General features: G+C 48.4%; 4 protein-coding genes and 2 pseudogenes across 7 annotated transcripts in view; 2 read left to right on the plus strand and 4 right to left on the minus strand.

Annotated features, from left to right (window-relative positions):
- Positions 1-412: 412 nt before the first annotated feature.
- On the minus strand, positions 413-14,285 carry Phf7 (PHD finger protein 7). Of its 2 annotated transcripts, XM_032918448.1 has the most exons (11): positions 13,552-14,285; positions 11,827-11,936; positions 10,870-10,922; positions 9,881-9,972; positions 4,045-4,146; positions 3,505-3,629; positions 2,929-3,085; positions 2,307-2,413; positions 1,785-1,901; positions 1,067-1,188; positions 413-876 (listed from the first exon to the last, which is right to left on the minus strand). In XM_032918448.1, the coding sequence occupies exons 2-11, from the start codon at positions 11,865-11,867 to the stop codon at positions 650-652; spliced, it is 1,143 nt and encodes a 380-aa protein (XP_032774339.1). In that variant the 5' UTR covers positions 11,868-11,936; positions 13,552-14,285; the 3' UTR covers positions 413-649. The 2 variants fall into 2 exon arrangements, 1 of the variants encoding a protein (XP_032774339.1); XR_004389736.1 differs by lacking the exons at positions 3,505-3,629; positions 4,045-4,146 and having other exon boundaries at positions 13,552-14,284.
- Positions 14,286-14,334: 49 nt separating this feature from the next.
- On the plus strand, positions 14,335-22,888 carry Bap1 (BRCA1 associated protein 1). Its single transcript, XM_032918447.1, has 17 exons — positions 14,335-14,527; positions 14,623-14,652; positions 14,773-14,827; positions 15,819-15,951; positions 16,315-16,434; positions 16,925-16,986; positions 17,154-17,296; positions 17,545-17,623; positions 18,006-18,129; positions 18,381-18,528; positions 18,959-19,143; positions 19,515-19,642; positions 20,181-20,659; positions 20,774-20,934; positions 21,179-21,271; positions 21,372-21,444; positions 21,633-22,888. Exons 1-17 carry the CDS (start codon positions 14,491-14,493, stop codon positions 21,764-21,766), a joined length of 2,184 nt encoding a protein of 727 aa, XP_032774338.1. The 5' UTR covers positions 14,335-14,490; the 3' UTR covers positions 21,767-22,888.
- A 470-nt stretch (positions 22,889-23,358) lies between these two features.
- Positions 23,359-84,006, minus strand: Dnah1 (dynein axonemal heavy chain 1). Its single transcript, XM_032918449.1, has 78 exons — positions 83,973-84,006; positions 79,729-80,050; positions 78,732-78,804; positions 76,889-77,063; positions 76,445-76,601; positions 75,417-75,549; positions 72,102-72,263; positions 71,313-71,565; positions 69,079-69,236; positions 68,061-68,272; positions 67,293-67,591; positions 66,219-66,369; positions 65,294-65,487; positions 64,877-65,102; positions 64,225-64,344; positions 63,723-63,805; positions 62,385-62,526; positions 61,704-61,859; positions 61,190-61,388; positions 60,759-61,012; positions 59,911-60,123; positions 58,639-58,803; positions 58,107-58,228; positions 57,876-57,981; positions 57,336-57,515; positions 57,082-57,222; positions 56,449-56,612; positions 56,189-56,302; positions 55,732-55,920; positions 55,364-55,469; positions 54,690-54,803; positions 54,038-54,187; positions 53,645-53,731; positions 53,340-53,526; positions 52,229-52,320; positions 51,892-52,046; positions 49,432-49,609; positions 48,682-48,876; positions 48,473-48,592; positions 48,097-48,255; positions 47,901-48,008; positions 46,716-46,856; positions 46,416-46,576; positions 45,798-45,955; positions 45,028-45,201; positions 44,300-44,338; positions 41,044-41,222; positions 39,897-40,127; positions 38,609-38,805; positions 38,002-38,137; positions 36,960-37,168; positions 36,575-36,746; positions 35,752-35,943; positions 35,303-35,413; positions 34,326-34,511; positions 33,870-34,061; positions 32,939-33,106; positions 32,669-32,860; positions 32,360-32,491; positions 31,772-31,897; positions 31,010-31,129; positions 30,763-30,912; positions 30,508-30,668; positions 29,811-30,036; positions 29,475-29,670; positions 29,034-29,185; positions 28,410-28,606; positions 28,040-28,184; positions 27,654-27,812; positions 27,447-27,578; positions 26,859-27,029; positions 26,385-26,564; positions 26,137-26,313; positions 25,438-25,608; positions 25,170-25,300; positions 24,478-24,829; positions 24,010-24,244; positions 23,359-23,529 (listed from the first exon to the last, which is right to left on the minus strand). The coding sequence occupies exons 2-78, from the start codon at positions 80,014-80,016 to the stop codon at positions 23,408-23,410; spliced, it is 12,753 nt and encodes a 4,250-aa protein (XP_032774340.1). The 5' UTR covers positions 80,017-80,050; positions 83,973-84,006; the 3' UTR covers positions 23,359-23,407.
- Positions 84,007-88,610: 4,604 nt separating this feature from the next.
- LOC116914717 lies at positions 88,611-88,986 on the minus strand (annotated as a pseudogene).
- A 3,425-nt stretch (positions 88,987-92,411) lies between these two features.
- LOC116914932 lies at positions 92,412-93,595 on the minus strand (annotated as a pseudogene).
- A 22,298-nt stretch (positions 93,596-115,893) lies between these two features.
- The window catches only part of Capn7 (calpain 7), a 34,870-nt gene continuing 9,701 nt past the window's right edge, over positions 115,894-141,062 (plus strand). For 2 of the 3 annotated variants that reach the window (XM_032918686.1, XM_032918688.1), the window contains exons 1-12: positions 115,894-116,223; positions 119,149-119,257; positions 123,120-123,277; positions 124,122-124,189; positions 126,294-126,494; positions 129,179-129,265; positions 131,663-131,789; positions 133,404-133,489; positions 134,828-134,921; positions 137,853-137,999; positions 138,121-138,227; positions 138,992-139,112. In XM_032918686.1, the coding sequence (XP_032774577.1) occupies positions 116,122-116,223; positions 119,149-119,257; positions 123,120-123,277; positions 124,122-124,189; positions 126,294-126,494; positions 129,179-129,265; positions 131,663-131,789; positions 133,404-133,489; positions 134,828-134,921; positions 137,853-137,999; positions 138,121-138,227; positions 138,992-139,112 (1,407 nt within the window). In that variant the 5' untranslated portion in view covers positions 115,894-116,121. Of the gene's footprint in view, positions 116,224-118,148; positions 118,304-119,148; positions 119,258-123,119; positions 123,278-124,121; positions 124,190-126,293; positions 126,495-129,178; positions 129,266-131,662; positions 131,790-133,403; positions 133,490-134,827; positions 134,922-137,852; positions 138,000-138,120; positions 138,228-138,991; positions 139,113-141,062 lie in introns of all 3 variants that reach the window. The other variant, XM_032918687.1, reaches the window with a different exon arrangement.

The following is a 141,062-nucleotide window of genomic DNA, read 5'->3' on the forward strand; positions in this document are numbered from 1 at the left end:
CCAGCTGCCTTGCCTAATGCGAATGTTCTGGTGTTGCAAGTTCACCGTCACAGCAGTTAGCAGTGCCGTGTGAGTGGCTCACTCCAGCTGCAGAGCTGCGACCACACTGGCTAGAGTAAGTGGAAGCCTTCTGCCCCACACAAGGATGGCAATCCTACTATGCTGAGCTCAGGGACCTAGCCTCACCACTAAGTGACCAAAGTGGGCTGCTCTGCTGGCTCACTGACCAGAACTTACATACTCTCCACCCCGGAATCCCAGTTACCCAGAAAGCTGATCCCCTCTCAAATAACAAATCTATCTCTATGTTGAAATCCTAGTGATATTTTTTGGAATGAGAACGCTGAGCGGTACCCTCCAGATTCTCTAGTGAACTAGAGATTCCACAGCCAATTCACAAGGAGACCTGAGGGGAGAGATGACCTTTATTTGTCAATAACAAGCAAGTGAAGGTTGAGGAAGCACAGGAGAGTCACATTACGGTGGACAGTGCCCTTACACTCCTCTGTTGGCACACAGACTTAGTGACCCCTGAGACCTCTTCACCTGGCCCCTTCTGTCTCATGGTTTCAAAGTGCTACCTCTCCAAACTGATGCGGCAAGGGTCTCTCGTACCTTACTGTCCTGGGCAGGAACCACTCTGAGGCTATTACTTGGACTTTTTGCAATCCTTAGTGACTTTGATTCCTTTGGATCGCCAGGACTGGCAGCTGCTTCCACTACAGGACTCAGGCTTTTCTAACAGGGAAGGTTGTAGCCAGTTGGTCCAGGAAGAGCCTGGATTCTCTTCCAGGCTGGTGGCCCTTAGGAAAGGCTCGTGGGGGCAGAAGGTGCTGCTGCAACAGGGGGTGTCACCCAAGTTTTCAGATACAGAATCTGCGGTGAAAGGGAGGCAGAAAAGGGAAGGTGGCTCAGCCTCTGTTTCTCCTGTGTAGAGGTCCTCAAGCCCCTCATCAGCCACTCCCTTCCAAAGCTACCATGTCCACTCAGAGTCCCCCTCTGTTACACGCTGCCTCCATTCCCAGTCCCATTCACGTTCTCATGCAGACCGTCCATCCAGCCTCACCCGCGGTTGAAGCAGGCAGACACTCATTACACTCCCATTTCTTGCTGTTGGGTCTAAGAGAGGAGCAGTCCCGGTGGGTTCCGTGGGATCCACATGTCGCACACAAAATGAGGCGCCACCGCCTGCAGGAGAGCGGGGACAATCAGGACACAACTGTCACTCTTGAACGTTAGCCACCGTCTGGCCTCAGCCACGAGGAGAAACAACTTCCTGGGAATCTTGTTATGTGTATGGGTCTTTTGACTGCATGCATGTATGTGGACCATATGCATACAATGCCCGTGGAAGCCAAAGACTATGTCAGCTCCCCTGGGACTACAGCTGCAGACAGCTGGAGGCTGCTATGTGGATGGTGGGAATAGAAGCTGGGTACTCTTAACCACTGGGCCATTTCTCCAGCCCCCAGGACATTTAAATCAATGTAATTTTGCTATACATATTAATATTACCCCCCGGCTCTAGGATGGTGTTGATATAAGAGGCCACAGGTGGGCACATCCCCTGGCAGGCTGAATCTGGAAAGTAACTGACCCTGAGTGTCTTTCCAGTGGGTTCAAACAGACCCTGCGAAGGAGACCCACCATTTGTGCATGAATAATTCAGGGGCCGCTCAGATATGAGGCTTGGGAACTGGGTTCATCCCGAGGGCTGTGGACAAGAACAGACTTCCTGCTTCAGTGACAGTGCCAGAGCTCTCTACCCAGGACCTTCTTCCTACCCTTCGTCCTCAAAGCTGTCTCTGCCTTGCTCATACAGACAGATGGGGGCGTCACAGTGCTGGTAACGCTGATACAACTCGGAGAAAGCCCCTGGCTCCAGTTCCCAGGCAGCATCTCTGCAGTGGGAAGAGAAGACGGAAGGGACTCATACCCTGTTGGTGACCCCGTGTCTACCGGGAAGAAGCCATGCCGAGCACAGCAAGAGTTCAAAGACCAAGCGCTGCCCACAAGGCCGGCAAGTAGGTTGGCTGTGAGACTAGAGGTGGTGCAGTCATGGCGGTCCAAACTCTCCATCCCCAGAGATTTGTGTTTTAAGTGCCCTCTCAGGAACACACCTCCTGCCCATCTCCCTCTCCGTTTGACCACTGAAAAGCACACTTGCCACCGTTCTCACGTCACTGTGCATCAATGCCTCAGCTGCTGCCTAGCTCTGACCTATCTTCACACTCCCCTCCCATCTAGAAAACCACACAACCCAGCCCCTGGCTCAGCTCCTGCCGCACGCGTGGACTGTCTGCTACCTGTCTGGAATGTGGATTCCCATCCTCAGCATCTCCTGTGGAAACTCTTCTCGGTTATTGCACTGGGGGCACTTGAAGAAGTGCTTTGCTGACGTGTGGGCATATTTCTGTAAGAGAAGAATTCGTGAAGACAAGCAGGCTACCCTCCCGTGTCCGCCTCACTGCTTGCTCGTTCAGGAAAGGCGGTCTGGGTGTACTAGAATGAGGGCTGCCACCAAGTGTCAGGCCTGGGACAGAAAGGCTTTTGAAGAGAATTCCCAGGAGTGCCTCAGCTGTCCTCTCTGGCCATGGGGCTTGGCAGTGTTGACTCAGCAGAGGTCACATACTTGACCACATTCCCTTCCCTTTCATCCTACTAATGAGGGAGATTTTGGGCTCCTTAACTCACTCTTGGGAACACCCATTTGTTATGGAAACCCTGAAGATTTTGCCTCGTCTCAATCTTATGATGAGGCCCCAGGCCAAGGATGACTGGGTTGACTATTAGCTCACAGACTGGAAGCAGATCCTGGGTACATGCCAGCAGTATGTCCTTCTGTATCCCACACATGCTTCAGCATTCCTAGGATGCCCTGGTTCCAAGCAGAGGGCAGGGCAATCATGAAAGGAGAGAGAGCCCCACCTGGATACACTTTCGGTGGTAGATAGCTTGACTACAACATGGGCTCCTGATGTTCTCGACACTTGCTCGGGATAAGTCTTCACAACACAAGACGCAGCTTTCCCCAAAACTCCTCTGGTGGATGTTCTGTGTTGGGCGATGTTTTCCACAATAGGATCTGCGGTGGGTAAACAGACTTAGTCTGGCTTGTCACTGATGCAGGTTCCCAGCTGCCTGGTCTAGGAAGGGCAATCAGCTGTCTGCTTGGTGCTCGGTGAATGGGTGAAGAAGCCAGAGGACCTCTCATGGCTGCTTACCCACTGAGCTGTGGAGGGCTGTCTCCATAGCGTCCCATTATTGAATGTCCTATTTAGTTATAAGCAGCTGTCTAAGAAGCCAGCTGTTTGTAATTTAAGGAGGGGACAGGAAGCAAGAAACCCCTGTGAAACTTCCAAGACAAGACACTGTTTCCCATTATCGAGCGGAGGGACAGATTTGTTAGAGTCAAAACAGTCTCATGAGAACCGGGTTCTGACTTCAGCGCTGCCTAAACGGCAGGCTGCAAAGAGTAACCAACATTTTTCCTTCCTCACTCACTTGTACTCTCCAAAAAACTGTGAAAGGCAACCCCTTTCTTGGCCACAAGGCAGATGAAAGTTCTGGACACACTGATCCTTCTGGCATTTGATAGCAGCTCCTTTTTTCTTGCACACAAAGCAGATCTGCAAATGAGATTCCAGACAAAGCTTTGCGACCGGAAAAAAAAAAACTAAACAAACAGAAGTTGTGGTTCTTCTTTCTACAGACTGGGAATTCTGGGAAACAACAACTATTCTCTTTCCCTCAGTGGTCCAGGGTACCCTAAAACTGAACTTCAAGAAGCACTGAATGTTCTTAGGGTGCTGCTTTCTCTCTTAGGATACATTCTAGAAGAGATGGGACTTAAGGACTAGGTTTGGCTCTTGAGGAAAGACACACACGGACACACAGACACACAGACACACACACACGCACACACACACACACACACACATACACACACACACACACACGCGCACACACACACACACACACAGGGATTCTGAAACATGCGTAGGAAAGGCCTATTCCAAGGTCCCCATTTCAAGGAATCCTAACCTTCCTAGAAGCCCGGGCTGCCTCCTTTTTGATATCTTCAGGCATGAATCCATGGAGACCTCTGTTGGGTTGGCCCTTCTGAGGCAGTTTGCTAGATAGGATCTAGGGAGCAGCAGAACCAGGCTGTCAACACACACAAGTATACGGTGGGGTGCCAATGACAGGGACAGCTAGGAAATGGAGCGTGTGGAAGTCCTTTGTGTACGCACAAGGTAAGTTAGTTAATGACGCCTGATACAATGATAGGAACTGGATGCTCCAGCACTGTTTCAGCTCTTTGGACAACAATGGAGAAACAACGTGTCAAAAGCCACAGAGCCTCAGAATCTGGGCCTTTCTCATTCGCTAAGGGCTACTCCTGCCATTTTGTCAACACTGGGGACATGTTCTCTCTAGATTGATTTACTTCATACTTTTAAAGACAAAATATGACCCAGAAGCCATTAAGGCTTTTATCTTGCAGAAGAGGCTACTGAAGTGTAATTTGGCAGGTGACATGGCTGGAGTCACATGGCAGTTACAAAGGTGGCCTTCACACTTGAGCCTACAGAACCCACTCACACCCCCTCTGCTATATTACCCACTAGTACAGGACTTTTAAGAATATTCTTTTCTTGGGCTGGAGAGATGGCTCAGTGGTTAAGAGCACTGACTGCTCTTCCAGAGGTCCTGAGTTCAATTCCCAGCAACCACATGGTGGCTCACAACCATCTGTAATGGGATCCGATGCCCTCTTCCGGTGTTTCTGAAGGCAGTGACAGTATGCTCATATATAATAAAATAAATCTTTAAAAAAAAAAAAGAAAAAAGAAGCTATCCGATTCTATTAAATTCATTGGGACATTCTGCTCATTTAATATTTCAAAAGTATTAGGATGTTGGGCTTCCTGCAGTAGTTATAAAATGTACAATGGGAGCTTAGGGTATGTATTTAACTTATTTTTAGGAGATTTCTGAACGTGTATGAGTGTTTGTCTGCATGTCTGTGTGTGTGCAGTATGTGAGGAGATCAGAAGAGGTGGGCAGATTCCCTACAACTGGAGTTAGATGATTGCGAAATGCCCTGTGGATTCTAGGAGCCGAACCCTGGCTAGGGAAACTGAGCCCTCTCTTTAGCCCCAATATTTATTTCTGAGACGGTTTATCTGTGTAGTCAAGGCTAGTCTTGAACTTGTGATACTCCTGCCTCAGTCTCCCACCAGCAGGCTCCATCTAATGATGCTTTAAGCATTTCCCACGTATTTTCTCACTATTTCAAGTCTTTATCACAATGAGTGACTTTTGCTTATTTATACTTGTTAAGTATTAGTCACGTTTTCTATAATGGACATGTGCTATTTTTATAAACAAAAATTCAAGAACAGAAACAGTTTAAATGTCCTTTTTAACTTTTTGGTATTTCCTTATTTTTGGAGGCAGAGACTCATGCAATTCAGGCTCAGTTAGACTTTGAGCTCTCGATCATCCACTTTGAGCCCCACTTGCTGAGACCGTGCATCTGCGCCAGTCTGCCCAGCCCTAGACAGCCTCTAATGGGAGTTTAATATTTTAGGAAATCCATAATATGAAATACCAGGTATCTATTTAAAGAACTAGGTTTATATGTTCTATATGGTGAGACCTCCATAATATATGAGATGGAAAGAAAACCCTACAAAAATCGTGTATGTTTAACTTTATGTTAAAAAGTGTATATGCTTATTGACGTATCAGAATTAACCAAGTGCTAACACCTGGCAGGATTTGCAATGAATAAAAATCTCAGATCAATTTTTCTCATGAGGATAGAGATAAAAAATTAAGTATTAGTAAGTTTAATTCAGCTCCCCATTTAATGAATAATAAAGCAAGACCAAGAAAGGCCTGCACCAAGAATGCAGAAAGAGAAAAATCATGTCAGTATATGCAAAACATTTGAAAAACTCAGAACATTCATGATATCCTCAGCAAATCAGGAATAAAAGGTTCAACTGACAAAATTGTATCTAGGAAAAAGGTTTACAGTAAGTGTATTTGTAATGTTGAGAAACTAGATCCTGTCCCCTCATGTGGGAGAAAGGCAGGCACAACTATTTATACTACTTCTATTAAACATTAGGGTGAAGGCCCTAGCCAGGCAAGAAGAAATAAAAGGCAAACGTCGGGGGCTAGAATGTAGCTCGGTTGGTGAGAGTACTTGCCTAGCATGTATGAGGTCCTAGGTTCAACCCTTGGCACCCCACTAAAACCTTGGCGGGGGAACTGGAGAGATGGTTCAGCAGTTGAGAGCGAGCACTGTTACTCTTGCATGAGGCAGGAATAGTTCCCAAGCACCCGCATGGTGGCTCATGCCTTCTAAGTCTGGGTCTAGGGGATCCAACCCACTCTCCGACCTCCTCAGGCGTCAGGTAGGACATGTAGGCAAAACACTCATACATATAAAACAGTTTCACAAACTAACTAACCTACTAACTAACTAACTAACTAACTAACTAACTAACTAACTAGCTAGCTAGCTAGCTGAGCATGGTGGCAAATGCCACTTGAGGGATAGAGGCAGGAGAATCAGAAGTTCAAACTCGGGGGTGGAGAGATAGCTTCGTCAGTAAAGCCCTTGCTCACAAGCTCCCCGTCACCGACATAAAATGCCGGGTACAGTACGTGCACTTGGAATCCTAGCACTAAGGAGGCAGACACAGGAGGGCCCCTGGGGCTTGATGTCAGAGAGTTTTGCCAGACGGGTGCACTCCAGGAGGAAAGAAATAGAGAAAGGCACTTATGTCAACTTCATCTCCACACGCACACAACTGAACATACATTCACACACACATGAATCTGTACCCAAGTACACTGCCCCGCAGTACAAGTACAAGGAAAGACGTTTGTGGCCACCGTCAAGCTACAGAAGGTCAGCCTGGGCTACATGAGAATCTACCAAAAAAAAAAAGGACAAAATTTGGCACTGACAATCTACATAGAGCACCAGAAAATCCCAAATAAATAAATAATAAATACAATTGTTGAATTGGTAAGTGTTTAACAAAATTGTAGAATACAAAGTCAATATGCAAAATAATTATATTTCTATAATCCAACAACAAAATATTTAGAAAAACATTTAACAAACGATGCATTAATACTGTATTTTCACTAGGACCACAGAACATTACAAATAAAAAATTGAAAGGAATTGATACCCAACAATCCTAAAAAAGACTGTAAAATTTACCATATTTAATTTTAAGACATTATAAAACCGCAAGAATTAAGACAGTGGAGTGCTAGTTTATAGACACATATAGATTAATAGTATAATTTTCCAGATCTATATCTATTTATCTCTCTCTATATATATGGCCAATTGATTTTGATAAAGGCATCTAGGTAATTAAATAGTATACAAGTACTACTTAGGGCACACAAACTTTTCTAATTTAAAAGAAAAACTGATAAATACAACATCAAAATTTTAAAAAATTTAAGACATCATTAGAAATAATATATAACTATATAGAAGGGATTTTTATCCAGAACATATAACAATTTTTACAATCCAGTAAGACAAAAGCATCCACTTCCGTTTCTTCTCTTCTCTTGCTCCTTCTTTTGAGACAGGGTTTCTCTGTGTAGCCCTGGCTGTCCTGGGACTCCCTATGAGACCAGGCTGTCCTTGAACTCACAGAGATCTGTCTGCCTCTGACTCCCAAGCATTCGGAGTAAAAGCATTCAACACAATGCCAGATCAAAATCTGGTTTCTTTTAACAAAAGAAAATATTCATACAAATTCAATGAAAAATAAGTGAAATATTTAAAAATAGAAAATTAAGCACATGAAAAGCTCAACATCTTTACTCCTCAAACAAGTACAGATTAAGAGCACAATACGACGTTAGTAATATCCAGTAGGCAGGCTGAAAGGAAAAAGATGGACGGTACCAAGACTTGGTAAAAACTGTCAGCTGGAACTCTCCCGCGCTGCTAATGGGAGTGTGGCTTGGCAGCGTCACACACATGTCTACTCACATGCAAACAGCAGTCCCACTCCTAGGCATCTGCCCAAGAGAAGGAAGAATGCATGTTACAAACAGAGTTGCATGTTAATGTTCTTAGCAGGTCTATTCACAAAAGTCCACCAAACTGATTCAAATCAAATGTCTACCAACTGCTGAAAAGATAACTTTACATATTCAAGCAATTTGTGGGGGGTGGGATCATTTCAGCACCATATGTAAGCCAGGCTTAATGGACTCTGAGTCCACAGTGGGAAAGAGATTAGGGGAGGAGGAGAGAGGAGCCGACGTGTAATTAGGACTCATGGTCGGGTCAGGCTCCAGCAGGCAAACTAGAGAAGGGAGACAGTCCAAACAGGAAGGAAGACATCCTTAAAGGGTAGCAGCAAAGACTTTCCAGGAGCAGAGCGAGGAGGACTTAGGAGAGACTTGGGGAAGGGTCTGTAAACAGCACTTCACCCAAGGGAGGATTCCAATAGCACAGGGATGAGACACAGGGAAGGAAGGGATAAGCACCATAGGACAGTGTCTCAATCTAAGGGCACCGCCAAGGGTGTCCCTTGTCCACGTTGATGGTGACCAAGGTGGTGTAGGGAGGCTTGCATGGCAAACTGGTCTGACTTTTGTGGCAGGCTCTAGACAGGGCAGGCAGCTCTGGGAAGACACTCAGCTGAGGGAGGAGTGAGCAGAGTGGGTAGAGGAGAGAAATGGCTGGAGATGTGGACTCTGAAGTTTGTAGTCAAATATGGTGGGTGGCAGGAGCCAGAAGCTGCAAATGATCTGCACCCAGTTTGGTTACAAGGGGCAGAGCCCCTTTGGGGTGTGGCCCAGTGTCTCCTCCCATGTTTCTGTAGCAGATGTGAGCATGCAGTGGACCCACTGACTGAGAGTGCTCCATGGGTGCAGAGGAGTGCTTACTGGAACTCTTAACTGCTGTGTGAGCATCTCCTGGGATAGACAGAGTACACAGTCTGTTATAAGGACTTACCTTTGGTGAGAGGAAGGTGAGTTAGCTGGTCTAGCCTGGGAACTAGCATGGGGCTTTGATCTGTTGGAGGCTTGTTTAATAGGGAACTAGATGCCCTTTCTGGAGGTAGGTTATTGGGGGAGGGGTACAGATAAGAAAATAAAAGCTTTTCTTGACAGAAACCCACCTTACCAGGTTTACAAGCATTCTGAGGAATGCTGATTTTAAGTAGCAATCCTTCTGTTTACCTGGTCAGAGTCCAGCCTGAGCTAGGCCCGACAGGAAGAACATAAAATCTATGGTTGAAGTGGTTAAGAGTGCTGGCTGCTCTTGGGCAGGACCAGGTTTGAGTCCTAGTTATCTCCATGGCAGCTCACAACTGCCTGTAATTGTACTTCTGGAAGACACTCTCTTCTGCGGACACTGCATACACATGGGGCACAGACATATATACAGGCAAGGCTCATAAAAAGAGATCTTAAGATTGGTTCATTTTATGATCTTCAGATTACACTTACTAAGAAGCATAAGGATGATCTAAACGAGTGTTAGTTTCAGGGAGGAGGGAAAGAGGCCTATGATTGTGGGAACATGTTTTTTTATTTTTTATTTATTTATTTATTTTTTTCGGAGCTGGGGACCGAACCCAGGGCCTTGGCGCTCTACCACTGAGCTAAATCCCCAACCCCAACATGTTTTTTATTGTTCACACTTTATCCTGTGAGGGTTTTAGATCATATTTTTTACTTTAAAAATGGATTTTAAAATATTAAAAACTATATGGAAACAAACATGGCTATAAATTTGAGGCTAGATACAAAAGTAGTTGGTATAGCAAAAGCTGTAACACATTCAAAGCAAAGAGGGCCTTATACTTACAAGACAGAAATAATGGACACAAAGATTGTCTTTCTGAAGAAATTCTCCTAGTTTTTCAGGATCGCCAGGTTCTTGAAAGCACAGCAGGCAAACTGGGAGAGTGAACATTAAGATTAAGGAGTGACTTAAATTGACCATTAAGAATAGAAAAGTGAGGGCTGGAGAGATGGCTCAGTGGTTAAGAGCACTGGCTGCTAGTCCAGAGGTCCTGAGTTCACTTCCCAGCACCAACATGGCAGCTCACAGCCATCTGTAATTTCAGTTCCAGGGAATCCAACGCCCTCACATAAACATACATATTAGTAAAACACCAAAAACAACCTAGGACCGCAAGGGGTCTGGAGGCTCCTTTACTTACACAGGGGTTTCATCTAGATACAACTTCCATAAATAAGAAACATCCTAGGTTGGAAGTGCATTCCCTACATGTAGCCTATCAAACACCAGAGCTTAGCAGCACAGCACACGGCAATGAGTGTTTCCCATTGTGTCCGTACGGCTTACAAGGACCCATGCCTTGTTACCACTGCCCAGAACTGCAAGAGAATATCGGACCTCGTATCATTTTTTTTTTTCTGGTTCTTTTTTTCAGAGCTGGGGATCGAACCCAGGGCCTTGCGCTTCCTAGGCAAGCGCTCTACCACTGAGCTAAATCCCCAACCCCCGGACCTCGTATCATTAACTTGGGAAAAGATCAAAGCCCAAAATTTGATGTTTGGGTTTCTATTGAATGCACGCTACTTTTGCATCGCCTTAATGTAAAAACAAAACAAAAACTAAAACATTGTAATCAGGAACCGTTTTGTTCTCAACTGGCTTTAAATTCCTTCTTGAACCTCAGATAGGAAACTTTAAAATTTCAGACACCAAATTCTTTAGGATCGTAGAGAATCTGGGAAAGTAGTAGGGTTGGCAATGAAAGAGAACGTGTCCGGCCCCACGGAACGGCCTTCTGTGCTAACGGCTCAATACTTCCGTATCCCTCTTACCAGGACCTGAAGACAGCTTCCTGTGGGTTACCTTCTTAGTCCTGGCAGTTTTTCTAGAAGAGAAAGAAAAGTAAAAGCATTGAGGACCCTACTGACAAGCCTTCTGAATTTCCCTTAGAATGCCACCCATAGTTTGAAAATTCTGTGAGTTTTTCATATTTCATTTTTACAGTGTAAAATATACTAAATTACTTGAGGTGGGGCCATCTTAGCGCCTATACTGGGAAAGATACAGGAGTAATGAAAGATTCAGGAGTAATTCTACTTTTATTTTCTTCTGCCAGCTTCCAAGATACACTAAAACAGCCCTGAAGCAGACTGTTTTCCAGTGATAGGCACTGTTTTGCCACTTTATCATGAATTAAGTCAACAAATCCGCAGGACACTCTAAAAAGGGAGTGTTTTTTACAGTCTGGTTTTTTGAGACAGGGTTTTTCTGTATAATTGCTCTGATGTCCTGGAACTCACTCTATAGACCTGCCTCTGGGATTAACCCCGCTCTGGGAAGTACTGTATGATGGGTATTTTTGACATGAGTAAACTGAGGCACATGTGAGCTGTCTCAGGTCACAGTTATCAAGCAGCACAGGCACAATAGAGATTTAAGTAGTAAAGTTCCACAGCTGCCACTTAGCTACTGGGGACAGCACTGGGAAGACAGGAAGGGCTCCTGGTGGTGGTGGTGGTGGTGGTGGTGGTGGTGGTGGTGGTGGTGGTGGGCGAGCTCTGGTGTATGTTTTGACACTCTCCAACCACAGCCTGAGAATATGCCAAAGGGAGCAGGAAGTGCCTTGTGTATCAATGGCCACGATAGTTTCCCCAACTTTTTTTTCTTTTCTTTTTTTTTTCGGAGCTGGGGACCGAACCCAGGGCCTTGAGCTCACTAAGCAAGTGCTCTACCACTGAGCTAAATCCCCAATCCCAGTTTCCCCAACTCTTTCAGGTCACCTACTGTACCTCAATCTTGGATGTTCCTTTTTTTCTTTTATAGTCCTCATTCGTTTCCGTCTGTCCTTCCTATCTACAATTCTTCTGTGCTATTATGAAGACAATACAGGCTTTTCCAGCTACAAACATAAACGAGGTAGGTTAGCAATCTTACATTTAGTTATGGAATTCTACAAGATCAAAGCAGCCGTGCACTTATCAACTCGTTTCCTAAAAGGGTCATAGACAATATTAATGCTAGTAATGGTCAATGATGAAATTGTGCCGAGAACCGTTCAGCCACTTCACACTAGGCACAGTAATAACTCTTATTTTCAAGTTGAGGAGACTAAGTTAAGAGAGATAAACATGGTGGCCAAGGTCAGAGTCAGTGATCCTAGGTGAGATTTGATGACATCAACTACCGTGTTATAATTTTATCTCATCTCAGTATAAGATGTTGGAACCCCTGACTGACTTAGTCAAATGGTTCTTTGTTTCTACTAAGTGGGACAACACTCAAGAAAAAGGCGCTTTTCTTACCCAAGTGTGGGTGCCTGTTCTACCCAGTTAAATATGGTAGCTCCTTCCTAACAAAAGGAATCTGAGCGTTTTGCCTACTTAAAAGCCATAACCCCATCTAGTAGGGGGAAAAAAATAACAAAAGACCATCCCTTAGCTCCTTTTCCCCCCAAGACAGGGTTTCTCTGTGTAGCCCTAGCTGCCCTGGAACTCTCTTTGTAGACCTGCCTGCCTCTCCCTCCCAAGTGCTGGGATTAAAGATGTGTACTATCCCTTATCTCTTATTCCGTTTACCAGGTTCAGATGGCCATATTGAGGTTTGGCCTGCTCCATCTTTGTCTAGGTGTTAAGCTGAGTAAAATCCCATTCCTGCTGCCAACGTAAACAGGTTACAATAGCCCTAGCTGCCCTGGAACTCTCTTTGTAGACCTGCCTGCCTCTCCCTCCCAAGTGCTGGGATTAAAGATGTGTACTATCCCTTATCTCTTATTCCGTTTACCAGGTTCAGATGGCCATATTGAGGTTTGGCCTGCTCCATCTTTGTCTAGGTGTTAAGCTGAGTAAAATCCCATTCCTGCTGCCAACGTAAACAGGTTACAATAGCCCTAGCTGCCCTGGAACTCTCTTTGTAGACCTGCCTGCCTCTCCCTCCCAAGTGCTGGGATTAAAGATGTGTACTATCCCTTATCTCTTATTCCGTTTACCAGGTTCAGATGGCCATATTGAGGTTTGGCCTGCTCCATCTTTGTCTAGGTGTTAAGCTGAGTAAAATCCCATTCCTGCTGCCAACGTAAACAGGTTACAAAGTTACCGAGTTTTCATTGGCCAAAGTCTCCAAAAGTGAACTCCAAAATTAAATAAATGAAGTCACCCTACGAAGGGCTATGTCTAGAAAGGAGGACAGCATTTCTTAGACAGCTCAGTCAATTAGATCCCTCCAGAGACATACTATACTTCAGTACACAGAGCCTCAAATCAAGGCTGGGGATTCAGAATCTCTTCACCAATGTCAAACTATTCTTCTAAATGCCAACTAACTGCTTATAAGCCATCAAAACTTAAGGCTAGCTTTTCCCAACACAGGAGATGCACTTGCACAGCTGACATGTTTTCTTACTAAACGTGGATGGGCTGAGTGAGATGCTGGCTTCAATCTTTCCATGTTCCTAGGGGTATCTACTTTACTTCCTAGTTGTTGGCGCTAAACCCGACCGTGTTAGAATGGAAATAAACCTTGAGATTTCAGTTCTTTGCATCGCTGGACCACGACGTTACTCGAGTAGGAGTCTGTGCACACTGGTAGTTATAAGATGGAACAATCTTCAAAACAGTTGAGGACGGTCGTGGCAAATGCAAGCTGCTCAGTCCGCGACTTCCTAACCCGGCGGATGCTCGCTCGAAACGCTTACCAAGTTGTATCACTGGGTAGAAGTGTTGGGTAAATTAAAAATATATTAACGTGTTCGGTCCCGCCGCCGCAAGAATAAACGATTTATTTGGAAAATACGTGTCAGTGTGGCCACAACCGTCCCCCGAAGTTAACAGCCAGAAGAGGGCTCAAGGAGCATTCCGCGCATGCCAGACCAGGCTCAGGTCTCGCCTGCCGGGCGGCTGTTGTGTGGCCAGGCTGGAGGTTGCTTCCGCTGCTAGCTCTCACGGAAGCTACGGGCCACCGCTCCCAGCCCAGGTTGCCCACCCAGCTGTCGCCGAGGGCGCCGCTGTCCCGGAGCTTTATTCGTTGACACAAGACGTGGTAGCTACTTCACGGGCGGCCGCCCCGCGCGGTGACTGCGCCGTCGAAGGAGGCGAGCGCGCTAACGGGGGATGGGTCACGCGGACTGTGGCCCGCGGGCACCTCAGCGTTGCAGACAGTTGTCAAAACGGGGACCGCTAACGGCCGCGCGCTAACAGTCGCGCGCCCGACCCATCTTCCGCGCGTGCGCATCCTCGCCTCTGCGCGCGCGCATCCGGCCTCCGCGCAGGCGGAAGGCCAGCCCCGATTAGGCTCGTCGTGTGGTGATGACGTTGTACTCCCGGCGCGGGTGAGTGACGCGGCGCGGCCCGTTGTCTGTGTGGGGCTGAGAAGCCCCGAGGGCGGTGGGCGCTCCCGGTGGGGGCGGCGCGGGGTTAGCAGGGCCTGGACATGGCGCTGAGAGACCGCTCCGCGGGAAGATGAATAAGGGCTGGCTGGAGCTGGAGAGTGACCCGGGTACGGAGGGGCCTCGGCGGGCCGGGGGCTGGGGAGGCCGGATGGGCCCCGGACTCACCTGCCTGACAAATCCCTCTTCTTGTCCTCCCACCCAGGCCTCTTCACCCTCCTGGTGGAAGATTTCGGTAAGAACCCCTTTACCCCCGATTGTCGGGCCCTGGCTGGTGTGTATGTAGGAGGTGGTCCTTGAGTTCTCGCTGCAGAACCTGAGGCTGCCCTGCCGACCTCTCCTTTTCTGATTGTAGGTGTCAAAGGGGTGCAAGTGGAGGAGATCTATGACCTTCAGAGTAAATGCCAGGGGTGAGTGGCTGGGACACCCCTTACCTCCGGAGGGCTGAGAAAGGGATATGGGAATAGTACCCCGTCAAGGGAGGCAGTATTAGAAAACCTAAGTTTTATAAAATATCACTTAAGAATGCGTCACTCTTTGTGGGTGCCCTCTTGGACTTTTTTTCCCTTCCCAGTCTTCCCTCAGTGTTTTCCCTTAGGAAGGAAGCCGTAGCCCCCCTAAGGGCTCTTGGAGTACAGTCTTGGGAGTTCAACTGCCTTTCTGGTCTTGCAGCAGTAAGCCTGCGTCCGGGTCGCACAGGGTTGCACAGTGCCTTTTTTGTAAGCGAACAAGCCATCAATTACATAACCATGTGTGCTGTGCCTTTAGTCACCACACAGAATTTGTCCTAGCAGTAGTAGTTGTATACTCCTTTAATATCAGTGCTTGGGAGGCAGAGGCAGGCAGATCCCTGAGTAGTTTGAGACCAACATAAGCTACCTAGTGAGACCATGTCTCAACAAAACTAAACAAGGTCATCCTGTATCAATTGGTTAGTGTGACAAGGCCCTTTTAAGGCACCTAAATTCAGATTCTTGGTTTGGTAATCTATAGAATAGAGGCATAGAGATCCTAACAGCTTTGAAGTGAAGGAACTGGTTCAGAACTTCACGTACTCTACTACTTGTACTAGGGCTGGAGGCTGAGGTCCACCAGTGAGAGTTGGTACTTGTTTTTCATCAAAGTTTTTGTGCCTTTTGTTGTATCCCTTCCTTGCTTCATCCTGGGCCGGCAGTTCCAGATTTCCTTCTTGCCTAGACTTCATAATGAAACTGAGTGAGGTTTCAGAGCATCAAGTTCATACCTGGCTGCCTGTTATAGGCTTCTGGGGTTTGAGGTCTGAGAGCCATGTTGGATACAGTCTTGGGAAGAGTGAGGGCTCAGTGCCAGAGCCCTTCAGTGCAAAGGATGAGGGAGAGAAAGAAGGGGGTGCTGATTGTCATCTGCCTCTTGCTTCTCTAGGCCTGTATATGGATTTATCTTCCTGTTCAAATGGATCGAAGAGCGCAGGTCCCGCCGCAAGGTTTCTACGTTGGTGGATGATACATCTGTGATTGATGATGACATCGTGAATAACATGTTCTTTGCTCACCAGGTCTGCCGAGTTCTGTGCTTGTGTGAAGGCCAGGATGCTGTTTTTGTTTTTGCTTGCTTCTGGTATTGCATGGGAAGTGACAGTGGGGAGGCTAGACTGGTACCGAGAGTGGATGTTGCAGAAACCCTTTGGTAGGCAGAACCTAGCTCTTTTTCACTGAAGGGGAAACCTCGATAGTCAGTGGTGTCCCTGGATAGGAGTTATTTAGTTGGTCTGTGTTAAATGAGTACAGACTGGGTAAGCAGAGGAAGCTGAAGGATGTTAACATCTTTTTTAGTCTTCATTCTCAATAAATGTGGGCAGGGGCTGCCTGGGGCACAGAGTAAATATGAGGGTATATGAGTGACTATTTTTGATTTATAGCTGATTCCCAACTCTTGTGCCACTCACGCCTTGCTGAGCGTGCTTCTGAACTGCAGCAATGTGGATTTGGGGCCCACGCTGAGTCGAATGAAGGATTTCACCAAAGGCTTCAGCCCTGAGGTATGCTGCAGTACCTTAAATCATGGCTCACAGGTGGCTGGAAACATCTGACCCTCAGAGCCATTGGTAATGCCACTACATGGTATCTGGTACTGTGTGGTCATTTCCTTTTCAAATGTTTATCATCATCTATTTGACTCATAAGTAATGTGGAAGGTAATTGATTTTAGGCTTTGCTGTTAAGAAATGAGATGATAGAAGTAGAAAAAGAAAAGACTTAGGTTACCGGTGTCAGAACCTTTTCTGTTGTGACTTTTTCTGTCAGGCTGTGCTGTTCCCCAGTAGTCACTGGTTACCATGTAAAGCCAGCATGGCCCATCTCTTTGGGAGGTCCTAAGTAAGGTGTCACCTGCCACCAGCAGCCCTTTAGGAGCGTTCATCTGTCTGCTTGAAACTCCTGGGATACCTCTAAGCCTGGTTTATGGACCTCGTCCCCTGTCCAAAGGCTCACCTGACAGCCTGTTCTTATGTAGTCTTATCTTCTTTTTAGAGCAAAGGATATGCGATTGGCAATGCCCCTGAACTGGCCAAGGCACATAATAGCCATGCCAGGTAGGTGAGAGCTGTAGTTGCTGATGTGGAGTAGGGGTGGTGGAGGGTATCTCTAACCTTATTCTTTTTTTTTTTTTCTTTTCTTTTTTTCGGAGCTGGGGACCCAGGGCCTTGGCGCTCTACCACTGAGCTAAGTCCCCAACCCCTCTAACCTTATTCTTTTTCAGGCCAGAACCACGTCACCTTCCAGAGAAACAGAATGGCCTCAGTGCAGTGCGGACCATGGAGGCGTTTCACTTTGTCAGCTATGTGCCTATCACAGGACGGCTCTTTGAATTGGATGGGTTGAAAGTCTACCCTATTGATCATGGTAGGCCTTCAGAGGAAGGGGCCTGTTGGGTTTCTCATGCTTCCTTCTGATTTTCTGGATCTCAGGGACTTTAGATCCTTGAGACGTAGGCCCATGAGTGGGTATGGGACATCTAACTCTTGCCATGATTTCACCTTGTACTGTTTATGTGACTAGCTTGTAGCTGCTCGACCGCACTAATCTGTTAACCTTGCCTACGCCATCTCAGAGTTTCCCACCTGCTGATTCCTTGCCTCTGTCTTCCCTAGGGCCCTGGGGAGAGGATGAGGAGTGGACAGATAAAGCCCGAAGGGTCATCATGGAGCGAATCGGCCTTGCTACTGCAGGGTAAGGACCCTTGGTTGTGGCCTTCTGGAGCTATGTCCCCTTTAGGTGGGAAAGAGAGATGTGTGATCATCTGTAGATTGTAAGGCCACATGGCACCTAGCAAGATCAGGCTTGGGCCTTGGGATTCTAATGTTTGCTTTCCTGCCTGGGTTGCCTGCGGCTTGCTCTGGGCTGGGCGGGAGGGGCAAGCCTTGTGGGGGCTTGAGTGGTACAGCAAGGTGTCTGGCGTGTGTGTCTCTGGCTGCTGGCTGCCTATTGGAGTGGGGCCTGTACTTAACAGCTACAGATGTGACTGTGAAAGGAGCTCTAACAAGATACTTGCCTCAGTCCTACAGCAGGGCTGGGGTGGGAAGTTCTCTCATGTCTGCCACTGTGATTGCAGGGAGCCCTACCATGACATTCGCTTCAACCTGATGGCAGTGGTGCCTGACCGCAGGGTTAAGTATGAGGCCAGGCTGCATGTGCTGAAGGGGAACCGACAAACAGTCCTGGAGGCCCTGCAGCAGGTAAGTTGCCTGTCCATGCCAGTCCAATGCTCCCTGACTCTGTCCAGTTCCCAAGTCGGTGTCTTGTAGACAGAGGCTTTAACTCTCCTTTGCTTCCTTTGTAGGGGTAGTAGAACTTAGCTTCTAAAAAGATGTTGTGACTTGGCCTTTTATTTTACACTAAATAAATGACTGGGTAGGGTCAAGGCCCTTCGCTGTCCAAGGGGGAAACCTGGCTCTATCCTCTTCTAAGCTTTGTGTTTTGTTTTAAGCTGATTAGAGTAACACAGCCAGAGCTGATTCAGACCCACAAATCTCAAGAGTCACAACTGCCTGAGGAGAGCAAGCCAGCCAGCAGCAAGTCTCCCTTTGGGCTAGAGGCGGGCAGAACCCCGGCGGCCTCTGAGTGCACTCACACAGGTACTGGAGGGACTTGGGGCCTCAGCTGTCCATCCTAACTTGACATGGGAGACCTAAGCACTTCCAGAAGGTACTTGGGCGGTGGTACAGAGGCCCTAGCAGCAGGCTGGAAATCCCAGTACTAAAGCTTTCCCCATAAAATGCAGGGAGAGCAGAGTGAGCTTTTCCTAAAGGACTGTCATGACCCTAGACACACACCCCTCTGTGTTGGGTGGTCCATCCTGTCCCATCCATATACCCCACCTCTATTTTTTCTCTATAGGCTCCCTTCTTGTTTGTCTTGTTTTTCCCCATCTCATTGTGTGACTTAGAGCTTACCTGCCTATCCTGTTAGTGGTCTTCACTGGGGAAACAACTGCCACAGGCTTAGACTGTAGGCTTTTCTTACGGACCCAGCTGAATGTCCTCTTTATACTCCGCCTTGTCTCAGATGGTGCAGAGGAGGTGGCTGGTTCGTGCCCACAAACTACAACCCATAGTCCTCCCAGCAAATCTAAGCTGGTGGTGAAGCCTTCAGGGAGCAGCCTCAATGGGGTTCCCCCAACCCCTACCCCTATTGTCCAGCGGCTGCCAGCCTTTCTAGATAATCACAATTATGCCAAATCCCCTATGCAGGTAAGATGGAAGGTACCCTCATCTGGGAGGCTGCAGTGTTGGGTTCCCAGTGTTACTCTTTGATTCTCTGGTTGGGCCTTGATGACCAGGCTCCTCTAATACTCATAGGCCCCACCACACCATGGTTGCACAGCCTTAAGGTGGTCAGGAGAGTTCCTCCTCTGACATTTAAGTCTATTTTGCCGGCTACACAGTTGGGCATACTCCTTGGCACATGGGAAGATTTCTCCTGGTAACTCAAAAGGCAAGGCATTCTGTCTCTCTTAGAAGCACTTTGCACAGCCAAGAGCCAAGCTACCTTCTTCCCTAGCTGCAATACCGTGCCCAGCCTGGGTGAGCTCTGTTCTTACTGCCGTTCTCGCCTGCTCCAGGAGGAGGAAGACCTGGCGGCAGGTGTGGGCCGCAGCCGAGTTCCAGTCCGACCCCAGCAGTACTCTGATGATGAGGAGGACTATGAGGATGAGGAGGATGACGTGCAGAATACCAGTTCTGCCATCAGGTCAGTCCTGACTCTGAGGAGCTCTCAAGCTCTGGGTACCTCAGGTCCTGTTCCAAATACTCCACCCTGTCACCTGAGAAGGCATTTCTGCAGAGATCACTAGGCACCTAGAGAATGCAGGCCCTGGATGAGGCTGGCTTGAGGGGCTAACCCCAAGTCTTCAAAAAAAATGTATGGTAGGTTTAGAGGGAGGTAAACATCTTACCATGTTATGTGTCAACATGTTTTGTTGAGGTGATCTTTCAGTCCGACCTCAAAGAATTGGGCTAGGAGAAGAGGTTGGAGAGGTGATCTATTGGTAAGATGGCAGTTCTGTTGGAGGATGTAGTCCTGGAAGGTTAGACGTGAGGAGCTAGAGTGGAGACCTCTGCCTGTACTGTGGCACTTGGGGTGTCATTGCTGTCAGATTGCTTGGATCAAGTGTTAGGAGCTTCTAGTTGGGCTTGGGAAGAAGAGATTGTATTTGAGCCATTCTGGACACTGCTGGGTGTGGTCACCTAGCCCATTCCCTGTTTTTACCTCTTATTGGACCCCACAGATACAAGCGGAAGGGGACAGGGAAGCCAGGATCGTTGAGCAATTCTTCAGATGGGCAGCTGTCAGTGCTGCAGCCCAACACCATCAATGTCTTAACTGAGAAGCTTCAAGAGTCTCAGAAAGACCTTTCAATTCCTCTGTCCATCAAGACTAGCAGTGGGGCTGGGAGTCCAGCCGTGGCTGTGCCCACACACTCGCAGCCTTCACCCACCCCTAGCAATGAGAGCACGGACACAGCCTCTGAGATTGGCAGTGCTTTCAACTCACCCTTGCGCTCACCCATCCGCTCAGCCAACCCAACACGGCCCTCTAGCCCTGTCACCTCTCACATCTCCAAGGTGCTCTTTGGAGAAGATGACAGCCTACTTCGTGTTGACTGCATACGCTACAACCGTGCTGTCCGGGACCTGGGTCCTGTCATTAGCACGGGCCTGCTGCACCTTGCTGAGGATGGTGTACTGAGTCCCCTGGCACTCACAGGTGGGCCTTGAACTCCCGCACTAGTCACTCGGTGTACCCAAGGAGGAGGAGGGATGTGGCCTGGTGACTACAAAGTGTCATGTTTCTGATGCATCTTTTTATGTTCTCTCCTAGAGGGTGGGAAGGGTTCCTCACCTTCTACCAGATCAAGCCAAGGCAGCCAGGGGTCCAGCAGCCTAGAGGAGAAGGAGGTGGTGGAAGTCACAGATAGCAGAGACAAGTCTGGGCTGAACAGGTCCAGTGAGCCCTTGAGTGGAGAGAAGTACTCGCCCAAGGTAAGTCTCTCTCAGCCGCCTTTTCCTAGCAGAGGGAAGGACCTAGGCCCCTACTCCCAGGTTTTGGGTTCTTGATTGGAATTTTGGTGTGAAAGTTGGTGGCTAAAGCCAGGAAACCCTTTGGGATCGGATGGCATTGATAGCCCCATGGACTGTGGCTGTTCACTCGTGTTTCTAGTTGCTTCTTAGTAGTGGAGCTTTGGTGCCAGTCAGGCCCCTAAGGTACACTGTTGGGTTGTGGCAGGAGCTGTTAGCACTGTTAAAGTGTGTAGAGGCCGAGATTGCAAACTATGAGGCCTGTCTCAAGGAGGAGGTGGAGAAAAGGAAGAAGTTCAAGGTGGGTGACCCCTCTACTGCCCGTTCCTCTGTCCTCTCCCAAGGACCAGCTGCTCTGAGAAGGTGAGCTGTGATGCCCTCACCTGCCTTCTTTTCCACAGATTGATGACCAGCGAAGGACCCACAACTATGATGAGTTCATCTGCACCTTCATATCCATGCTGGCTCAGGAAGGTGAGGAGGTGCCTGCTAGGTCTTAATTGTCCTGCCCTGTTGAGGGTCATGTTCCTCACACTCCCTTCCCACTCCCACCTCCCAAGAATTCATCCTCAGCTGATCAGACACAGCTGTGCTCTAGCACAGGGAGGGCTGAGTGAGCCTAGGAGACAGCCACCTACTAAGGCGTTTTCTGCCCTCTACAGGAATGCTCGCCAACCTAGTGGAGCAGAACATCTCAGTGCGGCGCCGCCAAGGGGTCAGCATTGGTCGGCTTCACAAGCAGCGGAAGCCTGATAGGCGGAAACGCTCTCGCCCCTATAAGGCCAAACGCCAGTGAGGACCTCTAGCCCTGACTCTGCAGCCTCTCTTGCCGCAAGGCCCTCACCAGGGCCCTTCACTGTTCGACTTTTCCAAGTATTACTGAATAGTTCAGCTAGAGCCCAGGCCCTGGGAGTAGGAATGAGATGTGTATTCTGCATTATGCTCTGGGGTCTGGCAGGGACAAGGCAGCTCCATAATGCTCAGGAAGCAGCAGCTGGAATTGGAGGGTGCTGTGGCCTCCACGGCCATCTGAAGAGCAGCAGGATATATATTCTACCTGTTGGAGATGTCTATTTTTTTGACTTTTGTCCATCTTGCCACTGTATTAACATGGCCAGCTTCCTGACTCTGCTTTCTCTCCCAGCAGCTGTCATTCTGCTGGGCCCAGGTCTCTTATAACCACAGTACCAGCTGGGAAACCCAGAAGGCATTAGTCCTGGTGCTCTAGCACCAGCCACCAGCCTGTCCTTGTTGTGAAGAAGCTTGGCCTACTACTCTTGATTCCTTCTGGGAGAGCGCCAAACTCAGGGACCTGGCTGCTGAGCTGGAATGGGCATGGGGAATCCTAGTAGGATGTACAGCCTATCAGGGTCCCACAGCTATCGTGGAGACAAGTGTTTGAACTGTCCTCGTACCACCCAGACTTGTTAGTGAGTCAGAGCAGGGCTCTGGGGCTCTTTGCCTTCAGTGTTGTGGCCCTGGCCGTGGGCCTACCTTAGGCTCCTAATCTCCGTCTCTTGGGGTCCAGAGGAGCCACTACTTAGCCCCTCAGTATTACCATGTCTTCTCTTAGGAATGTCAGAGGCAGGGCTGCTCGAATGAGGCTGGCACTATTCAATTCTCCCGACCGTGCCAGCTTCCTTGGCCTCATGCAGGTACTCAGGGTAGGGGACAGGGTCAAGAGGAGTTAGAACTTCTGTGTTCCCATAGGGCTTGATGCCAGTGGGGTAGTAAGCACAGCACTGCTTCAAGCTCCAGGCCCAGATAGCCCTGTGCCCTCTGCTAGATACAGGTGATCCAAGCAGGCCCCTTACCTGTACATAGCAACTGTGGGGGGGATGGTACAGCAGTCCGACCCGCTATAGTGTCTGTAAATACTGAATCAGTGAGTGAAGAATAAAAGTGTGCTAATAAGTGATCTTTTGGTGGTTATCTTGACATCGGTAGGCTGGGCTACGGTGGAATGAGAGACTGACTAGACTCTGGCCCAAAGCTCTGTTGATAGCAAGGTGGTACGTATTTCTGAGGAAGAAATGGTTGGTTGCATGGTAGGCCTGGGATGGGACTGAGGACCTAAAATGAGGGGAAGATTTCAGATGGGCTATGGTCAGGGTATACCAAGAGTTGAGGTGCTTGGCTTTTACCAGATCTGATGGCTCTGAACCTAAAAGGTGCTGGGGCTCTGGCTCAAAGCTAGGCTGCCCACACATCGACCCGGTACATTTTTCTTGGGACCTGAGAGGGTGTGTGTCTCATCCCTTACCGCATCTGGGCAGACCAGAGCTGCCTCTGCCTCTCTCTACCTTACTCTTCTCTACTGAGAATGCTCTAGCCCTTTTTCCTACAGTGGCCCTATGGATGGGGCCTCAAGTACATAGCCAAGGCACAGCAGGACTTACTGGAGAACTTTTAATGGCCCTTGCCCTTCTATCTGGGTCTAGTAGTCCAGGGCACAGATGAGAGCTACACCACGCTTTATCCAGTGTCGCTGAGGCTGGTTGCTGGGGATCTCTACAGCAATGACGTAGTTGGTTGAGTGGCCTGTAGTCGATAATGTTCCTGAAGCAGGCAAGAAGGGGTTAAGTTTAGGTTATACCCTATCATGGCTAGAGAAGGGCTGGGTTAGGGACAGGAGCATAGGCAGTGAGTTCCACAGACCTGGGTTGGGATTAGGGAGGGACCCTGGCCCCACAGTCAGGCTCCTTTGTGACTGGATCTGATCAAGGCTCAGGCCTGCCTAGATTTATGTCTCTGTGACTGAAGAGGAAGGTGCTACCACCCATCTCAGTCTCTATTGGGCCCAGCACTGCTTCATCCCTGCTTTTGGCTTCAGGTCTTCTGAGCCCCTAGAGGCTTGTGGGTGAACAGTAGATTACTAAGGAGGGCAAACAGGCTGGGAATTGAACCTCCAGATACTACCTTGCTGCATTGGGCTTTGGCCTGGCCAAACCTCTACCAGCCTTGCTGGTCAGCCAATCGGGGTCTGCATTAACTTCCTAGACTTCCACCTGCAGTGACGAGTCTCCTTGGCAGCCTTACCAGCACGGGTCAGAGTCTTGTAGATGGGGCACAGGTAGAAGTCCCGGTTCTGGACCTTTCGGTTAGCTACTGGCAAAAGCCAGATAACAGCCATCTCTGTGTACAGCTCTTTGGGCCGGGACTCAGCCAGCTGGAAATCGAACGGGTCCCAGCGAGCGCCTTCCAGGAACAGTCCGTAGATATAGCACCCCGTCCCGGGCCTTTCCGCAATCTCTGATGGTGCGAAGGACAGTACCTGTGGTGGGCACGCAGACACCCACATTGGAAACAGGATGCGGATCTGTATCAGGAGGCAGGTCTCTGTCCTGAAAGCCGCAGGCTGCCCATCATCTATCTGCCATTACAGTCTGTTACCTGTAGTCTGCCCTGCCCCTCTGATTTCCCCTGGGGCTGTTGGCCTGGGTCTTTTCACCTCCTACTCAGATTACTCCAACTTTTAACCCCCCTCCCTACCGCCCTCCTTCAGACCTTGAAATCAAAGGTGATAGTGTCGATAGAGATGACGAACTTTCGGGCAAAGTTTTGTAGAGTGCCTGTCAGGAAAGCCTGAGGGAAGAAGAAGCCACTGATCCAGAAGACAGATGGGATGCCATTTTTGATCCAGGAATGCAGGAAATTCAGGCGCTGCAGCAGGTCCATGATCCAGGAAGCCAGTGGCTTGAGCGACGGGTAGGCCTTGCCTTTCCAGAGCTCAGGCACAGCGTTGTTGTACAGGCTGGTGGACATCAGCTCTAGCTCCAGGGACATTACCACTAGCCCCTTTATTGCCTTGAGCATGTCACTGAGTGTCTGTGTGATCACCATTAGGAGCTTGTTGTACCTGTGAGGTCAGGAGCAAGCTGTTAGTGGGCTGGGGTTCTATGGCAGTATCTGTGCCTCTCGATCTGAGGCCACAGATAGAACACAAAAGCTTAGGTGCAGAACTGGGTGAGGCATACTGGGTACAATACCAGCCCCGGCCCTTAGCAAATATGTGGCTTAAACATTCTTGGGCGGGGGGTGGGGGGGTCAGTTTATCCATCTATAGAACGAGAGTCGGCAGCCACAGTTGAGGACAGATGTTTAGTACTTAGCCCAACAGCTGGCTAATAGTAACACCTACTGTCTCTCCAGCAGTGCCCAGGCCTGACTGGGTCTGCCTAGGCGTGGCAGGACATTACCTAATGACCTCTTGCACCAGCACCGTGTTCATTGACTCCTCATACAGTACAGGGTACTTGTTTACCACCTCCTCCAGGTCAACAGGTTTGGGCACCTGGACCAGGATGTCCTCAGCCACGTCTTCCACTAACTGCAGGGCCAAAGAGACATGAGGGGCAAGGCTGGCTACTCAGCCATGGCAAGATTCTAATCGAGTTGTACTCCTGGGGGTAGGCGGGACAGGGCAGCCTGGCTTTGCCCAAACCCTGGCCCTCTATTACTACCCACCTCCTCCCGGCTCTGGCCACCCATGGAGGAGGATTTGGGCTGCAGCTGGAGAATGGCACCAAATAAGGCAAACGTCTCGTTCTGGGCAAAGGTGATGTTGGCGTTGTCATGCAGACCGAAGATCTCAGGCATGTCATTGAGTGGAAGGCTCTTGATGTAGGAGAGGTAGCCCTGGGAAGCAAGACGGCTGAAAGTGAAGGCCTCAGCCTGCTCTGCCCCCGCCTTCAGACCACCACTACCCTTCCTAGTTCATTTCACCGTTGCTTCTGGAACTGAGATGGTCTCTGTGGTGCTGTGTATCATAGCTCTTGCCTTCCTTCAGCCCTTCCTGCCATCCTACCCTGTAGCTGCTCAAACCTAACATGCTCCCTCTTGTCAGTCCCTATGTGGTACTCACTCAACCTAAGTTCAAGATGCTTCCCCCACCACCCTAGAGTATGTGCTTAGGGAGTGCCGCCCTCAGAGTCTGCATTACCACCACACTGAGTGATACTTGGAATTGGCAAGGCAGGGTTCATCTCTCCCCATAGAACCTGCTCCCCTCTGGCCTGACTGACCGCATTCCTCACTGTGGGATGGGTTTTTCATTTGGTGCTCCGGAAGACAAAGCTGTCCCTCTTCCTACTGCCTCCTCTCCTGTATTAAGGCTCCACGGGACCCCAGGGAAGTCCTCTGGCAGGCCCCTTCCTGCGGACTCACATTGAGGTCATAGGTGGGTGGGATCTGGTGGTATATGCCGGATTCGCTGTACTTGTGCTCAGGAGAGAGCACAGCAGGGTTGTAGAAGTCTTCTAGTATGTTCATGACACAGCGTCGGTCCCAGTCGTCAGTGACGCGACCACCATAGTTGATCTCTCCAGCTGTGTACTTGAGAACCTATGGGACGGGTGAACAACGGTCCCATTACAGGTGCCCACGTCAGTGGCACCGAGCCTGCCCTTGCCTACCTTGTAGGGGATATCCTCATATTCATCTAGGAACATCTTGAGCTGACTGATGCAGATGCGCAGGTCTCCATCTGTGAACTCATAGGGGATGTTGAAACCCAGGGGCCCAAACTTACGGCGCTCAAGTGCATTGCCGTGGAACAGACACAGAGATAGCAGCAGGGACTTGAACTCCACAACCTGTAGGACAGGAAGGGACAGAGTCATAGGAGGAAGGGCTGGGACAGGAGGTGGGTACTTAGAAGGTGTCTCCCCTTTGAAGCCCTTTTCCTATGTGTGAGTTGTGTGGGTGTGTGCTCGTGAGTGCACACAGAGTTGCTCACAGAGGCCAGAGGTGTCAGATCCCTGTGGAGCTGGAGTTTCAGGCCATTGTGAGCCGCCTGATGTGGATGATGGGAATTGAACTCAGGTCCATCTGGAAGAACCACCAGTACTCTCGACCACGGAGCATCATCTCTCTAGCTGATGCCTTACCTTTTGACAGGAGTGGAGGAAGTCATCACTGAGGCTGATGTAGGACTTCAATAGATTGGCTTTGACGCCCCGTGGCGGTTCAATAGTCATTTTGGAGCCATTTTGTAGGATGGACACTGGGAACTTATTACTGGGCAAGCTGGTAAGCCATAAGCGGAAGTCCCGGTGTACCTGGTGGCCACAGCACCGCGTGAGCACAAAGACCCAGACTTAGGTTCCTCTGACCCATTCCTTCCTTGAGTTGGTTAGGAAATAAGGCAGTGCAGACAACTGGCTGAGAACAGGCCTTAGCATAGCAGGTCCTGGGGCCACCAGTCTGTCCTGCATAGCCCTTGGAAGCCACCAACGCCAAGACCCAGCAACTCAGAGGCCAATAATAGTGTAGTTAATAATCCAGAATACTGGGTTGGGGATTTAGCTCAGTGGTAGAGCGCTTGCCTACGAAGCGCAAGGCCCTGGGTTCGGTTCCCAGCTCCGCAAAAAAAAAAAAAAAAAAAAAAAAATCCAGAATACTCTAGCTGCATCATGGCATGCATCTATGTGTCTGGGTCTGGCCTGTACACTTTGTGGGCAGGCATCATGGCACACCTTGTCAGGATTGATGTGCTCGATGAGACGCTCCAGGGCTGGCATCCAGCTTGGTGCCAAGTGGCAGTTCTGAAAGAAGACCCACTTGCCCCTCTCTATGGAGTTGCGCATCATGGCTTCAGCCCGAGGGCCCTGTGGGGACAGGAACATTGAGTACATTGAGCTGTTCATCTGCCTTAGCCTACCTCTTCCTTACCTTCCCCTTACCTGACCCTGTCCCAAAGAGATGGCAGAGAGCTTCTTGGAAAACTTCATTTCTTCTGCAAATTTATAGAGGTCAGCAGCAGGGTCAGTACCAGGTGACAGCACAAAGATGAGGGGTGTTGTGGAGTTGGACTCCTTGAACACTGCAGACAGATTGGCTGTCTGGAAGGGTAGGAAGAGATGCTGAGACCACCTTGGGCTGGTGAGAGGCAGGGCTCAGGGCAAGGGCAGGGATTCTAGAGGTTCCTGGAGCAGTGCCAGAAGGGCCTTTGAGGTCCTAGCTCATCTGTGTTCCAAGATTTCTCTCCTGGACAGGGCTGGAAGGTAGGTCTCAAAGCAGCCGTATTCCTGAGACCCAGGACACCAGCTCTGCCAGGATCATCACTTGCCTGGGGCTCAATGAATCGGGGTTCCAGGTGGTTGGCCACAAAGTCCTGCATGGCATTAGTAACTTTATCCCCACGCAGGCAACGGAGAATAAGCAGTTTCTGGAAGTCGTCCAGGTATGTGTTCCAGATGCCAGGCAAGATCTCCCTGCAATAAAGCCCACCTATCACTCAGAACCAGCCTACAGGAAACCACAGGCCCATGAACTTTGTCAGATGTATGGGGGTTCCCAAGAGAACAGGGCTAGAAGCACAGGGAGATGTGGCCATAGAGGCAGGGCAAGACCAGGCCTTTCAGAGGAGGTCTCTGGGTGGGCCTATTTCTGGGGTCTTCTCTTAGGTCCCTGGGAGCATACTGTGGGAGCCAGCACACCTGTGAGGCTCAGCACTGTCAAAGATGGCCTGGAATTGCGGGAGGTGCTGCACGAAGTCGGTAGAGAAGGTAGAAAAGGCTGGCAGGTTTGAGAGTGCCAAGATGTCTCTCCAGGCCCGGTCTGAGAGCCAATGTGGGGCAGGGTTCTCAGACATGGTCTGGATGGAGCCTCCAGACAAAAGGTAGCGCCATTCACCCTAGCAGAGTACAGACTAGGTTAGTGCCCACACCTTGTAGCCAGCAACTTACCCAGAGAAACCGAGGTACTCTTAGCGTCCACTACTCTGCCCTTTCTTGGATATGAGGTTCACAGAAGCTCCTGAGTAGACCGGTATGGAAGGCTCAGGACAGTTTGTCCCTGGGGACAATCTCTCTGCTCAGTAGCACATTTAAGGCTCTGGGAAGACCTGTGTTCATAGCCTCAGTTGGGCCATATTAATCTAGAGTCCCCTGTTGTGTTTAAGCAAGGGATTGTGTTTTCAAAGATCTCTGTTCCCTTTAACTGTGTTAGGCTCTTTTGCTTGGCTTTCCCTTTATCATGATCCCATGCTTTCAGGCCCACAATATGGTGACCCCTCAGACAGACAGACAGACAGTCCCTGAGCCATCTGCCTGCTCCTGCACCTGGTTGATCTTGCCCTCATTCATCATAATACGGACGCACAGCAGGAAGGCGAACATCAGCTTGTGCTTCTCAAAGAGGCTGCGGCAGACATTGCTGTAGAGGCTGAAGGTTAGGTAGCGGTTGATGTTGACGATGCGCTTCTTCAGGTTGTCTACGGGGTGGAAGGAATGGTGGCAGAGCACGGGAAAATGGGGGAAGGGAGAGAATCTCAAGGCCTAGCCCAGGTTCGAAAGTCTTCCTAGCAGGGTAGCCTGTGCATCTCTTTGGACAGCAAATGCTTCCAATAAGGGGCTCTAAGTGGGGTGAAGATGAGAGGTGGCTTGTTCTTAGGTATCGGGGTGTGTGGTGTAAGGGGGAAGGTTGGTAGGGGCTCATAGAAATGCGCCCATAAGCATCCCATCCATCTCAGAGCAGGACTGTTATGTCTGTGTTAGAGATACCTGCCCTCTCTGAGTTGGTGATGCCCGAGAGGAAGATGTTGAGGAACCACTCAAGAGAGTACTGGTACATGGGGTCCACGTTGGCCAGGTCTGACACACAGAAGAAGAGGATCTGGGTGCGGACAGCCACAGGTATGTACTCCATGCGCGTGAGGTCAATGTCCTTCTCTGTCTGCTCTGCAATCCTGACCTTAGCCTAGGTAGAGGGGCAATAGGAGAGGTGTTAAGTCCAGGGAGGCTGCAAAGAGCAGAAGGTAACAGTAAGAGGTTAGGGGCGAGTCAGGGTTGGGGTAAACAGGCAGGGTCAGGTTGGTAGGAAGGAAGGCACTTCCCAACCTGGATCTCAGCAGCCTTCATCTTGGAAGCCTCCAGCACCTTGATAAGCTCCACGTCGTCCACAGGGTTACCCTCGGAGGAACTGAGGCGGTACAGGATCTGGTCCTCGATGTCCTTTAGCTCCTGCCGCATCTTGGCATTACTGATAATCAGCTGGTTCTTGGCCTCTTCCAGATCAGGCCGTTCCTCGGCCACTACCTGGCCCAGTAGCTGGTCCTCTAGGCCACTACCGGGGGGGGGGGAGGGGGGGACATCAATGGTTATAACACCCTGAGAACTCCAGGGATCAATGCTGTCCACACTTATCTATCAAGAGCCCGTTGCCAGTGTCAGCCTGGGAGACCTAGCCTCAATCTGTGGGACTAATGCAGGGTTGCTTTCAAACCAATGGTTCTCAGTGAGACCTTGAGTAGCAGGGGCTGGCCAGCTAGATTCTTCATTGGCAAAGGGGGCTGTGAATAATCAAGTAAGATACGGCTTAAGAGGGCCTGGTTTTCCTCCCACTGGTTGTAGCTACTCAAATGAAGACTTTAGTATGTAGCAGGCTGTGTGTGTGTGCGTGTGTGCATGTGTGTGTGCATGTGTGCATGTGTGTGTGCGTGTGCACGTGCGTGTGCGTGTGTGCATGTGTGTGTGTGTGCACGCGCGTGTGTGTGCGCGCGTGCGTGGGTGTGTTCTCTTGGGTGGAGGCTCTTACCTGGGTGACAGTGTAAAGTTGATGAGGGTGAGTTTGGTGGAGACCTCTGGTGAATAGTGAGGGTTGGGCAGCTTGGTGGTAATGTACATCCTGAAGTCCTCATGGTAGGGGATCACTGTGTCTCCCAACTTCAGGACTGTGTTCCCTTGCTGCTTGTACGTCTGTAGTAGGTAGGATGGGCCGGCAGTGGTTGGAGTGAGGACAGCTCTTTGTTCGGGCCTGCAGTCCGTGGCTTCCCCTTCCCCACAGGCCTACCTGCTTAAGCAACACAGGCTCCAGTGCGGGATCCAGCTCCTCACCCACATTTTCCAGAAGGCAAGGCTTGCCAAAGCGGATAGCGTTTTCCATGCTGCGCAGGAAGTCGCGGTCACTCAGCTTGAACACATCCAGCCCACTCTCCTTCTCCTGCAGGGGATGGCGGGGTTTCAGGAGCTTAGAGTGGGCCCAGGGCTCCATGAGCACTGGGAAAGGCACCTGAGCCTGTGTGAGGAGGTCTGCTTACCATGTTCTTGATCCATTTGTTAGCCTGACCCTGAGGGTCAATGAAGTGGGTCCAGCGCTGGGAGAATTGATTGATGACCCCATTCTCCACTGACAGAGTGTCATTGGGGAGGCCAGCAATCTGTGGGAAACCAGGCGCCATGCTCGGTCACGATTCTTGTGTGAGCACAGCTGGCTGGGACATTAGCTACCCACTAACTGTAAGGCTGTAGGTTTCTCCTCGAATGCTTTGGATGGGGGAGCATGAGGGGTGGAGATGGCAGGGTGGATAGGACGTGTCTCCTGGATTCTCTTCTGCTGCCGGATGCTCTCCCGGTGCTCTCCTCTGTGGGCCTTTTTGTCCCTGTGGTTTCTGCATCCTTGCTTAGTGATATTACCTTCAGGGTACCCAAGTCCCACTGGCCCTTTATACTTGCCCACCATCGGCCTCTCCCGGCCTTTGGGCCTTGCTTAGCCCTGACTTGAAACCTCTCCCCACAGATGCATCTGTGCCACCCCTGGCCTGCTTCTTTTCTTTGTTTTTTTTTTCTTTTTTTTTTTTTTTTTTTTTTTTTTTGAGCTGGGGACTGAACCAGGGCCTTGCGCTTGCTAGGCAAGCGCCTACCACTGAGCTAAATCCCCAACCCCACCTGGCCTGCTTCTTTTTCTTCTCACCACCCTCTTGCTGCAACCAGGAGGATCCAGAGGAGGCATCCACTGGAAAGGAGGGTGGAAAGGAGGCAGGGGGTTCTAGGTCCAGCCTGAAGTGCACTCTGATAGTTACCTGCCAAGAGCGGATCTTCACGGGGTTTCCCAGGGTTGAAATCAGTGTGGGCTTGGAGGTGTGTGGGACATGGTAAATTGTGAGCTGGTTGACCCAGAACTCATAGAGCGCTGCACGGTACTGCCCCTGGGGAGATGTGAAACTTAAGGCCACCACACTAGGCACACAGTGTTCTCCTCCCCTCTGGCTACAACACTGCATGCAGGAGTCAGATCTCAGATGAGGAGCTGGACATTATAGACATTTCAGACCTGCTTGGATCCTACAAACCTCAGACCCTTGTCTATGAAGTGGGTCATGCCTGCAGTGTCTTCCCAAAAGATGGCTCTGAGGATTCAATGGGGCACACCGTGAAGCATTTTAGAGCAGTGTTTAGCATGGGTGCACATGTGTGAGCCTTTATATACTTCCAATAGGGGCTCTTGCAACTTGTGTGAACAGCTGTGTACCTGCTTGGTACCTGTATGCTACAATGAGGGAAGGAAGGAGAGCTGCCCCACAGGTTGTCCTCACAGAGGTAAGGCCTCAAGGGGAGGGGGCTCTCTTTGTGGGATAAAGCTGGTTAGGATACAGTAGGGGATTCTTTACCGTGAAGGGCCCCAGGTAGGCCACAAAGCCAGCAGCCGCCAGCACATCGCCAAAAAGGTTGTCAAGCATATTCTCCAGATTCTCCACAGTGTCCTGCCAGCGAACCTTTTCGTCTGCTAGCCCGTTGATGAGCTGTGGAAGCAGCCTTGTGGGATGGGCTCCGGGAGGCTGGCCTGGGGACTGGGACTATCTCCGCCCACGGTGACCCCACCCATAGGTTGCTATAAAGGGGGTCGGGAGAGCCAACCCATAATGGTCTCCCACGGGTGGCCTGCCGATGGTCTCTGTGGTCTCCCACGGGGGGCGTACCTTGTCAGCCCGGCCTAGGCGCTGCTCACACTGCTCGCACTTCATCTCCAGCTCCTCCTTCTTGGTCACGCACTCTCGATACTTGGCCTGCAGCGTGGAGATGCCATCTTCCACTTCACGCAGGTGGTGCTTTGCCTCCTCGAGTATCCTCTGGGTGACTTCCAGGTCATCCTGGGCTTCTCGCAAGGCTTGCTGCAGACAGAAAGGTGCAGCTCATAGCCAGTCCCCGGGAAGGAGAGCCAGCCCCCACCAGCTCTGCACAGTCCTCACCCGTTTGGGCTCCACAGCCTTGGCTACGAAGTGGTACTTGTGCATGGCGCGCACCCACTGGCAGATGGACGTGCAGGCCTTGGACACCTTGGCAATGGCGGCCGGTTGGAACTCCTCGTTGTCGATGTATGGCTGGATGGCTTTGATAACTGCATCCCCAATGTTGTCCTGAGGCAGAGACCACTCATCTCAGGACACTGCTTCCTTAAGAGGGACAACTAAGATCCTCTCTCCCCATATCTCAGGGGCTGGAGAGCCTCTCACACTCATGCTCTGCCCCACCTGAACCAACCATTGTTGGTGATGGGCCTGGGAACCTATACTGTACTTTCATAGGCCAGGGCTAAGTCATGCCCTGGAGAACAGAGCTCAGACTGTGAGCCATCCTGGACTGGGTGCCTCTCTACGAAGGGTGTCTCTGGCCCTGCCCATGTAGGCCAGGCAAGTGGTATTCAGTGACTTTCTGGACTGGAGAGAGGCTCCCTGAAGGTTCTGGCCTCCTGGCTGACCTAACCATGGCACAGTCCAAGAGAACAGATACCCAGGGACTGAAAATCTCAACTGGATCCATGTACAGAGAACAGAGAGGCAGCAGAGGAAGCCGGTAAACCTCTTGGCTAGGATAAGAAGAATCTCCAAGTTGCAGAGCCTTGGAGTGACTGTGGGTGACATCATATAGGCACAGGGACCTGCCCTGGCAACAACTTCTGGTGGGGAAGGGGATGTCTCATCCCACATGACAGCTCCTCAGGTAGACTCTATGTCCAATGGCCCCAGACAGCTCTATGTCCCCCAGGGGCATGTGTGCTGCAACTGCTGGTGACGACAGAACAGAGCATAGCTCCTGCAGATAGGTGATGGGTACTTTGCCAGCTCCTACCCTTTTGCCGTGTCCTGACCACTGGCTGACCCATGTGCCTAGTGTGGTTACCTTGTCAAACTTGAAGAGGCTTTCAAGGAAGCGGCCCGGGTCTTGCAGCAGCCCCTTGCCGGGCTCCCAGTAGTCATCCACTTTGGAGCCTGGTTTCTCTCCGGGTATCTTCTTGGGCTTGATGCCCTTCATGATGCACACGGCCTCTATGACCAGCTTCACTCCCGGGGGTGGGCGCTGCATGGCACGCACCTATGGGTCATGCCAAGAGGTATAGAAGGGGAAGGTCTTACCAGCTCGGGCAAGGTGGGGCCCTGCCAACCAAGTCTTTACTGCCACAAGACCTAGGGTCCCAGGAAAGTGGGACAGACAGTGAGGATCTGGCCCTTGTTCTGCTCTCCCCTGTTGGTACACAGTCACCACAGGATGTGCACAAGGTGGGCCTGGGGACACCATTAGGACCTGAGAGGACACAGAGAGGGACGCAGAGAGTGCGAGGTGACGCCCTCTGCTCACCTCTGTCACGTCATTCTTGTTGAGGTTTCGAAGGCTGGCCAGGGCTGCGTCCAGGGCCGGCAGGGCCTCGTCCAGATCCTTCTGGGCGTCATCAGCAATAGCTTGGGCCTTTCTGGCCTTCTCGTTGGCCTTGATCTCCTCTGCCTGCACTGATTTCCGGGTCTCTTCAGCTATGGCTGTGTCCACCTGCGGTTGGGAGACAGGGCATCATCCAGTTAGTGGCCAGTGGCAAGGGCAGGAGTACCAACCCTCCCCACTTCTGAGGGTTTAGATGTCCACCCTTTCCAAGGGCTTCTTTTTTTTTTTCTTTTCTTTTCTTTTTTTCGGAGCTGGGGACCGAACCCAGGGCCTTGCGCTTCCTAGGCAAGCGCTCTACCACTGAGCTAAATCCCCAACCCCCCAAGGGCTTCTTAGTTGCAATAGGTTGCAGAGACCTGGGAAGTCTAGGAGCTTCTCCCACACATCTCCAAGGCCCACCACGGGCCTTAGGGGTTTCCAGGTTTGGGCAATCCAGTCCTACAGGCCCACATTGCCGTCTGTGCACAATGCCGAAGTGTACCTCCCCTTTCTTCAGGGAACGTTTTGTAATACTGACTCTGCAGGATCAAGCCTTGAATCCTGGCAGAAAGCTGTCATGCTAATGGTGGTCTGTGCTGGGAGGACCGAGCCCTCCATGTAAACCCTGATTCTGTGTGGCATCTGCATGTCTGTGTATGCCAGTTCTGCCGCTCAGTCTGAGCTGTGACATCATCAGTTCCCGGCCTCTTTGGATTCATCAGCCTTGCCCTTCATAATAGCCCAGCCAAAGGGGTGCCTGGCCTGATGTGGGGATAGTCCTGCCTAAGTATCTGCCAGGTAAACGAGAAACCGGTGAGGTGTGAAAGCCAGGGGCTCGCCCTTTGATGTTTGAGGTGTTGAGCATCCTCACACAGGACCAGAGAAGGAGCTGGACTTAAGAGCTCTCGTGAGCACCCGACCTTGATCTGGTCCATAGTGAGCAAGGTGTCCTTGGCAGCTTCTTCCAGCATGGGACGCATAATCTCCAGCTCCTCCTGCATCTTGGCCACATCCTCCGAGGTGCGCAGAAGCTGAGTTTGGGAGCAGAGAAAACAAAACACGAAACGGGTGTTACAGGAACTAGAGAGGCACCAGGCCTCAGGGTTCTGAGGAGAGGGTTCTGCTGAATCACCTCCACTCGGGTGCCCCTGGTTGTTCAGTGGTTTCTAGAGGAGGGGGCCTCCCTCCCTGAGAAGTTGGGGGTACCTGTTTGCCTTTGCCCTTCACTGATAATTTCTATTTTTTTTCACTGAGAAGGAAGTCACCCTTTGCAGCGCCTCAAGGCTGGGGTGCCATGGCATCAAAGACTGCTGAAGCCCAGCACGGGTAGCTAGGCTAGCCACTGCCTTCCGGCCTTCCTCGGGCCTACCTTGTCAAGGCCACTCTTCATTCGGTGTTTGGCCGTCTTCAGTTCCATTTTCTTCTGTCCAATGAGGATGGAGAAAATATTGAGCAGCTCCAAATAGCTCTTGGGGGTCACGTAGTTGTGGCGGGCCAGCTCTGCCAGGTACTCGACACATTTCTTGGCCACGGACTGGTGGATATACACGCAAACGTGAATCTGTGAAGGCAGAGATCATGGACGTTTGCGGTGCTTCAGCAAAGACCAGGTACCAGGTACCCACAAGGCCACTGTGCCCTGGTCCCGAGGAAAGGGTCACAGCGCAACTCTACCTCAGATAAATGGTTTCCTAAGATCCTCATGACCTCCGGGCCTAGGTAACCTTTAATGTGGATGAAAAGCCCAAGGCCCATACTAGTCAAGAACAGACCTGGCCTTGACGATGGACCCAGGTGTCGTCCAGCCGTGGCCCTTGACTCAGCCCCATGAGCCGCCTCCCTCTGGAAGGCCTAAGATGGTGTCCCATCAGAGAGGCTGGGTCTAAGACAGGGAAACACTGGCTTCATCTTAGCTCTTGAACCTCAGAGGGCCAGCTCTCTAAGACTGAACTGACAAATCTGCCTGATCCTATCTGTAGTCTCTAAGGGGTGCTAGCTGTCTGTAGAACACTCCAGGTCACCATGTTACTTACGGCCTCGTTTCACACATGGTAGAACTGAGGCGTAACCAGGCAGCACCATCTCACCAACACTTTGCTGGCCGTGGTCGGCCTCAGTGACCCCGAGCCTCTATTAAGTGAGACATTTCTCCCCCCCGCCCCCAAGAGACTGCATCTCACCACGGTACCCACCAGTCCTTCAATTACTTCACTCGAACATTCCAGTTCTGGGATCTCATGCAGGAACCTGGTGGCCACAGATTGCAGGGCCTCTGCGGGCCACTCGTTAAACCAGTCAATGGTGCAGCAGTTGACAAGTGAGGGGAACTGCCTCAGGCGAGCACGGAAGACCTCTCCAATGGGACTGAGGGAGAAGGATCCCCATGAGGCCCAGCAACGCTGACTTAGGCACTCGGCACTCAGGGCCTGTCTAGAACCCCGCATCAGAGTAGCCAGGCCAAACCAACCTAGTAGTCCTGTCTGAGTGGCATGGTGGCCAGGCCTGGGGCCACTTCACTTCAGAAGTACCCGCTCACATCCCTGAGGCCCCGTGTAGCTCGGTGACAGCTACACGTACCTCATGCACAGCACCATGTGGATGTTGTTACGCACACGCCCGGTATAGGCGGCCATGAGATTGGCTTTGGTCGGCTGCAGGCCCTGCTCCTGTATGTAGGGCCGCATGGTGTTGACGATCTGGTCTTGCTCATCTGCACTGTAGAGGTTGGGGATGTCACCTGAGTTCAGGACGTTGTTAATGTCCTCCAGGAAGGACTCGTTCTTGATCTGGAGAAGGACAAGGGGCAGGAGCTAAGCTTTTATGGACACCCCCACAGTCGCATCCCATGAACGATTTTGCCTGACCTTTGTAACAGCCCCATATAGAAACTAGGCCAAGGTCACGCCATTGACTTCATCATAGGTCCTGGCCTTCCACTCAGATCTGCCCCATACTGGAGGCTGGGAGTATAACCTGCGGGGCTGTGGCAGGGCCCAGAGTCGGGGGTGGGATGGGGTGGAGTCTTCCTGATCCTTTTCTAGCTTTTCTTCAAGGCCTTATTTTACTTAAGGAAGAAGCCATGGCCACCGACAGAGCCATCTGGCCTGCGTTGAGGGAAACCTCACTTTCTTGACTATATGAAAGGGCTGGACAGGTCTAAGAGGGAAGGGACCTTGTCTAGGGTCGGGGCATGATCTTGGAGCCTTTGACCCACACAACCTGTACTGCCAGTCAGGTTTAAGTACTGTCCTGTTTGCCTTGTGGCCTCTCTCCTCAGAGACCTGGAAAGAGGCCTTATGCCCCCTAATGCAGAGCTATGGGTTCCCTATTCCTCAGGAACAAGTTTGTGGTCCTTAAGGTAGGAAGCCATTGAGCCATGAGTAGTGTGTTATAGCACCAAGGTGCTTTTTACTCTTGGAGCATGAGTAATGATCACTGCTTCCCCTTAGCCTTGAGAGACTGGCTTTGGTTCCTCTCTTGACCAGTCTAATCATAACCCTACCCAGACCTAATGTATAGGGAGTTGAGCATATAGGACTGAGCACCCTACGGGATACCACTTGGGGATGCTCTGTGGTGAGCCCATCCTGAGCCCTGCCCACTGCTGTGGTGGGTGCACCTGAGTGTCTGAGAACAGGAAGGTGATGGGCATGTTCTGCATGCCAGCCTTGAGCAGAATCTTCTTGACATCTTCACGCCACTCAGACATGCCGTAGTTCTTGGACAGCTCAACCTGGAAGCACTCGTACTCCGCCCTGGAGGTGGGAGTTTGAGTGAAGGCGTGTCAGAGGCCTGGAGCCAGGCGCTGCTGGGTGGTGGGTGCTCAGAGACCCCGCCAGCCACCTGGCATCTTGCTCCTATCGGACTTGTAGCTTCCCTAGGCCCTGCACCCATTCTCTCCGTTTCCTGACCTACGCCTACGATTCCTATAGCCTAGATTCCTGCCCCATCCGCCACCTACCCTCCAAGCTCGGATTCTGAAAACAGGCCCACGAGTCTCTTTCCTAGGCATCTTTCCGGGATGCTTTCCTCTAACCTCCCTCCCATCGCACCGCAGGGTACTGTTGCTGCCTTTTCTTGGGGTTCAGGTCCCGTTTGCAGCTCTTCTAGAATCTCATGGGCTGAGTAAGTTTATGTTGGGGTGACAACAGGATTCTACCATGGTGGAAGGCATCTGTTATAAACAGTCTGCCACATGCCACCTACTGCCCGCCATGATGCCTTACATGTGGGAGGCCAGCCGAGTGAGGGAGCTGCGGCCACTGCCGCCCACGCCCAACAGGAGCGCATTGCCCAGAGCCTGGCGCAGGGTTCGGCTGATGCGGCAGATGTGGCTCATGGCATCCACAAAGAGGACCAGCTTCAGCTTGGCTGTGTTGATCTGGTTGTAATCCTCCATGTACTCCTCGATCACCTGCATCATCTGGGAACAGGGGGATGGTGGGGAATAGCAGGCTCTCCTCCATGGAGGGGTCCCCCAGCTTCCCGCTTCTCTCTGTTCAGACCCGGAAATGTCAGTGAGTGGTTACTCTGTGACCTGGCCAGATGCAAATTTTCTCCTGTGGGCTTGAACCTTGTACGTCTTCAGGGGAAGCTGAGTTAGCTCAGGCTGCCATTCGACAAACTGGGCGAACAGACGCTCTGTCCCCCCCAGCCAAGTCTCTGCACTCTAACTCGCTCCAGCATCCATCCCCTATTGTGGACACACTAGGATATCTTATCTCACTTCTGCTTCATGAGGAAACTAACTTTGCCTTGGGCCCATGACCTCTTGCTACTTTCTTTCGATTCTTGCCGGCTCTACCCTGAAAGTGTTTGGGGGAGGCCCTTGCAGGGATCCTGTGCTACCGGGTTTGTGGCAGCTCTCGCTGTAGATAGGTTTGGTAGTCGGAACATTGGGATGATGAGTACCAGGTCCCCTTTGACAGAGAGCTGGCCACAGCTAGTTCTGTTCCCTGTGCACGTAAGGAATGCTGGCTTTCAGAAGTCAGGTCTGCCTATGAGAAGCCTGACCTTTGAGGCACATTAGTCTGTAGAACTCGGGTGAGACCATCTGGGAACTAGGAGTGGACGTGTGTGGGAAAACCCACCAGGAAGTCCACGGCAGTTTCACAGCTCTGAGGTCATCGATGAAAACCTCAATCCTGTCTTCCTAGGTCCTAACTGAGCCATGGCACCAAACCCCTTCCGCCCCTTTATGAACAAGAATGGCAGCATGGCAGATGGGCATGGTGTGTCACTGTTGACAGGATTTGTCTGAGATGAACTCTTGTTCTCACGGATGGGCTGCCTCGCTAAACCCGTGTGAAGGGGAAATGGGGACTCAGAGAGATCAAAAGCTTTTGTTTCGTTTTGTTTGTTTTGACTCTCCTGACTTTCTAATGGTGATGGGAGAGGGCCTGGGGTCTCACACTTATTTTGTGTAGACCTTCAGACTCTCTAGGCACTACACTGGGTGTTCTCTGGATTCCAGGCGACAGACTGAACACCTCCCAGAGTAGAGCACCAACTCACCTTATTCTCACTGGTGATGAGCTCGTAGGACTTTACATCTGAGCCTGGGGACATGAAGTCCCCATAAAGAATGGGTTGGAAGGGACAAACTTTGTTGAAGGCCACCCCCAAATCCTCCATCTTCGTTTCAAGGAGACCATCAAACCAGCCACGGTCTTCCTCATTCACTAGGCGGTCACGGAACACACGGCAGTTCTCATGGTACCACAGCCGCAGCAGCTGCACCTTGTCCTGTTGAGCACCCAGTGTCAGGTCCTGCCTTGGTTGCTGGCCTGACGTCATCATTTGAAGTCCCGGGGGAGACAGACCGGGACGATAGGAATGTGGCTCACGGGATCGGTCTCCTTTGTCTCAGAGCCACATACAGGAACTACTGGGAGACCAGCCTTCTGCACAACTGAAGACTAAGAGGATGGCAGCGTACGCTGAGCCTGCCTATCCCCGGCTCCCAGCGCCCACTATGCACCAGCACCAGCAGTTGGTCGTGCATATCCCAACACCCCACATCTGACTGCTCAGAAAGCTCCACCAATCCTTCTGTGTTTAGATCTGCTGCCCACTCTAGTCTACTCTAGTCCAGTTTCCATGCCTCTCCACCAAGGTACTTGGGCACACTAAGGAAGTTCCAGACTTTTCTTTTTTTTTTTTCTTTTTCTTTTTTTTCTTTTTTTCGGAGCTGGGGACGCAGACTTTTTTTTAACTCATTGGCTATGAGCTCAGCAAAGGCAGAACCGCCCTTTGTCTTATCCACCCCACCTTCCTAGGCTAGCCACACTTCGGTTGTTTAGCCAGTGGTTCCCGGTGGCTCCCCATTTGAGCTCTCTGCCAGACCCACAGCCTGTGCGTTCCGACTCCTGGGCATCCCACTGCCCACTCCTTGTATCTCCACACACTTAGCTTCCAAAGACACCTTGTTTGTCTCCACCCAAGTCTTCTCACACGTAAGGCCTCTACTAGACATTCTCCTGCCTCCTTGCCTTCTCCTGGCTTGTTCTTTTCATGACCTCATCATGGTCACAATTTTGGGCATGAGTTTGGCTCACAAGATAGGCTTAGCTGCATGAAGGCCAGGCTCTTGTGAAGGCTTAAACTTGAGAGGACGACGAGGGCAACAGGGGCATGGGGTGGAGGCCTGGCAGACACTCACCTCAACCTTAGCTGGTTCAGCCATGAGAATTCCCTGGAAGACTTTGGACAGGTCCCTCAGGTTAAAGGTATAGTGGGACTTGGCTGGTGTGGGCAGCAGCTGGGAGGTAATGATAGCATATATACTGATGGTAGCGTTCACGAGGGGCTCCGTCATGTGGACGATGTTGGGGGCCCCAGCTGTGGGACAGGAGAGTGGGCTGGGTCACACAGACAGGTCCTGGCTTTGCTCTTTGCTCTCCCTCAGGACTCATTCCATAGTCTTAGGCTTGAATTCCACGTTCGTTTCAGCCCCTTCTTAGACACTTCCTCCCATGTAAGGCCTGTCTGATGTCCCTACCTTAGAATGGGGATCTCTTGTTCTCTGTGCCCTAGATTTACCCCCACGTTCCTGACAACTAGCCACGCACGGGGCACTGAGGTGCAGTCACAGAGGTGTGGGCGTGAATGGGCTTAGGACTGGGTGAGCCCTTCCTGCCTTGCCTCCTGAGCCTATGGTCAGTCAGGCCTGAACATGGCAATGCTGAATCACACATGGGTCTGCAGGCTTTAAGAGTGACTTTATGGTGGTGTAGGGTGACCTGGACCACAGGCTTGACCCTGTGGGCTCACTACCCTCTGTCAAGCTGCGAAAGCTCCATCTGGTTCTTATCACTACCATAGCCATGTGCTGGCTCCATGAAAACTACCCGTCTCCACCAGAACTAAACTCTGAGAGTGGGAACTTGGGGTCCCGGGAGGACGCGGAAGGGACAAAGGGTCAGGAGACGGAGCACATTCCAGGTGGCGAGCAAGAGGTCGACGCACACAGATGCCTCTCACCCTTGGCAAGCTTTGTCCTGGAAACGGACCGACAAGGAGACAGTGACCAGGTGGAACGTGCTACAGTGAGACTTGCAGCAAGAGGAAAGTTTGGGAAACCTCAAAGTAAGGCTTTGGAGTGACTCCAGAAATTCTGGGGGGTATCACCCTGAGAAGGGAGACATTCGAGCTGAGATAAAGGGGCGAGATTGCAGCGTGTGCACTGCTGGAGAAAGTGATCAGGCAGAGGGGCCAACAGGAGCGAACACCTGGAGAGAGGAGGTCATGGACCAAGGGGAGAGGCTGAGCTGAAGACGTCATGTGGGGTGTGAGGCAGGGACATTCTTCCAGGCACAGTCCCTTGGCTATGACGGTTGGCCAGAAGGGGAGCACTGGCCTGACGATACGTTTGGTGCTATGTATTTCCGAGACAGGGTATTGCCCAGGCTAACTTTAAACTCGTGGACTGAAGTGACTCTCCTCCTACCATGGCCTCCAGAGTCGCTAGGACTATAGCAGGCTTATGGACGTTTAACAGGCCGAAGGAGGATGGGTCGTTGCTAAGCGGAGGCAGAGCGAGAGGATCAGGGGAGGGCTGCCCCAGTGACTGGGAGAATGAGGACAGAGCGGTATGCTGACTGGGACAGACCCTGTGGAGAAAGCCAACGGATGAGGATGACCATGAAGTTCTTGTCATGAGCATCTGGAAGGACGGGGCTGCCATCACCGAAGGTGAGCCTGACAGGGCGCCAGAAACCCGGATTTGGTCAGGTTCAATCTGAGAAGTGTGGAATCAGATGTGTGGACTGAGGGTGTGGATTTGGATGCTGGTGACATAAAGGTGACTTTGTATTTGAGCTGGGATGAGACTGTCTGAGGACAGCATATGTAAAAGGGGGCTGGAGGTCAGTGTCTAAGTCCAAGATGGGTGCCAAGATGATGGTTTGTGTTTGAAGTGACTCCCTGCAAAAAGGCTCGTGATTTGAGGGCTTGGTCCCTAGCTGGTGGATGTGCTCACGAGAGATGCCTGGATCACAAACACACTAAACTCATCAGTAGGTGAATTCAGGGATGAAGGGAGTTTGTAATGAACCTGTGAAGGAAGTGGGCCTGGCTGGAGGAAGAAGACTGCTTCAGGAGCATCTTCGGAGACTGTACACGGCCCTGGCATCCTCCTGTCACTCCCTGGATGTCACAAAGTGAACAAGTTGGCTTTCCTATACTTCCTGCTGTCATGGAGTTGTTCTCACCACAGACCAGGATCAAGCCAATCAGAGACGAAACTTCCGAACCAGTGAGCAAAAGGAAACCGTTCCTTCTTTAGGCTACTTTTCCAGAGCAACACAACACTGACTGATACACCCAGAAGGGAGAAGGGCCTGGGAGGAAGGGCTGTTTGCAGAGTGGATAAAGCCTGAGAGCTGATGTCACTGTGGTCAGCAGAGGAGGAGGTAACCCAATGGGAGCCAGGAGGGATTTGGGTGTGTCCGTGGGAGAAGAGCTCTGGAGCGCTTTGTTGTTAGAAAGCTTAGCAGCGAAGAGAGGCAGTGGGGGAAAGTGGGATCTGGGCGGCAGAGATAATTTGGGGTTTTGTTTAATTAAGACTGGGGAAACCGGGACATGCTCGCCTGTTTCGTTTTGTTTTTAGAACAGGGTCTCACAATGTAGCTCTGACTGTCCTCAAACTTAACCTGTAGACCAGTAGATCAGGCTGGCCTCAAATTCAGAGATCTGTCTGCCATTGTCTCTTGAGTGCTGGGATTAAAGGCATGCACCCCCCCCCCATACAGACATCCTTATATGTTGATGGAGTGGTCCAGCGGAACACAAAATACTGATCCTGGGGGTTGTGTGACTCCCATCCTCCATTAGGCCAAAGAGGAGGGCCCGGACGTGCGCTAGAATAGGAAGCACCAGTCACAGTGACAGGAGCCCCTGGGGGTGCCTGTAACAGGAGAGATGTAGTTCCTGAGGCTCAGAGAGGGAGCCGGACAAGCTCTTTCAGCTAAGAGGAAGAGAAGGAAGAGGCGGGCACCAGGACAAGATAGAACCTGATGTGGCCAGCTGCCCTGAGTGATGACTGACAGATCAGAGCTGTGTGACGCTGCCACAGAGGGAAGTCTGCCTCCTGGCTGCAAACTGCTTGTGCCTGCTCCCTGGACAAGCAGGCTTCTCTTCACTGTGGCTTTCAGACTGTGGAGTTTGTTGGATCCATTTCCTCTTTAATTCCCCGCTATGAGTGTGACACGGAATGGAGTGGCCCCAAGAGTGGTACAGGACCCTGAAGAGAGGCCGCGGCAGTGCTGACTGCGCTCTGGCTCCAGATGAGCCTGAGGAGGGCCTGTTAGGGTCCATGGTCCCAACCTTAACCTACCTAGCTTTAGCCAGAGTCCAGGGTTACCCCCAGACTACAGTCCCTTTCCTTCAAGATCCTCCCAGGCCCTGGCCACACTTACGCACAGGCTCTCGGTAACTTTTCTCTCCAAGGAGTCCATCTGCAGGGTTGAGAGACAGACATAAGATTCAGTTAGGTGATTACTTGCTGCCCACCCAGGCCAGCTGCGGCCCCCTAGGAAGATCCTGAAGCCACTTCTTCCTCTCCTTCACCAGAGAATATGCCCTTTCTCCAGCTGTGCATGAAGGGGAGGCTTGGTTCAGGGTCTGGCAGGGCAGCCCAGGCCGGATGGAAGGCTTGACTTCCAGCGTTGCCAGTGTGCTTCACGGACAGGGTGTGCTGGGTGGGAGGCGGGCTACTGGAGAAAAGCATCCGGGCTGACTTTTCCCAAGCTCCAGGATGGAGCAGGGTTACCTCCCCCTTTGGTCTTTCTAGGCTTTCCTGTTCTAGAAAAGTGGTGGTCATTCCGCAAGCGCTTACGATGTCTCTACACGAGCGAATCAAACGCGAGACGCACGCGTCTATCACATACATATATGCAGATTTACCGATGGCTTTATGTTAGATGCTGTGTCACATATTACCCAACTCCCAAGACTCGGAGCGATGAGTACTAGTATTAGCATCCGTTGGTAAAGAAGCCGTGAACTTGTTGGTTGAAACAGCAAAGTAAAGGCTGGGATTGCAGTTAGTAGCTCAGGGCCTTCTTTCCGCCCAGTGCCGCTCGGCTGTCTTTGCTGTGACAACTAACTTTGTCCATGGCCTCTCTTGGCCCAATCTGACACTCACCCATCCAGCATCCCAGGATTATAGAGAAGATGCGCTTCTTGCTGACTTCATCCATCTCAATGAAAGACAGGTAGTTGAAGTGACGTGTCAGCCTTGGAGTGATGGCGTTCCTGCCTCCCCCTGGGGGACCCATGGCACAGACAAAGTTGATATCCACCAGGTTCTTGAAGGCTCCTGAGTGGGAGTAGGAGGTCAGGATCACACGATAAGAGTATATGTTGAAAGTGTAATTACTGGTGTGGTAGAGAGAGCATAGAGGATTTGCATCCCCGGTACCCACATGAAAGCCAGGTAGGGGGTTTGGGGATTTAGCTCCGTGGTAGAGCGCTTGCCTAGCAAGCACAAGGCCCTGGGTTCGGTCCTCAGCTCCAGAAAAAAAAAAAAAGCCAGGTAGGTGTGACAGTGTGTCTGTAATCCTAGCAACACAGGAGGTAGAGACAGGGGCAAGACGGCTAGCTAGACAAGCTAAATCAGCAAGTTCTGGGTTCAGTGAGAGACCCTGCCTCCATTAGATGGACAGCGATCAAGGAAGATAGCCAACATGAGCCCACAAACACACATGCTCACACTCATGCAAACACATGGACACACGTGCGTGCAGAAATGTTATTTACCGATATAAAGAGACTGTCTTAACAAACACTGAAAGTTTTCTCTGACCTAACAGTTAAGATATGTGTGGACTCCTAACATGGCTTTCGCTCCTGCATCTACTGTACTCTTCACCCAGCATGTGCGGCCCCTCCTTGCTGTCCCATGTTAGCACGCACCGATGATCTTTCGGTCATACCAGCCACCATGGTCCATCCACTGGCGCAACAGCTCAATAGGTGGCTGGGCGCCGTACGTCTCCAGGGCTGGCATGTTCAGGTCGTCAATGAAGAAGATGAAGTTGCGTCCCAGGGGTGGCCCGAACACACCCTTTCGCCTGTGGGAGGAGTCTCGTGAGCCTAGCATGCATGGGCACCAGGCCCCCGGGAATGAGAAGCAGCTGAATGGCGCCTCGCTGAACTTTAGCTAACACTCAGACCAGCCCTCTGTTTTGGGACACTGGGGACGAGCTGATCTCTATCTTAGGTCTTTAAAAAGAGTCCTACTTCCCAGAAAAGTGGATAATATGTGCACAGCTCCGCCTTAAGGTCAGTGAAAGCCCTGCAGATAGACATCCTAAAAGAGGCCAGGGGAGATCCGAAAGGCAACACAAAGTCCCCTGTGGGGCTTTCAGGTTCCTGCTGGATCATTTCAGGCAAAGCCAGGAACAGAATTTGGTGGTGATGGGTGTGTGTGTGTGTGTGTGTGTGTGTGTGTGTGTGTGTGTGTGCGACACAGCAGCTGGTTCTGCTAGGCTGGGGACACTGTGGCTGGGGAAGGAACCAGAGGTGTCCTGCCTCTTGTCCAGCTTGCTGTCAATGAGGTCCTGGGTCTGGTTGGCTGAAGTGCGGGCTGAGAAGGTGAGGAAGTGACTGATGTATTCCAGTGGCAGGTTCTTGAGGAGTTTGTTAGAGACGGTGAGCGTCTTCCCTGTGCCCGTCGGTCCGATACACAGCACCTGGGAGTGTGGTGAGCAGAAAGGTGGGGCACATACAGAGAGGACGCGGAGGGAACTACCAACTTGTTGGTACGCAGGGCTAGCCACGCCCTGATCTGAGCCTCGGGTGGGCTGGGACAGGGCACAATGGGGCACTCACAGGCTTGTGGTTGGTGATCAGCATGCCCAGCAGGTAGGACATCTGCATGGTGTCCATGGTGGGCACAACGATGTTGCAGTAGTTGGTGTCTGGAATCATGGTGAATGGAACCGAGGAGTCCATCCACTTTACCCAGGCAACCTAGAACCACATCTAGTTCAGGATGGGTCCACAGCAGGAGGAAGAGGAATTGTCCTGCTGGGCCCTGGTAAGAACATCGGGGAAAGAGCTACTTCTGACAGAGACAGGAATTCCTGTCCTCTGCTCTTAACATGGGATGGGAAGCTCCCACCACAGACGGCCAGGAATGGCGGTTCTCTGAACACAGCGAGAAGTCGGGGCTACCTGACTGCAGTTGCTGAGGTGGTAGCTTTCCTAGCCACAGCCAGACCCTAAGTCTTGGCAAGAAGATGCTCTGGGAACTGACTGGCCTGGGAATGCCACGGTGCTCACTGTTTATTTTGAGGCTGATGAGGAGTGGGGACACCAGAGCCCAGGGCACTGACAGCTGGATGCTTGAGGCCACCTGGTACTGTCACCTCACTGCTCCTGCCTCACAAATTCCCTCACCCACGACCCTTGCAAAACTCCTTTGACGAAGTCTCAGTTTGGCCAAAGCAACAGGTCCTACTTGTGGCCGTTCTGATGCTTAGACCCTAATGTGCTCTGAGCGCCACAGTATGACTCTACGTAGTGACTCTGTCACCTCCTCTGGGGCTCGAGGGCCCTAACAAGAGCTCTGATTGACTGGTAGGTGAGATGGGGACAGTACAGCAGGGCACCAGGCACTGCTGGGCCCTTAGGGAGGGAGGCTTCAGGAAAAGTGGGGGCTGTTAACTAGAAAAGAGGGCCGGCCCCTGGACTCAGCACCAGCAGAGAAGAAACATTTGTCTGGGAAGCAAGGCACACTGAAGCCTCCGAGCTCCACACTCAAGTTCGGCTCTCCCACTGACTGACTGACTATGCGAGGTTTGTGTCTCAGTGTCCACGCCTGTGAAATGAGCGCAGTGATAAACGGCTGGTAGGGCGTGAGGCTCCTTGCGATGGTGTCACCAGCCAACAGCTTCTGACCTGCTGGCTGTCAGCGTGGCTTTCTCCCAGTGGCCACTATCCCGAGGGGGGAAATCCCACAGCCCAGTGGGGCTTCACCCTCCCTCCTTCCTGGATGGGCAGCGCCGTGGCCACCTGTTTGCTCTCCTCATCGTCATCATCATCGTCCTCAGTGCTGCTGATCCCTGCGTCATCCAGTCGGTAATCGTACACCAGCCCATCTTCTGGGAAAGCTAGTTTTATCTGTCAGGACCAAGGGAGGCAGCCTGTGAGGCCAGGCGGGCCGCCTGCCACCGGTCCCGGGGACCCGGCCTGCCCTTCCAGCTCTTGCCTGTTCGAACACCATCTTTATCTTTAGCCACTGGCTGAAGTTGAGGCGACTGCTGTGGTCTCCTGTGGCGCCTACACTCCAGACCAGGGAGAAGATGAACCAGGGCTCTATCAGCTCTGGGATATGACTCAGCTTTTCAGAGGGTATCTTCTTGAGGCCCTGGGAACAGAGGGAACAGCGTTAGGCGAAGCCTCAGGCAGTGGTGGGAAACCTCAGCGGGCAGATCATATGGCTTTCATTTTCCTGCATCACACTGGATGGGGGAGGGGGTCACAGTTCAGTACTTCCTGGAGGCCGAACAGGCTCTTTGTAGCCCAGGCGAGGAGAACAGGACACAGGAAGGAAGAGGCCTCCAGCTCCATCCTCTGGGCTGTACCTCTCTGGGTAGGAAAGGTTTGAAGAAACAGTCAAGTAGTTTGAGGAGGCTCATGGTCAGGTTGCTGTTGGTTGAGGCGATCACTTCCTTCACTGTGGTTCGAACAAAGGCGATGGAGCTCTGTTGGGAACAAGCACCAGGCTTGTGTGGCCAGTGGTGACGGTCTTCTGCCACCTGTCTGGCTTGGGCATACCCGTGACCTCACCTACCTCCAGGAACTTGACAAAGAGTGTCTTGAACTGCTCCTCGTAGGGCTTTATGATGGAAGGGAGATGTTTTAGCCAGCACTCAACGAATGGCATGAGCCCTAGGATGCTGGGCTCCAGGTACACCATGCCGCAGCGAGAAACTGTGGCTGGCGAGGCCACTGCCAAGTCCTGCACCTCGAACATCATGGTCATTGCCTGGTGCCAAGACATAACATGTAAGACGGTTAGCTACCAGCCCCCAGGTAAGGAAAAGGGATTCGGGGCTTTGGGGGAACTGCTTGCGTATCCTGCCAGAAGGCTGTCTGGGCAGCCGTGGGGAGGATCAGGGCTGTAGCTGAGGTTCAGGGATGCCTGAATCCTCATGCGATGATGTGGCCCTCCACAGAGCCCTGAGAGAGAGAGCAGAAGTTGGAGAGCCCTGAACTTTCTGCAGAATGTGGAGTTCCTAGAAGCCTGGAAAACCAGACAGGAAATAGGTTGTTTTGCTGCATAGCCCCCATCACACGCACAGGCTCATAGGTTCACACCGACTGCCATGTGTTCTTAGGGGTTTAGTGCACACACCCTGAGGTGCTCTCACACCCAGGCCTCAGCCAGGCTTCTCAAGGGCTGAGCTACATACACTGACCAGGTCCCCGGGGTCAGCCAAGATCCTGTCATCCGGGTAGAGTGGGATGAGGCCTGGCCAGCGCGGCTCAGTCTCCGGGGCCAGCGAGCCGCAGGAGAGCGGCGGGCGGGCAGGCAGCGCACCTCTGTGAGTTTGATGATCTCCCCAGAGCTGAGGCACAGCTTCTTGTTGTCATCCAGCACGGTGTTCATGTTCTCGATCCAGACAGCGTCCACCGGCCCGTCAAACATGTACCATTTCTTATTGGTGTCAGAAGCGATGGCACCGGCCCGGATGAGGGAGGGGAAGATCCCATCCGTCCTGTAACCACCAGGGAGGAGGAGCGATGTCAGTGCCGGGGGCGGGGGGCGTTGATGGTTACCCACTGCCTCTTATCTTAACACTTACATTAGCACATACTAATTATAAGTTTACATCAGTGCATATTAACTATGTCTAACAGTGGGTCCCACCATACTGCCTTCATATATGACATAATACAGGTTTTGAGTAGGTACCAAGTGGATACAGAAGTATCGGTCAATTTTGGAGAGAGAGAAACTGGGTTTTTACTTAAAAATACTGATTTATCTTCAAAAGATACATTCTAAGATTCCCCACCCCCACCCCCATTGTGAATATCGGAACTGTGTATAGTACAGAATCCTATATATAAGCTGGTTTATTCTATATATAAATACATATGAGAAAGTTGATTTATAATCTAGATATGTTAACAGACAGAACACTTGTAGTAGGGTACTGTAATCAAAGTTCACACTTTGGAGCCAGCGTTGGTTACACTAGGAGTTATTTAACCAAAGGAGCGAGGCCATCATCAGTCTGGTAGCTGACGGTGCTCACGGGGAGAGAAAGAGCATGAACCCAGTGGACCACTGGGTTCCCATCTGGGCAGACTCATTTCCCATCGTGGGATGGGATGGATTAGTACACGAGTTCTTCCCACTGTTCAGAGTGTACAATTTAAAGTGCACAGATTATGCATATCTGGGACTTTCCATTTAATATTTACAGACTGCACTTGACCTCAGGACAGAAGTGAATTGTCTGATGAGGTGGGGCAGGGACAGCCAGGGCTCTACTGTATTTTGAATAAAACTCTAAGGTCACATATAGATACAAATGTATTTCCAAATCTATGACCTTCTATTAATTTCCTTAATGGTGTCTTTATTTATTTATTTATTTTGGCTACTGTATTACTTACGTATAACATATTGCAGATCACTGACTCTCATCTTTTTAACATCTTTTTAATGAGTTTCATGTCTCCACTCATTAGAAGATTATAATGGGAACGTGGGAGCTCTCGGCGTAACACGGTATAGGGACCATGACCTCACCCCTGCTGAGTTCCCACGCAAGTCACAGTGCATGAAGGTGAATGGTGGTGTCCCAGTGGGAGGAAGAGGTGGAGAGGGGAGGTGGGAGGAGATGGAGAAGGTTCTGCTTCCTAACCTGAGAAGGGCTCAGTTTCCACCAGTTTTTCTGTCAGGTAAAGAGTCTCCGCTTGGTTTTTGAGTCTCTCAGGCCCATATATGCGCTTCCCCATGAAATCATCATTAGCAACCAGCCCTGTGACGTCAGCTAGACAAGCCCTCACCTCGCAGACTTACCCACCTCAACACCTGTTCAGGCCCCTACGCCCCTCCTCCTGCAGGTGAGATCTGACCACTTGACCCATCTTAAGCAAGAATCCTGTGAGGTCAGTTTAGCCACAAACACCCTTACCTCCGATGTGCCCTCTCAGAAAATTTCTATCCACTAGTGTTTACCCTGCCCCACTGGCCCATGCTGTATTTGGAGTTGAGTCCATTCTGTCCCCAACCTTGAGACCCTGCCCAGCTGGTTTCTATATTTGTGGTCATGGTCCCAAACAAAGTCTTCTTTAGCATGCTTTGAGATACAGTTAAATATTTTTCTTCCATGGGACATTTTCCTGAGCTGACCTGTGGACCCCACCACCACTCGCATGAGTCTCTAGTGGACACGGGAAAGACCTTTAAACAGAAATGGAGGCTGAGCAGTCACACTGGAAGAGGAAGGTGACGCTGTCCTTAGTGGTGCCAGCAGTTACTGGTTTACAGGGCACCACGGCTAAGCACACACTTCCAGCAGCAGATGGGAGACCGGAGGGACAGAGCAGACAAGACGCTCGGGGGGTTCGTCTTTTGTGTTGTTGCTGCTTCTCAAGAGCCTTGGGTTTTAGCGTTCAAGGCTGCCTCCCTCAGCTGCCCTTCTCCCAGATGCATGCATCTCCCTAAAATGCATGTCCTAGCTTGGGAGCGAGGCCTGGAAGTGACCTCTCCAGCTTCTCCCAGGGTGAAGACAGCACTTGTTGAATGCTCACCCATGCCAGCCACTGTTCCCTGGCACATTCTGTGGGTCAAGTCCCTTTCCTTGCCACCATGACCCTGCCCTTATTGTCATCGCTGTGCCAATGACCGAGCTGAGGAAAGTCGCTAAGGGAGGAAGTGGGATGGTGTGTGTTATCCCAGGCATTCTGCTGAGAGCTTAGCCACTTCACTGCCACTGCAGGCAGCAGGGAGCGTGTCACGGGGAGCAGCTTGGGGGTCACTCACCACTCATGGGTGAGCAGGTCAAACTCCCCATACAGCTGACCCATTGTGATGGACTTGGGGTTGAGCACGTAGTAGTTGACAGCTTCGTACACGCCACCACTAATGGATGGCTTCCCTTTCAGCGATGTCATGGCAGCTGCCAGGATTCTGTAACACTGGGGAATCACCACCAGAAAGTGACCCTCCTGGTTCTCAGAGAGCAGGAATGCAGTGGGCTGGGGGACTACAGGAAGTGGGGAAGGCAGTCCCGACATCAGTGAGTACAGGTGGAGCTGATGCCCTTGATGGAGACGCATGCCTCCCAAGCCCAACCCCGGCCATGCTTGGCTCTGCTTACATTACTTTTGCCAGAGCCTGTGGGTCCAACAAGCATGAGGCCGTGCCGTACCACTGTGGTCTCATACAGCTGGATGCACTTGATCAGGAAGCCTAGGGGACAAGGCAGGGGAACACGGGTTAAAGAATGGAATCGGACCATGGCTCTGAGGCTAGCTTGTGTCATTATAGGTGAATCACTTGAGCCCCTGAGCCTCTGTGTCTTCATGAGCCCAGTGGAGAAGGCAGTAATGCCCATGCCGTAGACAGAGCAGGTGAAGCGCAGGGTGGGCGGCCAGGGAAGGGAGTGTTAAGCTACACACGGAACAGGGAGCACTGAGGTACAGGTCCTGCAGGGCCGAGATGAGCTCATCAACAGACCTAGCAGAGCGCCTGTGTGCACAGATATCCTTCCTTAGAGAGTCCCACCCCTAAGGACCATCTGAGAGGGGAAGAGAGGGGAAACTGTGCCTGGAGACTGTGGGGAGATCGAGAGCTCTAGCTGCATGCATATGTGGTGACCAGGCTGAGGGAGCCTCAATTGAGAAAATGTTCCCGTCACATTGGGCTGTGGGCAAGTGCATGGATACATTTTCTTGATTGATGGCTAGTGTGGGAGGGCCCCAGTCATGGTGGGCAGTGCCATCTGTGTTGGTGATCCGGGCTGAGCAAGCAAAGGGAGCAAGCCAGTGAGCAGCACCCCTCCATGGTGTCTGCTTCAGTGACTGCTTTCAGGTTCCTCTCCTCACTTCCTCCAGTGATGGATTGTGAGCCGAGACTTACGAGGCAAAATAAAGCCCCTTCTCTCCGAGTTGTTCCGGTCAGAGTGTTTTGTCACAGCCATGGACACCCTAACTAAGACACTCGACGAAGACTCATTGCTGGATGAAGCAAGGCTAGACAGGGGACCTTAGGTTGGAATGGTTCCTACCACGGGCAGAGAACCTAGACTGTGAGGTCTCAGTAAAACGACGTGCTGTCCTTCACCTGGACAAATCCAGGTCAGCGATGAGGGGCCCTGATACAGCACTGCCCTGTCCCTGTCTCTCACTCTGGACTCCAAGGTGGCTGAAGCCGATACTTCCTTAGACTGGAACCCCATGGGTCTGTAGGATCCAGAGCCAGCAGCTCACCCTCCACATCCTTGAGGTTGTTTTTCTCACAGGCCTTGCGGATGGCCTGGTCCAGGATGCCATAGTCGGTCTCCTCTTCCTTGATGGTAGGGAACAGGTCAGACACAATCCCCGAGAAGAGCTTGAGGTCTTCCTGCAGGAACTTGGGTACATTCACATCCCGGATGGCCCGAAGACAGATCAGCTCCTGTAGTGGGGGCCCGAAAGGGCTTCACAATGGTGGGTTGGGTCCCCCACCCATGCAGCCCTGTGTGTCAGGATCTTCCGAAGGCCTTCCTCCCGGGAGCACTGTGGGTAGACCTCACCTCATTCATGGTAGGGTTCTCTCTCTTAAGGTTCCCGGCTGCTGAGATGACAGTCTTCACGGCTCTCATCCCGAAATCATAGTGGTCCTGTACACACCGCACAAAAGAGGCCTGTGAGTGCGGACGCTGCCCTGCGAACATGGCCTTCCGCATGGAACCCGGCTAATGCCTCACCACCCATCTTGGAGCTGAGATGTCATTTTGCTCACAGGTCTGCTGTGGCTACCCACCTGCATACTGCAGCCTGGGCTAGGTGCCCTCTTTTGGGCTGCTTTGGCACCTTCTAGGTCACCATCCCAATAGTCCTCTGGCTACAGGAGTCCCTATTCTGAAGCACTCTCACAGAGGGGGCAATACTTCAGTTAGGGGCTGTGGAATTATGCAGGGCCTTACCTGGGAGCTGAGCTGCTCAGAAGACAGCTTGAAGGTGGTGGTGATCTTCTTAGCCAGCACATTGGCCTCATTGAAGCCAAAGGAATAGAGTGAGATCTCAGCAATCATGGCGTAATCGGGGACCATCATGGCCACAGGTCGGAAGAGGGCCTGAACGTACAACACACACAGGAAAGGTAGACACATCACAGCCCCACCCAGGGACTTAATATACTCTCTGGACTGTCTGATTCATAGCTAATGCTGGGACTCTCTGTACCACACTTGCCACACTGAGCCTTCCACTCCTCAGTGGCCGTGGAGCTCTTACCGTTAGAAACAGGTGCTCTGTGTTGATGAACACCTTCCCCAGGAGCAGGCCACTCTTGGTTCCTGTCTTCCCATTTTTCTCACAGATCCACCTTAGTGCCTTCTATCAAGTCCAACCCCACTGGAACCCCAGACCTCGCCTATGCCCTGAAGACAAGTCCAGTGCCTCCCAACTCTGTGGCTGGGTGTGGTCCAAAGGGTTTCCTGGATAGAAGTGCCACCAAAGGGAATCCCAGTTCCTCATGCCAGGAAGCTAGCTACATGTTCTCAAATCAGAGCTTTAACTTCTTAGGGTCCAGCCTAAAGCTCTGTTAACTTCTGGCCACCCTGGGCCTGAACTTGCCTTCAGATTGTCAGGCAGCTCTGTGCGGCCAGCATACCCTGGGTTCATGGTGATAAACACAGCACAGGATGGTACAAGGGGGATTTCAACACCCTCAAACATGAAGCGTTCCACCTGTATGTGGGGTAAAGGGGTTGGCCCACATTAAAGAGAAGACACCCAGACCTTCACCTCCTCTGACTGGGCTCTGCCATGCCATTGACCTGACATCAGAGGTCAGCCAGACTGGACTCCTGGTCACGGGTTAGATCTTCCCCCGGAATCTAGCCTAAAACCTTAGGTCTTACTGATCACCCATCGACTCCCAGGTCCTGGTCCCAGGTTCTCAGAGGTTTCCACACCATTGCTGCTTCCGTCCATCCACTAGTCTAATTCTGACTGACCCCTTCATATTTACCCAAACTCAACCAAGAACAAAACCTTGGGCGTTACTTCAGGTGGGGTCTGTCAGCCTCTCAGCTCTTGTCATTTGACTACTGTGATTAACAAGGCTGCTCAAAGGACCAATAGCCTGGACCCCCCTCCCCAACCCTTTATATAGGAAGAGACTCCCTTTACCTGACCATGGACTGAGGTAAGGATTTGGCATTTGGGACTGACTATAAAACCCCTCTAAACACAGCACTAAGGGTTATGAAGGGCAGTACCATCCCTCTAGGGTGCCCAGGGCTCACCCTCTGCTGCTGTGCTTTCTGGATGGTGGTGATCTGCTGCGCCACCACGGACAGCACCTCGATGTCGATCCGATTAAACTCATCAAAGCACGCCCAGGCCCCCGCACTAAGTAGAGCAAGGCATTTGGGTAGGGAGTGCACTTGGAGGACACGTGGTACCTCCTTCCAGCCACTTTCTGACTTCACTGGGGAGGAAGCTCTCAGTGGTGATCACCACCTCAACAATAATCTCATGCTCTCCCCCGCCCCCACCCCACTGAACTGGGCCTTTGACTCCTGTCACTTCATCCTGTCCCTTGTGAGGCTCCTCTTGGCCAGTGTTCTCCCCTACTTGTCCGTGTCCTGTGCCATCTCACATCCAGCCTCACCTGGCCAGACCCTTGAAGAACTTGCCCATGGCCATGAAGTCGAGCTGGTCGGAGCAGTTGAACACAACTGTCTGTATGGCCAAGGCCTTCCCCAGGTCCTTTGTGGTCTCTGTTTTCCCTGTGCCAGCTGGGCCAGCTGGGGCACCTCCAAACTTGAGGTGCAAGGCTCCTGTCAGGGTCAGATAGCACCTGTGGGGATGAGAGCAGATAGAAATGGGCCACACCCATCCTGGGTGATCCCCTGCCTGGGGTGCTTCCTCCTTCAGGACTCTATGGACCAGCAGCTCTTCCTCCTCCTCACTTCTCTGAGGCACAAGTGTGCCAGTCCTGACGGCCAGGGTTGGGACTGGAGCCTGGGACTGGCTGCCTGGGTGGTGTCTCCTTGCCCCATTTTTGAGCCTTGCCGAGCTTTGTTTAGCGATCCACGGGGCTGGCTGACCCAGCTGGGAGGGTTCACCTGTCGGTGAGGGGTGTGATCACCAGCCTCCCACTGTTGCCGAGGTACTCGTAGCCGTAGATGAACTCCGCATTCACAGCACGGATGTACAGGTCGTTATTTGTCCAGTAGTACCTGGACATGGGGCCACGGGCCAGAGGGCAGGTGAACGGTTAAAAGAAGGGATTCTTCTGAAGCAGGAGGACACAAAAGTACCCATATCCGTCTCGTCTCTGCCTGGTGGGAGGGGCAACCCCAGCCTCTTCCGCCCTGGCCCTCACCTGAGCTGTGAGATCCACTCAAAGTCATGTACGCTGACCACGTTCTCGTCAATCAGCTTGCTCACCACGTCCTTGGCGTGGACCTCGATGACGATGAGTGCCGACAGCACCATCCGCTGCATGCGGGACAACTTCCCCCGCACCAGGGCCACCAGGTCACTGAGCTGAAAGGATCAGGAAGTCACTGTAGAGACCTGAGATCTATAGCTCCTCACCCCTCGCACAGAGGGAGGGCTTCTGCCAGGAACAGTGTCTACATTCTGGAGGCTTCTACTGCTCTGAGATGGGAGTAGAGGAAGGCGGGAGAACATACGAGTCACACACGTGGGACCTGCCTCTGTGGTGTACAATCTGTTTGCATGCTCGTGGCTGGAAATAGAGTCTGCAGTGCGGTGAGAAGCATGGACTGTGGGGAGCCCAAGGGACGGGACAGGACTGGTGACCGCTTCGCTAATCATTAAAGGAGGGGCACCTGCCTCGTCTCAGAGCCCTCCTTAGGTCCCTTCTTGCTGGTGCTACAGAGTCTGATCTGCTCCTAGGACCTGACCTCTGGTCTCTTTCAGGCTTGATGCAGGAGAAAGCTGCTAGGAGAACTGGGTGGGTGGGGGAAGCACCAATCCTTTTTAGTTCTACCTGTTTGGAGAGCTGGGGGAAGAGGCTGCTACTGATGCTGCTGGCCTCAAGTGCCTGGCCTACTTCCAATGTCCAGTATGTCTGGCAACCAGCAATGGTCACCTGGCCTGGCCAGTTCAGAACCCACTCAGTTCTGAGCATCTGGAAAGACAACATGAGCAGGCTGACCCAGGTGCTGTCAACTCTAACCCTTGCTCGTTGTGGGCTGGGGCAGAGAGCACCGAGGAGGGAGCACGCTGGACGGCTGCACTCACTGTAGGGTAGGCCTTGATGGCCATCTCGATGATGTCGTGCACACTGGCCTTCATGCTACGCTCCACCTCCAGCAGCCAGTCCTCCACATTGCTGGAGGGGTAGATGGAGAAGGACAATTTCACCTCTTCCCCCTCTGCTGAATACATGTGTGTGATCTCCAAATCCTCCTGGAACAGCAGCTGTGGGCGACAGAGGTGGGTAGAAGTGAGTTACCCTGGTGTACCAGAGGGCCAGCCCTTAGCCCAGGCTGACCTGGCCAGACTCTTGCCCCTTAGAGGAGCTAGCTCTGTGCTGGGGCGCCCCCAGGGTTTGCCTTCACGGGGGGCCTTCCCTGACAGCAATCTGTCAGGGTGTGTTTAAGCCCTTGGGAAATGAGTCTAAACTGAAGAAGAGGAACGGGTTCTTTACCTAACCTTCTTCCCACCAGCCCCAGGCATATCTCTGAGGATCGGGGTCTGTCTTGCTGCCTCATCTCTAAGAGGGCTTGCCATGGGAGGAGAGCAGTCTCCTCTGGAGAGTGCCCTGGCCTAGCCACACACCCGGGCAATGTTCTCGAAGCACTTGCGCAGGTGGGGCTGCACGGCTGTGGGGTCCTTTGTCTGTGACAGGATCTCCAGTAGTTCATCATCTGACAGGAAGTAGAATCTGCCAAGGGAAAACAGGTGAGGAGAAAAGGTCAGGCGGACTTGTTAGGCCCTGGCAGCCCCAGCACCTCTGACACAGCAGAACAGTTGAGGGCCCACAGTGTGGACTTAGGCTGTGGTGCCTACCTGGGGAAGGCAGTCCGCTTGGTCTCCAGGTACTCGCTGAGGCCCTTCTGTACCAGGTCCAGCAACTTGTTGCAGTCCCTGAGGCTGTCCAGCAGCCTCTGGTCAGAGCACACATTGATCACCTGCAGGAAGCAGACCCACCGGGGTTAGCGAGAGGGGGAGGTGAGCACAGTCAGCTGGGAGGCGGCAAGAGACAGTGCCCATGCCAGCCAGACATCACCAGAGGGCGTAAGGGGCAGGAAATTGATTCCTAGGCTCGGGATTGCCTCCAGCAGCCCAAGAAACCATTCTGCAGTCATAAAAGGGGTGGAAGAAGACCAAGGAGCTGTCTTGCTTCAGACTTGGAGGACATCGAAATGCTAAAACAACTGTCTCTAAGGAGCATCTCTGGGGTCCATGTCCAAGGACATGAGCCACAAACAACACCTCTGGATTGGTCTTTAATCCTTGTTTAGGGAGGGGAAAGACTGAGAAGTCCCAGCAATGTGATCAGGACCCCTGGGGGTCTGAGCTGCCTTCCCATCCTCCTCACCTCCCGGTTTTCATAGGCATTCTTCATGATCTTCCTCCAGATCCGCTCCATGGTTTGGTAGCGCTTGCTCTCCACGGGCAGTTGCCGGGTGATGTCCTCAGAACTGAAGATGGGCTCCAGGTAGAGCCAGGACCTCTGGCAGTTCAGCCACTCCTCTAGCACCTCCTGGAGACGTGGGGTGGGGCGTGAACCTCCAGAGGTGAGGGCTCGGGGTGGGGCTTAGTGTCCATGATGGAGACATTTCATCCCCTCAGAGTGCAGTGCAGAGCACCCACATCGGTGTTAGTGTCTACTAGGTAATGTTACGTGGAGCCATTTTCCTTTCTGCCTCCCAGCTCTACACTTGGGATTTACCTCATTTCTTCCCATCACTGCAAACTGATTCATTAATCTCTGCTCATGAGGTGGACACCGTGGTTAGCTCTGTGTCAGGGCCATGCCAGGCTTAAATGGACACCGAGATGATCAGGGGAAGTGGGCATGGGCTCCTGTTCTTGAGGAATCGACTGGTGGTCATTCTGTTTCTGAGTCACTAAGGTCCCAATCTGTGTGAAGCCCTTTAATAGGTTCCGAGCGAGAGCCCCACTGGGAAGATCTTGCAGACAGGTGTGGGTGAGTTAATGAGTTGTTTGTGCTAAGCTTAGGGGGAGAGAGGAGGTAGGGCTGGAATTACAGGGAGGTGTGTGTGTGTGTGTGTGTGTGTGTGTGTGTGTGTGTGTGTTCGTACGCATGCACATGTGCACACAGCAGGGAAGCCCAGGGTCAGTGCTGTATAGAGAATTCCTCCTTCACCTGACGTCTGGCCTCAGGGGCATATGTATTGTGAGACACACCCAGGCATCATTGGGCAGCCCCTGCCTCTGGTCTTGAAAGCCTGAGACATCTGTTGTCCCACACACCCTGGCCCCTGTCTCAAAGTATCACAAAGTGAGATGGGTGATACTCGGGACAGGGTGGGAAAGGATACAGAGGGGCCTCGGAGTCTCACTGTGTCCAGCCCACAAAGTTCCAAGGGCTAGACTGTCCCCAAGCATAGGCAGCCACATTGTTTAACTAAGCTTCACTCCTTCCACGGCCCTTACTGCCTCTTTCAGGAGCTAGACCTCCTCCACGGATGGCCATATCCATCCCGGTACCCTCTTCCAGATGGAGGCTTGTCAGAGAGCCAGGGGCTGGGGCAGACAGGGTGCAGCAGGCTACACCTAAATACAGCAGGTGCCACTTGGTGGACAGTGCTCCTTTGGAGGGAAGGACCACGGGAGGAAGGCCCACCTGGGTCAGCTTCAGTTTGGTCTCCCAGGAGTTGATGCGCTGCTCAAAGGGTTTCTTGTATGGTGAGAAAGACATGCTCTGAGTCATGACGATGTGGTCGTCGAGCAGTTGCGAGGCTTCATCTGGGCTCTTGAGGATATAAGTGTCTGTCTCCTTGTAGGGCAGTACGTTGAACAGGATGGAAGACCATTCCTTCTCCATCTTGTCTAGTGCCTGTGGTAGGGGACAGTCAGAGCTGTGTGCTTGGGAAGGACTGGTGGTCACGCTGTCCAACCAACACTGGGCAGAGGACAGTGTACTCTGCCAGGCCATGGCTTTGTGTGAGCCACACTGGCAAATAGTCCCAGCTCCCCTAATCAGCAAGTCCCCAGTGGGCGTCTATCTGGATGCGGGGTCGACTCAAGTTCACATATGTGCAACATGAGAGGTACTTGGGTGACAGTTAGGAGTTTGCTCACACCTAAAGAATATTATTTTGGGTGCTGCTGAATCCCCCTGAGCCTTAAGGTTTTCTAATTAATTGATTAATTAATTAATTAGTGACAGTGTGGGGATTAAGCTCGTGCATCTAGGCTGACTGAATTCTCAAGTCTTGTGCCCATCTGTTAAATGATGACAATGCTATTAGCTCCTCTCTAAACTCTTGGCAGGGAAACTGAGTAATATAGCAATGGTGGGCACTATGCCAAGCACTCTACCCACATTATTAACTTTTAATAAAATGTCCTGCTACCCCGGGAAAGCATTACGGTTACCCTCCCAAGTGGCCGTCATTGCAGGGGCTAGAGATCAGCCTAGTCAGCGGGGTCTAAGCAGTGGATCAGGCCCGCTAGCCGTTGGGGACCTACCTGTTCAATAGCATACTCCTTGCCAGCCACCTCAGCCACCTTGCTGATACTCTCGATATAGTCCTGAAGGTTCATCTCAAGGCAGCGAGCAAAGGTCAGGTTGGCCTTGGGCCTGACGTTGATGTTGATCTCATTGGACAGCACCTCCCAGTGCCGGTTCCGCATGCCAGGGTTGCGCAGGCCTTGGATCAGCGGGATGTACGGCTTGAACTCGTCTATGCGTGCTCGGATATCCAAAGCCACATCTTGGCAGGCTGCCGGGTAGGTAGGAAAGCATGAAAGTCAACCGGTGCAGAGAGAGAGGATAGGCTCAGTCCGCAGAAAAGGAATAGTCATGCTCTCTGACCAGCAGTGGGTGGGGAAGAGCAAACCCATCCTACAAAAGACATCAGAACTGCACGCCCCCCCCCCCAGCGGGCACCCTCCGCTACCTGGGATGTCCTTGAACTGCTTCACGCACTTGTGCATGGTCTTGAACGACTCGATGACGTTCTTCTCCAGCTGCTCAGCGTCGATGGCTGACAGAGGGTCGTTCATCCAGCTCTCAGACCAGCGCAGCCAGTCTGAGGCCGTGGTCCAGAGGTCCAGGTAGGGTTGGAATTCCTTCACCATTCTCGAGAGCTTGTCGTACTACAGGGGCAGAGGGCGAGACTGTCAGGATGCTCACCGGGCCTTCTCCACATCATCTCTACATCTGCTTCTCTGCTCTTGCCCGCAAGGACCCGGTTAGGACTTCCTTTCTCCTGCTATATGTAAGCTCTGGCTGCTGGGCTTCCAAGGTCTAGCCTGACCCCCGCCTCCCCCTGAAGCCTTCTGCTTGTTTATACTGTCCATCCCCATAGCCAAGAGGTTTAGCTCTACCTTACAGCCAGCTCAGTTCTACCCCCACATGCCCAAGCCCGACCCCATAGCAGGAAGGAGGGCAAAAGCCCCTAGGAAGCCTACGTTGGTGATGGGCAAGCCAAAGATGCGCTCGCGGTTGTTGTACAGCATCGCCAGCTGCTGGCAGTCCTTTAGCTGCTTCTTGACCCGCCTCACCTCGTTGGCAATCTCGTGTGCTCGTGCAATCTCCACATGGGTGGAGAAGCCAGCCACCACCAGCTGTGGGCCAAAGAGCAAGAGTCAAATGCACCGGAATCCTACGATTGAGCACGCATTTCACATACCCAGGGCACTGACTCCGAGCTCTGAGAGAACTTGGTTGTGTAGTGAGCCAGCTGCTGGCCAGTCACGGGCAGGCTGTCCCAGGATTGGGAACAGATGTGAAACCTTGATTGCCATGCTCACTGGGGTGCCAGTTACATAATCAAGAGGATTGGGTCCATTATTGTTAAAGTTTCTGAAATGTTCTATCCAGGCTTCTCTTTGCCCTTCAGTTCATTCCTTCAGCCATTTTAAAAATATGCTCATCCAGTCATCTATCATACATTGACATTGCACCTCCTAAATGCTAGGCGTGGGACAGCATTGTATTGTATGTGTGTGTGTGTGTGTGTGTGTGTGTGTGTGTGTGTGTGTGTGTGAGAGAGAGAGAGAGAGAGAGAGACAGACAGACAGACAGACAGACAGACAGACAGACAGATGGACGGAAAGCAGTTCCTAGGAAGGCCCTAAGCCAAGCCCCACCTGAAGCCCCTCCAGCTTCTCCTGGAAGTTGTTCTGGTCCATGAGCTGGATTTTGCGGAATTTCTCCTCATCCTCAATATGCTGTTGCCGCACCATATCTATCTGCCCGAGGATCTTCGTGGGCCAGTTGTTGGCAGCCCACCTGGCAGGAAAGAGGGTCAGGATTTGAGGAGATGTCGCAGTTGAAGTGATAGGATGGACAGGAAGGGCCACGTTTCCACGGGCCCAGGCCCCAAGTCTAGGCAGCTAGGCTGTGAGCAGGGTTGGGTTGGAGTAGAATGGGAGAGTCCAGCTGTCAGCTGGATCTAGTTGGAAATGGGGAACTGGGGAGTGTGCCCATGCAAAAGGGCAAAGCAGAAATAACAAGAGAGTGATGTCAAGTGTGCTGACTAGTTTTAAGTCAACTCGACATTACTAGAATAATCAGAGAGGGAGCTTCTATCGGGGGACTGTCCATAAGATCTGGCTGTAGGCAGCCTACAGGCTGTTCTCTTCATTAGTGATTGATGTTAGAGGGATCAGCCCATTGTGGGTGGTGCTACTCCTCAGCTGCTAGTCCTGGGTGTTATAAAAAGGCAGGCTGGGCAAGCCACGGGGTGTAAGCCAGAAAGTAACACTCTTCTATGGCCTCAGCATCAGCTCCTGCCTCCAGGTTCCTGTACTGACTGCCTTTGCTGATAGAGTGTGATACGCAACTGTGAGAAATAAACCCCTCCTCTCTAAGCTGCTTTTGGTCATGGCATTTTATCACAGCGACAGAAACCTCAGCCAAGATATTTCCTACGAAATCCCAGGGATTTCAGACGAAGCGAAATCAAGTCTAGTTGCTAGCCTTCATGCTGTTGACCAGCTGGGGCCATCAGACCAGCTTCCTTCACATAGGCAACTCCCTCTACCACCTGACACGTGGTCTCAAAGGTTCTAACTGCAAGAGGCTCCGGGATGTCAGCCCCTGGGACGGTTTTATCTGAACAAGGTGCCTTGTCAGGCTGACGCGTTGGACCTTCATCGGTAAGGCAGAGCTGAGAGAGGGGTTTGTTTCTAATGTTTGCTTTCCCTCACTGTATACATGTATATGTATATGCAAGACCATTGATAGGACAGTGACAGGATCCCTGACTAAGAGAACTTACTCCCACGTGATTTCCTTCTGCCCACAAACCTCTCGTCCCTGCCTGCTCCAGGCTCTCAGTGCAGCCGTGGTTTAGGGCGTCTTGACAGGGCGTTTCTGCTGTGCTTTCACAGCTTGCAGCAGCTGGCCCTTTAGAGCACCACTGCAGCCTGGCTTCTCCTGCTCCCCACCCAATGTCCAGCGTGGGGAACATTGCTCCCACTCACTTGTCATTGAAGTCGTCAGTGGTAAGGTTGTAAAAGAATTCATCCATGACCTCGTAGTCAGACATGACCTTTACGATCCGCTCCTGCATGAGCAGGAAATGACGAGTCATGCTGGGAAGGGGGTTATTGAATGGGATCTCCAAAGCGGCTGGGGCCAGGGAAAAGGCGCTTTTGTTCAGAGAGGGTCCAGGCCCAGGGCTCTAGGAGCCACTGCTAACACATCTCTGGGTCTAGTCTTCCGACCTATGCCTTCAGTCCTCCTGACTGCCCAGAGAGCACAGCTCTGAATCCCTGCTGTACCCCACAAACTTTGTCCTGGGCCCCACCAGTCCCTGGCTATCTGCTTTATCTTACCTACTGGCTCTCATCTTCCAGCCTCGGCCTGTCTCAGCCCCTAGTCTCTGACCAATAATTTTATGTATCCAGCCCCGGGTCCCTAATGTACGCCCAACTTCTGGCTCCACCAGGCTCCTGGACGCCAGTGCCAGTGTGCCTGCCTTACCTCCAGAATCACCAGCTTCTCAGGGATGCCCTTCATCCAGTCTCGAAGCTCGGCAAGCTCCTCGATGCTGTTGGGCTTCTCGTAGATCTTGCGGCTAATGCTTCGGAACTCCTCGCAGATCTAGTGGGTGGAGGTTGGAGGGTTCTGGGGACAGTTATGTGCCTTGCCTACACTGGAACCTGTTTCTCTTCAATGTCTCCAGGGCCTTGAAGTCGATTATTCGACCACGGGCACACTCTGCCCTCCTTCCTAAGGCAGCCACTCCCGACAGGCTCACTAGGTTGCTAAAACCTCTTTTGAGGCAAAGGTGCCACCCTCTCAGTCTCCTCTGGACCAGGGAACAAACTTAGGGTTTCCGGTATCTGCATTTGCATACCCTCAGCTCATGGAGCAATCCAGCTCAGCCTGGGCTTCCCAAGAACCTCCCAGGATTCCGAAAGTCTAGGGATAGAGATACCAACCTTCTACTGACGTACGGATACACATGAAGGTAGGCAGGGGTCAAGGCAGAACGACAACCAGGCCCTTTCTTAGAGGCAGGCACCTGAAGGCACCCCAGACTGTGCCCAGGGCATCTTACTAGTGGGAGCACACCACGTGCTCAAGGCTGCTTATGTGTGGCTGTGCTAGGGCCAGGCCAGTAGTTACTTACACTGTCTACCTCGTTGTGTAAGTTCTTGGCTAGGATATCCAGCATAGAAGTGGCCAGGGCCTTGCGTTTTTTGGACAGGCTCTGCTTAACGTTGTCGACATTGATGTAGAAGGGACCGATGATGATGCTGCTGGGCAATGAGTTGTCTAGGATCTCCTTCTCTCTCAGGTGGGTGATTACCACTTCCCGAACCTCCTCTGCTGATGGGCACTGAGTCTGATAGGTCCTGAAGGCAGTGTGCATGTGCAGGGAGCACAGGATGGTTAGCAGGATGGGAGGGGATGCACACAGACAGACAGACAGACAGATGAATGGATGGACACACACGTGCACACCGATACATGCGCGATCGCACACACACACACGCGCGTGCACACGCACACACACACACACACACACACACACACACACACATACTTAAGGAAGGTGCTAATGTCGTTGTTGTTCAGCTCCAGATACTTTCTGTACTCCTTAGCATAGGCCTGCAGTGGTATCATGGCCTTGTGCATAGCATTGGTGATGTTAGCACGTAGCTCTTCTACTAGTGGCTCGTGAAGCCCCACTGACTCCAGCAGAGGGTCACCACTGATAAAGATGTCCTCCATCACCAGCTTTAAGAAAAGAACAGAAAAGGCAGAGCTGGATGAGCCCTGGAGTGGTTGGCAGAGTGGTCTGAAGACTGAATGGGCAAACATGGGCAAACATGGGCAATATGGTACAGGAGTGGGGGAAGGCTTGCAACGGCCGAGAAAGGACTATAAACCAATACGAATGCAGACGCTACTGTGAGGCTCATATGCTGTCTGCTCGGTGTGATTCAGCAGCCAAGGACGGGCTGCTGATTGCTTTAACTGACAGTAGGAGATGTAGGAAGCGACTTGAGCTATGAAGGCTCTTGGGCCTGGGAAGTGGGCTGTGTGCAGCTTGGGTGTGTGTGGTTGGTGACTTGTGGACACTGTGGTACTGGTTGTGTGTGGAAGTCCACCTGGGTCTACAGCTGAGGTGGAGAAAGGGGATACAGGACAGATGCGGCTATGGCAGGATCGTCCAATCAGTCTAAGATTCAAACCGAGGTCCTGCTACTTAGCTGTTTTGTCAAGTAGATTTAGCTGGGTTAGTTTCTCCAGGTCTACAAGGCGGCAGTGTTAACAGTTCCATTTGTGCTGAGGATTAAAGGAGATAGCTGTGATTTTCAGAGCCACGCCTACTGCCTGTTAAGTGGAAGGCTAACAAACGGCTCTGGTACCTGTGATGCCCTTCCATGTTTCAATGGCACTGACCGACAGCTGAATATCTGGATGCGGAGAGCGCCCTGTGGCCCTGCCCAGCCTGTAGCACGTACCTTCTCCAGTTGGGGCACAGCATGGGTGGCCAGGATACCCTTGTCAAAGAGGTTGAGCAGAATCACCTCGAACTGCTCCAGCGGTGTGCTGTAGTGCACCCCCGTGTTGTCCAGCACCAAGTCTACGATGAACAGAGGATTCTTCCGGGGCCTGGAGGCAAACAACTGGGCTGACTGGGAAAACCTGTCCCTTCCTGCCAGTACTGTGCTCTTGAGCCTCTTCAAGCATAGCTTTCTCCTCCCTACAGAAACCTCCATTTTCTAGAGAGAAAGGCTCAGGGCCATCCGGGAAGGCTTTGGGTTCTTGCCCCAGAGAGACTACAGAGGTAGCACCATGTTAAGGTCTTGAGGTCACTGGACAGGTTGGCCTAGCATAGGCACTTGCTAAAGGCCCAACGCTCTTCCTCGAAGCCCACTATCATCAGCTTCTGAAGTCTGAGGCACATCAAAAGCCATGATGATATCCCAGCCAGGCCCTGCGGATAGCTTCTACCTCACTAAGAATCCCCCCAGGAAGCTCTTGGAGGTCTAGACTGCCCTCTTCCCTGTCTCATTTCCTCTGCCCACACCTACCTGCCCTTTCTTTTCCAGCTCCACTTGGTAGCCTGTCCTCCCTTAGCTGCCCCAAGTCCTTTTTACTTGCAGTGCTCCTGCTCCATTTGGTCCTGCTAATTACCTCTGGTGTCCCTGTGCCTCAGATGCCACCTCTTCCCTGACCGCCAGGCAAAGGCCATCCCCAGAGTTCATCATAGAATCGGCAATCACAGTATCTATGACGTACCTTGCTATGCCCGCCTCCTCCTACTTCGCAGTAAGAACTGTATCTCAAAGTTCCGTAAGACCAACAACCAGATTCATGGTAAGGGCTCAGGATTATCACGTGAGTCACTCAAAGAGTGACCACAGAAAAGATGGGCACTGGAATTCGAGCCAGAGCTGGAGGGGACACTGCTGAGGTGGCCGGATTCTCTCTGATGTCAAGAACTTGATATGCTGGGCACCTGCCCTTGGCTGCGAAACAGAGTCATCCCCCGCCCCGCCCCCTCCCCGGTGCCTCTGTGCCTCTGGACTCACTTGTAGGGACTGTTGATGAGGTCTTCGCCCCAGTCCATGTCGTCTACGCACTCAAGCACACTGCAGCAGGCGTCGCCGATGAACTGTGCGAAGCTGCCCAGGGAGTCCTGCACCAGGAAGCGCAGCGTGTCCTGCAGCATGTACTTGATGAGCTCCATCAGCTTGCGCAGCTTCGACATGAGGTACACCTCCCAGTTGGTCTCGTAGAGGTTGTACCAGCCCTTGCTCATGTCCCGGAGGCTGCTGCGCATGGCTACTTTCAGTGTGCTGATCCAGCTGTCCTTGAGGAACATCTGCACCTGGTGTGGACACGTCCGTCATCAGACGCCACCCCAGGCACCGGCCGCCCAAAGCTGCCATGCCCAAAGATAACACAGCAAGGCTCGTGGGGCGGCCACCCCAGAACAGCCATGGGGGAAGCGACAGGCACACAGGAGAGGAAGAGGTAGAAAGGGAGGACACAGGAACAAGAGTAAGAGAGAACTGAGCGGAGAGAGGCTGGAGCCATGCCCCTTGCATCTTTGTCCTCAAGTGTTGTGACACAGGAGTGGGGTTCCTGTTCTCCCTTTTAAGGCAGGAGATCTGCCCTAAAGCTACTAGGGTTGGCTCAGAGGGACAGGGAAGGAAGAAGCCCACCCTGGCTCTCCTTGACCTGCAGGTGGACTCCACTGTCGCCCCACCCTTGTCCTACTTCAGCGGAGCCACGGGGCCTGTGATTGCTGGCTTCGAGGCCGAGGCCCCATCCTCCACGCTCTGATGCCCAGGTACCTGGGAGAAGGTTTGAGACTGGATCTGCTCGAATTCCTCCAGGCGGCTGTACTTGGAGAGGTTGGAATGGAACAGGGACATGGAGGTCACCTTGTTGCACTCAGCCCGCACTTTGCTCAGAGCTGTGATGACCTCTGACCGAGTGAGCAGGGACACGAAAGTGAAATCCTCCTTTTGCTCCCGGAAGGGGTATTCGGGGACACTCACCAGCCCTGCAGAGGGGGCGAGAGCCAGCATCAGAGCCATCTGGGACACACATCAGAGCCATCAGGACTCATCTACACAGTGTCTGATGGAGGAGACATAACAGCTTCCTTTCATTCCCAGAACTCTCCTTTTCCTGCTCTAGCCTTTGGTGGTATCCCCAAGATCCATAGTGAGTCACATGCCCCGAGTTTCCCTCCAGACTTGCCAGTCATCATTGACCCCTTTGGGCGTGTGTGACCCTGTAAATCCCTCCCTACCCCCCTACCCTTGCTACACAAAGCCAGAGGCTGATCTGGAGCACGCTCTGGGAGCCCGAAGAAGAATACTGGGTCCAAGAATGCTTGTTATCCACAGTCCAACCTGTACCCTGGGCACATCGCACACATGAATCTGGGATCAGGAAGTGTACTCAGCATCTATGGGTGGGCTCAGAGCAACTTGAGACTTGGTCTTCTATATGTCCATGGAGCTGTAGCAATGCTAGCTCTGTTATTGTTATAGGAGGAAGAAGGCATATATATATTTTTTATATATATATATTTGAGGCCTGGCTATCAGGTGCCACACACCACACACACACACACACACACACACACACACACACACACACACACACATACATACACACAGAGTTGTTCCTCAGGCAAGATTTCCTGGCATCTGGCAAAAGAACAGTGTAAATAGTAGGGACAAGGTGGGCACAGAGAATACCAGGTTTATGAGAGCCCTAGTGACTGAACAAAATCCTATCAAGAGAGGCAGAGGTGGGGTGAGCTAGCCAGGTAGGCAGTCAGGATCCAGTGGTCCTCACCTTGACTGGGCACCTTTTCTTCCTCTTTTTCAGGAAGAGTCACATAGGAGAATGTCTCTGGCTTAGACAAGACAATCTGGTCAAAGTTGATCTTGTTCATGCTGCGTTCATAGTCCAGGTTCACTTCTCTGGCCAGGCTGCTAAGGTGCTCCAGGACGCTATCAGAGAGAGGAGAGAGTTCACACACTCCTGAGCATAAATTATGAACGTGATACACTTTATAGGTAACAGAAACAAATCGCGGGCCAGTGAGAAGGCTCAGTGGATAAAGCAGCTTGCACCAAGGCTGGTGACTTGTAATTTGATTCACAGGAACCACATGGTGGGAGGAAAGAACAGACTCCCAAAGGTCATCCTGTGACCTCTATATGTCCTTTGGTGTACACACAGACACAGACACAGAGAGAGAGAGAGAGGGAGAGAGACAGACAGACAGACAGACAGACACACACTAAACAAATATGATTTTAAAAAGAAAAAATTTTAAAATAATTGAACCAAAGTATATCTCATAAAATGGTAAGTATTATACCCTATTGATGTAGGATAATCACACCAAAGCAGCCTTGAACACAGTATTTTGCCTATCTTTTCCCTCCCAATGGGGGAAAGGACACAATTGCCCCAAATGTCCACTGAGAAGCAGGAGAGGCGGTCCATGCTGTGATCCCTGATCTGCGTGGCAGGACGGAGCTGATGAGCTCAGAACTGTCTCAGAACAACAGGAAGAACTTAAGAACTGTAGACTCTTTGTCCTAACGGGCACAGGCCGGCCATTTGAAGCTACTCTTGGAGTATTCTAGGACTGAGCGAATAAGCTAACGTGTGCTCGATGACGGACACTAATCCTCCTCAGGTGACGAGAGCCACAAGTCTGCAGAAGTCAGAATGAGTCATGCGGTGCTGCAGCCAATACGAAGGTATCATTGGGGGCTCGCACTTTGAGAAAACAGATGGACACAGAGGAAATATGGAGGTAAAAGAGGCACTATAGGTAAGATTAGGGAGATCCAGAAAAGACATATTTCCCTTAGATCTGTCTCTCTGAGAACCTTACAGGAGTCATCTCCCAGTAGCAACGAATACATCAAATGCTGAATCCTGGTTCTAAATTCCCCAGGGCCTCTGGGAGAAAAAAAAACCCCTATTTCAGAGGCTGGAGAATGGCTCAGCAGTTAAGAGCACTGTCTGCTCTTCCCCAGGACCTGGGCTCAGTTCCCGGAACTCATAAAGCAGCTCACAACCACGTGGAACTCCAGATCCAGGGGCCCGGACTCCCTCTTTTGGCCCCCACGGACTCCAGGCACATATATCCATATATATATTCATATATATCCATATATATATTCATATATATCCATATATATTCATATATATCCATATATATGTGTGTGTGTATACACACACATTCATACACATAAAACAAAAACAAAATTTAAAATCTTTAAAAGTCCGTTTCAAGGCTGTATCTGGGAAAATTAAATTAAGCTGAGGACTTCCTGCTATGCCAGGAAGTACGAGCTTATTCAAAGCATGGTGAGAGTGTAGCGAAATGGCAGGAGGTCAGCCTGAAGAGGGCACTGGCCACATTTCACCACAGAAATGAAAAAGGATCTGCAATGCGCTCTCACCCTTTCGACCTAGCAAGAACTCACGAGTCCATAAGGCTCCACAGTGAGGCTACTGGAGTCAGCCGGACGGCTCTTAGAATTTAAGGCCTGATGCAGTCAGCAAGTCGCCTGTGCCAGCTTGATACAAGCTAGTGGTATTTACGAAGAGGAGCCTCAACAGAGAAAGGCCTCCATCAACTGCCTGTTGCCAAGTCAGTAGGGCATTTTCTTGATAAATGATTAATGTGGGTGAATGCAACCCAGTGTCACCCATGGGCAGGTGCTCCTGAGTTGTATAAAAAAAAAAAAAAAAAGCCAGGCTGATCAAGCCACGAGGAACAAGCCATGAGGCAAGCCAGTAAGCAGCAATCCTCCGTGGACGCTACTTCAGTTCCTGCCTTCAGATTCCTGCTCTTCTTGAGTTCCTGCCCTAAATTTCCTCAGTGATGGACCTGGAAGTACAAGATAAAAGAAACCCTTTCCCTCCCAAGTTACTTTTGGTCATGGTGTTTGACCACAGTAACAGAAGCCCCAATGACATCACCTCATAGAGATGTCTCAGCGGTCTCTCTGGCAACACCACCCACAAAGAGAGGTCCAGGGTCGCTGCAGCACGTGACGCACCTCGGCCCCTTGCGCATGCGTGGTGTGCTCAAAGCCCACTGTTTTATCTTGCTCAAGCTCTGCTCGTTGATGACCCGATGGCCTTCCGTGGGCATGCAATCCACGTACAGGTTGTAGAGCAACAGCGCCTCTGTGTTCTTGCGCAGAGCGTTGGCCTGGACCACACGCTGTGTGAACACGCGTGGGTCCTCAGCACAGAAGAGGAGCTGGATCCTCGGGACCCAGTACTGGGTGTCCAAGAGTGGTGGCCTTCCTGGGAATCGGGTAGGGGTGCGCGGGGGAAAGGGACACACAGTTAGGCTCTTTGGACTGGAGTCCTGGAGTCAGCTGTGCCTCAGCTGCTGGCTCTCAACGATTTGTCATTGTAATGGCGTGTGGTGCCCCTATAGCCAAATATGTGAAATGGGCAGAATGGCATTTCCTGCTTTGCCCACTTCATAAGGTTAACAGCGATTTCTGCATGCGAAATGCGTTGGAAACAGTAAAGAGCCCCGAACTGGCAGGAGTTACACAGGCATGACTATTCACTTGTCCCGTCCTCCACACTACTCCAGGCAAACGCCTGATTGGGAGCCTTTGGCCCTCTTTACAACACCATGCTGAAAGCCACTGGGCCAGCTGCTCCCAGCCAGCATGCCAATCAATCAGACTGGTGAGGGGACAGGCCCTGATTAATAACCCCAGTGAGGTAGAATTCAGGGATGAGTTGGTGGCATTGGGCTGTAGGCACAGGCTGGGCTGGGCTGGCCTGGGGCTGGGGCCCACCCAGGGAAGGTACAAAGCTTGTACCTTCAGGGGTGACCCCTCCATTCACGATGGGCATCCCCATCTCATCGCGCACCAAGCCTCTATTGTCGGTCTTCTGCACCAAGTACAGTTTCTTTTCTTCGTCGTAGTCAAGGACACCAACTTCACACCATTTGTAGTCCAGTTCCTGACTCTTGGGGTCCTCTAAAACAGAGGGGGACACCCTACCAGTATTCTCTGCCATGGAAGTGGGGAGGGGCTTCTGAATGTGGCAGCTGATGGTGGGAATGGATGTCAGAGGTCACCTGGCTGGTGCCTCTTCCTCCGGGATAGTTTCCGGGTCCCCCTGAGCCAGGGACAATCCTGTCTCTTCTCAGAAGAGCTGGCCTTCGAGGAAGCCTTGGCCATGGGAGGACCCATAAGGATTGGGCCTCTTGGCACAACCCTCATGAGAGCAAAGAGACACAGACAGATGGGGAACCATGAAAGGTGTGACCAAGCAAAACACCCGGTGGGCCGAGTGCAGGGCCTGGGGATTCGGGCCTGTGACCCTGGCTACTCTGGGAGACAGAAGCAATAGGACAGCCAAAGTCATGGCTACAAAGTGAGAGCAGGGATAATCTAGAAACTCAGTCTACCCTGTCTCAAAAGAGAGGTGGGGTTGGGCTAGAGAGATGGCTCAGTGGTTAGGAGCACCGGCTCAGCACTCACTCAGCACGATTCTCAGCACTCACATGGCATCTCACAACTGTAACTCCAGTTTCTGGGGATCTGACACTGTCCTCTGACCTCTAATGAAACCAGATACACACACACACACACACACACACACACACACTCACACACACACACACACACACACTCACACACACACACACACACACACACAAAAGGTGCATACACATGCATATAGACAAAATAGTCATAAGCAAAACAAAACAAAACAAAAACCCACAGGGCTATAAACAACACTGTTGATGACCCATTACAAGGGGTCATGATGGATGAAGCTAGGGGACTCTGTTTAAGGTGACCAAGGCCAAGTAAACCCCTCCCCAAAGTACCCCTGGCCTCTTCGTGTCAGAGGAGGGAAGGAGACACTGCTCTGCCCATACGCTGCATGTCTGCCAATCCTTGTGACTTTTGGGCTCACGTCTGCCTCAGGCCCTTTGCACGGGTCGTGACCTCTGCCTGATGATTAATTCCTGCCTCCTCATTGGAGAAGCACCTCTGCTTCACGTAGCATCTTTGGCCCATGCGCTTCCTAACCTGTTGTTCTTTTTGTATTCTTCACCCCAACCAGGACATGCTGTTGCCAGTTCCCTAAGGGCAGGGGCCATTTTTTTTTCTATCTTAAGCACAAGTGAAGACTTGGGACCAGGGTAGAAATTGGTGCATAGTTGGTGCTAAATAAGTTATAAAAAAAAGTAAGACGCACACATAGTACCTACCAGAGAACTTCAAAACCTGTAGTGGCTAAAGCAAACGGGGGCTTCTCCAGCTTGGGTTAAGGAAGAAAGGGCTGAAATTCTAGGAAAATGCTCCCTGCCTGCCCTCTCAGAAGGGTCAAGGAGGCCACTTCTGTGCCCTCACCTCCCTCATCTGCCTGGTTTCACTTTGCCCTCCCCCTCCTGGGGTGCTTCCTTCGTGAAAACATCAAACTCATCTTGGCTCAACTTATAGAAAAATCTGTCCCAAGAGACTACCAAAAACTAAGCGGTCCCTGGCAGATGCTTCCTGTGAGCCCCTCTTTGCTCTAGTGTTCCTGCTCAAGGCCAGGACCCCCGTGAAGCGAGGAAGCTGGAACTCAGTGCACTTAACGTGGCCCTGTTCCCATGGCTTAATTGCTAGGCACTGGAGAACTGGGCTCAGTTTAGTTAAATTATTCCTGTCATTTAAGTCCAGAGTGAAGGAGACACTCTGTTTCTCGCCTGCTTCAGGTAGACTGATTCCAGTATTAATACATTTTGAGAATGAAACCTGTTTGCAGCCTGCTCAGTGAACTGCCATGACACAGAGTTTTAAAGGCTGTCCTTGCTCCTACAGTCCTGCCTTCCACCGGTGACTGAGTAAGCGGGTCTACTCACGCCACAGTATGGCCCCCCACCCCAAAACATGGACCAGAGTGGCCTCCAATCCTGCATAGCCTTCCGCTCTTCCATTACCAACATCCTTGGGACTCTTCCTAGGAAGGCTGCACAGGACTGAGTCGTGCAGGCCGTGTGCCCTGTCACTGTTCCTGACAGAAGGCAATGGAGAGAACCTCTGTGGCCATCAGGGCAGACTGGGGGCCACGGAGGAACCATGGGCACTCTCTAAACAGCTGTGGGCAAGGATGAGACACGCCGGTCTGGGTGGTAGCCCGTGGGTATGTGTGGTCGCGGATGTGTGGCTGTGGAAGTGATATGTGAGTGTGAGTGGCGGAGATGTGTTTGAACGCCATTCGATGATTGCATGTGATATTGCTCATCTGTACATGATGAGCATGTATTTATGCTCATCTGAGCCGCCGTGAAAGATCACGCGGGAGAAAGAACTGAGAACTCATGAGAGCAGGAGCAGCAGTGTATGCAGGGTCTGTAATTGTGCCCTTAAACCTCTTCAGTATGTTCCCATTACTGCCAATACAGGGTTTTCTTGTGTCTGCTCTCTCTCTCTCTCTCTCTCTCTCTCTCTCTCTCTCTCTCTCTCTCTCTCTCTCTCTCTCTCTGTGTGCATGCTTGAGCCTGTGTCTATGTGTGTGCATGTATGTATATGCTGTATGTGTCTGTGTGTGCATGTGCATGTGTACTGTATGTGGGAAGATAAACACACCTGTGTACATGCTCATGGATGCCAAAGAGGGACACCAGGTGTCTTCCTCTACTGCTTTGTGCTGTTCCCTTGACACCAAGTATCTCACTATCTCTCTGAACCTAGGACTCGCTGATTTTTTTTTGGGTGGGGGGGGTTAGGCTGGCGTCTAGCAAGCCCCTGTGACTGCCTGTCTCTAGCCACACCCCTAGTACTGCGGTCATAGATGTGCCCACCTCACTTGGCTTTCACATGGTGTTAGGGATCTGAACTCAGGTCCTCATGCTTGACAGCAAGAGTTCTTACCCATAAGCCATCTCTCTAACCTCCCAGTGTGTTTGCTCCCTGGCAGCACCTAGCTGCTCTCTTCCCAGCCCTCCTGTCAGTGCTGTCTTTGCTGTTTGCACTCTTTGCCTCGGTGTGGCCAGATCTTGGACTACATCACCGCAGATTTCAACAGATACTTCAGCTCTCCTGGCTACCAGATCCCAAGGGAGCCTAAAGGTCTTGGCCAGGGGTTGCTGGGACAAGATAGTTCTGCTACTTCAGGATGGTCCTGCTCACCGTGCCCCAGGGCGTCGTCTGTGGGAAGAAGGGCTTTTCCGGGGACGGGCTTCCTGTATTGTGCGTCTGGCTCCAAGCCCATGTTGAGCCACTCTGTGGGAGTCCGGCAGTCAAACTCTTCATTATCAAACACCTTGGAGAAAACAGGCAGCTGTCCAGTCAAACAGTTCCTCTAGTGGCCAAGCAACACTAAGCATGCCAGGAGCCTCTGCAGCCTCCCAACGTCAGGCAGACACGGGCTGTCCTAGATTGGTCTATGAGACCCTGTGGCTTCCATTGACCCACGATGTGTGAAGGGGTCATTGCTCTGGATCCACGTCTGGACAAGCCACTCAAGGCTCAGTCTGAGGATGTTTGGGGTCTCAGAGGAGGATGTGGGCTCTCCTGACTACTGTGGGGAAGCACTGAGCTCAGACCCAAGGGGACAGGCGGCTCTGGGATTTCCAGAGAAGACTCGGTGCTGCCAGCAGGCAACCTTAGTAGAGTAATACTCATCTGGATTCAGCTCTGCTTCCCAGGGGACTCCAGGCAAGAGGTACACAGGACACAGAGGATAGGAGAAGAAGACAGCAAGAGCCAAGGCCTGTCTATATTCCCCCTCTCCTCTCCAGACTCAGTTTCCTCTCTTGTACCTTGAGGACCTGATAACAAATCCCACCTACCTCGCCCCCCACCTACCCCATTTCACAAGCTGCCACCCTCAGGAGGACTCCAGTCAGGGGTCTGTACACCATTCCACATTTCAACCTGGCTGCTCACGGATGCCGTGGCCAGGGCTGGGGTAGGGAGCAGGCACAGAGGCTGTCCAGGGAAGAAGTAGGGAATCGGTAACCTATTGGTTTGGGGACCACTCCTGCTTCAACCCAGGATGCCTGAAACGTGAGGAGTGGGTTCTGATGATTGCTGTGTGACACACGAGTGAGTGCCTGTGACTCGAGTCGGGAGTCCCCGTTGGGCTGAGACACCTCAGCTGGGGTCCCGGACTGCTGTGTGTCAGCAGGTCACGGCAGTATGGCGGTGTGACTCACCTTCAGTGGGAGATAAATGGGAAAGAGTGGGTCACGGCCCTGCTCGATGGTTTGTGGGTGCTGCAGGTCTGGGTGTCTGGGCATGAGCTTGTTAGAGTCAATGCCCTCATTGGCCAGCAGCTTCTCAATGTCCAGGCGTAGATACTGCTGTTTCCTCCTAGCCAGAGCAGGGAGGGTTAGGGATGACAGCTCATGAAGGAGCTTCAGGGATGTCAGCAAAGACCCAGGACCCCCAAGTGCCACTTCTGTATTGCCCTGCGAGATCCACTTCATTGACGCAATTGCTACCTTCCCAATTCCACGGGGAGGGAACCCACGTGTTCCTAGTAAAGGAGGATTGCTTGAACTTTTTGACAGGCTCTGCTGTGGGGCTTGCCGAGTCATGGTCTGCAGTGCCCCGCCCCTCGGGCCTGGCAGATGCTACCTCCTTGGGTACCAGCATACCTCTCAATCTCAATCTTCCGAGGGCAATGTCCGGGCAGCACCTGGAATGGGACCTGCACCTTGGGCTCATAGGACTGTAGCGGGAAGTCGGTCTGGGTGAGCAGCTGCGTGGTAGTCCCGATGCTCTGCTGCTCCACCCGCTCCTGAAAGTCCTCAGGAATGTCGAACGATTCAGCTGTGGGAAGACGAAAGGTCAGTAGCTGGGGGATCCCATATGGCACATCCTCAGATAGGAACCAGGTAGTCCTGCCTGTGGCTTGGCATGGTCAGGAGAAACGAGAAACCATGGGCTGCTTCGCCAGCCCAAGGCCGGCACGTTTGCTCATTCCTGCTCAAGCTACCAATTATTCTGATAGCAGGGCCAGTGCTCCAGCTGCATACAACATCAGTGAGGGGCTCAGCTGGAAAGGAAGGTAAAGTGGGATCCCTTCCTAGTTACTTAACCCCAGACACACATGGTGTGCTACTCGTTGGTGTCTGAATCCCACATGTTCTTTGGGCTTGCTTCCACGAGCGAGGCATCCTGGATTCTGTAGGAGTGAGTGGTCGCCCTGGGACCCTTATGCCACCGGATGGTTGCCATCCCTATTTAGGCAATGCCAGACAGAGTGTCCATTCTTGATTCTGGGAGGGGGAGTCAGTGGGAAGAAGGTCTTAGATAGGTTGACCTACCATCCCAGCTGGCCAGGACAGGGGTATCCTATAACACAAGGTGCTTGGGCAAAGCACCAGGTAAAGCAAGGCCATATAAGGAAAGCAAGGGGGTGTGGGAATGTGCTGTACAATTCCATGGGCTACTACTCTCCCCTATGTTCTGTGGGACCCTAGTACCCCACCTCCTCTCTCTGCAGTAAAGCAGTAGTCAGACTGCATGAGGTAACTTTGGGGGTGTCCTTTGGAATCCCACAGAACCCCGGGCTAGTGTCTGGGGTTCTTCAGAGGCCTTGGGTATCAGTGCCTGCCGAGGCCTCCGACTGGCACCACCCTGGGGCCCGTCTGGATGTTCTTCCTTTTTCGGGTAGGCTGTTGAGCCACTGGCCTTAGCCATGGCCCACCCTGGATATGGGTGGTAGGATCATCTGTCACATCTTCCATGGGCTGAGACCCGTGGCCCTTCACCTGAATCCGAGGTGCTTGTGAGATTGTGGAGAAAAAGCTAGACCCTCGCACAGCCATACACATGTCTGTGATGTTTTCTGTGCTATTTTCAGGGTTCACTGACTCGGGGGTTGACAGGGATATTTTGAACAGTGTCAGGAAGGACCCAGGCCTTTCTTCAGATGGACATGGGATGGACATCTGAGACCACAGGACATCTGGACCTGATGGACCCCTGTACTGTCTGTTGGAGAAGGAAAACAGTAAAGCCAGGTTCCTTCTTAGCTTCTAGACTCTGCCAAGGCCATCTTCCCTCTGCCACAGGCCTGCCCTTAGGCATGCTCCGAGACATACTATGAAGCCCACGGATAGTCTGTTCTTTTGCAAAGATCTCTCAGGCACCTACCTATTCCGGACTGTTTCAGGCATGGCTCAGGTATGACCTTGGCTTCCCTACAGCCTGTGTTCTGAGAGAGAAGAAAACGCCAACCCTACTGAGCCCAGCCCAGTAGAGAGAACTGTGGCCCTCAGGAGCCCGAGGCTAGGGTCAGGCCCTTACACACTTCTGCTGAGGGTCATGACAAGGCACTCCTCAGAACTGGGCCTTTGCAGAGCTCATAATTCACCAACACAATTTCACCCTCAAGGAAACTGAAGCTTTCTGCTGAGAAGAGGCTATTTCCATGAGACCTGAGGTAGTCTGAATGCCCATTACCACTACCCGTCCAATGCTCGTGGCACTGACCTTTTGGGGTGAACTTGTCGAGGTCAGCTTGACGAATCAAATTCTGGGACAGGTAGGGCCCACAGCACACATCCTGAAACAAAGCCCAGAACCCTGAATGTGTACAGATACTCCACACAGTCAGGACCAAGGGGTGACTCCAAGGCTGGGTGTTTCCCAGGATTATGGGGGTGAGCTCAGACACATTGTTCAGAGGCCATAGGGGATGTCTGACTGAGGCCACCTGGGGCACCTGCCCCATTTGAGTTCAACTTAGCCTCTTTCCTTCCAGAGAACCCTTCAGCATATGTCCAATGTCCAAGCCATGAGGCAGGGACGCAAAGTCAGTTGTTGTCTCTGGATGTATTTCCTTTCCCAAAGGCCACTGTAGCGCTACTCACGGTGAGCTGGGTACCAGTGCGTCCGTGCTGCTTCTCCAAGCTTTCCCCTGACTAAACTATTCCCAATGCTACTTGGAACCTACAGGGACCTGGGAATTCTCTTCTAGTTCCCTCCTTCCCATCTTCCCCCAGGCCCCAGCATCATCCCTTGATCTCTCCGTTCCCGTTCTATGTCCACTTCTTCACATGGGCCAGGCCCTCTCGGGGTCCCAGCAGCACGCATCTCCCCCTGCTTTGATGTGTGCTTCAGCCCCCGTCTGACCAGCAGTGCACCCCTAACCTTTAGATCTCATCCATGCCCCCTTTCCTAACCAGGCAGGTGCTGCGGGACTTCCGAAGGCCATCGCCACAGGGATGTGGATGTCTTAGCTTTGCTTACGTCTCCAGTGCTCGGTCCTGGGTCTGGCCCATAGGAAGGGCTTAGCGAGGAACTGAAGAATAATGGGCTGAGGAATAGGATGGTGGGGTGGGTGGGTAGGTGGAAGGACGGATGGACAGATGGATAGATAACAGCTGGGAAGGGAACCGATAAGCTGACACTGAGCGGGACAAAGCGATGGCTGACCGGAACCTGCATGGAGGGCTCGAGGCTGGCAATGCACAGCTGCCATACTCACCCCAAGCTGGTCTAAGGTTCCAGGGCTGAGGATGTCGGAATAGAATCCACGCTGCTTCATGATGGGGTACTTCTTATCGGTGCCTGTCAAAGGCGACTTCCTGGGCTGCCCTAAGTCTGAGAGGGGTAAAGGTGGGGTCTTGAGTTCGGGATTTGGGGAAGTCTTTTCTTGATTACGGCTTGATTCTTGTAACATCTTCTCCAGGTCACGATTTTCAGGAATGTTTGCTGGACGGTATCCTGGGCCCTGAGAGCTAGTGCTCGCTTCTTCTTCATCACGCTCCTCCATGCCGTTCTTCAGAGGCTTGTCCGAGCCAGAGCTCCTAGGAAAAGATCCAGTGTCGTTCACACTCTGACAGCCTCTGTGTCAGCCCAGTTAACACCACGATTCACAGATGGGTCAGGCCGGCTCTCCACCTCAAGTCCAAGTCCGCTGGGTAACACAAGAGGACAGACAATGCCAGGGGTCCCACAGGTGACAACGGCTTTCCTGGAGAGCCAAGGGTTGAGGGAAGGAAACCCTGTAGATGCTTCTAACTCATGCCTCCTGACCTTCCCACTCTTTCCCTTCCATTAAGCCAGCAAGCCCCGGCTTCCCTGCTGGGGGAGATAAAGGGGCAGACCCAGAGCCCGCCTACTCGGTGAAAGGCTTTCATGGAGTCAGAAGCAGGTCCAGTGCCCTAGCCCAGACCTGCTGGACTTCCTTCTCCTCCATGTGGGCTCAGGCCGTCGTATCCACCCACACCTGTGCTTGCCTGCTCCGTCTCTCCCATACACCAAGCGTCAGAGGACTCCATGATTTTGCCAATAGTATGCCAAATATGACCACCCACACATCCTCCAACAAGCCACAAAGTGGCATCCATTGACGCCGTCTCAGAGAGTCAGCTCAGCCCCAGGAACGTACACCCTCCTGTCTTCAATAGGGAGAGGCAGTTGGCACTGGGCCCCATGCACATACACCACCACGAGGAGAGGGGTTTGCAGGTCCTTCCAAAACTGCCCCCAAACATTATCATCATCAGGGGAAGGAAATCCTTTAAGCAGGAGAATGTTACGGTAAATCAGATAAATGTGTGGGGAAGAAGAGGTGTCATTTATGGGTAGCACAGAAGTAAAAAGGAAGTCTATAGTCATCTCAATAATTGTCCACGCGTGCCGGGGTGTGCTCAGCTGTATGTACACGTGTAGAGGCCAGAGGCTGAATTCAGTTATATTCCTCTAGACTTCTCCATATTTTTTTTGTACATTCACTGAGTGTGTGTGTGTGTGTGTGTGTGTGTGTGTGTGTGTGTGTGTGTGTGTGTGACTGTGCCACAGACTATGTGTGGAAGTCAGAGGACAACTTTTGGGAGCAGTTCTGTCCAATATGCGAGTCCCAGGAATAGAATTCAGAGTCTGTGACAGTGCCTTTCTTCCCCCACTGAGATACTTTGCAGGACATATTCTTACTGTTTTTAGACAAGGTATCTCATGGCACTAGAAGTCACCGCTTCATTGAGGGTACCAGGTCAGTGAGCTCCCAGAATCCACCTGTCTTTGACATCCCCAAGTGCTGGGTTTACAAGTGCGTGTCATCACCCCTGGCTTTTACATGGGCTGGGGATCTGAACTCAAGTCCTCGCGCGTGTGCAGCAAACACTGTACCCGACCGGACGTCTCTCCGGCACAAAAGAAGACATCTTAACAAAAGGAAACAGAGGACTGAGCTGGCAAGTCCTCATCTCATTCCGTCACCTGCTCTACGCACGGTGACAAAGCCAGCAGGCACTTGCAGTGTCGGCCCTGGCTGTTTTGGGTGTCGTCCATTCTCAGTGGGCCTGGAGTACATCTCCTTCCACATGGCGGCCGGCAGAGTATCTCACGTGCACTACCTCGGGGAGTGGGGCAGAGCTATGTGGACCACAGCAGCCCAGAGCCCAGCTGCAGCAGATGAATGCTTTCTAAGTACAGGACAGTGAGTTGGAAGCCGTAAGGACAGACAGAGGCAGATGGGGCTCTGGTAGAAGCCCTATATACCCTGCATAAAGGCTCACTGTCCTCCAAATAGGCACACCTGACTGGCCTCCCTGCGGGAAACTCTACCTGAACCTATTCCTGGTGGCCAGCTGCCTTCTGGGGCGGATACTAAAGATAATACCAAGTCTGTGTGACACTCACTACCCTTTTCAGGACAATGTAATAGAAAAGATGACTCCTGGAGGTCCAGTTTCCTCATCCTGTAAACCCACAGGATTTGAACAAAATCAGCATACAGATAGCTGGGCTAGGAGAGGCCAGGGTCCCAGCTCCAGAGAAAAGCGTTTCAGTCTTGGTTTCTCCATCCAGCCAATGCATTCAGTATGCCTGGCCTGCTTTACTGGGACATGGGACACTCTCTCTCTCTCTCTCTCTCTCTCTCTCTCTCTCTCTCTCTCTCTCTCTCTCTCTCTCACACACACACACACACACACACACACACACACACACACACACACACACATGACTGTCCAGGAAACTTCACAGTGTGCCAGGAGCAAAGGGGTTTGGATGAGTGGATTTATTGCCGCTGCTCTGTAAGCTGTTTCTGTCTGAGGAGGTTGTCGTAGGAAAAACACATGAATAGTAGGAGAAACTCATTAACACAGCCCAAGGGGGAAGGTGGGAGAGTGGGCTGTAGATTCAGAACCCCGCTCTCCACTACTTCTCAAACCGTCACGACAAATCTCTTCCAGTTCTGCCCCAACGTTGGGCACCTGTACAGACTAGCATGTGCAGGAATTGTAACAGAAAGACAAACTTCTGCTGCCTTACCATGGGTGACAGGGCCTCGGTCGGGGAATGAGTTGGGTAGCAAGAGAGAGGGCATGACTCACAGCCAGGCCTCTGCGGCTGGCCACCCGGGGACTGCTTTCCCTCCCCCTACCTTTTGCGTGTGTGAGGGAACAAGCTGGTAAGATGGCAGGTTTGGTCCTAGCAGGTCCAGAACGAGGAACAGTGTTATCGGGCTTACAGACTCATTTCATAACACAATCCTATTTTAAACCCATGTGGAAATTGAGGTTATTCTCATTTCTCAGAGGTGAGAAAATGAACCCCCAGAAGGTTCCATGACCTGGCCAATGTTTCACAGCCAACTAGAGGTAGCCACGTGCTCAACCACTTGGTTGAATGAATGTGGGAGTTGGGGAGCATAGAGGCATGTGGCCCTCATAACAGACATTATTGCTGCCACCACCACCACCACCACCCCTTCCTATCCCCCCACAGCCCCTCTTCACCACCACCATCACCACCACCACCAACAACACTTCAAACAAGGAAACTTAGGTCCAAAGCCGTGTATGGAGAAGCCCTCAGATGTGTGCCCAAGCAGGGCCTGAGCAAGAAGGCTTTTTTTTTTTTTCTTTTCTTTTTTTCGGAGCTGGGGACCGAACCCAGGGCCTTTCGCTTCAGGGCCCTGCGCTTGCTAGGCAAGCGCTCTACCACTGAGCTAAATCCCCAACCCCGCAAGAAGGCTTCTTAATTACCCATCTGCTAACTCAAAAAGTACCCTGGATTTGCATCTCTTTGAACTGGGTACAAAGCAAGCTCTCATTTGGCAATGAACGAGAACTTTAAAGGATTTTGGAAGTCTCTGCCTCTGCTGAGACCACTGGACAAACGGCATGATAGGTGGTCACTTCTCTCACATCCTTGTATCCACCTGAGGAAAACTGGCTCTGTGCCACAACGGCTCGCACCACTGAACACAGCCTGAAATTATCTGCTACTTTGTTTTTCCTTGCCTGCTGCACGGGAATTTTCAAGTAACATCGATCTCTGGAAATTGGGCGCCTACCAAGTCACTGGCTTGGAATGCAGATCCCCAGAATGCATTTGCTGGATGGATGTATGAACCAGCAAATAATTGAATGGGGTTTCTAAGGGAAAGAAAGGAGTCTATCCCTGTAACAACTCTGTGGTCAGATAAAGAGAGAATGGGTTTCTGGTAGGAGGAGGGCACTGAGTCGCACACTCCCTGGACAGGAGTAGAAGCCACACTCCATACATTGTTCTAAGTTAGGACTTAACAGCGAGGCACTTAAGGTGCCTTCTCCTATACCCTATTCCCTCAGCCCATCAAGGCTCGTAGGGGACTCTCGTCCGGGGAGGTAGGGAGGGAGGGTGGTGAACTTGGGGGAAGGGTGCTTCCTCCGTGTCCACTACTTTTGCGCCTTAATAAAATTTCCCCCAACCAACCATCCCGCCGCCTCATGGACCTACCGACTCCTCTAAACAGCAAAGTTTTCGATGCCTCCTGTCTCTAGGGAAGGACGCTGGGCCCGTTGCGAGGGGGCGGGACCATTCGGCACCGCGGGCCGAAGCTTCCGGCTACGAACTTCCCCAGGACCGCTCACGCCCTAGAGGTCCAACCGGTTCTTCTGGGCAGAGGCGGGTTGGGAGATGGGCGTCAGTTCTAAAATTCAGACTGCATTACCCGCGTCCCCCTTTTGGGCCCTCTAACAGTAGGAGACAAAGCAGTCAAAGGCAGTGTGACAACTTTGAACGAGTGGGGGCTCAGACCTGGAGTCCCGGCACATAGCATGTGGAGGCAAGGTGTCCTTGGATACAGAGCAATACATACATCTATACATCCATACAAAACACACATAAGCCTGCATGTATGTCTGCGCACCATGCGGTGTCTATTGCCTACAGAGGCCGGAAGAGGGCGCTAGCACCCCTGGTCCAGGATTTACAGCCAGTTAAGAGCCACCGGGTGGGATGGAAACTAAACTCCTCCAGTCCTCTGCAAGAGTAGCAGGAGCTCAAGTTCTGAGCCTACTCTTCAGCCCGTGACCTTGTCTTAATGTAGCCTGAATTTCAAAGTAACATCCAGTGTCTGGTGAGGTTTCCATTCAAGTGGTTCGTAAAAATTCTATGCACACAAGTAGAGATGCCAAGAAAAGGAAGAGATCACGCAAGAATGGCTAAATGTTAATCAACTGGGGGATTGGAAGGTTACTGATGCCCACTTCTTCTGCTTTCTATCCTGTAAAGGGAAGAGGTAGGTTATAAGCCAAAAGAAAAGAAAAAGCTCCCTTTCTCAGCTGGAGAGCCCTTGCCCAGAGCCTTCCCATAATATTCCCATTTCATAGGTAGGGAAACTGAGTTCACTGAGACATATTAATGTTGAAGGAGGAGGTAGCAGGGTCTGCTGCTTATTACATGAATTTTGTTCAGTGTATTAATAGTTCTGGCTGGTTACCAGGTCTGCACTGGACACTGAGTGCGCAGAATTAAATCGATCCCAATCTGGGCTGTACAACGTCAAGGAAGGACCAGAGAGGCCAGGTTAGGAAGAATCTAAAAGCAGAGAGAAGGGTAAGCTTTCCCTGGGACAGAGGTCTGTCTGCCTTTGTGCTGGCTACTCATTCTCTCCAGAGCATCTCTCCAGCACTGCCTCCTGGCCGGCCCTCATCACCCGTCAGACCTGGATGTTGGTACAACCTTTTCTGAGTCTGTACCGTACCGTTATTTGCTTTACGTGTTGGCATTCCTGTCATTGCTAAGTGTCTGTTTCCGACAAAGGCAGGAGTGTGAAGGGTATCACAGATGGACAAGGTGACCATGCTCTCCATGGGTCTGGAATTAGGCTGTGTACCCCACTCTGGGTACATGGAGACCTGTCTACAGGCACCTGTGGTTTGGGCTGGCATGTCCCAGACTTGGAACAATTGTCCAAATAATTGCAGTAACCATGTGGGTTGCCACGGCAGCGTCAGCCCATGGTAGGACATCAAGGATGAGAGGGGCTACTCATTTTAGAAAATGACCAAGCATCTCAGTGGGTGGGGGTTATCACAGGGGCCATAGCTTTCAGACACGTGAGCAGGCCATGTTGGGAAAGGACCAATCTCAGGAGGATCGCCTCACGGAGGCCCTGCTCCTCACCTAGCATAGCTGTGGAATGTTCCGCTGGATCAGCGGTTCTCAACCTTCCCGCCGCTGTGACCCTTTAACGCAGTTCCTCATGGTGTGGTGACCCCACTGTAAGATTATTCTCGTTGCTACTCCGTAACTGTAATTTTGCTACTGCTATGATTCATGGTATAATTATTTGGAGGCAGAGGCTTGCCAAAGGGTCTCCATCCACAGACTGAGAAGCTCTGCTCTAGATGGTCCTGAAGGGTGGGGACTAGATCGTGATGCTCATCACAGCCCTTCCAGGTCTATTCTGCCATTGAAAACATTATTTAGTTTTCTTTCATACAATACATCTCAGCCATCGTTTCCCCTCCCTCTATTTCTCCCAGTTCTCTCCCACCTGCCCTCACCTCCAGATCCACCCCCCTCCAGAAAACAAACAAAACCAACCAACCAACCAAACAAACAAACAGGCATCCAAGAAACAGCAGCCAAAGCTGGCACAAGATTCAATTAAGACCAGGCCCAAACCCTCGCATCAAGGCCGGGAAAGCAACCCAGTAAGAGGAAAAGAGTCTCAAAAGCAGGCAAAAGAGTCAGAGATGCCCTGACTCTCACTATCAGGAGTCTCCCCAGAACATAAGCCAACAGGAAAGGGCCTAGCACAGACACACGCAGACTCCATTGTTGCTACTTCAGTCTCTGTGAGCCCCCATGAACCCTGCTTAGGTGATTCTGTGGGATGTGCTCTCCCAGTGTCTTTGACCCCTCTACCTCCCACACTTCCTCCTGTTCTTCTATCCTGGGTTTCCATGGGGAAGGACCCGACGGTACCCTCTGACCTGGGCTTTCTCTCTGCCTAATGTTTGTGGGTCTCTGCATCCGCTCCCATCAGCCGCCAGAGGCAGCCTCTCTCTCTCTCTCTCTCTCTCTCTCTCTCTCTCTCTCTCTCTCTCTCTCTCTCTCTCTCTCTCTTCCTGGTGTGGCAGTTTGAATAGGTATGGCCCCCACAGACACATGTGTCTGAATGCTTGGCCGGTAGGAAGTGGCAGCATTAGGAGATGTGGCCTTGTTGAAGGAAGTGTGTCTCCGTGGAGGTGGGCTTTGAGGTCTCGGATGCTCAGGCTACTCCCAGTGTGCTACACAGTCTCCTGCTGCCTGCAGATCAGGATATAGAACTCTCAGCACCTTCTCCAGCACCACACCTGCCTGGATGCCGCCATGCTTCCCGCTGTGGTGGTAATGGACTGAACCTCTGAAACTGTAAGCCAGACCCAATTCAATGTTTCCCTTTACAATACGAGTTGCCATGGTCATGGTGTTTCTTCACAGCAATAAAACCCTAAGACGCTGATCATTCAGGCAGTGTTGGGCACAGCTTCCCTTTCATGGTGTGAGCCAGTCATTGGCTGGCCACTCCCACAAGTTCTGTGCAATCTTTCCAGCTCCTCTTTGCCATTCTTCCGGGGTGGGCGCCAAGTGCGACTTCCTCTCTTCCTGGTTAGTGGTGGCAAAGAGAAGCAATACTTCCTGAAGTTTCCAAAGGGGCCCTGCTCAGCTTCCTGTTTACTTTCTTCTGCTCTTTGCCACCTAACATCGTGGCCCACTGTATGATGGGAAGAAAGGACGAACTGTGTCCTCTCCTGTCTTTATGACAGGCTGGATTCTACATTAACAGTCAAGATTTAGAGAGTGTGGTTGTGGGGCTTCAGGAACAAAAGGAACCTCTCTCTCTTCTGCGCTGCATCAACCCTGTGCTGGTGACCTTTCCCACTGGCCCACTGGGATTCTGGGATAGCAAAACAGTGAGGGTGACCTTTGAAATGCACGAGCAGAGCGTGCCCACTACTCACGGCAGAGAGAAGGTGCCAAGCCCCAAGGACGGATTCTGGAGATGCTCCCTAACTTCTCACTCCATAACCGTGACTGTTACACCTGGGGGATGCCGCTTTAGCACAGAAGACAGTAGAAACAAATTAATATTGAACAGCTAACTTTCTTTATGATATGTTTAGCCACTCATAAATTGCTAGGCTATCATTAAGAAGCAAACACCAGGGCCAGAGAACTGGCTCACATGCACTGATCTCGCAGAGGACCCAAGGTCAGGCCCCAGCATTCATACCGAGTGGCTTACAATTGCTTGTTTACTCCAGCTCCAGGGGACCCAATGACCTCTCCTGGCTTCTGCAGACACCTGCTGTGAAGTCACATACCCACACACAGCATGCATGCGTCCAACAATACAAGATATGGAGGTAATGTAGCAAACATGTGTTTGTATATCACCAGCATTACTTATTCTTATTATGCCCTCATCATGTTTTTTTTTAAAGTCTTACTATAATAAAGAGGTCAGTTACATTACCACAAATTAGACAGTTCCATAAAGTCAGCCATCGCTGTCTACCCAACTGAAAGGTCTGTTTGATACAGAGACACAAACAGTGTGCTTTCAGTTTTCTACTTGGGGAAAAAAAAATCAGTAATCAGGACTCTGGATAGTCGTAGTCAGCTAGAAAAGGCAGGTGTAGCACAATAGAAGATGCGGCTAAAAGGGTTCAGGAAGTTTTCATTTAAAATCCTGACTCAAGATCGCAGGAAAGGGAGGATGCTAGGAATACACTGCAAACTCCTTTCCTCTTGATGCACTCTCTCATTTGTCTTCTTCTTCATAACCTGAGTAGTAACAAGTATAAACCAGGCCATGCCTTGGAAAGTGCAATAGGTTTAGTCATATTATGTGTGAAGCTGCTCTCTAGTGATGTCTTTGTCCATTCATTTATTCACACACACAAACACACACACACACACACACACTCTTGGGCTCCAGGCTGCACACAAACAGGCTTCCTAAGCCCCAGCGGTGTGCAGTGATGAGGTTGCTTTAATATGAGCACGTAAGGAACTGAGTGAGAGCCTTCTGCTATTTGAAATATGAGAATGTGGTACAAGGAATATGAGTGGGTATTTTTTTTCCCGCAGAAGCTTTTCAGTTTATTTTACCCTCAGAAATTTGCATATCACAGCAGAACATCAAGTCACCGCAGAGCTACTCCTTTGGCTTTTTGCCAGCACCAACATTGGCCTTTGCAGCCCTCCTGACCGTCTTCATGCTGTTCTTGTGTTCCTTTTGCTGTTTGCGGGAGGCCAAAGCCAGTTGTCTTGCCACCACCGAAGTGGGTTCTGAATCCAAATACAAAGATGACATCTGGTGTGGTTTTGTACATCTTGGCCAGCTTTTCCCGAATTTCCGTCTTTGGTACTGTGGCCTTCCCGGGATGAAGGACATCAGTGACCATCTGTTTCCTCTGAAGCAGACGGTTTGTCATGAACTTCCTGGTCCGGATGGTTACCGCGTCATTCATGATGGCTACGGCGCTGGAGCTGTAGAGGAGGAAAAGAGGACCGCTCACTGCTGACCAATCATATTAACGCGCACCGATGGGTATTTTTAAAAAGCAGAATACAAGTATTTCAACAATTTAAATGTTACTCTATGTCTGTTGGACGTCTGCTTCTAGGGAGGATTGTTAATTTGTCCCAAGCGTGTATTCATTAATCAGACAAATAGTTTTAAACTCACTGCCATTGGGATCAAATAAAAAACACAGCACATTCTCCTCATAAAGTAGATTCTGAGGAACAGATGGCAAATGCTTATTTCCACAATTTTTTTGTTAGTCAAAATACAGAAACACAGACAGAGAATATGCTCTTATATGTGACCATACAACAGGAGTGTCCAAGGGAAGATAAAACCTACCTGCATTTATGCTGAAAGTGAAGGCCCATGGGAGATTTCTGAGATCATTGACATAACTAACTGGATTTGTTAAAATGTATTCAGGTGTGTCTTCTAGGCCTGCGAGTCTGTCTTCCGTCTCCTGTGTTCTGTTGGTGATGCTTGCTTTGGGACTCTTGTAGAAGAACAGGGGAAGGATTGTGAGCTCCGAAGGGGATAGGAACTCCATAGGAAGACCAGCAGAGTCAACTAATCCGAAACCTTGGGGCTCTCAGAGACTGAGACACCAACCAAAGAACATACACGGGCTGGACCTAGGCCTCCCGGCACATATGTAGCAGATGTGCAGCTTGGTCTTCATGTGGGCCCCAAACAACTGGCTATCCCAAAAGCTGTTGCCTGTCTGTGGGATATGTTCTTCTAGCTGGGCTGCCTTGTCTGGCCTCAGTGGGAGAGGATTCACCTAGCCTCACAGAGACTTGAAGTGCCAGGGTGGGGGAAGGAGGGGGAAGAGGAGAAGGAGGGAGAGGAGGAGGAAGAGGAGAAAGAAGAGGAGGAAGAAGAGGAGAAGGAAGAGGAGGAGGAGGGAAGGGGAGGGGAGGGGGCGGAGAGCCCTCACCCACTCAGAGGAGAAGGGGAGGGGGAATGAGGAAAGGATTGGGGGAGGGGGTGACTGGGAGGGGGAGTGAGCCAGATGTAAAGTGAATAAGTAAAAAATTAAATTAAAGGTTGGGGATTTAGCTCAGTGGTAGAGCGCTTGCCTAGCAAGCGCAAGGCCCTGGGTTCGGTCCCCAACTCCGAAAGAAAGAAAAAGAAAAAAAATTAAATTAAAAAAATTTTTTTAAATCAAAGTCATGTTGTAAAGTCACTCTAATGTGCACGTATTTCTGAAAACAGTCCTTGGTCAGACATCAGAGGTCTTCTGTTATGGGAGTACTGCACTCAGTCTTTTGCTCACCGTGTGTTTCTAGGCCATTTCCTTATCCAGCCATCACAATTCACCTCATTAGCTGGGCCATCTCCCCAGCCCCAAACTCATACCTTTCTCCGGGCATGCGGAAGTTTGTCAAATCCTCCAACTAGTCAAAACATCAACATTTTTAGGCAGAACTTTCTTGAGTTTCTGATTTCAATATGATGTTTTGAGATAATCTTGATATTCTGTGACAGGAATATTAGTTCTATCTTGTGAAATTTGTGATGAACTCCAATTTTTTTTTGTGACTTAAAAAACAAACAACCCTAGCAATGAATATCCTAGTAAGAGCACCAGTGGAAGGGGAAGCCCTGGGTCCTGCTAATACTGAACCCCAGTGAACTAGACTGTTGAGGGGGGGGGGCAATGGGGAGGGTCGGAGGAACACCCATAAGGAAGGGGAGGGGGGGGATGTTTGCCCGAAACCGGAAAGGGAATAATACTCAAATGTATATAAGAAATATTCAAGTTAATAAAAAAATGGGGTATAGAACTGAGGATTCACAATAGAGGAATCTTGAAAAAAAAAAAAAAAAAACAAACAACCCTGAATACTATTCAAACCATCCCTCTTCCAGCTCCATCTCGCACTGTTAACTAAGCCATTCCGTTTATGGCTGATTCCGCCCTCACCCTCCTCCATGGGCATCACTACATGCGCATGCCCATTTTTTATTAGACAATAGCATGCCAGGGGTGGTGACAGTTGCAGCCCTGGGCTCAAGGATCTTAAATACAATCTCATTTCCACATAAGCTACTTTAGTGTGTTGGAACTCCGGATTCCACCGCACTTGGGCAAGATGAGACCCACAAGCTGAAGTACTAGTGGGTATTTTGAATAATCTTCTAGATTCCTTAAAGTCCTGAGATTCTAGATGCTTAAATTCTGTCTATATCAGAAAAAGAATGCTTGGCTGTTGAAATGGGGGAAAAGGAGAAAAGTAAAAAGGGAAATGTCAAGAAAGAGTGTAGTCATAGAAAAAGAAAAGCTAGCTTTTTTCTTAAGGGCAGGGGGACAAAAAAATCCAGGAAATTAATAGACAGAAAATCTGCTAAAATAACCTCTATTTTGATTTTTGGGTCTCCCCCCCACCCAGAGCTGGGGACCGAACCCAGGGCCTTGTGCTCGCTAGGCAAGCGCTCTACCGCTGAGCTAAATCCCCAACCCCGATTTTTGGGTTTTTTAAAGAGGAGAACGGTGAGGGAGAAAGACCATGGATTTGGGTCTTGGGATATGGGGGGAGTTGGAGAAAGGAAAAAAAATACGACCAAAATATATTGTATGAAAATTTTTAAATAGAAATAAAGAATAGCCTCTAAGTAGATGCCAATGGCGGCCACTAGAACATATTGTACAAGTAGGTATTCTTCATTCCTCTACGTACAGCAGTTGCCTGGTTTTGCTTATGTAATGGTTAGGACCCACTGGCCAGAGCGATTAGCCTTAAAACCTTTGGTGGCAAAAAACGAAGTACTGGTTACTATTGCAATTGTCAACAAATTTTGTTTTAAGCTCTTGGACGATGAAACCTGGCTTTTCGTGAAAACCGCATCTGAGCCAAAGCACGCATCACAACCGAGCCTTCTGAATTGCTGTGCTATTGGTGTGAAGCTCGACACTGGTGCTCACAGGTCCCAGACCAACCTATTCAGAAGGACAAAAGATGCACGGGGATCCAGGTCTAATGACACGGTGACAGGCCAGTCAACCAAGCTCATTGGACAGTTGCTTAATTCATCCTAATAGCCTATAGATCACAGATATGATGCAAACCTCTGTGAACATTATAGGACACAGAAAGCACTAAGCAGACAGTGCTTCTTTGTCAGAGTATTTGATTTTATTTATTTTTTTGGGGGGGGGGATGGATCCTTTTGATTCTGGTCCTTAGCTCTCTAGTACCTGAATCCAAACCATTTACTTGCTCTGTGAAATATTGTCAGGATGACGTTATAGAGGCTATTGCTGTACATCTAAAATCCGAACCAAACGCTGCTCTGAGGGCTTTTGAAGCCAGATGTGGCCACGCAGGGGGAGTGGTCAAGGGTATTCACACCGAGCACCCGGAATCTCAGAGAGCCGCCACTTCAGTCGGTCGGTGGTAGGTCAGACCCACAGTCACGTGACCTTAGCCGGTCTCTTTACGTCTGCCTTCTTCATTTTGAAGTGGGTCCTAACCGTTACATAAGCAAAACCAGGCAACTGCTGTACGTAGAGGAATACCTACTTGTACAATATGTTCTAGTGACCGCCATTGACATCTACTTAGAGGCTATTCTTTATTTCTATTTAAAAATTTTCATACAATATATTTTGGTCTCTTTCCTTCCTACACAACGTTTTTTTCCGATGTGCATGAACAATTTTTCAACAAGTTCACGAACACCGTGGACTTCCCCAGTAGGTATGACCAAGTCCTCTGGTTCATCGCTTTGCGACATCAGCCACATAGCGTCTACATAGTCCTTGGCATGGCCCCAGTCTCACTTGGCATCCAGATTTCCCAAACTGAAACATTCCAGCTGTCCAAGGTAAATCTTAGCTACTGACCGGGTAATTTTTCAAATAGCAAAATTAACTCCTCTTCTGGGACTCTCATGATTGAAGAGAACGGCATTCACTGCAAAGTGATTATAAACTTCACTGAAACTCACCACAATCCAATAGGCATAGAGTTTGGCTGCACCACAGGGTGGCCTCGGATAGAAAGGTGTGGTCTCTTTCTGGGGTATTTCCTGCACTTTTCTATAAAGTTCACTTGTCGAGGCCTGGTTGAACGTCACAGAATTTATAAGGCCGGAAGTTTTAAGGCCGGAAGTTTTAAGGCCGGAAGTTTTAATTGCGCCCAGAAGCTGCAAGATGCTAACTCCACCGACATCTGCATGTACTCAGCTAAGTCTAAGGAGATCTTGACATGGCTCTGAGCGCCAAGATTATAGATCGCTGTAGGCTTCCCTTCATTGATGATTTTCACCAGGCAGGTGCTGTCAGTGAAGTCGCTGTAGTGCAACCTCCTGTTTCCTTCAATAGGAGCCTGAGGATTCTTCTATAAATGTTCGATTCGACCTGTATTAAATGAACTAGATCACTGTACTATTTTCCATGGACCTCGTATCCTTTCTCTAACAGGAATTCCGCCAAGTATGAACCATCCTGGCCAGTGATGCCGCTGTTGAGAGCTACCTTCCTGAGCTTGCCCATCTCGCCATCCCCGGAGCCCGGGTAGCTCACACAGCCAGCGGGAACCGGAGCCATGTCGCTTCAGACGGCTGAGCGTGTGGCCAATAGGAAGGCGGAGTGGAACGAGCCGTGAGAGTATTTGATTTTTAGGTTCATGATCCCCACTAAAGTCCTACTTGGGTGAGACTTCTGCTTATTAGCGCCATCCATTTCTAAAGACAAAGGCAGGATAAGCTTTATAACGGTAGTATCAGTGATGACACTAAAAGGATAGGACTAATATTTCATTCATTTGTTTCCCTTCGAGGCTGTCATTAGAGACTATTTTAGAGTGACCATTTATACACAACTAATACATTAGGGGACTGGCAAGATGGCTCAATACACAGAGGGATTGCCACCAACGTATGACTCAGTTTTGCCCCTGTAGATCCACATAATGGAAGGAAGACTAGAACTAACGCCTTCCAGCTGTTTTCCGACCTCCACATGTGGGCTATGGTATGTGTGCTCGGGCATGTACATCCATAAACTTAGTTTAAAATTTATGTACAAGTACATTGAAAACTTGAAGCTTTGGGGAAACTTCAAGTATAAAGATAATAAAGGAATTAGTCACAACTTTAATCCCTAAATATAAACCACCATGCACATTGAACGTGGTCAAATTGACAGAAATGGTGTCATTGTCAGAGTCTCTGTCACAAGCTTGCAGTGCCAGAGAAATGGCTTACTGTTGGATTGCTCGTGCTTGCTGTAGTCCCAGGAGATCAGACATCCTCTTCTGGCCTCTCCAGGCACCAAGCACACCTATGGTGCACAGACATACACGCGAGCAAAATACCAATACACATGTGGTGGTTTGAATGGGAATGACCCCCATAGATCCATGTGTTTGAATGCACAGAGGGAGTGGCACCATTACTAGCTGTGGCCTTGTTGGAGGAAGTGCATCACTGTGTGGTGGGCTTTGAGGATCCACGTGCTCAGGCTACTCCCAGTGTGGTACTCAGTCTCCTTCTGCTGCCTGTGGACCAAAATGTAGAACTCGGAAGTTCCTTCCCCAGCACCGTGTCTGCCTGGACACTGCCATGCTTTCCACCATGACGGTAATGGGCTAAACCTGTGAAACATTCAAATTAAATATTTTTCTTTATAAGAGTTGCCGTGGTCATGGTGTCTCTTCACAGCAATAAAACCCAAATTAAGACAACAATACAATAAAAAAATTCTTTTTAAGAAAACAGATTATTGGAGGGGACAACTGAAAGTTAGCAACCATCTGGGGTATGGTGGGATCTCCCACCACCTATGCAAACGTGATACACAGGACGGGAAAGGGACTTTGCATACATATTAGGTATCCAAGAAGGGAAGTAACTCTGTTGTCTTCCCGTAGCTCTATCTGATGACTTAGAATGGCCCTCACTTTTGTATGATAGTGGAGAAGACAAAGGAAGGCGTCAGAGGCTAACTCGGCTCGAAGGCTCACAAGTGAACTCTACAAAGGGCAGATAAATTGGGAGAGTCGGTTTGCCATACTGTGTGAGCAGGGCCAGAGTGCAGGATCACTCACACCAGCAGGAAGCCGGTGTGCCTAAGCACAGAGCCAGCACTTTAGAAATAATCAGTAAACACAAAAATGACCAATAAGCAACAAACGCCTGTACACAGGCAGGTCTGCAGGGCTAGACAACATTCCTCCAGGAAAATGTGTTACTAAATGAACAGCTCACCATGAGTTATCAATTAAGGAAGCGCTGGACGTCCCGCCCTCTCCCCAGAGAACACAGTAATTGCCGTTGCTCTTGGCTTTTCACCATAATCACAGAAGAGAGTTGGAAAGCAGAGCCAGAGGACACGGGGAGAGCACTGTGTTCCGGCCGTGGCTTGAGTTACCTGCAAAGATCAACAAAGCAACCAACACTCCCGCAGGCAGCACTAACTGACTAGACTCAGTGGGGTCTTTTAAAAAGGAGGGAGCCCAGCAATGGTAGTGCGTGTCTTTGATCTCTGCAGTCAGAAGGTAGAGGCAGGCGGATCTCTGTGAGTTTGAGGCCAGCCTGGTCTACAGAGTGAGTTCCAGGACAGCGAGGGGTAATACAGAGAAACAATGATGTGTGTGTGTGTGTGTGTGTGTGTGTGTGTGTGTGTGTGTGTGTGTGTGTGTGTGAGAGAGAGAGAGAGAGAGAGAGAGAGAGAGAGAGAGAGGAAGAGAGAGACAGAGAGAGAATGTGGAGGTGGGAAGGAGATGTGCTGGGGTTATAAGGAGGGAGGAGAAAATGGACTAAGGTAAATCTAGATAAAACAGGTAAGAAATTACCATAAATTTCACATAAGCAAAAGATATTTAAAAGACAAATTGAAAAAAACTATGTATGTGTGAACTAAAAGGAGCAACTTCTCTGTCTAAAAGCTTATCACCTAGAGACTGCTGTCTCTGGTTGTACGGACATCCCGGCAGCAAAGGCTAGCAGGGCCAGAGTGCAGGATGAGGTTCGTAACTGCACTAGGCACCAACATCTGCAGAAGGAAAGGCTGTGAAACCTACAGCGCAAATGAGAGAGGAAAAGGTCTTTCTTGGGCTGAAGGAGCAGCTTAGGCTCCTGATAACTCCGTGGTAGTGTCACGGGGTGAGCTCTCAGTAAGAGGCAAGAAACTCTCCTTCGGAACTGGACATTTCAAGACTCAAACATAACTAGAAAAAATCAAAGTCATGACCTATTTGTATCCACGTGTAGTGGTTATATAAGTGGGTTAAAATGGCTACTGCTGTGACCCATGAGGCTAAAAATCAAAAAAATTCTGAAACAGAGGCTGGTGGTTCACATGGGTGGGAAAATATTTACCTGGCATGTGTGGGACCCAAGGTTCACTCTCAAGCCACACCAAAAAAAAAAAAAAAAAAAAAAAAAAAAAAAAAAAAAGTTCTAATGAATTCTGTACTTTTTGCTAGTTTTAATTAGTCCACCCTTTTCTGTTACCTGACTCACAAAGTCAAGGAACTGATTAGGTGCCTAAGTGAAATGAGATTTCACTGGGCACATAAATGTCCGGTGGTTGTAGTAATCACATGTATGTGTGCCAGTGTGAGGGCAAGCTTGTGTGTATGAATTTATGGTTGTATGTCGTGATCTCTCCTGCACATGTATGTGTGTGTATGTGTGCAGTGGGCAAGAATAACCTCAAGTGTCATTCCTCCTCAGGGACCATTGACCTTGTTTTTATAGTCTCTTGTGGGACCTGGGACTGGTCATTAAACTCTACAGATTCACTTCTCTCTACCTCCTGAGTTCCAGGACTGTTAGTGTGCCCCACCGGGCCTAGAGTTTTACACGGACGCTAACGTTCCAACTTCGGTCCTCACACTGATGTGTTCAAGTACGCTGCCCACTGATCTCTTCCCAATCCCTAAGGGCAGTTCTTTCAAATCCCAGTTTAGTGGCAAGCGTGTTTTGATGTAAATACTCTGACATTAGGACCCTCTTCCACATGAGAGCGGGCAAGCAAGAGGTTGTATCTGAGGTAGCCATGGTAAACTGCATCCATCGTCTTAGTAGTTGCATCTCTTAAGTTAAATAGGAAGCTAGATATGAGGGAACCAGGGAGCCTGCTGCACTGTTACCTGCAGTGGTGTCACCTGATGCTTAAAGGTCTAAATCCTTGAGGCTCCTTAGGTTGTCCTCAAGTGTCACCCGGCTGTGCCCTCTACACTCTAGAACAGGCTTCCACATCCAGAACTTAGCCGACACCAAGTAACCTTTACGTTTTTTATTCGTTTTTTGGTTGTTGTTGCTGGTGGTGGTGGTGCTGGTTTTAGAGGGCCTTTTGTTTTGCACTTTTGTTTGTTTGTTTGTCTGCTTCGGTTTTCCAAGCCACAGTTTTTCTGTGTAGCTCTGGCCATCCTGGAACTCTGTACACCAGGTCGGCTTGAGACCGAGAGATCCACCTCCCTCCTCTCCCAGAGCCCTGTGATTAGAGGTGTGTTCCGCCACCCCGGCTTACAGTTTTCTTTGTTCTCATTTTCTTGTTCTTGTGTCATTGGGTTTTGTTTGTTTGTTTCAGAGAGAAAGAGAGAGAGAGAGAGAGAAAGAGAGAGGGGGGGGAGGGAGAGAACATGAAGTATGGGGAGGATATTTGGGAGGAATAAACATAAAAAGATTACATTCTATGAAAAACATTTAAAAACTGTTGGGAGACTTTCCAACTACCACAAATGGGCGTTCAGGAAGGATCTGCTTTCTCAACAGATCCTGACCTTATTATAACAGTATTCGCATTGTGGTTCTGAATCCCCCTGTGACCTTTTCTCTTTTTTTTTTTTTTTTTTTTTTTTTTCAGAGCTGGGGACCAACCCAGGGCCTTGCGCTTGCTAGGCAAGCGCTCTACCACTGAGCTAAATCCCCAACTCCCCCCCCACCCCCCCGTGACCTTTTCATGATAATCCCAGATACTGAAATTGTGATCCAGAAAAGGAAAAAAATGAATCTCCTTACATCATGAATATGCAACTCATCTCATAAATATTCACAAGCACTTCGTTAACAATCCTCAACACAGAACCCTGGCCTCTGCTAGTCTCCTTCCCCCTGGTCAACCCACTTTAATCTTCCTCTGCACTATATTTCACTTTGCTAAATAAACTGCTTAAATTCAGATCTTACAACCATTGCCATTCTAGAATATCGCCCTCTTGGACCTCAGTGGTACAATATTGCCCAGCATGCCTGTGGCCCTGGGCTCAATCTCCAGCGCCACATTAAAAAATTCATTGTCTTCCTTTTATTAACAAAAAATATAGGAGCTGGAGAGATGGCTCAGCGGTTAAGAGCACCGACTGCTCTTCCAGAGGTCCTGAGTTCAAATCCCAGCAACCACATGGTGGCTCACAACCATCTGTAATGGGATCTGATGCCCCCTTCTGGTGTGTCTGAAGACGGCGACAGTGTACTTATATAGAATAAATAATTCTTTAATATTTAGTTCCCAGGGCCATACATGTAGCAAGTAGAAAGCTATGAATTAACCTCAGGCTTCTGTAAATGTAAAGCCTCCTGTTCATTATCTCTAACTTATCGTCACCAAAATAAATATTTAATCAATTAACGTTATCTTTCTTCCCTGTCCTCATATCAATGAAGAAAACATCTGTGGATGGTTTCGATCTGAAATGTTCCCCCGAAGATGAGTATGTCAACAATTTGGTTGCCAGCATGGAGTGCTGTTGACAGGTGATTGGATCAGCGGGATGCTAACTTCTTTAGTAGATTAACCCATTGATGACATCATAGCTGAATCTATTAGGGGTGGAGCCTAATTGGAGGAAGTCACTGTGGGTGCACCTGTGACAGCCGTATGCTGTCTTGAGAGCCTTCCTCTGTCTTTTTCTACCCCCTGGCTTCCATGAACGCTTTTCTCTACCACTTGGTTCTTCCACCCAGACGGAAGGCAAACACTTCAGACTGTCTTGGGCTTAGAGCTTTGACACCTCTCTCCTTCCAGCATTTTGGGTGGGCTGGTGCACAGCTTCACGGACGGTTAATATGCTATCAAAACGGGGAGGAAAGGAAAAAAAGAATCACACCTAGCAATAACATTAGCTCGTCATGATGGATAATCTAACATATTTGATTATTCAAAAGCAACTTAAGGAGATGCCCAAAGGCCCACAGAACACCATGCCATGCGGTACCGTAGGGTGGAAGATTACTAGGGGCCCATCCACAGCATGGCCTGCACACAGAAGAGCCCCTGTGATGTGCAAGTATGTGCTGAAGAGATGGGAGAGAAAGAGAAGCAGACAGTTTGAGCATTATGAACAGAGGCAGACCTGGAGACTTGAAGGCGCAGAGGAATAACCTGATGTGTCGTCCCAGCCCCTGCTGCCACTGAGGGCCATGTCTGGGTCTGTGGCCATGTAGCAGCAGGGGTCTGTGTTGTCTGTGACTCATAGTACCACTAAAGACCATGCTGATCTCCCTGGTTTGGGCTGCTGCCTGTTGATGTCTATCTTAGGGTTTTACTGTGGTGAACAGACACTATGAACAAAGCAACTCTTATAAAAGACATTTAATTGGGGCTGGCTTACAGGTTCAGAGGTTCAGTCCATTATCATCAAGGTGAGAGCACGGCAGTGTCTAGGCAGACATAAGGCTGGAGGAGCTGAGAGTTTCACCTCTTATTCCTAAGGCAGCTAGGAGAAGACTGACTTCTAGGCAGCTAGGACGAAGGTCTTAAAGCCCATGCCCACAGTGACACACTTCCTTCAACAAGGCCACACCTACTCCATCAAGACCACACCTCCAAATAGTGCCACTTCCTGAACCTAGCCTATTCAAACCACCACAAGACCCCTCATTAGCTGAGGTATTCTAGAGAGCTGCCCTCACCCCTCGCCATGAGAGCAAGCCCTGCATCTCACCTGGGTAGCACAGTAGAGCTAGCCTTGGTGGCAGGAGCGCTGGTGAGCTGGCCCTTAGAGTATGAGCTCAGGAGAGCTGGTCCTGCTACTCTGTACTTTGTCTGTGCAGCACAGTATTGCCGACACTGGTGTCAGGGAGTGGATGGGCAGGTTTCCCGCGGGCATGAGCATCATGGGAGAGCTGGCCCTGGCCCTTGCCAGCTGCAGCACTGGGCGAGCTGGCCCTGCAGTGCTTGAGAGCGTACCTTGGCCATGTGGATGCCAGAGCAGAGCTACTGGCACCTACTACCCAGGCCCAGATCCCAGGGCCCTGAGTTGTCCCATCCTGACAGCTACCCCATCTCTGATTTGCTAGAGCGTGTAAAAGGACTGGTCCAGCACTTCCAAAGCTGCAGGACTTCCATGACACAGGGCGAGGACATGCTACTTGAGAGGAGTCCCTGTAGGATCCAGAAGTGATGGTGTAGCGGAAGTTAGAGGCCTCAGACCTACCAGTGACTCACTGCAATGACAAAGAGCACGTGCAAGTAAAGATGTGTGGACCTGGGACACGCGGTCACACGCCACAGCCTCCTTGACAAGGTGTTTTTAGGTTTTGCCTTGTTTTCTTTTTCTGTTTGTTTGTTTCAGTCTCTGATTTTTATCTTCTTTTGGTGGAGAGGGGGTTGCAGGGATACAGGGCAGACTTGAAGAGGCAGGGAAGATGAGTGGGATTGGGGTGCATGATGTGAAACTCACGAAGAATCAGTAAAGAGTTAAGAAAGAAAGGCTCTCGTGGGGACGATCTGGTCTGTTTTAGGAAATGAAATCATTGCCTGAGTCTGGAATCGAAAAAGTCAATTTTAAAACAGAGCAAAACCAAAAGCCTCTTTGGATGGAGCTCACTATGAAAGCTTTTGGACCTTTGTTCTGATGCCAGGATGAGGGGTGCTGTCTTTTTCTGTGTACTAACAAGCTGTGTGCAGACAATGGCAGGCCCTAGACAGCTTTCCATGGAGGCCGTTACCTGAAAAGTCACAACAGGATTAGAGATGGGACTTTCTCTTCCATCCCCTAAAGGTTAAGCCAATCACCAATAGGCTATGATCTAATCGATTAAACCTCCATAATGAGACTTTTGTAAGAACCCAAGGGACAGGACTGGGCTAACCAGTGTAAGCGAGCATGTGGAGGCTACTGGAGGCTGGCCCATCTCCTGCCTTGCCATCTCTGGAACTTATCGGCATCCTCTGTAGTCTCCTTTATAGCAAGCCAATAGCATCAAGTTCTATGAGCCGCTTTAGTGAAGCACTGTGGGGAGGAGGAGCTGTGGGAATGGCAGCTTAGAACGGCCATCAGAAGTGCGGGCAACCATCCCGGGGCTGTGGCTGGCATCTACAGTGGGCACCGGCCTGGAGGACTGAGCCCTCAGCCTGTGGGATCTGAGGTGCCTCTGAGGTGGGCTGGGTTTGAGAATCCAGGCGCAGAAATACCTGCTCGCCCGCTTGCTTGCTTGCTTGCTTGCTTGCCCGGTGTGTACGCTAAGGGTCCCATACATTTTGTCACAGAAGTCTACGGTGTGGAGTAAGAGGATGGCAGGAGAAACAGAATTTGGAGGTTTCCTCAATCAATCCTCGGACCTGTGCTTAAAAGAAAAAAGCAGTTTAAGGCCATGAGTGGCCAAAGAGACAACAAGATTTTCAAAGTTTATTTATGTTGAGCATTGCATTTTAAGGGAAAATGTTTAATTAACAGAATTTTTAATTTTAATTTTTAAGGGAAAATATTTAATTAACATAAATTTTTAATGAATTTTTTGTGAACCAAAAATTAAACTCAAAGCCCCTTACTTAAAAAAAAAAAAAACAGCACTAATGTGAAATCATTTCATCAACAAAGTAAAATTTAAGTAACAGCTTCGGTCAGTATTAAAGGAGAGCTGAGGCCTGGTGTGCACTGTCCTTTGGTTGAGGTCTCAACAGTCCCCTTTCCAGCTAAGACTTCATTGTGCTAGGGTTTCTCACTCTGTCTCTGAGTCTAAGCCAACCCTCCTCCTATCCGTTTAGTGTTCCTGACCCAAGCTATTGCCACACTCGGGAACAGCACCAAGATTTGTGAAGGAGGAGGAGGAGGAAGAGGAAGAGGAGGAGGAGGAGGAGAGGAAGACGAGAAAGAGGAGAGAGAGGAGGAGGAGGAGGAAGGGAGAAAAAGAAGAGAAGAAACTACTTATTCAAATCATCCACTTGTTCAATCTGGACCTCTTTCTTCTTTATTTTAATTTTTTTTACATCCCCACCAAGGTTTCCCTTCTCTCTTCTCCTCCCAGGCCTTACCTGCCCCTAGTCTTATCCGCTCCTTCTCCATTCAGAAAATGGGAGGCCTCCCGCGGATATCAGCCAGCCTTGGCCTGTCAAGTTACAGTAGGACTGGGTACATCTTCTATTGTGGTTAGATAAGGCAGCCTAGTTAGGGAAAAGGAAGCCAGGCAGGCAGTGTAGTGAGAGAGTCCCTGATCCTGATATTAGGTGTCCCACATGAAGACCAAGATATACAACATGTGCGAAGGGCCTGTGCCAGTCTCATGCAGGCTCCCTGGTTGGCAGTTCAGTGGACCCTTATGGGGCCAGGTTAGTTGATTCTGTAGGCTTTCCCATGCACCTCTTTCCTTTAAAAATGCTGCCATCTGCTCTTCCTTTTCTAATACAGCAAATAAAAACGGGAGAAGCCACAAAAACTTACACTATACAACGATGTGTGTCTCAACTAAAATTTATCACACTTTTAACATGAATGCATAATGTAAAGAGTCACAAAGGGTAGACACACACACATGCACACATATATAATACACTATACACACACATAGATAACACACCACACACACACACATACACACCACACACACATACATAGCACACAACATTCACATACAAACCACATACATATACATAACACACAACACACTACACACACACACATACACACACATGCACACATACATAATACACTATACACACACATAGATAACATACCACACACATACATAACACACTACACACACATACATACACATATATAACACACAACACACGACACACACACTCACACACGGGCGCACACACACACGTGTACCTCCTTCCCGTTGACAAATCTTTGCCCTATTCAGAGGTCCTCTCTAGAATCCCCCCAAGCACTCACTGGCTCCAAGCTTCTTAGCTCCATGGAGTTTTGCATCCATTGCCCCATCCCCAAAGCACACAAAAAGCAGTAAAGGCTTGGCATGGCCCTGTTGAATGAGTGAGCTCAGCTAGAATACTTTCTCCGGAACAGGGTTTCTCAATCTGTATTTCAAAGAACACATTTACTTTCCTCGAAGTACCACTGGACCATTACAGGTCCAGTATGCTAAAAACAGAAAAAAAAAATCCCTTTAACTTAACCCATGCCGGCCAGCACTTTTGTTTTCATGGGGACATTCACGTTTGAGGATGGGCTTCAGGGACATGGTGTTTCCTGTGCTCCGATAATGTGAGTGTTTGCACCACGTTAGGGGTGGGGGTCACTGAGTCTCTTTTGGTTAAGGTGGCAGCAGCCAGGTGCCGGTGTCAGTGGTCCTGCTCAGAATGGGCCCCTCAGGAAATTGCTCTGAATTAAAAGATAGAGGCCTCAAATTAAGTCTCATTGCTTATTGCTATAAGAGAAAAGATTCATATCTTTGGGGAGGTAAAGATATGATCAGAATATAGCATGTAATTTTTTTCCAATAAAGTTTCAAAAAGGCGAAAGAGATAGACGCCTTAGAATACTTAATACATGCTAATTGTCACTAAGATACTAAGACAAAATAATAATAGAAATAATACAATCCAGGAATTGTCACTAAGATACTAAGACAAAATAATAATAGAAATAATACAATCCAGGAATTGTCACTAAGATACTAAGACAAAATAATAATAGAAATAATTTAATCCAGGAACGACATTCAAATCTACTACTTATACAAGCCAGAAGTAAATACATTATAGTTTAGCTTAAAACTTTGAATATATTTATTATTTTCATCACGTTGAAATTGATTATTGATAATGTAGATTGATTGTTCAAGATACAAACTTCTAACTTGTAAATTTCCACCCTGTTTCTAAGAGTCTAATATGAACTGTGTATTACCATAAAGTATAGGCTAATATATTCTTAGAAACTAATGCAAACTACAGTTTTTTCCTGCATGTGTATGTGTGTGCATGCGTGCACATGCACATGTGTGTGGGATGATGTCATACAGATGAGGCAGGTACAAGACAGAAGGAGGCCTGTCATTGGACGAGAAGGAAGGATGGGCGGGAGAAAAGTTTGAGGAAAAAGGAGGAGACTCGAACGGAAAGGACAAGAGACTGGAGAAGATTGCAAGAGAAGCTGCTGAGAGAACACGGAGGCTGGTGTTAAGATTCCACGCTGTGGGGTTGGGGATTTAGCTCAGTGGTAGAGCGCTTGCCTAGGAAGCACAAGGTCCTGGGTTCGGCTTTACAGGTTGTTGTGAGTGTTCTTAAGGGATGGATGTGTACAGGGCTTTGTATGTCTAAGTGGGCAATGATATCTTATCAATTGGGTCAGAGGTTACTGTGTTGTGTGTTCTTTCTTGTGGCAATTTGACTTTGGGAGAGGGTGCAGCAGCAGAGACACTGGGCTGCCACGGAATTGGGATGTGTGTTTCTGGCAAGATATCTGATGGATATCTTAATCTCAGTCAGCAAAGCCTCTCACCCACTTTGCTCCATCCCATATCACACTGCCGATGGCCTCTCTCTGAGCCTGGCAACAGTCTCTCTACCCATCCAGTCCCCAAGGCAGGCTGTCACCATGCCAGAAAAATACACCTCAATTCCGTGGCGGCTTAGTGTCCCAGGTGCCACACATTCTCTTAAACTTAATTCGCCACAAGAACGAACGCACAACACAATATCCTCTGATCCAATTGATAAGATATAATTGCCCACCTAGACATACAAAGCCCTGTACACATCCCTCCCTTAAGAATATTCATGGGGTTGGGGATTTGGCTCAGTGGTAGAGCACTTGCCTAGCAAGCGCAAGGCCCTGGGTTCGGTCCCCAGCTCTGAAAAAAAGAAAAGAAAAAAAAAGAATATTCATAACAACCTGTAAATACGTCAGCCTCCATGTTCTCTCAGCGGCTTCTCCCCAGTCTCCTCCATTCTCCCCTCCTCCCCGTTCCAGTCTCCTCCTCTTCCCCTCCAATTTTTCTCCTGTCCATCCTTCCTTCTCGTCCAACGACAGGCCTCATTCTGTCTTGTACCTGCCTCACCTGTATGACATCATCCCACATAGATGCTCATGAGTGGGCAGACACACATGCACATGTATGCGGATACCAGAGATTAACCTCAGACATTATTCCTCAGCAGCGTCCATCTTGTTTTGGAGACAGGGTTTCTTTGGCTTGGAAGCTTGCCAGTTAGGCTAGGCTGCCTTGCGAATGATTCTCAGGAATCTTTCTGTCTCTGCTTCTCTAGAATTACAAGGGCGAGCCACGGTCCCTCTCATTTTCTACGAATTTCACATAGGCCCTTATGTTTGGAACGCACTTTAACAACTGCACTGTCTCCCAGTCCCACACATCCATATAAATCACGTTGAAACCATGAAATGTTTACCTCAAACCAAGGTTGTAAACTCAAGTACAAGTGGAGGTAACACAGGCGAGAATGAGGAAGCAGTCAGGTGTGCCCTAGCAGAACAGAGCATCATTAGTCAGGGATTGGTGCTTGCCCATGGGCTGGGTCTCAGGTTGGCTGGGTTATTGGTTGGCCGTCCCCTCAGTCTCTGCTCCATCTTTGTAGTCAGGACAGGGCAAATTCTGGGTTTAAAGTTTTGTGGGTGGACTGGTGTCCTTATCCTTCCTGCCTGTCACAGGAGGTGGCCTCTCCAGGTTCTATAGCCCCATGGCTGAGTGTCAGCTAAGGTCATCCCCATACACTCATGGGAGCCTCCTCCATTCCAGGTCTCTGGCACGGCCTAGGGATGCCCCCACCCTTGAAAGCTGCAGATTCCCATTCATTCTCCTGGCCCTCTGGCCCTCTCTCCTATCTCTCTGCACACCTGATCCTGAACACCCCCCCATTCCCCTCCCCTATCTCCTCTTCAACCCAGTTCCCTCCATCCATCTGCCTCCTACGACTATTTTATTCTCCTTTCTGGATTCTACCTTTAAACCCAAGTTTTTGCAGAAGATTCCTGAAGTTTAATGTCAAGTCAATTAATGGAGAAAATCAATCTATGAGCAGGATAGAGTCATAGACAGGTTATACTCTGTGTGGTATTTCCAAATACTTTTGTAGGAAGTAGGCACTGTGGAATCCGTTCCTTTCCTTAGTATCTCACTTGACCAAAAATGTAAGCCATAAAATGCAATGAAAAGAATTCAATGCCTTCTTGAAGAATTTCTTCAATATAGCAATGTCAACTCAGCTTGTACTGAAGTCCTGCAGACTTGTAATGAATCCTTAGTTTCATGGGATGGCCAAGGCTTTGTTAGAAGGACTTTTTTTTGCTGTTTTTGTTGACCATATAACTTTCAGCATATAACAGCTGATGATGACAGGGCTTCCTAAACTTGACACCCATATAAAAACTAGAGTGTACCCCCTCGTGTCTGTAATCCCATTAGAGGAGTGACCTGTTCACCCTATCCCTAGGGCCTGCTGGCTGGCTAGCTAGTCTAGTTGAATTGGTGACTCCAAATTCAATTAGAGACCCAGTCTCAAAAAACTAAGGTGGGGACTAGTAAGATGGCACCGTAACAATAGACGCTTGGCACACAGGCATGGCAACCCGGGCATTATTGCTAAGAACCAATGTAAAGAGAGAAGGAAAGAACTGACTCCAAAAATCTGTCCTCTGATCTGCACACATGGATTATGACATGGACATCCCTACATACATTATACGCATGTGAACACACATACACACAATAATAATAATTAGGAGGAGAATGATTGAGGTTGACACTGATATCGACCTCTGGCCACACACAAAAGTGCACAAACAGGACCATGTGTACACACGCAGTCTCAATATTTAAGTAATACCTTTGATGATTGACCCATTTCAAAACCGTAAACGTTTGAGCTTCTGTATGTAGACCATGAAGCCATGAGTGCGTTGGGAATGGGGTTAAGTGATCTTACCGCTGCTTTGGCTTCAGTACCCACACTGCACGGTTGACGGTTGCTAGTGACGCTTCCATTCTTCACAGGACAGTGGAGGACTGCGCTCCTAGGGGACTCTGAGCCCTAGACTCTGAATCAGCACCATGCTTTGCTAAGACGGCTACATGTTCTTCCCTGTCTCCTTGGGCTGCCTGTAGGTATTGTACGGAAACACATCATCAATTCAGGGAAGTCAAGACAAACATCACCAAAATTTCATGGAATAGTTAACGTTAAATGAGAGAGAATTTTATGTTATGCACACTATCCCCCTCAGTTTAAAAGTCTTTTTATGTAACTCAGGATTCCTAAGTTCAAAGCCCCCACATGTTAGTATCACAGGGGTGTGCCACCACACCTGCACACGCTAGGCATCTACACCCACAGGGGTGTGCCACCACACCTGCACACGCTAGGCATCTACACCCACAGGGGTGTGCCACCACACCTGCACAGGCTAGGCATCTACACCCAGCCCACCTCTACTGAAGCTCTTGTCCACGTCTGTGCTAGCTAGAGGTGTGCAGTTGTCTAATCGCAGGCATTAATGTTACAATGTTGCAATGCTTCTCTCTTAGAAGAGTTACTATGTCTGGATGGCCACCGCACAAGCAAAACGGAGAGCAGTTCTGAGACAATAAGAGGGCATTTTAGGAAATCTTAGAATACCGCATGGGAACACATTCATCCATATTAGTATGTAATACATTTTCTTCTCTATAACGAGAAACCATCAGGATTTACATGGCCTGTCCCATTCAAGGCAAGTGCCCCATCAGTGTGTCACATCCCAGCTTGGAGCAGCCTGACTGAATAAAAGGAACATGACATTTAGATTGAACTTGCCTTGACTTTGAATCTTACTCTACTCTGATATCTACTGTCTACTTCTTAGGCTTTCTCTGAGCTTAGCAACTTAGTTTTCTTATCCATACAATGAGGACTAGAAATAGCAGTAATGGGGCTGGAGAGATGGCTCAGCTGTTAAAAATGCTTACTGTTCTTGAGTTCGGTTTCCAGCTCCAACAACTGGTGGCTCACAACTGCCTGTAACCGTTAACTCCAGGGGATCTGATGTCCTGGCCTCCACGGTGTGCACATAGCCCTTCCCAACCTACATATACAGTAGTTGTGTTGCTCAAATCATTTTAAAGCTACTAATAAAGGGCTCTAAACGGGGAAGAGTGGGTGCTGGATTTGGAAACCAGGGAGAAGCCTGCTTCTCATAAAGACATCTTTCTTGAATGCTACATAGGATGCAAATTCCAGATGCCGAGAGACTGAGCCTGGAAAAACGCCCAACATCCTCTCTCCTCCCTCAGATCGAAGCCCTAGAAGGTGATGCTTCTCCCACATTAACCCTATCTGTGCCCAATGGCTCCTTCTCCTCCTGCCCCTCCATAGTTCCAGACCCTATCACCTATCTGTCCTTCTTGTCTGTATCATCCACATCACACTCCTGAATTGTGGGAAAAGTACAGTGTCCACAGCCCCGGCACTAGCAGCCCTGTGGAGACCCATGGCTATCTATATAACTGGTAAGGTATCTGGACACTTTGGCGACTGTCACCACTAGCACACCTGAAGCTCAAGCAGGCAGTCCACAGGCAGGTGCACAAGTTTAGGGGCTCTGAGCCGTCTTAAATCTGGACTTCATAGTCAATGCCTTCCATCCATCAGAGAGGCCAAGGGCCTCCCAGGTTCCTCCCCTGCTTCTCTCAACACTAGGGCTTTGAAAGTAAGCCATGTCTCCCTAAGCTCTTAGAGGAGAAGCTTACCCTGGAGGGCAGCTGGTTCCTTAGCTGTCAGCACAGTTCATCACCTAGCAACATGCTTAAATACAGGTACACCATGCACAACTCTAACTGGTTCAGTATCGGGCCTATTTCATCCCCAAGCCACATCAATAAAGTGCATGTCATAGGTGTTCATGTGCCTCTGACCTCGGTGACAGGAGCCTAGGCAAATGTGTGCAAAGCCCTGCCTGTCAGTCACATCTCTGATCAGGGTGATGGTTCAGAACCCAGCTCCCAAGATGAGAGCGCAATTTCCTGGTGGCCCTTTGGTTGGATCTTGAGAGGTGCCCAATTTTTCCCAACTGATAATGACACACTATTAAGACTGCTTTCTTTCTTTCTTTTTTTAAAAAAAAACTTATATATTTATATAAGACACTGTAGCTGTCTTCAGACTCACCAGAAGACGGCATTGGATCCCATTACAGATGGTTGTGAGCCACCATGTAGGTTGCTGGGAATTGAACTCATGACCTCTGGAAGAGCAGTCAGTGTTCTTAACCACTGAGCCATCTCTCCAGCCCAGCTTGCTTTCCTTTTTACCATGTTTGGCATTTAGTAAGCATTGCTCATCCATTAGCTCCTCTCTCAGGCCATTCCCACCTCTTAAGTTAAAGGGTGGAAGCCCTCCTTTTTATTGGATTTACTTGGATTCTTAAGCGCATCTCACACACACACACACACACACACACACACACACACACACATGCACACACCTTCATTAACGTTGTGTTCAAGCTTTTAAAAATTCTGCAAACACAGACAGTATAGAGTTTGACAGTTTACACCTAAAAAATCTCCCTTAATGATTTCTTTCTTAATTTCTTCCTCTCTCTCTCTCTCTCTCTCTCTCTCTCTCTCTCTCTCTCTCTTCCTTCCTCTCTTTCTTCCTTCCTTTCTTTCTTTCTTTCTTTCTTTCTTTCTTTCTTTCTTTCTTTCTTTCTTTCTTTCTTTCTTTCTGTTGTTGTTTGGTTTTTGATTTTTTGAGACAGAGTTTCTTTGTCTTTGGCTGTCCCAGAACTACTTCTCTATAAACCAGGCTGACCTTGAACTCACAGAGATCTGCTTGCCTCTGCCTCCCCAGTGCTGGGATTAAAGGCATTGCCCAGCTGTTTTCTTAGTTCTTAATCGTAAGTAGATTTAGTAAATTGTTATTGTCTTGCTGATTAGATTGTCAGATCCATAATTTTCCTTATTTATCAATATGGCATTATATAATATATTTTCAGAAATTATAATTTAATACACAGAAAGCTGCATACTTAATAGATTTTGCCTAATAAGTTCTTTAAAAATATTTATTTTTATTTCGCGTATGGATTTTTGCCAGAATGTATGTCTGTGCATCATGGCGAGCCTGGGACCAAAGGAGGCCCGAGGGTGTTGCTTCTTCTTGGATTGGAGCTGTAGACAGTGGTGAGCTACATTTCGGGTTCTTAGAGTGAAAAGTGGGTCTTGTGCTCTTACGCACTATTTCTCCAGTCCCAGTAAGTTTCCAGGTAACACTCACAATGTGGTACTACTTAATCCAGGTAAAGTGTTTCTACCCCAACACCACACGCATATGCACACACGTGTGCATGTGGACACACACCCACAGGGCAGGAAATTTGACAGTAAACATATGATGGACACAACTGTACTATTTTAGATATTGAGTCACATTTTGTGGCACAACCACACCGTCATGCTATGTGATGTGTTTGATAAGTACTATGTTCAGTTTAACAGTATTATATTGAGCACATCTGTGTCCACATTCCAGAAGGCTATTATTCCAAGGTCTTAGTTTCTTGTGATCTTTTTCATAGTTTCCTGTAGTGACTGTAATCAACAAAAAATGTTATCATGAAGCCTATTACTATGTATAATTAATAAATGCTGATAATGCAGATTATATAATTGAAGATATATATTATAAAACTCATTCTATCTGGCAAATACCATATTATTTCAATAAGATCCTTTATAATAAAGCTACATTTGAATTATAAGCTACTTTCCCCCCATGGGGTAAAATACTTTATGATTTCATTTTTCTATGAATTATTTCTTCTTTGCTGAATAATCCCACGCTATGTTTTAATGCCCATTGAAGTAGACCTCAGTAATTGGAGACCGAGGCGAGAGGATTATGAATTCAAAATCCTATTTCAAAAAAATTGCAAAAGCTACTAAAACAGGAGTTACATGGGTGAAATAATTATTATTACCATGTATTGAGGCACACACCTGTGATGCCCAACACTTGGTAGACAGAGGCAGGAGGATTACCATGAGTTTCAAGGATAGCCAGGGTCACATACCACGACCTTATCAGAAAAGGAGCATTGAATAGAAAGAAAGAAGGGGGAGAGGGAGAGAAGGAGAGAGGGAGAGAGGGAGAGAGGGAGAGAGGGAGGGGGGGGAGCAGTGTTCTCATGACCCCAGGGTCAGCTCTCCTGGCTGCCTCTGGCGGTGAGGAGCAAGGGTCTGAAGGCATCTCTCCCTGCCCAGCTCACATCAAGGCAGAGGAGCGGTGGGGCGGTCCTTTCTGCCCTTGCCCTTCTGCTGGTTCAACTGCACCCCCACCACTAGGTCAGCTCTGCTTTGCTGTCCAGGCGAGACGCAGGGCCTGCTCTCCCAAGTGCTGTACCTGGTGAGGGGCAGGGTTAGCTCTACCCTGCTTATAACCCTGTGAGCAGCTTCCTGAATACCAGAGTCCACTCTCCCACACTCACACCGGCTCACCCACACACCCACCACCAGGGGCAGCTCTAGGCAAGGCACTCTCCAGAGTGCTGCTGCCTGTGAGATGTGGGGCTGGTTCTCCAGAACGCCACAGCCAGTGATGGGTGAGGTCAGTTCAGCACAGCCATGGACATCATGTGGTCCTTTGTGGCTGACCAGACCAGGGACATCCCTGTTCTCTAGTGATGATATGAGCCCTGGATACCAACCTATGGCACCGCGTAGCTATGACTCCGGAGATGACCCTCAGAGGAAGCTTGGGACTGGAATCTCACCATGGCCCTCGGTGGTGGGGTTGGCCACTCACAACAGGGCACTCCTGTCCCCCTTGAGCGTCCAGTTCCATCTCTCTCCATAATGCTCAAGCTGCCCCACTTCTTTTTCTCTCCCATCTGTTCCCACATATTTGTGTATTATGGCTGCTCGTGCTGCAGGCTGGCTATAGCAGACCCTGGGTGACATCTTCCATTCATACTGCATGATCAGCATGGCAGTAAGCAGGTCTCCACAGCCCACCTGTGCCATGCACAGGAGGGCAGGTCCGTGAGCAGCGCGGTGATCTGCAGGTCTCTGTGTTCCTCCCTCCATGTAATGCTGCCTGGGTTTGATTTGATTTTTATGAGTCTTAGGCATGAAACGGCTTTGGCCACCAAGCCAGGCATCAAGCTAGGATGAACAAAGGACTGCCATCTGCTCCATCATTGGCTGATAGAAGAACATCACCACAGATTGTCTCTGTCCATTGCCAGGGGAGTAGTCAAGATCAGTAAAGTGCTCAGGGATTGGTGGGTTTCTGTGGCAAGCTCAGGGATCGGTGGGTGTAGTGGTTTGAATATGCTTGGCCCTATGGGAAGGGACACTATTAGGAGGTGTGGCCTTACTGGAGGAGGTGTAGCCTTGTTAGGGGAAGTGTATCACTGTGGAGGTGTGGCTTTGAGGTCTCATATAAATGCTCAAGTATGGCCAGTGTGATCCAGATCCTCCTCCTGGCTGCCTGCAAAAGACAGTCCCCTCCTCACTGCCTTGAGATCAAGAAGGAGAACTCTTTGGCTCCTCCAGCACCATGTCTGTTTGCACAATGCCATGCCATAATAATGAACTAAACCCATGAAACTGTACACCAGCCCCAATGAACTGTTTTCCTTTATAAGAGTTGCTTTGGCCATGGTGCCTCTTCATAGCACTAAAACCCTACAACAGAAGTTAGTACCAGGAGTGGGGGCTGGATCACACTAGCCAGACTTGAACATGTATATGAGAACTCAAAGCCTTCCCCCACAGTGGCACACTTCCTCTAACAAGATTACACCTCGTTTAAAAGGGGGTGGTGGAGCGGATGAATCCAAAGCTATAATGTCTTTACTTTATAAGTAGCTGCCAATCCATTTTCAAGGAGATTGTTCTAGTTTATATATCCATCAGCATGGAGTGACAATGGGTTCTTGGGGGCCTCCTAACCCTGACATTAGCAATTACCTAAAGGTGCTGCCACCTTTTGGCTGGTGCCAGCTGTTTGTGTCACCTTGCTTTAACACCCAGTGTCTGGCCAACAGTATTTATTGAATGAAGTAATAAATTAGCATTACTTGGCTGGGAACTTTAAAAGAAGCAGTAATTATGTGACTAATAAACCATATTTATGAAGTCCTTCCTATGACTATTTTTATATTTAAAAATCAACTTCATTTGGGGGAAATTTATAAGTAATAAATTGGATGATTTTAAATGTATAACTGAAAAATTTATATGCTCATATAACACTACATACTTTGAAAACTCCGTGATCCCTCCAAATCAATCTACCACAGTTTTAGGCAAGCACTGACATTCTCTGTTGTTAAATATTCGTTTTGTTTTCCCTCGAGTTTTAGAAATATAGGGACAGAGAACATATTCTTTTGTCCTCGTCTTCTTTGTTCAGAATAATATTTTGCAGATTCATCATGTTGTCAGTAATGAATCCCATCTTTGTTGTTAAGACATATTTCATTGTGTAGATACTTCATGATTTGTTTATCCATGCACTTGTTTGTGGATATTTTAATTATTTTTAGTTTTCAGTCAGCAAGAAAAAAGCTGCAGACATTTGTTGGCATGATTTAACCTTTCAAAAATATATTTTAAGGCATCATCTCATACACCATGGATAGATATACTTATTAATTACAAAATAAATTTAAATATAAAGCTCCTATGAACATTGATGGCCACTTTTTGTGGAAAAACACTTTTTAAAAATTTTTATGTTGGGCTGGAGAGATGACTCAGCAGTTAAGAGCGCCAACTGCTCTTCCAGAGGTCCTGAGTTCAATTCCCAGCAACCACATGGTTGCTCATAACCATCTATAATGGGATCTAGTGTGTCCCAAGACAGCTACAGTGTACTCCTCTACAGAAAATAAATAAATTAAAAAAATTGTTATGTTGAGATTTATAAATGTGTATCAACATTTTGCTCGAATGTAGTCTGGTGTGTGACTGGTGTATCTTCCTGGAGATTAGAAGAGGCCATTGAAACTGAAACTACAGAGGTTGTGAGCCACTAGGTGGGTGCTGGGAATCCTTCCCTGGTCCTGTGCAGGAATAAATGCTCTTAACCACTGAGCCACCTTTCTAAAGCTAGAGAAAAAGTACTTTCCCTTAAAAGTACTTCCTACCTCTTAGGTAGATTCATGAACATACTTATTAAGCTTCATGAAACCTGGGAAATTGGTAGGTAAGAACTGGGCATGTATGAATATAAGCAAATGTTTCTCAGATGGTGAACAAAGAAACAAATGTGTAACTACTCATCTGCAAAACGATTTGTCTAAGTCTCATGATTCATTTGTGATGGGCCCATCTAAGACTAAACACGAAGAGCTTCTTTAGGGGATGATGGCATAGAACAAAAAGCCTTTTGGGGGCTTGATGTGAAGAAAATCCTATTGCTAGGGCTTAAGATTGTAAGAATGGAGGAAGGGGATGACAGACAGTCATAGCTGGCACAAGCAAGGTGGATGGTCTAGACACACATGACGTACAGGGAAGCTGACCACAACCTCTTTAGCTGTACACTGACCAGTTTCAGTAGTAGTAGCCACACCATTGTGACCTTGATAATGAATATTCTGAAACACCAGCATTAGCATCACCAAGGAGTCTTTCTAGAGCTTGAAGACAGCTGGAACCGCTCTAGACTGAATCATAATCAACTCCTTTTCTGTCTGAGACAGAGTTTCTCTGTGTAGCCATGTTATCCTGTAATGAGCTCTGAAGACCAGGTTGGCCTCGAACTGAGAGATTTGCTTCTTCTGCCAAATGGTGCAGGCAAGCACCATAGTCAGGCTCACAATGGACTCTTAGCAAAATCTCCAGCTGATTTGTGTTGATGTTTGCATGGGGAAGCACTGCACTATAACAGACATATGCTTCCTGGGGTTGTTCAGGGGTTTTGCTGTGTAGATGGCACTGGCTGAATTCTCTTACCACAGCCTCCAGACTGCTGGCTTACAAGGAAGTGTCAGCATATGCTGTGTTAAGGTTTCTTTTGTGTGATATCATACAGTGTATACTTTTGTCAAGACTTGCTACTTTGACACAGCATGGATTTTTGAATCTCATCCAAATTCTGGTCCTTCCCATCAGTTCATTTTCATCACTGCTGAATTCAAACGTTTAAGTGGATAAAAGAAAGCAACCAAACTGCCATTTATTATGTAATTACAACGTTCAACTTGCCCTAAGATACAAGTAAAACACATTATCTGGTTTGTAGACAATTCAAACAATACCACACTTCAGGGTGCCATTGGGGGGCCGTAGAAGGTCATGCTTTATTTAGTTTGTCAACTGAACATTACCAGAGCATCTCAAAAGCACCTCCTAGCCTCACTTCATATCTTTATTTTTAATTAAACTAGTTGGCGACGGGAGGTGCGTGATTGTTTCTTCCCGCCTATCCTTTTCACTTAGTGGACGAAGTACTCCATAACGCGCATGCTCCTTTCAAGCCATACCCTGATCCTCTCCAACAACCTCCTGGGCACTGGCACCTCCTTTCTAGCAGGCGGAAGCGAAAGCCCTCGGCTTCGACCTGGCACCTGCTTCCCCTCGTCCAATCCCACCGGACACTGTTCTGGCCCCGCCTACCTGCGGTCGCCTTGAGCCCCGCCCGCTCCGGAGGGAGCCCCCACTGGGGTCGACTGCGCCTGCGCAGTGCGGCTGGTGGGCGGAGCGAGAACGCGAGAGGGGCGGCCGCGAGGGCTCCGAGCTCGGGCTGCTCAGAGCAAGCAGTCCTCCGGGCCGGTCTGAGGTAGTGGAGGCTCTATCTTCTCCTCCTCCGCCCTCAAAAGTAAACTTTGCCACTCTGCTCGCGGGGTCCTCAGTTCTCGTCGCAGTGCCTCCGGGCGGCGGGGGCCGGCGTCAGGGCCTGTCTGCCTCCCCGGGCGTGGGGCCTTGGGCGCCATGGACGCGTCGGCGCTGGAGCGGGACGCCGTGCAGTTCGCGCGGCTAGCAGTGCAGCGCGACCACGAAGGCCGCTACTCTGAGGCGGTGTTTTACTACAAGGTAAGGACCGGCACCGGTCTCGGGCCGCGTCACCCGATCAAGTGCTGGCGGAACCCGAGGCGGAGGGGCGGGGTCCTTCTCGGGTCGGCCGAGTCCAGCTTGTCAGGCCGCAGATGCCCGCCGCTCTGCTGCCTGTGGCTGCCAGAGGTGGGATGGGGAGTGAGTGTTCGCTGTTTGCTGGCCTTGATGTGTGACCAACCGTGGGTGATCTGTCAGAATATGCCAGTAGTGCGTGTTCGAGGTAGAAAAGAAAAAGTAAATTAGAAAAGAAATTCATCTTACTTTAGCATTCGATGTATGTATCCATGATTGTTTTTCTGAACGTATGTGTGTATACGCGGCTTTTTAATCCCAAAACTTCAATCATATCGCACTATTTTGACCCCTCACTTCTGCATTGTACCTAGATAACATCTGGTTGCTTGCATGCGCTACATTTACAGCATGTTCTGTGTTTGGTTGTGGCTTTCCAACATTGTAGTGGGAGCAGTTAATATCCTTAGATCTTAAAAAACAAAACCTTTGTGATAACTTCTTTTGGATGATTGACTGGGAGCACAGTTGCTAAATCAAAGGGTATGCACTTCGGCCGTTCATCCTGTGCTCCCCAGTCCTGAAGGTTTGGAAACACACCCCTCCAGTTGTATCTTCATTATGTGGACATCTTTTCCTTGATTATACAGTAGTACATTTTTTCCCTATGCTATCTGTAAAGAGTGGTTTGCTTTCCGCGAATATTTACTATTTTAAAACCTACCTTACATTTAGACACTTTGGTTTGTTTTAGGATCATTCGTTTTAAGTTTCCTAATTTTGATTTTACAATCCTACCTCCCTACCACACCGTGCGTGTGTATCTCTGTGTGTGTATGTGTGTGTCTTTGTGTGTCTGTCTGTGTCTCCATGTCTCCCTCTCTCTCGGTGATCTTGCTATAGTGGAAGCTGTTTTTAAATTTATCTTCCCCTTGCCTTAGCCCTCCCAGTGCTGAGATTTACAGGAGAGTGCCACCATGCCTGACTACCAGGTGATAGTTCTTTAAAAGAAAATTCTGTTGTAGTTTTGTGACACAAAGTCAGCAAATACTGTCAATAAAGTACTACCATATAGCCTAGTGTGGTGGCACCTGCTTATTTGCTTGTAGTCCCAGCTTTCAGTACAGTGAGGTAGGAAGAGGATCAGTGAGTTCAGGCTGATTTGGGCTGAACATTGTACGACTTTGTCTCTAAAAAGTAATAAATAACTTTTTCTAAAATAAAAAAAAAACACTATGCAACCTTTTTTTTTTTTTTTAAGAAGTTGTCATTTAGGTATTAAAATTCATCTTTAAGGAAATTTTTTAAAAAGTGAGGAGGACATCATCTTCAGCACTCTGTAAAACCAGAAGTCAGGGGACCAGCCAGTTTAAGACGTCTGAGACCCTGTTAGGAGGTGGAGATGAGAGAGTGGAGGGGGCAGGGAGGAGGGGGTGAAGCTGGCTTGGTCTACTTTCCAATTTCCAAGCCAGCCAGGGTTACATACTGAAACCCTGTCTTTAATTTTTTTCTTTTAAAAAGGGAGAGTAAAAAAGTAGATGTATTTTTGCTCCTGATTCTGTTTTCACTTTTGAATATAAATAAAACAAGTAAAATAAAGTTGGTAACTATTTGACTTTTTTAAAAAAGTGAGGTGATTATTTGAAAATCAGTACTTATGTGTGAGGGGTAAAGTATACTCTGAACTAATATTTAATTTATGTGTAAGAGGTTCATTATAATGTATTTTTGGTATATGTAAGATTAGGTATTTATTGTTTGTGTGGAAAATTATTTTTTTCTCCCTTGAAATATCTGCTTTATTGACCCCGAAGAAGTCATCTTTTCTACTCCACCTGGCTGTTATGGTTGAATTTCTCATGGGGTCTAAACTGCATTTACTGATTTTATAGGACTCAGTTAAACAACTTCTGTTCAAAAACTGGCCTACAAAATGACGCTCAGTGGTAGCTGCTTTGGAAACAGCATGAGGCCTGTGAGGTGTAGCACACATTCAGCTCCTGCAGAGAGGGGCTGTCACTTGCAGAAATCTGTCTGCTCTCGATAGGTGGGTAGTAGCATTGCTAACCTTAGAACAGTAGTGGGGAAATGGAAACTCTTGGGCCAGTCAGGTTTTCTTAATTCAGTTTGTCTCATAAAACTGAAATCTACTTTGATATGTTCTACCCTAATATTTTAATTCTAATTTGAGACTTTTTACCTTTACATTTTCTTGTGATTTTTTTTAAATTGATATTTTGTTTTGTTTAATGATTTGGTTCTCGTGGTCCTGGATATTGAAACCAGGGTCTTGTACATGCTAGACAACCGCTGTGCCAGAGCAAAGCCCCAGCACCCGTCTCAATGCTTTTTAAGACTCAGTGTGCCTTTTCAAAGTATATAATTTACACCTGATTTATATATAAGGAAATAGAAAACATGTAAACCATAGCTATTCTGAAGAAGTGTTTAATAGTTGGGTTCTTAAATTTTCAACAGAATATAAAAATTAAGGATATTGAAACTGGAAGAAAAGGTATTAGAAGATTTTATAACTTATTTGCTGTATGAAAAATATCTTGAGGGCTGGAGAGATGGCTCAGCAGTTAAGAATACCGACTGCTCTTCCCGAGGTCCTGAGTTCAATCCCCAGCAACCACATGGTGGCTCACAACCATCTGTAATGGGATCTGGTGTGTCTGAAGATAGCTACAGTGTACTCGTATACATAAAATAAATAAATCTTTAAAAAAAGGAAAACTATCTTGAAGATGTTTTTGTTTTATTATCATGAAATGAGTAGAAAATTAGTAGTAATTAAAATTCATATTGTGATAGGTCTTTTGAATTCTTTGAGTTTTATTATTATTATTATTATTATTATTATTATTATTATTATTATTATCTTTTAAGGAAGCTGCCCAAGCCTTAATTTATGCAGAGATGGCAGGCTCCAGCCTAGAACGGATCCAAGAAAAGATCAGTGAATATCTGGAAAGAGTCCAAGCTCTACATTCTGCAGGTCAGTCACAGCTGCCACTTGCTCTCTCCTGTCCACCCCTTTACTCCATGCTTTTCCTGCCTCTCCATCTTGGATCTTGATACTCACTCCTTCTGCTCACTGAGAAGACTCTCTTAAAGAAATTTAAGAAATCATGATGTGGAAATGAATTAATAGATCTATTAGAAAAATGTTAGAGATAATAGGGTATACTCAGTTTTCTCTTAGATTCTCTACATTGAATTTGTCACTGACAGAGTTAGGATGCAGACCCTGCCAGAGCCTGCTTTTAAAGTATCAGACACAAGCTCTCTGCTGACCCTAAAGTTAAGTCACTAATTGTCTTTAGGACTTTTTTTTTTTTTTTTTTTTTTTTTAAATAAACAGCATAGCAAGTGCCACGAGAAAAGTGTACATAAGCTTAGTGATCAGTTTTGTTAGAGAAAAAGGATTTGTGTCAAAATCTGCTGTTCATGTGGGTGGAAGAGAAAAATAATGCTAACATTTGGCTTAGAAATAAAGCATTCTTTAGGATGCTTTTTAGAACCCCTCCCCCTTTTTTTCCTATGCTAGATAATTCACAGAAGAATACTCAGAGGATTTTTACTCTAAATGGATTTTGTTACTGCCTGCCACTTATTCTGAGTGGAATGAGTAGTTAGAAGCATGTAGTTAGGGTAAAGTCTATGTGATCTACTTCTGATTCCCTGTCACAACAGCAGTCTTGTAAAAAGCTGGTGGCTACTTTAACATGCAGAAGGTGCAGTGTTGTAGGACTGTCTGTGTACAGCTCTTGGCGTGGTTTAACATGCAGAAGATGCAGTGTTGTAGGACTGTCTGTGTACAGCACTTGGCGTGTAGGAAGTCACAGTAGTCACTGCATTCAGAATATCTGCTTGGGAGCTCTGAGAGTAGCTTGGTTGGAGCACTGATTTAGCATACTTGAGGTTATGTTATGGATTTCCTTCTCAACATGGGGCGGGGGGGCGGCGGCACACAGGACCCAACATGACTGCAAAGAATTTCATTTTCCAGCCAAGTAAATGAAACTTAAATGTAACATCTTGTTTTGTAAATAATTCACATTATTTCATATACTGTTTTCCTAGAAAATTATTTTTAAAGTTTAGAAGGTAGTCCTTCAGGACTTTCCCGTGATTTCTCTGTCCTTTCTACAATCAACTGGGTGAATGTTAGTTCTAGATGGTAAGTAAGTAGGTGGTAGAGGGGTACTCAGGAGACCCTAAGTCAAATGCAGAAACATAAAAATAGAAACATTGCAATGTTGTAGAATCTGAGACATTAGGCCAAATGTTAGCACAGACTTCTTTAGTAGGAAAAAAGCTAGTATTGTATCATGATACTAGCTTAGGAGTAGGAACTGGTAACTAAGGGAATTTCCAACTTTTTGTCTTATGATACATAGTCATACTTATTCCATAGGCTGTTATATTAATTCCAGTCAGTGTTCTCTAAATCCTTAAAGTTCTTCCAATAATTGTGAAGAAATAATTTTTTTTTCCTTTAGAGAATTAGGAAATATTTCCCTATTTTGTTTTAAATTCAGCAGAACTTTAAAAGTTGCTGTTGCAGTGGTGTGGGAGTAGGAGCCTGCAGACCCAGTGTCAGGAGGCTAAAGCAGCACTTGACTCTGTGACCCGGGCCAGCTTGAGCAATAGCAGCAACGCAAAGCTAAGACAGATGCATTAGATCCGAAAGTAAATTCTACAATGGCGACACATTACAGAAGAATAACCACTAATCTCTTAAAGAATACGCCAGTGAGATGGAATTGGGAAAGGATTTTTAGTGTAGAATCATTTGAACAACATTTTTCTTATTTTGTTCTGTAGCATATGTAACCTGCAAGAAGTCAGTGGCTTCTAAGGACGTTTTCAAATAGAAATCTCGCTCAGAGCCTTGATTTTAGCCAGATGTGGTGAGGCGTGCTTATAATCCAGGAACATAGGAGTTGAGACTGGAGGATTCTGAGCTTGAAGCTGGCTTGGGGTGCATAGTGAGACCCTGTCTCAGAATACATAGACACAGACAGGGAACTAAAACCCGGCTGGGATGGAGCTCGGTTGGCATGGCGCCTGCCTGATGGCATGGTACCCTGGGTTTAACCCCATCATGTGTAAGGCACATGTCGGGGCACAGGCCAGTGATCCCACCATGCGGGTGGTAGGTAACAGAGGGTTGAGGTCAGCCTGGGCTGCAGAGTGATTCAGAGGTCGGCCTGGGCTGTATGTAATCCCCTCAAAAACATTGTTTTTAAAAGAAAGAAAATAGAAACTCAAATTTCAAAACAGCTTCTTTATAGTCAAGAAACTCCTGTGAGGATAGGTTGACCCGAGTGAGAAAATATCAATTGAAATGAACAAATGTGATGTTGAGGCTAAGATTCCTAGACTAACTTTCCACTTCAGGTATCTCTTTCTGGATATTAAATGAAATGAAGTCACCTAATACAGGACTGACTGTCCATCCCATCCTTTTGTCATTTGCTTCTTTCACTAAGCCTAGTGTCTGTGAGGTTTACAGGATACATCTGATTCTGCTCCTTTTCGTGGGTAAGCAGTCCACACCTCACTTGTTTACCCGTCTCCCTTTTGTGTGTTGTGAGTGGTGCTGTGCGCATCTAGGTACTGCTGGCTGCACATCGTACGCTTACAGTTACACGGGCAGCAGGGCTGACTCCGTTCTCACTCCTAAACATGCACTGTCTCCCTCTCCTCTTCACTGTGTGTGCAGTGCTGGGGGTGGCCTCCTCCTCCAGAGAGGTGCCTAATGCTTACCCACAGCTCTGCAATGCTTACTTTTTGATGTTTTGACCAGATTTTGCTGTACAGCTTCAAACTCTGATATCCCTGTCTACCTCCCAAGTGCTGGGATTACAGAGCTCTGCCACCAGAATTGACTTGTTATTGACTTTTCTATTCTTAGTCATCCTAATGGATGTTAAGTACCATCTCGTCAGGCTTTGATTCTCCTTGCTTGAGGGTCGATGATACTGAGCATCTACACATGTGCTGTGGACTGGAGAGATGGCTCAGGAGTTAAGAACACTTGTAGAGCACCCAGGTTCAAGTTCTAAAACCCACATGGTGGCTCACAGCTGCCTCCAAGAGCACTCGGCATGCACATGGTGTACAGCATACATACGGGTAAAACACCCAGGCACATAGAATAAATCTTTTAAAACAAAACAAAACAAAACTCCCAAATTGAAACACTTATTTCAAAGAGCAGTAAACGCGTGTTTCCTGGATCTCGGTAAGAACAGCAGGAGCTTTATCAGCAGGGCCTAGTACTGTCTGTGCTAAAAAGGTAATGACCGCCAACTCTCCCCGTCTCTTCCCTTCTTCTTCCTTCTCCCTTTCCCTCCTCCTCTTTTCCTTCGTCCTCCTCTTTCTCCGCTTCGTCCTTGTATCTGTTTCTGGTACTGGCCGTAGAACCAGGGCATATATATGGAGAGGCAAGCCCATTTTGCATCCCCAGCCCTGTGTGTTTCTTAATATTTAGCTTTTTCCAAGTTTTTGCTTTGTTTTTATGGAGGGAGAAGAATATGAGGAAGACTTCTTTGTTTTTTTAATTTAATGAAGGGAGTGCTAGTAGAAAAATAATTGAAGCAAAAATTTTTATTAATGCATTTCTAATATCCGGTCCCTGATGTCTGAATAATTGGGTTTGGGCAGGGGGCTTAAGATTTATGAGAGAGCAGAGAAACTATTGCTTTAAAAAAGATTTTTGTGTATTTTGCTAATGTTTTAAGTGAATTATCAAGTTTGGTAAAGAATGCCTTAAATATATTAAATGTTGGTGTTTCCTGGCTCCATTGAAGTAATATTCTTTCTATGTGTTTTTCCTTTATCCTTACTAGTTCAGTCAAAAAGTACTGATCCTTTGAAATCAAAACATCAGTTGGATCTAGAGCGCGCCCACTTTCTTGTTACACAAGCTTTCGATGAGGATGAGAAGGGGAATGTGGAAGATGCCATAGAGTTGTATACAGAAGCCGTGGACCTCTGTCTGAAAACCGTAGGTATAGTTAACTGAGTTATGCTTGATGGGATTATGTTAAGAAACTGCTTCACTTACTCATAAATATATTTATTTTGAAGGAACCCTCCCACTTTATCATTATAAATAAAACTAATCTTCCACTAAGATGTTGAGTAGTTAATAACCGTTTTATACCTTATAATAGTTTTACTACCATTGGATCAGTAAGCAATTGATTTTTAAAATTACATTTGCTTATTTTTAAGCTGTTTACAGTTAGTAACTAAAACTTCTATAAGAACAAGTCACCATCACAAATCTGTAAATTTAGTATAATTTTTTTTCAGTTTCATACAGTAAAAATAAATAGTGGTCTGGGAGAGCTTCATTAATTTGCCATATAAAATTATATGCTGAGCGGCTTAGCAGGTGGATGCGTATTTAGTGCTCCGATGGACGGGGGCCGAGAGGCTTAGCTTCAGGGGCACCTGCTGTTTAAGAGCACAGGCATTTGGCAGGGGGATGGCTTAAGTGGGAGAGGATGTTCCCGTTGTCCTTCACATGCCAGCTTTTTGGGGTCAGAGAAGCCTTGACTTCTGTAACTCTGGAGAACATGGATGAGTCTGCTCTGTCCAGGCTCCTGCTCTGCCTTCTGTGCACATGTTTATGTGTTTATGTGTTATGGTTCTGTAGCACGGGTCTACAGAAATGGCTTTTAGGTTCACCCCAGTGACAAGATGCACAACATAGTTTTAAGTGATAAGTTTTAAAGACGGAAATAAACTGTATTTACTCTCAAGAATATTTTATTTTTGCATAGAAACATGGATTAAGTAAACTAAACAACTGTGCTTTAGAATGTCTGTCTCTTTCTCTTAAGTCTTACGAAACTGCCGATAAGACTCTGCAAAATAAATTGAAACAGTTGGCTCGACAGGCGCTCGATAGGTGAGTTCTGTCACTCAAATTCCTATCAATGGATTGCATGAATTGTGCCTTTTTTTGAAAAAAAAAAAAAAACATACCATTTATATCTTAATGTGTGTCAAATGTTGCTCCATAAACCAAGACTTAGAAGTCTACCCTGTCCTGCTAGCTCTTTGCTTTAGACCAAATTAGTGGCCCATCCATTATTCAAGAAGTATCAATTTTTGTTGTATAGAAAAGAGAACTGTGATAAAAGAACTGTGAGAAAAGATAACTGTTGGTTTTATAGCCTTAACATTACTGAGTGTCTGTGGGAGTTTTGGTACTTGAACCTAAGATCTTCTGCATGCTATGAAAACATTTACCACTGAGCTATATTTCAGTCCCTGACAGTCACATTTTAAATGGAATACTTCCTATGTGTTGTATAATATCACACTTCCAGGACAACTTTCAGGCTTCCAGGACAGGCGTTCTGAAAGCCCTCCTGAGTTACTATTAAAATAGACATTGAGAATGGCCTTCGATTCCCAGCATCACACCATGTGTGTGTGGCCTTCGCTTCAAGCTCGAGTCACTTCTGAGACCTGCTCTGAGCATTTGATTTAAAGTCGAGTCTCCCCCAACACTTTGATTCTTACTGCTCTGTCTCAGTATTCTTTCCCATTGTTCTTACCCCACTGTGGAATTCACAAAAAGTCCAGTCCCTTGTATTTGTTGTTGATGCCTGTGTTGCATTCAGCCTTCATTCCCTGACTGGGAGCTGGTGAAGACTGATTTGGTCTATTTTGTTCAGTGTTTAAGCATCACCTAGTAGAGTACCTAACGTAGATATGTTCAGTAGGTAGTGTTGAATGAATGTAATATATGTAACGTACATATGTATAGTGTGAACAAGGTATGAATGAATTATGCATCTTTTAAGAGTTGAAGTAGGAAACTACTGTCTTGTAAAGGAAAGGAGTAGAAATTGCACCCTTTTCTAGAGTGTGAACTTAGCAATCACCTTAGTTTGAAGCTCTACCGTGGCTATGTTCTGCCTTTTCATTGAGCTATAACTCGTCCCTTCTCTGCTTCATCATCTGTTAAGCTTTAGCTTTTTTACCCGAATTTATGAAAGAATGAGCACTTGACACAGTTGCCTTCTCCAGTTTCATGACATGGGGTTACCATGTTCACCTGACATAGTTGTCTTCTCCACTGTGATTTCTTTTACCAGTTAGAATCATTGATTTTTATTCTTGTGTAGATAAACCATCCAGTATTTCTGAATGCATCCTAAGCAAAGGTAGGTAGGTTGAGGTTTTAATTATAGGCTCCTGTAGGATCTGTTAAAGATTAAGGACCTTCTTTCTAGGGAAGTATATGTCTTGGCATATAATTTTGGAGTGTTACAAGACTTGTGAAGCTCTCTTGGATTAAGAACATTTTTAGCTTGTTAGTTCTTTGACAGAACAGTCCAAGTCCCTTTGTCTATCATGCGATGCCCTCTATCCTGCTTTCCTTTTCACCTCATGCCTGCTGTCTCTCATTTTGCTTTTCACAGGACCTGTCCACATCCCTTTGAAGTTACCGCAGTCACTCTGTTGCCTGTTACTACTGTGCACTCTGTATCTGCTTCCTCACTGCAGTGAGGTCTCTAAGACTCGGTCACTAAACCTAAGCATCCCTTCTTTGATTCTCCCTCTTCTCTTGGTCACGAGGGCTGCTCTTTCTTTGGGCTATTCATTTGCATGAAATGCTTCTGCCCTGGCATCTGTCATTTTCACACCATTGTCTTTTTTATCCGCAGAACCTTAAGGATGGGATTTATACATTATCTTACAATCTTGACCTTGCATAGTATCTGGCATATAATAAATGTTCATTTAAGTAGTACTTACAAAATGTGTGTAGTAGCTTATATAGAGAAGTTCTAACTAGTAGTAAGGATTTTTTGATTAGGATGCTTTGCAACTGGAAGTAAGTTTTGTGTCCCGTAAGTTTAAATGAAACAGGAAGTAGAGGCGGGAGGAGCAGAGCTTTAATTTGAGCCCAGCCTCTTTTTGCGACCCTTTGTCATAAAAAAACAAAAGCGTAAATGTAAGAAGAAAACTAGAACAGTTCTTCTGTGCTTCTGTTTTAGAGCAGAAGCATTGAGTGAACCTTTGACAAAGCCATTTTGCAAACTCAAGTCAACAAATATGAAAACAAAGACTCCTCCAGTAAGAACACATTTTCCTCTAGGACCGAATCCTTTCCTTGAAAAGCCTCAGCCGTTTATAAGTCCACAGTCATGTGATGCACAAGGACAGAAGTACACGGCAGAAGAAATAGAAGTGCTCAGGTAAATCCACTTACACCCCGTTGTAGTGAAAACTTTTAACGTAACAGTGGAGATCATTTCATTCCGAATTGTCTTCAGATCCTTGTGGTGATACACTATGTAATGTCATTCTGTTATCAGCTTGAATGGTTAAAAGGTGTTGGGTCTGATCCGTTTAGTGTTGGCGTTTTCCCTGGACATGGGGTCTGCAGAACTGAGGTCTGAAGACTGAGGGCACAGCAGTTATGGCGGCTGCTGATGCTCTGTGCACCTCTGTAGCCACAGCTCGCACAGGCGTGGGGGTGACTTTGACATAGCCAGCACATCAAAGTCTGGAGCTGTGCATACTCTTTCACTTTTTAAGAGTTAAAGGACGTGAAAATAGGAGAGCTGGGACAGGAACTACTTGGTGAAGCCCGAGCTGTTCATGGCGTCTGTCTTTACAGAAAACGCTCACCAAGCCTAGTCTAGGCAGGCGGCTAGTGTATCTGAACGCAGCCGTGGGAGCTACTAAAAATGCACATCCTGAGTGGGCAGACACTTGTCTGTGATCCCAGCACTCTGGAGGAAAGACACATATAAATTAAAAAAAAAAATATATATGTATATATATATATTTATTATGCACACACACATATAAATATAAAAACCTTCAGGTTCAAGGTCAGCCTGGGCTGCATAGGGAAACTACTTTAAAAAACAGTGACAGCAAGACTCATGATAATGTAGAGCTTCCTAACTGTCTTCTGAATCACTTGATCAGTTGGGAGAGGGTAAATCTTCAAGCCGGCTGTCTGTTCTTGAGTTGGGTGGTCATTTTATTTTGGGCATTCATTTTAAATTTTCCTGAGATTGAGCTGAAAGGAGCAGGATTCCCTCCTAGGTCACAGCTCTCCAGAGCAGCATTCTTTCTTGCTGAAGATTTTAATTACTCACCTATTAACCCAATTCCTTTGTCTAGGAAAAATAGTATGTGAACAAACAAAAATTAAAACAAAACAACAAAAAAGGCTCCTTTTAAAGCTGAGGCTTTAAATTAGTGTCTTAGGGTTACTATTTTCATGATAAAACACCATGACCAGAGCATTTTAGGGAGAAAAAGGTTTATTCAGCTATGCTTGCACATCACTGTTAGTTGTTAAAGGAAATCAGGGAAGGATTTCAGACAGGGCAGGAGCCTGGATGCAGAAGATGATGCAGAGGCCGAGGAGTGCTGGCTCACTGGCTCGCTGGCTTGCTCCTCATGGCTTGCTCTGCTTGCTTTTTGTAGAACGCAGAACCACAAGGCTAGGCGTGGCACCATCTACAGTGGGCTAGACCCCTCAACCACTAATTAGAAAATGTCTCCTGGGCTTGCCCACACCCAATCTCCTGGAGCCATTTCCTCAACAGAGGCTAGCCAGACAGTGAAAATTGATCGTTTTGTCTACTTCGTATCTGTGTACTACTATTATATATACCACACATTTAAATCCCACACTGATAAAACAACTCTCAAGACAGCTATCCTTTACAAGTCCCAACTTTTGTTGTATCCATCCATTGCTGACTGACTGCTCTATTACCCAACAACTACATGTTACTTAGCACGTACCCTTAAAAAACGCAGATCTATAAGGAAGAACCTGTTATTAAACGTGGTGACACACTGCAGTTCCAGCACTTGAGATGGGAATGCAGAGGTTTTTGAGTTTGAGCCCAGCCTGATAGCCTGGGCTACATAGTGAAGTAAGCTCCATCTCAGTTAAACAGCACATGAACCCCAGAGGAGGTATTAATATTCATAAAGCCAGACAAAGCTCGCGAGCCTCGCAGGCCCCACGTGACTGTCAGCAGACCAGAGCTGTCTCTGTGACACCTTCTTCTCTCAGGACCTTGTCCTGACTCCCATAGTGGAAAGCAGAAAGACCACGGCTTTTCAGAGTCGTATTGCGTGTTTAAATTCCTAAATAACTAAGTTACTGCTCTCTTTCTTTGGGATTAGTATAGACTTGGCTTTGCATCCTTGTACTGGACACTTGTAAGGGCCAGTGTTAAGACTGCACTTTTTCGGGCTGGGGATTTAGCTCAGTGGTAGAGCGCTTACCTAGGAAGCGCAAGGCCCTGGGTTCGGTCCCCAGCTCCGAAAAAAAAAAAAAGAAAAAAAAAAAAAAAAAAAAAAAAAAAAAAAAAAAAAAAAAAAGACTGCACTTTTTCTGTAGTGTGTGTCACCCCACTCCCTGCTCCCCCAATGCTGGTGCTAATTGAATATCTGTGCTGAGGCTGAATCTTTTACACATGATAGCAAAAGTGCTACCACCGTGCTGCATCCCAAACCCAGGATGGTAATTTTAAAAGATGTTCTTATTAACTAAATTGAATAATAACAGTGATTATCTGGTATTTCTTTTATCAAACCCGTCCAAATAAAGATCTGAATACCATGGAGTTGTCAGTTTAATACAGTATTATACTTCGTCACTGAAGGTTTTACGTTTGGTATTAACTTAAAGACTGGGAAGCTATTGTCATTTATTAGTCAGTCTTTTTTTTTTTTTTTTTTTCGGACCTGGGGACCGAACCCAAGACCTTGTGCTTGCTAGGCAAGCACTGTACCACTGAGCTAAATTCCCAACCCCAGCTATTGTCATTTAAACTTAGAATTTAAGTAAGAGTGGTAATTAATATAGACTTGAAAGCTCAGATCTTTCTCTTGTGCCTTGTAGGACAACATCAAAAATAAATGGTGTAGAGTATGTTCCTTTCATGAGTGTTGATCTGAGGGAACGCTTTGCTTATCCAATGCCTTTTTGGTAAGTAAACACTTTTAACTTTTACTTCCAAGATCATTTAAAGAATTTTTCAGTACTCTGAAGTCCAGTTTACTTCATAGCCTTAAAATTAAATTTTGTATATAATGTTGGTTGGAAAAGAGGAGTATTTCTAGGAAAGAGGTGGGGAAATTGTCCAAATATAGATCCAAGTAGCATGAGGTTGTCACTTTAATACAGGACCGTGATATACTACCACAGTGTCACATTTGTCTTCATTCTCCTGCTCATGGCTCATGAGGACTGATCTTAACCTGACATTACAGACATAGTGTTTAGTGTAGTACTTGGCACAGAGTAAGTACTAAGCAGACATTTGTCTAGTTGATGATTGGATCACAATAGGAAAAAGTCCAGAAAGAATTATTTAGAGATGTACTCAAATACCTACGCAAAGATATTGCTACCATAATTATAAGAATAAACCACTCTAGTTGTGCTAAATGGATATATTTAAGGTGATGTAAATTTGTGGTTTCAGTTTATATGTCTATTAAGATAATATAAATTATAATATATTAATATATATTATATATAATATAATAATACAAATAATTTATTAGGATAAGTCACATCTGTAATGCTAGAATGTCTAAAAGAAAAAAAATGTAGCATGAGCAATCACAGTTGGGGACAGTTTAAAAATATAGTTGAAAAAGTAAGATATGAAATAAGAAGCTCCTTTAGTTCATCCGGGGAGCTGTGGCCACGACAAAGCTTTAGATTTAGGAATAGCTTTTCACAGCGGATGTTTTCTTTCACTCCTTTTTCTTTTTTGGGTAATGATTTGCTTAATGCGTGCCCCTGGCTGGGAATGCTAAGCTTCGCAGGGACAGACCATGTCTGCTCAACCACGTTGCACCCTGGTTCCAGCAGCGTCTGCTGTAGGAAGTGCTCAGCTTGTAGTTGGGAGAAGCACGGATGGATGACAAATTAGCTGAGTGGGAATGGTTTCCACTTTTCTCATCTAAATTCTTTTACAGAGAGAATACTGAAAGGAAAAAACAGTTGTAAACATTTTAAATTCATTTAACAGATTGACAGGAAAATGGCTTCATAATGTAGTTTCATTTAGAGTAGTGGTTCTCAACCACCACCTTCTAATGTGGTGACTCTTTAATACAATTCCTCATGTTGTGGTGACCCCAGCCATAACATTGTTGCTTTCATAACTAATTTTGCTAGTGTTTTAGATTTTAATGTAAATACCTGATATGCAGAATAGCTGATAAGTGATCCCTGTGAAAGGCTAATTCAAATCCTCTAAGGGGTCATGTATAGAATCAGGTGTAGAAACTGAAAGATTATAAAAGAATTTTTTTTGGTCTGGTGATATGTTAATCTTTAAGTCATAAGCATTGTATTTTGTAAAATACCTTTAATAGCCTTATAAGTTGAAGAGTAGAAATGTGTTTAAACACTAACTTTAATTACTCAGTAATTTGAGAGAACAAGTATAGCGAGAATAAGTTCAAGAACATGTCTCAAGATTAAAAAAAAATGTTTTTGAGAAGTATTATCGGTAGTCTTTTATACTCAAGAGATTTACAACATGGGCTCATGAAAGTCTAGAGGTGTCCTCCCTGCAGTGAGGAAACTAGTACGTGGGAGTTTTCAGGTCAGACTTGAGCACAAAATCTTCTTTCAATACTACTCATTGGCAGTCTTGGATTAAAGAATGTCACACAACTTTGTTTTAGTTTGCATATTGCACATCACCACAAAATCTATTGAAATCTAAACAGGTGTTGCCATTGTTGTAAGAGAAGGCTTGGTGGGGAACATGGTGGATGGTTTATTTGGTGCTATAGGTCAGCTTTAAGAGGTGCTGTAGCACAGAGCAAGTACAGTGTCGTGGGTAAGGTGGTGGATTTGGCATCACAGACTTGACTCAAATGGGACTTCTTAGCTGTGCGACCTTGGTAACCAGTTTATGCTTTCCCCCACAGTGCTTAACTGATATGAATGCATTAGCATGATGCTTGGCACAAGGCTGCTGTTTGGTAAATTAGCTAGTCTTTCTGTCCTCTCAAGAGGCAAGGAAGGATCTGCAGCTTCCTAGGCCTCAGGAGATCACTTGTGTTGTTAATGACTCCATTTAAGGTTGACTTTCCTGAACGTCATAGCGGTGCTCAGTTAAATGTCTATACCATATTTTTAAGCAAATACAACCTTCTGTCTTCACTTATGTTTATTTTTTCAATTGGAGAAGGTGTTGAGATTAACTGAATTTAAGGTTATGTGTAAAGTCAGATTTGACTGGCTATTTTAGGAAGGCAAAAGTGTAACTATATGATTTCTGTACCAAAAAGGTCTCATTCTGGCTTCAAGTCATCTTTAAAAATTAATATATTCTTTTAACTTTTATTATTACCTCAGTGATAGATTGGGCAAGCTTCCATTATCACCTAAACAAAAAGCTACATTTTCTAAATGGGTGCGACCGGAGGATCTCACCAACAACCCTACAATGATATACACTGTGTCCAGTTTTAGCATAAAGCAGGTAAACGCTTATTCTGTACAATGTTCAAGAAAGGTGCCACTCTAAGAGAATTTGTATCTAGATTTGACTTTTCTTAGATTTTTCTATATTTAGATGGATGAGTATAATTGTGAACATTTCTCACCCTTCCCGTTGTTCTCAGCTTGACTTGGTAATCCATACTGTAATCTCAGCACTCCCGGTTCAGCGCCATATTGGGTACATAGTAAGCCTGAGATCAGCCTGCACTGCATAAGGAGTTGTCTTTCATAAAACAAGGCCGGAGTTTTGTTAAGTTTTTTTCTTCTTCTGAGACAGCATTTTGTTATGTTCCCTGAGTTGGCGTTAAACTCAGTAGTCTCCAGCCTCAGACTCCCAAGCAGCTGAGCTTCCCAGTCCCAGGACATTCTGTACGTTTCAGCTTTACCACAGGGAAAATGATAATGTGAGAAACGTCTGGAGCAGTTACAGGGTTTTTTCAGTACTGGGAATTGAATCTAGGGTCTTATACGTGCTACAGTGCCAGCCACAACTACAGATTTTTGCTTTTGTAGATGTGAAACTTGAGAGTTGAATTTCACCTTTAACAAAGAAATAGTTATAAAATCAATTGTTTAAGTATTTAACTCCTGGGCGCCCGAGAGTTGGCTCAGTCAGTAACGTACTTGCTGCATAAGTGTAAGGCCCTGAGCTGGCATCCCCAGAAGCACATAAGAGGTCAGGTGGGACTCAGCGATGAAGAACACTGGCTGCTCCTCCAGAGGACCCAGATCCATACCAGCATCCGTCCACATGGCAGCTCACAACTCTCTGTACCTCCAGTCCTAGGGGATCCAGTGCCTGCTGACCTCTTTGGGCACCAGGTATACATAAAGTACATAGAATTACATACACATCAAACACTCATACACATAACATTTTTTAAAAAATCAGGGTAACTGTACACTACTATAACTCTAGCCTTGGGTATGCAGAGATAGGTGGATTCCTGAAGCTCTCTGGCCAGTAAGCCTACTGAATTGGTGAGCCTCAAATTCAGTGAAGGAACCTGTCTCGAGAAGTAAAGGGTAGATGAGGTTGGTGAGTCGTATATGGTGGCTCATAAGTGCCTTCAACCCCAGTTTCAGGATGTCCAGTGCCTCCAGTGCCCTTTCTTGGCCTCCATGTGTATTCATACTGATGTGCACATATAGCCCAAAGTAGACACATACAGAGACACATAATTAAAAATAAGCACACATACACATACAAATATATTTTAAAAGTAAAAGGTAGAAGGTTACTGAATGGAACAGTACCACCATCATTGACCTTGGGCCTCCATATACACCTACATGTACTCATGTACTTGCTTACCCTTGTGAGTGCACGTACACACACACACACACACACACACACACACACACACACACACACACACACACACACGGGGTGGGGGACCCCTAAGGATTTTAAATTAGCTTCATTGAAATACTTCTAGGATTTGTTTGAAAAAAATATGTGAGTTGGCAGCATGACATTTGTTTTCCTGTTTAAATAATAAGATAATATAAAAGCTAAGGATGTAGGAAAATGTATAAATGTTGTATAAACATTGAAGTTACAAGAATGAAAGACTGCTGTTCTTATTAACAGACTATAGTATCAGATTGTTCCTTTGTGGCATCGTTGGCCATCAGTGCAGCATATGAGAGACGATTCAATAAGAAGTTAATCACCAGGTAAAATTTTGTGTTTATCTTTTGTATGATTGCCTTTAGCTCACAGAGATCCACCTGCCTCTGCCTCCCTAGTGTTGTGATTAAAGACTTTTCCTTTTTAACTTTTAATGTGGCTGTAGAAAATAGGAAATGGCATGCATTAGTGCTGGCTCTGACAGCTGTAAAATGTATTGAAATGCTTCTGAGTTTCAGTTTCTGAAGGCTATATTAAGCTCAGAACCACTCAGTGTAACTATGATCATAATTTTTATTTAGTTTGTCCTAAGAACAAAAGTAAACTGGACAGTCCTGAATTTTATTATTTGCCATATTAAACAAACAGTGTGGAGTGTGCGTGATTTTGTGCAATCTATTTTAAAAGAATATTGATAGTGGAAGTTCTTAATGTGTATGCATGTGGTATTTGGTTGCACACGTGCCTTTTGTGCAACTTTGTAATTCATTAATTTACATGATCATGTGTGATGTGCCTTTAGTCTGCACACAAGGATTGTCCTGGCCAGGAGAAGGTGATACAGTCCCTTAGAGATTAGATGAGGATGTTGGATTGCCTGGATCTGGAGTTAGAAATGGTTGTGAGCCACCATGTGGGTGTTGGGAACTGAATCCAGGGCCTCTGCAAAAGCAGCAGGTGCTCTTAAGTGCTGGGCCATCTCACTAGACCTCATTATACAGTTGGAATTTTATGTGACTTCATCAGAATTGTTCTTAGTACCTTAATTATGATTTATTGAAATGATCTTTACTTCTTGAAACCAATGATAAAAGTTCATTTTAACTGGCTTAAAATATATCTACTTAGTATCTGATTTGTTAAAACAGTGAAAAGCTGAGGACTGTAGACTGCAGCTCAGCTAATAAAGTGCCTGCCTCGTGTATACAAGGCTCCAGTCACTCCTCCAGTACTGTAAACGGGCCACAGTAGAGCATGCCTATAATCCACCCTTCTTCTTCCTCTGCTGTGTAGAGAGTTAGAAGCCTGAAGTATGTAAGACACTGCCTCAGAATATTGTGAAAGTTTATATTCTAGTTTATGGTTTTGAAACTGTTTCTTAAGCTGGGTGTAGGATTATATCTGGGAGCCTGAAGTAGAAGAATCATGAGTTCCAGGCCAACCTGGGTACATATTGAAATCCTAGCTCAAAAGGAAAACCAAAACCAAGAAGTATTTAAAATATTAAAATATTAAAATATTCTTGTGTTCTATTTTAGAAAATTGGGAAGAAAGTAACATTTATAAATGAATGGCATTTGTTTAAATGTAATATAAAGTCTTATATATTAGTTGATGTTGAATAGTAATATTGGTATTTTAATATGTATTTTCCTTTCCCAAAGCATAATTTACCCACAGAATAAGGATGGAGAACCAGAGTATAATCCCTGTGGGAAGTATATGGTAAAACTTCATCTCAATGGTGTCCCAAGAAAGGTGAATGTCTTTTTCCTTCCCAATTCCTACTTCTATCTCCTCTTTCTTCACCTCCTTACCTTTGAATCTTGAAGGGAAATAACTAAGAAAAGGTGACTGTGTAAAGATTTCAGAAGTTAATTTAATTTATAAAGATTTATTTTTTTAATTTGTGTGTGTGTGTGTGTGTATGTGTGTGTGTGTATGTGTGTATGTGTGTGTGTGTGCACGCACACACACACATGTAAGCAAGAGCCACATTTGTTCATGTAGCCACATGGAGGCCAGAAGAGGGTTTCAGATCCTCTGGACCTAGAGTTAGAGGTCCTTGGGAGCTGACTGATACAGATATTGGGAACTGAACTCTGGTCCTCTGGAGGAGCAGCAGGTCTTAACCACTGAGCCATCTCTAAAACCCCATAAAAAAGTCTTTTCTTATAGCTAGGTTTCATTGTTTTACCCAAACTGTCTTCAGTCAGTCTCAAGTGATCCTCAGGAGTAAACTGGAGCTACGGGCATGAATCACTGTACTCAGTTAATGTCTTTTTAAAAATGCTTTTCAAAAACCTTATGCACGTTTCTAATAAAGAATTGCTAATGATTAAACATTTTTAACCTTTTTTGTTTTGTTTCCTTTTTCTGACAGGATGTTGTTAATGTATCCCATGCTGGCCTCAAACTTGCAGTGCCTCCTGCCTCCCTCAGTGTTGAGAACATTGAGAAGGCTCTTTAACTTTTTTACTGATAGGAAATCAGGATCAGTCAAATAGTTCATGAGTAAAGGCACGTCCCTTGCAGACCTAGTGGATGTGAGTTCAGTCCGTGGAACCCCTTGGAACATGAAGGTGGACAGACAGTGAGAGTGACCTCACTACTGCCTTGGCATGTACTTGCACACATACACGTGCATCGTGCACATTCACATACAATGACAAAGGCTAATAATAATCTTCAAAAATTATAGAGTGATAAAAGGATGGTGGCACATGGCTATTCCCAGCATTCAGAAGACGGAGGCGGGCAGATAGATCCCTGAGATTGAGGCCATCCTGGTCTACATAATGAGTTCATGCCACACAGGACTACACAGTGAGACCCTGACTCAAAAAATAAACAAGTAAATAAATTAATTGATTAAGGAAACCAGATAAACTAAGTCTATTAGATCAGAAGACTTCATAAACATCATAATGAGATATAAGAAACCTTTATTGTTTCTTGTGACATATATGCAGTTTTAAATTATACTGCTGTGGTTTCTTTTAGCTGTCTGAACTCCATAATAAGGCCTTCCTTGTATTGTTAGCATTCTCTAGCACCTATCCACCCCAGGTTCCTGTATCAAATTCAGCATCACCTGGGAGCTTTTAGAATTGTAGAATTTTAGGCCTTCAGATGTACTGAATTAGAGTTGCAAAATTTTTTTCAAAGATTTTCCCATTTTTATTTTACATATGTGGGTGTTTTGCTTTCATGCATGTCTGTGGATCATGTACATACAGTGTCTAAGGAGATCAGAAAAGGGCTATCAGGATCCTCTAGAGCAGTGGGTTGTTACCCCTCTTGGGGGCTTGAATGACCTTGTCGCAGGAGTCACCTAAGACCATTGGAAAACACAGATATTTTATGATTTATAACAATAGCAAAATTATGAAGTAGCAATGAAATAATTTTATGGTTGGTGTCATCACAACATGAGCTGTATTAAAGGGCTGTAGCATTCAGGGTTAAGAAACAGTGCTCTAGAACTAGAATTACAAACTATTGTGAGCAAACGTGTGGGTACTAGGAATTGAACCCAGGTCCTCTAGAAGAGTAATCTTCTAGATCACTCTTACCATTAACCACCAGGCCATCCCTCTTGTCCCCAGAGTCTGCATTTTAGCAAAATCACCTGGTGACTGGGACTGAAAATCACTGTGTACATGGTGTCTATAAATTACCCAGGGAGCATTGACAGCTCTGTCTCACCCCTAAGTAAGTTTTGGTAGAGCTGAGGATTGAGCCTGCTAGGGCCTTGTTCATGGTGAGGCAAAAGTTCTGTCTCTAAGCTGCACTGAATCCCCAATCTATCTAAGTGACATGAACTAGGTTACATGCTATCCCTGAACTCATGCTTTAATCCATACAGACCTTGAACTTGTAATCCTGCCTCGGCTTTTGCAGTAGCCTAGATTGCAGGCCTGACCCACAAGCCCCAGTTCACTTTCTGATTTAGTATGTCTGTGATGAGACCAGAACCCACCTCTTACCAGGCTGGACTCTGACGCTGACCTGACGCTGTTGTTTGGGAACACCCTTTTGAATTACATTGATTACTTAAAACTAAGCAGTTTTAAGAAAGATAATAACCTCTTGTTTAAGAGTCTTCCAATGTTGAGGATGGTGGCACATACCTATTACTTAGCACTCAGGAGACTGAGACAGGAGGAGAGCTAGTTCAAGACCAGCCTGGGTTACATAGCTCTCCACAAACAAAAAGTAGTAGTAATCTTTGACTATTCTTAGATTAAAACTCTTCTTTTAACCCCATGTCTTGCAAATAATTTTTAATATTAATTAGATATCATGTCTGTGTTGCTTGCTCAATTATTTACATATATATTTTAGTTTAATGTTGTACTTATATAATCATAGAGTACAAATTTTTTGTAGGGTTAAACCAAGAGTAGCATCTTTAAATATAATGTACATTCTAGAATCTCTAAATAATTTGATTTTATATATACATACATGCATATACAAATACATGTGTTATGTTTAGCTAGTGGTTTGTTAGTGAGATTAGCTGGTAAGACTGTATAAAGACATCACATTAATGATGAACATCTGACAAAGTTGTTATTATCTTTATAGTAGGTATATTGTGTCTGTTACCCATGTACATTTTTTAATCTTTAGATTTAAAAGTATTTTGTTTCATTTAAGGAAGTTGATGTTCTCTTTCCGCAGGTGATAATTGATGATCAGTTACCTGTTGATCACAAAGGAGAATTACTATGTTCTTATTCCAACAATAAAAGTGAATTATGGGTGTCACTTATAGAGAAAGCATACATGAAAGTTATGGGAGGATATGATTTCCCAGGATCCAACTCAGTAAGTCGTGGATATATATTATAGACGCTCGCCTATAGATTATAAAGTTAATAGATGTTTTGTTTATGGGAAAATAAAGCAGACTATCTACACTCTGAGAAATAATGTGTTTCTGTTGCAGAATATTGATCTGCATGCACTGACTGGGTGGATACCAGAACGGATTGCCATGCATTCAGATAGCCAGACCTTCAGTAAGGACAGTTCATTCAGGATGCTGTATCAAAGGTGACTGTTTCCTATCTCTCTCCTTTGTTTCTTGTCCTCCTTCCCTCTCTCCCTTCTTCCTTCTGAAGTGAGCAAGGTTGTTTAAAGGCGTCATGCTCTATTTAGAATAGAGATTGCGTGTGAAACTGTCACCTTTTGTTTTTTGACAGTGCAGATGGACCTTCCCTTGTGGTCTTCCCGCCTCAGCATTCTGAGTGCTGGGGTCGCCTCTGCACGCACTGCCCCACTGCCACAGCTTCACCGTATGCTGCCACCAGCCTTCCTTATCCTCAGCAGGGGCTCAGTTAGTCCAAAGTTTAGAAAATCCAAAGTAATAGACTATGGAATACAGAATGTGGAAAACTGTGTGGTCCTGCTAGTACTCGTCAGGTTTGAGGGCAGATGGGAGAAGAAAGTCTCTTGAGTTTAAGCTGTAAGGGGACATTCATATGCCGTACAGGGAGATTTCCAAACCATAACAACCAGTGTCCAAGGTAGGAACCCGGTGACTTGGTCAATGAAGCCAAATCTCTTTTGGAAAAGTAAATTTCTTATTTCCCATTTTCATCCTTATTTGTGAGCTGAAAATACAACATTTGTTTTTCTTCACTGATAGGTTTATGCCTGAGAATTAAGTTATTCTGGGACAAAAGGGAAATAATTTATGTTAGAATAGCCAGTTTTAAAAAAGGTTTCGAATTTGAAGTTTTCGTGTATGCCAGTAGACAGTGTGATCTGAGATTTCAAATGCATTTCTTTAATTTCTCGTGTTGGGGCTTCTGCAGATTTCACAAAGGGGATGTCCTCATCACCGCATCAACCGGAATGATGACTGAAGCTGAAGGGGAGAAGTGGGGCCTGGTTCCCACGCATGCGTATGCTGTGTTGGATATTAGAGAGTTCAAGGTTACACCTTATAATTTTCTCTTGTTTGTTTTCTTGATTGATAAGACGCTATGGTATCACAGTGGTGGTCAGACTTTAGAGCCATCCTGTGAGCGTAAGCTACCCAGACTCTACCGTTAGAAACCAGGAGATGCAGGGGTGGGAGGTGAAATTCAGTGACAGTATGGATGGTGAAACAACAGGGATACCATTACCGCTTGTCCTTCCATGAAAGTCACCACCACTGAGACGAATACACAGCTCTGAAGGTCCGAGTTTCCATGGTGGTGTTTTGGGTAGTCATGGTAGAAAGGTATAGAAGATAAGTAGCTGTGAAAGGAAAAGTAGAAAGATGGCTAGAGGTGAGAGGCGCCATGGATCTGTGTGAGGTGAGAGACGCCATGGGTCTGTGTGAGGCGAGAGACGCCATGGGTCTGTGTGAGGCGAGAGACGCCATGGGTCTGTGTGAGGCGAGAGACGCCATGGGTCTGTGTGAGGTGAGAGGCGCCATGGGTCTGTGTGAGGTGAGAGATGCCATGGGTCTGTGTGAGGCGAGAGTCTGTGTGAGGTGAGAGACGCCATGGGTCTGTGTGAGGCGAGAGTCTGTGTGAGGTGAGAGGCGCCATGGGTCTGTGCTCGTGATTTCTCTTCTGCAGCATCTCCGCACACTGGCAGGCCTTCAGACCCTTTCTCAGTGTGCGCTCGTCTTAGAATATGGGACTTTATTGTTACTTTTAAATGAAAAACAGATGAGTTCTCTGCAGTAGAAGATACAAGTATTATCAAATGCCCTTAATTGAACAGAGAGACACAGTCATTCAGCAAATAAGTCCCCATTATTTGTTAATTAAACTAGGTGTTAAGTTGGCACACAGAAATAGGTCATTTAATCAGGCCAGGATTTAATCCAAGTGATTTGTGTGTGATTTTGTTGTTATGCAGATGTTATAGTGTATATACAGAAGCCTAGACAATGTGGTCTACTACAGAGCTAGGCAATATTGTGTCTGTCTGTCTTTCTTGCTCAGGAAGAAACACAAGAGAAATCGGCACAATAGGAGACACAAGTGAAGCTGTTGTTAGCTTAAGGCATACAATTTACAACTAAGGCTTTTTTAAGACAGGGTTTTGCCATGTATCCCAGGCTGCCCCCACCCCCAAATACAGGGAGTATATAAACTAGTGCCACAAATATTTGTTCTTATTAGGTATTGTTCACTACATAATTATATGTGCTATACTATACTGTTTACAGTTGACAGTACCAGCACAGTAGGTTTGTTCTTACAAGCCTCACAATAGAAGAAAAACATTAATTTAAAAAAGGTAAATAAAAGATTAAATTCCAGAACTCAAGAGACAGGATAGGAAGCAAATTAAAGGCCAGCCTGGGCTACATAATCACTTTGGGATATGTAATAAGACCCTGGAACACCAAATAGATGATACTTAACAGTAATAACTATTATCCACAGGATTTTGGCGAGTGATGGTGCTGCCTTGCTTATTTAGTTACAGATGTGATGCACTCTCACATCAGGAGAACTGCGATCGATGTCACTAAGCAGGGGAATTTCAGAAACATTCTGACTTTGTGTTCAGCGTGGTACATAATGCTGCTGGGACACATGAGTATAGGAGTGGGCGGCAGCATGAGTCTGCCACAGTTAACTTTAAGATTTCACTGGACTAGCAGGCACGAGGTCGTAGATTCAATCCTCAGTCCTTGGTGAAACTTTTATGATCTCAAGGCTTTATGAATTAGGCAGGATTCCAGCCCCCACCATGTTGTATGAAATTGTGTATTTCCTTAAACATGGCAACAAAATTGATTCCTTAAAGTAAAAATGAAAGTTAATGTAAAGCAGGGAAGCTGAAAGGTAGAATGTGCTTGCTGTAGATGGCGGTTTCTACACACAGGAGTGCTGCTGCATTAGTGGTTGCTCTGTGGTCCTCAGTTCCTTTTCTTGT

Source organism: Rattus rattus, chromosome 13 (genome assembly GCF_011064425.1).
Source record: "Rattus rattus isolate New Zealand chromosome 13, Rrattus_CSIRO_v1, whole genome shotgun sequence".
Taxonomy (NCBI): Eukaryota; Metazoa; Chordata; class Mammalia; order Rodentia; family Muridae; genus Rattus; species Rattus rattus.

Excerpts from the sequence above, each read along its gene's own strand:
- Dnah1 (XM_032918449.1), bottom strand. The coding sequence starts at position 80,016 with ATGGAGGAGCGTGATGAAGAAGAAGCGAGCACTAGCTCTCAGGGCCCA. Across the intron at positions 57,516-57,875 it reads GCTTCGAGAACATTGCCCGG|CTGCTGTTCCAGGAGGATTT; the intron begins GTGTGTGGCTAG and ends TGTCGCCCACAG. Across the intron at positions 28,185-28,409 it reads GACAGTGCTGAGCCTCACAG|GGAGATCTTGCCTGGCATCT; the intron begins GTGTGCTGGCTC and ends GCTTTATTGCAG.
- Bap1 (XM_032918447.1), top strand. The coding sequence starts at position 14,491 with ATGAATAAGGGCTGGCTGGAGCTGGAGAGTGACCCGG. Across the intron at positions 16,987-17,153 it reads GCACATAATAGCCATGCCAG|GCCAGAACCACGTCACCTTC; the intron begins GTAGGTGAGAGC and ends ATTCTTTTTCAG. Across the intron at positions 19,643-20,180 it reads AATACCAGTTCTGCCATCAG|ATACAAGCGGAAGGGGACAG; the intron begins GTCAGTCCTGAC and ends TGGACCCCACAG.
- Phf7 (XM_032918448.1), bottom strand. The coding sequence starts at position 11,867 with ATGAGGACTATAAAAGAAAAAAAGGAACATCCAAGATTGAG. Across the intron at positions 10,923-11,826 it reads AAGGAACATCCAAGATTGAG|AAAAACTGCCAGGACTAAGA; the intron begins GTACAGTAGGTG and ends TTTCTCTTCTAG. Across the intron at positions 1,902-2,306 it reads GGAATCCACATTCCAGACAG|AGATGCTGCCTGGGAACTGG; the intron begins GTAGCAGACAGT and ends TTCCCACTGCAG.